Source organism: Sprattus sprattus (assembly GCF_963457725.1).
Source record: "Sprattus sprattus genome assembly, chromosome: 9".
Lineage (NCBI taxonomy): Eukaryota > Metazoa > Chordata > Actinopteri > Clupeiformes > Clupeidae > Sprattus > Sprattus sprattus.
The window spans coordinates 28368781-28490110 of record NC_137928.1 but is presented as its reverse complement, the minus strand read 5'-3'; the positions used below and the strand labels follow the sequence as shown (position 1 = coordinate 28490110).

Sequence of the window (121330 nt, the reverse complement as noted above, 5' to 3'; positions counted from 1 at the left end):
GGGTTAGACGGGGACGTGACAGAGGAACTCATTCTCCTACCCCCCGTCGCAGGTCTCACCTGTACCCTCATTTGGCTCAAGTGGAGGCTCCATATGAATAAGTCATTGAAATGCTTTGAGTAATGGTAAACCCGGCCAGGCTGGATGGAGCTGTAAATGAACTAGACATTCTAAAGTGGTGGTGAATAGAATTCAACATGAATAGAATAGAGCACAGTACAGAGCGTGCGGCCTGTGCGAGTTCTATAAAAGGGGTGTATATGAATGTGACGGCAGGCAATGCAAAGAGGCATCCTAGGGAGAGCTTAAGTGCCATATCACTCACGTCTGCTTCTGTCGTGTCAACTAGTCATCCATCACCAGCGGCAGACACTGTTGCGTATGCGTACTGATTGTACTGCTGCCATCTACTTCTGTGACAATATACTAGATAGGCCTACACACCAATTTCCAAGTTGTGTATGCTCACTATCTTTTATACTGTAAGACTCCATTGCAGGAAGATGGTTTTTGATCCCTATAGAAATGTTTTTTTTTTTAATCAGTGAACAGTTTCCAAGCAGTTGCTACACTGGGAATGTTTCATAAAAATTAAGGAGATTCAAAAAGCTTTTCCATGACCAATTCACCTGTACAGTAGTTATCAGCGAGCCAATCAGAGTAGTTTGGTGGAGATGGCTAGACGGCTCCCATTTCTTGCTTTACAGGACCGGTGGCCAATTCCCACATCTGTAATGCTCAAGGGTCCTGTGGGGGGAACGGGCTGAAGAAAGCAGCTCAGTCTCTAAGCTCCACACTGGGACAGGGGTCCCCTGGGAACTGCAGGAACAATATCGCACTGGGCAGAATCTGCTGCCGTGCGGGGGGAACCAGGACGCCAGAGATAGGTGAGACAGCAGTGGGATAACAGGCTGTCATTCACGACATTGAGTAAAACTCATTAAAACCGTGGATTTTGCTTTAAATATGAACCCAAAAGCCATACATTATGCATGCATGGATATACGCCGTGAAGAGACATAATGCAGTACCGTCACTTTGATTCTTTTTTTTAGGAGCTGGTTCAGTTGTGTTTGAGGTTTGAGGTCTGAATGAACTGAGATGTTGTGAGTGCACTGCGGATCTCTGACTCCAGCGACAGCTATGCTTCAGGGCAGTCAGTGCAGCTCCATCCCCTCTTCATTAGGCTCACACTAAAGGGTCCTCTGCTCTTTCTGAACAAACCTACAAGAGAACACCAGTGAAGGTTTTCTACTTCCTCAACAGAAATGGAACTGCACAAATCTGTTTCTCACAAAGCGAGGTCTAGGTGACAGTCACAAGCTCACATCAATTTTACCTTGATGTCTTCCACCTAAGCTTTTATCTGCAGTTAAAGAGATTCCTAGACTAAACTAAACAGACCTATAGATTGATCTTCTATCCACAGTAGAAAATTAATATTATCCATCATTAATGTTTCCAACTAAGCATGAGGTATTGCCCATATCAGTGATCATTTGATTGCCATGGTTATCTACCCGAGTGAGAATCAAAGGAACAATCACTGGATCCTGTTAATAGCAGGCGAGTCAGATTAAATTCACTGCGTTTTGTTACTGAACTGAAACGAAAAAGCAGGGATTTTTAAAGGTTCTCCACCCAAGTTTGCGGTGAAAAGAACTTCAGCTGAGTGACACACAATGTGTCAGCACAGAACAAAGAGGCCGTTTCCGTGGGAGCGTGATTGACAGGAGCAGAAGCGGGAGCAGGAACAGGCCTTGGAATTCATAAACAACCACTCAAGCAGCACTGCCGTTTTCCCTCAAAACAAAAACCCACTGAATCCCATCAGTCTGAGAGATGGAGGCCTCCTCCAAGAGAGAAAGGAAAGAGGACAGAAAGCCCTTAAAGCCAAATGGGAGCCATGGCCCTCATACAGATAAACATTCACTACACCTTCAGGAAGGACTCAATTTTAATGGCTTCAATACATCTAAGAACAAACCCACAATGAGCGAGGGAGTCAGCACTAGGCAGTTACCTTAGGAGGAGGGTCTGGTGTTGGTGTTTGGAGACAGGAGCACAAGTTGCTTTGTGTGTGAGAGGAGGTGGATGGGGGGGCAGCAGCTTGGTCTCAGGAGATTGGAGGCTTTCCACACACACACCAATCCACTCTGAGTGGAACACAGATATCAGGGCTAAGAAATCCATCACCTCACATGCTGGGCACACAGGCACAGCAGCACATTGCACCTGTTAAGTGTGAAGTCACTGAGGTTCAGTTCAGATAGACCTGCTCCTTTTATACAGCGCTCGGAAGCAACTACAAATCAAGAGCAAGAAGTCACTAAAGCGGAATTCATGCTTACAGAATTTCAGAGGCGCAAGCGCAAGAGGCCCTTGCAAGCCCCAAGCGGCTCTTTTTCACGCCTTATGGCGTCAACCGATTTTTCTAGACTTGCGCCAAAATGTACACAAGATTTACATAAGCATCGCAGTCTGCAAGGTGTGATTGGTCTGCTGGTCTGTTGACTACACCCTCCTGGAGTCTTACATTTCCGGTTTTCAGCCAGTAAAGCCCAGATGATGTTTTGAAAAGATGCATGCTCTTGAAGAGCTTTTGAGCAAAGAAGTTAGAAAGTATGAGCACTCATATAACCCATCGTAATTAACCGAAGCCACTTGTAATGAACCGAAGTTTGTTCGAATTGTTTACTTTGATGAATATGCTAATCACTAGCGCAGTCTCTATGGAATTTCCCCTATACATTAGCATTAAGCTAACGTAGTTTCTATCACAGTTAAACATGCAATGCTATGTGAAACGAATATTACGAGATGAGATTACTAAACTGTATTCTGCATGTCTGCTCAGTTTTACAGTGCTTCCCAAGTAAAGGTTTGAAAAGAACTTCAGACTTTCTATCTGCCGAGCAAATGTCAGGCTCATATACAAAAACATTAACGTGAATTAAACTTTACTCGACCTATTGTTCTGGAGGTGAATTCCTTTGCAACACGGGCAACCCTTTAGAAACCATGAATTGATATGAGTACATTTACACAACAGTGTGAAAAGCCAAAGCCACCTATGCAGAAGCATGGGGCAGCCTTAAAGAACAATCAAACCCACTCCAATGAAATTCAAACAACTTTATTTATTCAGTTTATTTTTTTTCCCAAGATGTTTTTGGCGATGTACAGAAAGAAAAAAGAAACAAAACAAAAAACATAACAAAAAAAGCGCTATCTACATAAATAAAGTATGTCACACTGGGGAGCAACATGCATATGTATCTATATGCTGATGTCAGGAGTGAGTGAGTGAGTGGGAGTGTGTGTGTGTGTGTGTGTGTGTGTGTGTTAGTTAGAATGCCTGAGGTGTGTGTGTGTGTGTGTGTGTGACAGAGTAAGTAAGAGAGAGAGACAGAGACAGAGAGGCTGAATAAGTGGGCTTATCTGGCTGTTGCAGGTCTAGACAGGGCATTCACACAGGCCTGAAGAGACAAACAGACAGACAGACAGACAGACAGACAGGCTGACTGACTGATGGACGACTCTCCTTCACTGGCTCTAGCAGCTAATACACTTCCTCCCACCTGCGCAGCACACACATCACCCACCTGCGCAGCACACACACATCACCCACCGGCCAACCCCAGGCACACAAACACGCACACAAACCCACACACACACAACCCCCTGGTTTTACAGGGTAGGCCCATGTCTGCATTGCGTTCTAACCCACACCAACCCTACTATCCCCTCTGCCTCCCTCCAATCTCCCACATCCACCCACCCACCCTATCCCACTCTCACTCTCTCTCCCCCTCCCTCAAATCCCCTTTTTACAGTCCTTCCTATCTGCCACAAAAAAAAAAAAAAAGAACTGTCAGCAGTTTCCTTAAAGAGTAAACCATTTGCTCTCCCCCCCCCGCCCAGCAGAGCCAGAGGAATAGACACACATTCTGAATGACTCCAACTCCATGTGAGAGCCAAACACGGGATACTGGCCGCAACAGAGCAAAAGGCCAATTAAGCACGGGCAAATCTCACCAATTAAAGGTTGAAGGACTCCACACTGCCAAAAATAAGACAACAAAATAAAACAGTAAAAATATAGAAATCCATCGGCGGAGTAGAAATGGAACATGACGCCAGACAAGTGCCGCTGAGAGTGTGGCTGGAACGCTGGAAGGGCAGGGCAGGCCAGGGCAGGGCAGGGCACTCTTCTACTGGGTAGCCAGCTTCCTGATGCTCATGATCAGCCGCTTGCTGTACTCCTTGTGGTCCACAGGCTTGGCGTCCATCACGGTCACCTTGATGCGTGACTCATCCTGGAAGGAAGGAGAGAGAGAGAGAGAGAAAGAGAGAGAGAGAGAGAGGTCACATTGCATCCTCCTGGTTTCTTCACTTCCTGCCTAAAGAGGATGTCTAGAGCACAAGAATGACCTGTAGCGACCACCTTAGCATTATGTATGTGCAGGTGAAGGAGTTTTTTCAGTTTTTTTTCTCCCTCCACCCCGCTGCAAGAATTACAATACGACCGGGCACAAAGGACCCCTGCAGAAGAATACAAAAATATGCATTCGCCAACTCTGAGAAAGTAGACGCGGAGAGAAACCCGAGTCACTGTCTCTCAGCTCTCGGTCATTTGGGAGGACGGAGAGAAGCCCGAGTCACTGTCTCTCAGCTCTCGTCATTTGGGAGGAGGGAGAGAAGCCCGAGTCACTGTCTCTCAGCTCTCGTCATTTGGGAGGACGGAGAGAAGCCCGAGTCACTGTCTCTCAGCTCTCGTCATTTGGGAGGAGGGAGAGAAGCCCGAGTCACTGTCTCTCAGCTCTCGTCATTTGGGAGGACGGAGAGAAGCCCGAGTCACTGTTTCTAAACTCTCGGTCATTTGGGAGGAGGGGGGGAATAACAGAGGGGGGGTGGTAGGCTGGGGGGAGGACGGCTGGTGGGGTGGCTGAGCTGGGGTGACGAGAGGAGAGCAATCCAGCTGGCTCCCTGGGGGTGTGCACAGCGTGAGTGTGTGTGTGTGTGTGTGTGTTCGTGTGTGTGTGTGTTGCTATGGCCGAGAGCATCCTTTGCTGCACACAGCATCTCAGGCCCACGCAAGCAGCCTGGCAAGCATGAATAACAGAGCAGACTGTAGAGGAGGCGAGGAAGAGGAGAGAAGAGGGGGGTGGTGTCTCAGACTCCCCACACAGCTCAAACCCCACAGCATTCACATTAGCATCCGTGTTCTTCAGCGGCTAAGCCTCACTCGGGGCAGGCAGGGGCTTCTTTCAAGCAGGACGCGAGTGGGACTCATCTTACATGTTTAAAGGGGGGATGGATAGAGAGAGAGAGGTAGAGAGAGGAGGGGATAGAAGATTAATATCTCCCTGCACAAAACTCCTCTCTCTGGTAGCTTAACCCAAAGACCTATTTCTGTGGCTGAGTGGGTTGTTTGTGTTCCCCTGCTGGGCTATGCCCATCTCTTCAGATCACAGCTCTACTCAGAATAAACACTAATAGCCCTCTCAGCAGCACAGCACAAAACCATCAGATATGTAGGTATGGGGCTGTAATTAACCAAACGGTCTAGTCAGACTTGTCGGCAAAACCATTTCGGCTAACTAGCTAGCTATCTTGGAGACGTACTTAGAGATTCTGAATGTGAGCTGCCCACAAACCCAGCTCTGTGTGGCTGGGTAGCCGAGGAGGGCCGTCCCTAGGCAGCTCATTTAAAGCCTTGCATTCGCACGGCAGATATGGTGATGTCAGCAGATCACGACCTACACCTTTGGCTTTGTTGCTCGGAAGAAACAGCCATGTCAGCATTTAAGCTTCAACTCCGATCCCATCTGACGACACAGCGGTGGGGGCCGCGTAGAACTCCCTTTAGCCAGGAGCGCAGCAGAATCGTGACAGGTTTTTGGTACTGCCTGGGTACAGCTCCAATCAAAACAATCACACACTATTGTCTTGGACTGAAGAAACTGGAATATCTATATAGCATAATGAATAATGAATGTAGAACCATCATGCTGTAACAATACAGACATAATCTAAAAACAATATACAGACCTGTATTTGCTGATCAAACTATCAACCAATAAGTCTCAGGATGGAAGGATGTCCTAATATTTGGTTTCCCAGGTGACCAAATGTAGGCATCTTGCATGACAAATGAGTCAGACTTCCAACGATCCAAACAGGATATGTGTTTGTATGACTAAGGGCAGATGGCCATCAGGGAAGTGCAGCTGCTCTGTGGCTCAATACATTTAGCTCTCTTACATTAGACATGGAAACTATGAGGTGAAGCACTTATAGATCCACTCAGCTCACCGTCTCCCAGCCACGACTGCATAGGAACAACAAGATTAGATAATGGTAGGGGCGGCTGCGTGGAAACCAATATCATCTGCCATCGTTTTACATCACAGCATATTCTGCAGTGTTCTTCCAGTGCTGAAATTGAGAGACAAAGACATATAATATTCTAGATGTCTGGTGCACGCACACAGCTTTGAAGCGAAAAGTTGTGGTCAGCGGTGAGCATGTCCAACCAGGCCTTAGCTCTGAGATCCAACTCTGAGCATCCAGCTTGTCAGCTTAGTGGAGCTTTGGCACTCACCATGCTGATGGTGCGGACTGTGTGTGTGTGGTTTTGGCAGTCTATATGAGTGTATGTGTGTGTGTGTGTGGTTTTGGCAGTCTATATAAGTGTGTGTGTGTGTGTGTGTGTGTATGTGTGTGTGTGTGTTTGCGTGTTACAGGGTGTTAAAGCGTGGAGATGGGCCCACGCTGAGCGCCTAGGCCCCCAAGCAAATCTGCCTGTGTTTGTTAAGGACTTGGCCACAGCACAGAGCACAGGACAGTTCTTAGTGGGGTGAGCAGAGCAGAGCAGAGCAGAGCCCAGCAGACTCCCACAACCCCTCTCTTCCACCCCTGAGCTCCTCAGTCACCGCTCTCTGGCCCCACCTCAGCGGCTCCAGAACGCACATTAACCCCCACCTCTTCCTCTCTCCCACACACACACACACACACACACCTGTACTCACACCTCTCCCTCCGGCAGTGTAGCAGGCCCGTTGCTCTGCTCCTTCAGATGTCGTCCGGGGGAGGGTAGTGCTCCTCACCGCCTAATGACTGACTCAGAATGTCACATCCACCCCCCAACACTCTGCTGTGGTCTCTGGTGCTTTTCACACTCTCTCCCCTCATTCCATTCCATTCCTCTCTTCTACCACCAATACCAGAAATACAGAGAGAGGGAGACGAGAGAGAGAGAGAGAGAGAGAGAGAGAGAGAGAGAGAGAGAGAGAGAGAGAGAGAGAGAGAGAGAGAGAGAGAGAGAGAGAGTAAGGGAGGAGAGAGAGGTAGACTAGAGAGGGAGATAAGGAGAGGCTGAGAAAACAGATCCCCCAACCAACTGTGACAGAGTTTGTCAAGCGATTAGTGTTGACCATATCTTGCCAGAATGCCAGGATTTCTGTGGGCAAGGCACAGAGAAGCAGAGGGCCGTTTGCTATGCAAATCCACAACACTTCTGTCTGCCCTGTTTCTTTCACCCCATTTGTCTGTACTGGACAGGGAGCGGGGGAAGGCTTGCACTCGGGAGAAAGCGGTTTTATGTCCGATGTGGCCTCCTTCTCCTTCTGTGCTGCCTGGCCGCTATACAATCATGTTCTACAAAACAAGCCAGCCACAATCGCCCATCAGCAGGTCAAGAGAACGCGAGACTGAAGAAAGAGGGGACGGCAAAAAAAGAAAAAGGGAACAAGGTACATCTTCATCTGTGACCCTGTCTATAAGGTCTGTGGCTAGGTTCATTTATTCTGGAAAAGATGCAGAGACAAGGTTGAGACATCGCTTTTTTTCCCTTTTTGGTTGTTTTTCCCTCTCTCCTCCATCCTTGAGTTTGGTTGAAGGAAGGAGGAGGAGGACTAGGAGAAGCCATCTCCTGTGATAACGCTTGCAGGGCCATCCACGTTCGCCTGGTTTCCAAAGCAGAAGGTTCAAAGTCACCCCTGCATGTGCTGACAAGGCCTTTCGCTGTCGTGGTGATGGCATTAGATCACACGCGGCGGCTCAAAACTACTCAGCTACACGCTACGCTGCAGCTCGATGGAGTTAAGGCTCCAAAATTGAGTTGAGACCGGCAATAATTTCCCAGAGGCTGATTTAAACAGCATCGTCAGATAGGGGGTGAATTAACACAAACTTGCCATTAATGTCAATTGCATCTCATAGCCCAGACGCCGCTAGTGGTGCGATGGCAGGAAGCAAATAGGACAACAGCCAGCATGGAAGGCAAAGGCACAGGAGGATGAAGGATGACGCAGCAGTGAGGAGAGGGTATTTATAGAAGTCCAGAGACAGCTTCTGTAGCGGTCTGACGCTGACCTTCTACCTGCTAACCAGGAATTAAAACTCACTCGAGGCTAGACTAGGTCAAAACTGCAGCTAAATCTGCAGGGCGTATTTGACCCAGCAAACCCCTGCGCTGGAAAACCTTTCATCTGCAGTATGAGACTTTATGAAATTCTAGAGGAAAAACATTGTGTGAACATATGTTCTTTCTTTTCCTGGGGATCCAGTTCTTCATTAATACCTAAAGGAGTCCTTCACGCACGTCATATAAAAGCCCCCATGATTTTAAACATTTTCTCAAGCCCAATGCAGAGTGAGTATACAACCTCCTTGATCCCATCTGAAGTAAGTAAGTAAGCAATCTGAAGTGACATCTTCTTAATAATTTACCTAATTATAATCTGCATTTACTAAAATCATTTGGGAAACTCTTAGGAATGTTTTTCTTACTGGCATCAAGTGACCCCTTTAACAGACGACACGCCACCCTGCCTATTTCTCAGCCCCCTCCAGCAGCTCAGACATCGCCTCCCTAAACCTGTCCTGGCCGACTGGTGGCTACACAGCGCTCTTTAATCGCTACAGTGGCAAGGAAGGAAGCAGCCCTGGCAGCTAATGTGAGCGTGCAGAGCGTTTTCAGAGGCAGCCCAGCATGCTACAAATCAGGTTTCTTTTTTTCTGGATGAGTCCTCCAAGTAAGTCTGAGGCAACCCATTGAAACAGGATTGAATAGAGGAAAATGAGGCGAGGCAATTTTGATGCCGCTGTTCCGTCCAAATCAAACATACACAACGCTTGGCAGAGGGAAATACAGTACCTTTGTTCACGCTGAAGACAGGCAGGCAGGTCTAGGCAGGCAGGTCTTTTTTTCTTCTTTTTTTTTGAATTATGGTACGAATGAATAGACATAAATGAGGTTTTACCCACAACAGGCAGGAAACACTGACTGAGAACCAGTCAACCAAGCATCGAGAAAAGCATAAAAAAGCATAAAAAAAAAAATGTTTTTGAACGGCAGAGTACCTCTCCCTTCTTACAGAATTGCCGTCAAATAATCATCTCCAATTATATCCTTCTACTTACATTGTATGTTTCCAGCTTCACTCGGTTGCGGAGGACAAAGGTGTTGAAGTTGGCTTGCTGGAAGATCTCATCAAAAGCTGCCTCATTCTGTGCCAAAAGAGTGGGGACAAAGAGGGAACAAGAGAGAAGATTAGAACCCAACTTAGAGAACAGACGAGCATAAAACTTTGTCCAAATTCTGGCATGCGTCAATCTCTCTTGAGAAGCATGTAAGGACACTAAAGGCCTGAACTGATCCTGAGCTGAACTGAGGAGTTCTTTTATTTTCCCTCCCCCAGGACCCGGCAGGAGGAAAGGGAGAGAAATCCTTGGGTGTGAGCGGCCCCTAAACACGTGGCAGAGACGAGAGGAATCTAATTTAGCCCAGCGCCCATCTCCTCTGTGTGCGGCCTGCGTGTCCCTGACCACAGCCTCTGGCCAGACTTTCATCTTAGAGGAAGGGAGAGACAGAGAGCGAGAGAGAGGAAGAAAGAGACACACTCACCGAGTCCTTGAGCTGCCCAACGTATGCAGAGTTCTGGCCCAGAATGGCTTCTGCTGTGTCTTGGAAGCACGTCACCCACTGGTTATCCCCAAAGTCAGCGATGTTGGCCTGGCAGGGGAGGAGCACGGGGGATGAGAGGAGAGATGAAAGGGACGGAGGTACAGAAGCACAGACGGAGAGAGAAAAAGAAAGGGGCAGGGGGGTTATGAAAAAAGTATTACTCATCATACAGAGGAAATACAAAGCAAGTGCAGTAGCACAAACACACGGCGGTCTGGTCTGGTTCTCCATATGCCACCATGGCTGATGTGACAGAGGCAGAGGCACTGTTTGCCCGGCGGTCTGGTTCTACTATGCCACCATGGCTGATGTGACAGAGGCAGAGGCACTGTTCTGCCTGCATGTTGGGCTCCAAGGCTCAATCAGAGCCAAGCCACTTCCTGTGGCACACAGCCACAAATGGTGGTGCATTCTGCAGCTTATGCTATAGAGCTGTGAAGAATAGCTGTGGGCTGGAGTGCAATAGGTTGGGAAACAAAAGGCAATCTGCTTATTTTGCACAGGTCTGGCAGGCAGAGGGTGCCATACTGACTAATTGAGCTATAATATTTTAATGCTATTTATATAAAAATCATTTTTGGCCATGGAGATGTGGGTAGAGAAATGCATGCGGAACTTTGCAAGCCTTCCGGCATATTTCTGGCGAGAGAACACCTACAGGGCAAAAACCCATCCACTTACAGAGAATCATCAATACTGAGCAAACACAAACACAAAAACAACACCACTATTCTGAAATAGTAATGACATATCAAATTGACATGGTCAAAAACATTTGCTCAGAAAACTGACAGCAGTAAAGACAGAAAGACATTATTTGGGGGACAAAAAGGAAGGGAATAGAAGGGTAGAAAAAAGAAAGATAGAAAGACATTATTTGGGGGACAAAAAGGAAGGGAAAAAAGAAGAGTAGAAAGAAAGAGAGCTGAAGAGAAAAAAACACTGGGCTCATGACACTTGCCATGATTGGCTGACAGAAGCTCCAGAGGAATTATGAGATGAAGACGGCGGTGGTCAGGAAAGGGCAGATACAGAAATGGAGGTTGTATGCGAGTGCCCCCAAGAGTGTGTGTGTGCGTGTGTGTGCACATGCACTGACACACTCCAAATTCCTTGCTTAAAGGGCAAGTATGCCTTCTGAGTGCCAGGATAGACAGTGGCGTGTGTGTGTGTGTGTGTGTGTGTGTGTGTGTGTGTGTGTGTGTGTGTGTGTGTGTGTGTGTGTGTGTGTGTCTTTCTGTGCAGTTGAATGTGAGGTGTGCTGCTGACATACTTCCAAATGCTGTGCTTAAAAGTAAAACCAGGACAGGTTGTGAAAGGACAGGTGCAAAGCTGGTGAACAAAAGTCAGTGTGTGTGTGTGTGTCCTAGCCTAGGAGGGGAGAAAGAGGGGGTTGGGGTGGGGTGATGGGTGAGCCAGAAAGAGTGATCCATGGGTTAGTGTGACAGACCATCAGCCTGGTCCAGGTGCACTCACCGACAGCATGAGGCGGTACTTGAACTCAGGGAACTCCTTGTCGCACTTCTCGCAGCGGTACATGCCATTCTGCTGGTCCACCACCTTCTTGTTGCAGTCGGCGCTGGGGCAGGCCTGGTACATGCAGTTCTCCTTACGCAGGTGCACCACCGTCCCAATGCAGCTGAAGTAGTCAGGCTGGAGGGGCACCAGGAGACACGGAGAGACCGGTTAACAAGCCCAAGCTCAAAGCCCCCCCCCCCCCGCCCCCACCGCACTCATGTACCCCTGAGAACGAGAGGGCTGAGTGAGTGAGTGAGTGAGTGTGTGTGTGTGTGTGTGTGTGTGTTTCTCATCTCCTGGTACACACTCACTCACAGACACAGACACACAAACATTGACCTTCATCAACTCCTCAGGAGAGTTCTGGAGCATCATTACCAGACTGGCGTACGTAAATATTTCAATCCTCCGCTGCTGATCGCTAATGGAAACACTGTGAGCGCCTCGCTTATGTTTGCTAAAGCTCTTATTCTCTGGTGAGCTGAGACTCGTAATGCATCACAGCGAGAACAAATACAACTTTTAAAGCCAGGGAAGCAGCCACCAGCTTTAAACAGAATAAGCCAATTGCTAAAAAGGACAACAACATTAATAGAGCAAACGGGATGTTCCTGTGCAAATTATGTTGCTAGTGTTAGGATTGGTTAGGTGACATGGTATGGAAAGCACCGACTAATAGGTGGGGCTTTAGTGATGTCACCTGTGACCAATTGGGTAAAAGCACACCTATCCCAGCATTCTTGGCTCACAATTAGTTTGGCGAAAAAATGTTTTTTTCACTCTCTGAGTCTGGAACTAGCATGAGGATGCAGCGTTTGGATTAGCATTTGCGGAACACCACCAGCTACAAAAAACCTTGACCACCAACACAAGATAGGTCTTACATACAGGTTTGTATGTAGGAAGTATGCAGGTTAGTCATCAGGATTGTGTGCTTTGTTCGGTTTGACTTTCAAACTAGGTGAGGTCAGAGCCAATATAAAACATACTGTAGCAAACGAAGCTCTGACGCTGCCAAACCTCCTCAGTTTCCACATGGTACCACTAGGCAAGCCTGAACATTAAGGGAAATGATAAGGCAAGGTGCCATCATTAATTGAAGCTCCTGTGCTAGACCGCCCCCACTAAAAGAAATTACCACCTCACCCGCCATCTAAATAGGACCGGTGACAAATGCAAAACAGGAACTCGAGCACAGTCACGATGCCCCACAATATGCAAAGAGCATAACCCCATAAATATAAATAGGCCTTTAGCATATCATCAGTTGCAGGGCAGAAAATAGCGGGCGCCTGGAAGGGATTACAGGGCGGCGCAGGAATATATGAATGCATGTGAGGCAGGGGACACAGCGGTACGGTGGGCCCCAATGATTCAGCGCAAGTGAGAGGGGCCTGCCGCAGGGAAACAACTTCATTTGGAAGAGAAAGGCGCTGTTGTGAGGCGACTCTACGGTTATGCGCTAAAGGAGAGACCCAGGGTCTCTGAGAGAGCAGACATGGGGGGGGGGTTGTAGCCAGGCCAGTAGACTGGTACAGAGAATGACGTCAAGGCACAGGTTGTGTTGTTGGTAGGGCTGTCAATAGATTAAAAAAAATTAACTAATTAATCTCACATTTTGAAATTCATTAATCTAGATTAATCGCGATTAAATTATTATTATTATTATTATTATTATTTTTAAACTAGTAATCACTCCAGACAGCGTGTATTTTAGACAATGTTGAAAAAACTTTTGTGACAACGCGATTGCTATCGGCAAAGCATCATGGGAAGTTTAAAAGAAAATGTCATCAGGAGAGGGATAAACGAAGAGATCTACTGTAAAGATATTTCTGCTACGTTGTCGATGCAGATTCTAATGAGGCTGTTCTCCACAACAACATGGATTAGACTTCGATGGTTGGACTATGATGGTAGTTTTATAACAATCGTTGCCGCAAGAAAGAAAAAGATTCTCTCGTTTGTTGTGCCTCCTCCGTTTTAGCATACAACGTGAAGGCTTGGCAGATGCCGGTTGCGTGTAATGTGTAGGCTATTTCATTCCGTTCTTGCAATGTGAATAATTTGATTTCATGCTCTTGTGCTTGTTTGTGTGAACAAGTGCATTTATCTGTTGCTGTCCGAGTTCAATAAAGGCAGGCTATTCATAAAAAACGTACGTAAATATGTGATTAGTTTTGAACAGTTGTGACATTGACTGCTTCAGACTCTGGTTCGGACAAAACATTAATGGCCGGTTGTTCTTTGTTGTGACTTCTGTAAAACACCAACGACACCTAAATTAATTAGCTGTTCGGCTCTGGCTTCTGAGTTTTCCAACCTCCCCCCTCCAGAGAATGCTAGAAACTCGGTCATGCCCCACACAGGTAGCTAGTTAGCCCAGCTAACATGTTAGCATAAATGCTAGCGAGACCTAGCATGTCAGGGTTGAAAATAGATAGCAAACCTCTTCCATAAAAGATTTGAAACAGGGAAAGAAGAGGTGACAGGGAGAAGAGTAACGTTAGAGCGGGAGAAGGAGGGGGGCACGAACTCAGACCACCCAGGGAACTGTGTGCGTGTGTCAAAATAAAACTCCTCTTTGACGTGTAAATTAATTCCGCACACCGGAAGTAAACAAAGTTGCGTTAACGGCATTAAAATATCTTAACGCGTTAATCGCGGCCACATTTATCTCATAGATTAACGCGTTAACGCTGACAGCCCTAGTTGTTGGTAAGCCCAATGAGGCTAAACGTCTAGGGCTCATGGATGGCCAGGCGGATGGCTATAGGAGGCACAGTCCAGCAAAGAGACGAGAAGGTGGGGGAATCCAAGCCAGATCCCTAGGACAGGATTGGTGCAGGCCTGAATCTCTAGATCTCTACCCAGTTTGAATGTGGCTAGGGCAATGGTCCCGGCAGAGGAGGTTGAAGGGGTCAGGCTCGGACCTTATACAAGTGAAGCTAGTCCTCTTCTTTTTAGAGACCCTAATGGGGAAGCAGTTCAATGTCTGTTGTTGTTAAAGGGCCTAGTTAGCTGATTACTGAGTTTTATGATACGGCTGTAACTAAACTCTGCAGAAGGTTACTGCTCAGCTCTACTGTGGGTCCTTAGGATTCAGTTCATGCGTACAGCGAGGACCTACCACAGTCTGAATCATGAAAAATTGATACGTAAGGCTTTCATGAGGTCATACGTTTCCATTATTCAAAATAAGGTACTACTACAGAATACTGAGCTGAGGGGTTGTTTTTAAGGGGGGCAGGAGGGAGGAATGTTGATGAATTGCTTAGCAATACCCATCACACGGATATGCTCCATAGGAGTGGCAGTCCTGTGGAAGGGCACGGAGCGAAATCTATGGGGTGATGAAAGTGTTAGTCAACAGCACACAGGCCAGCAAATGTGGTTAACGTCTGTAAAAACCTCGGAGGCAAAGAAGAGACAGTCATTTGAATTTCACTGTGGAACAGAACAACTAATTAGACCACTATTCATGATGACCCCGAGAAAAAGGGAGAACAGATTTTCATAATCTGGACGTCTTGATTCATAATGGTGTTTTTTGAAAACAACATCATTTGTACAGGTGTTTGGACAGAACTGGGACAGTTTGCCTCAGAGTTTGCTTTGCATGCGAGTGTCACAACGTTAAACGTGGAAGCCAGCGATTATACTGGAGACATCGGGTTTTGCCGCAACCTTTAGTTTTCTCAGCAAATGAACTAGAAAAACAATAACAAGAGAGCCGCTTTTTTTCCCCCTCTCCCTGACAATAATTGATTTTTCTGCTGTCCCTCTTTTGGTTTTACTGCTGACCGCCCTTTTCGGAATGTTACACGAATTCAACCCCAATTAACTTCTACGAGAGGGGCAATTGATAGCGTGTCACTAGGAATAAACAACAAAAGCCCTGCGGGAGTACTAAACGACAAAGGCAAAATGACAGAGAAATATCCTTTTAAATGACACTTATTTGATTTGACAAAATACAGCACTTCCAATGTTGTGGATCTCCTCGAGAAAAATACATTTATAAATCAGTGGTGGTGAATCATGCATACTTCTCTACAATTAAAAATACCAGTTATCTTGTTTGGATGGAGCAGAGGAGAAAAAAGCTGAATCTTGACATTTTTCCCCCCTTTCCTGTGGTTGTGTCTTATCGCTTTAATCCAAGACTGAGACGAGGCGATGAGTAGGGTTTGGCAGGTCCCTCGCAGGGTTTGGGGGTGGGGGGGGGGAGCGGGGGTTGGGGGCGAAGGGCAAGTTGGTGGAGTGGAAATCGGAACTTGTGACACAAATACGTTGTGACTTCGTACAATTAATTGCAGCAGACTTGCACAGTGCCTTCAGAGGACTGACCTCGTGTCCCTGTGGAGCCAGCATGAACATGAGGACAGGCTAAGTTGAGACTTACTTGCATGCATGCATGTGTGAGTGTGTGTGTGTGTGTGTGTGAGTGTGAGTGTGTGTGAGCGTGTGAGTGTGCCCGTGTGTGTGTGCGTGTCTTGCCTTCAGTGAATGCTGCCATTTCAAAGCTCTGGCCGTAACTACTGCAAACCACTGACTCCGCCATTTCCCCACCATGACTTCTCTCGAGTCAATTTGGGGTTACGCACAAATCTGCTGAGGCACCAGGAGAGGCCCAGCAGGGGGTCGGAGAAGCTCAGTGGAGTGGAATGGAGTCGAGTCGAGCCACACTGCTATTAAAACAGCCATGCAGAGCCAGGAACCGACTCATGAGCAGCTCCTTGTGATGGCAGGGCTGGTGGGTACCGGGACGGTCCGGTGGGATGATGAAACCAGAACCAGGCCAGATGACACCGGCCTGATTAGGGACGAGCAGACGGGAGCCAGGCGGGGGACTCAGACAGCGCCATGGGAAACGCACTGCCATTGCCACACCAGCCAGAGAGGGGAGCACACACACACACTTTGCCCTGCCATTGCCACACCAGCCAGAGAGGGGCACACACACACACACACACACACACACACACACACACACACACACACACACACACACACACACACCAGCCAGACAAAGGCCTGGCCATCGAGAGCCCTCATACTGGACGAGCTCTTTTGTTTTAGGCGTTCTCCAGCTGGAGACTGCAGCCTCTCGTGTTTGATATGAGGACACTTCACCCTGGTGTTCCCCTATCCACTGATCAAAAGCCTGCACTGCGCCTGGCTCTCTGTGCTGCTTTTCTGCACCACCTAATATCCCAAACCTCAGATCTTCGTTGAACGGCTTGTGGGGCTTTTTGAAATGGCTCCTCATTGTCTACTCAATTTCAGCAGACAACCTTTTTATTAAACATTATGTAACATTTACTCAAAGAGCTGGACTTAATAAAAATGGCACTGCAATACAAACAATGGTACATTCCAGTTTGGAACAGTTCAGATCTGATACTATGTGTATGTATGTGTGAGTGGGTGCGCTTTACAAGTGTGTACAAGCAATGTCACAACAATCTAAGATTCTGACATATTGATGAGCTAACAGAGATTTATTACACCGCTTATCTGATCATAATCACTTAATGGAGACTCCCTAATCTCCACCTTCGATCTTGGTGCGGTGGATGTGACTTCCACGCTCTCTCACACACACACACACACACACACACACACACACCCCAGTCTTGAAGGGCACCTGTGTTAATTACTAATGAGAGTCAAGACGAGAGCTGAATTCCGTGTATTCCTAAAACGAGGAGCATAGTCGTTTAACAGCCTCGTCGCCCCCCATCCCCCGCGTCACCAAAGCCCAGACGCCAGAGAACACACAGACACACAGATGGAGCGACAAGGTGACACTGCCTAATAACATTTTTGTCTGCCGTAACATAGCCTGCAGTAAAATATGGCCGGCCTCTGGCGTATGGGGGCTCTGGCTCTGAGGCATGCTTTCATTGAGAGTCGTGTGTCCTTGGACGTCGTGCTTTGAATAAGATTTCTCCCTCCCCTCTCAAGCAGAAGGTTTGTAGTAAAGGACTGAACACTATGGGGGCAGTAAACACATTTTGTGTGAAATATGGCTTTTGAAATCACCTTGAACCTTGCACGAGAGCAAAAGGTACTTTCTTATTAAGTCTTTCTTTATTTGTTCTATTCTAGTCATGAGATGGACACACTTTAGGACAATCAGTGATCCATGCCTGTCTACCGTTCTGGTTTTGAGAAAAGGCCTCTGAGACACTCCTGGACTCTGATCAGGAACTAAAGGCATTCTACGTGGTCTGTCTGTTTTAACCATTTAGTTACAAAACACAGACATTCTTGCCTGCAAATAACTTCTCGTGTTGTCCAGCATATTAAAAGTAGCTTTTTCTGGCAGCAGTTCTGTGTGTGTGTGTGTGTGTGTGTGTGTGTGTGTGTGTGTGTGTGAGAGAGAATGGGTCCCTCCCTACATACCTTCTCTCCGTGACCTAGGTGCTCGGTCTTGACATCTGCCAGGGTCTTCCAGTTGGTGAGGCCTCCACCACCTCCACCTCCCCGCTGCTCCGTCATGGACTGCCCGTCCATCGCATGGCCCTCCTTATCATACCTGCAGCCGGGAGGAAAAAGCTCTGTCTCATTCCTCAGTAACTCATCTGTTTGGAAGCCATCACTGATATATGGGGTGCTTATCTCACTAATCGAAGACACCATTACAGCACATTGATTAGACGCTTCACAATAGCATAGCCTTCGACAGCTGTGCATTCACAGAAGACTTTGGCAATTTCGATTCTTCACAGATACCATCTCCGCCACTGACAGATATTAACTTACACTTCCTTGCTACTGCCTTCATGGCAAACAATTTCAACATCACATACATACATGTATAAGATATATATATATACTATGTTCAAGGTCTTTCTTGGCTTGCCGAATTGACTTAAGACTTAAAAAACCTTGGGAGTCTTTGGCAAAAGAAAGACATCAAAACATACTGGCAGATTCCAGAACAGGCTATATACAGACAGCATCAAGGTTCTCTGCTTTTTTTAAAAACATTTTATCTGATGTCAAGGAGCAGTAAGAAACACCACAACAGATCTGTCACTCCCACACTTCACTGTGTAGAGCCAATCCAGAATCATTTAAAATTCTACATCTAATCTAGCGCTTTGTGTATTTGCAGGGATATTTAATAATTCAAAAATAAAAAAATGTCTATAAACTGCATGTATATTTGTATAAAACAAAATGCAACAAATTGCATTTTTAGTCTGGTTCATGTATATTTTATGGCTTCCAGTGAGCAAAATACCTGCAAATGTGGGTCGTTTTTGCATCCATAGAAGGAGGGGAAAGGTACAAAAGGCAGCGGCGTCTTTTTGCTGGGTGACAGTTGAAACTGGGGACATGCGGGCTAAAAACAGCAGACCCTGAGCACTTGTGAAATGAATCAGTGGCGCGAGCGACGGCGAAGGGAGATGGGGGTCAGGGTTGCGCTGGTGAAATCAGAAACCCATTTTCACCAAGCGACCAGGGGCCGGCTCTGGAGTGCAAGATTGAAAGAGGGGAGCAAGAGAAGAGAGTGGCAGGGAATGAAAAAAGAGAGAATAGGGGGTGAAGGAGGTGGGAGGATAAGAAAAGGGGAAAAAAGAAAGAAGAGAACACACTCAGAGATGGGGGAGAGGGAGGAGAGCTGGAGGAATCAATAGCGCGGCGTGATCTCCAGGCTGCCTAGGGCTTGGTGCGTGCTGTGTGGGGGGGGGGGGGGGGGCACTGGGGTGGGTTAGTGGCCAGGGCTTGGTGCAGCGCTATGGGGGGCACTGGGGTGGGTTAGTGGCCAGGGCTTTTTCTCTGAAGCTGGAATTAATTGAAAATTACCTCAACGTTAATGAAGAGCATAGGGCCGCTTGGTCGCTGCCAATTTTTCCTCCCTCTGAAAAATGTGTTTAATTCCCTCCCATGGCACCTATTCCCTAATCTATGCACCATCCCCTGATGTGACATGCATGCATGCAGGCTGTTTGTGTATGTGTTTTAGGTGCGTGCTTGCGTGTGTGTGTGCGTGTGTGTGTGTGTGTGTGTGTGTGTGAGATTGTGAGTGCCATAAGTGAGGAAGTATAAATAGGCCGAATAACACTGCAAATTAATCAACCTACTTCTCTGGTTAAAAGGAAGGAACTGACAGAAAAAAACTGTAATTTCCTAAGAAATGGAAGGGTTCAGGTTCAAGAGTTCATATGTAAGCTTTTCAGACTACTACTGCTCATGAAATGAAAAACATGCCGTTGCCCCCCACCCCATCCATTTTCTTCCGTCTTGAGAAGGCAGCTTTGCCTAGAATGGTTTTCCCTTTCTCCAGCAGAGGCCCAAATTGAAGCAGTGGCCTGTTGAATAGGATGAATAACCTCGAATGCAGAGCAGGGTTGCAGCTGGAGAGGATTTCATGGCGGAGGAAGAGCACCCAGGGCGCTGAGGCACAGGGAGCAGAGAGAAGCAGCCAATACAGGGAGCCCTAGACAGAGGCTCACTCCACACGTCAACAATAAGACGAACAGACTGGGAGGGAGGGGGATGAGAGAGAGAGAGAAGGTGAGAGAGAGAGTGACTGTGTGATGGGAGAGGGGAAGAGCGAGAGAGCAATGAAGGAGCTATCAAGTTGTCAAAATTAACAATACAGCACTATGACAGAACATTTGACGACCAAGGGGGATAACAAAAAAAATACAGGCAAGAAAAAAATTGAGAAAACATATACATATACGCCGGGAGAAATCCATCCATGACAAGAATCTGTCAGGAGCTGCATTAATGCGGCCAGGGCTACGAGTGTAGACACAGCACAGCAAAAACTGCTTTAACACTAAAAATTGATGAGCTGCTCTCAAAGTATAAATGTATTTAGTTGTGCCAGACTTCATGGTGTTCAGTAGAAGGCTCAGTAGTTATTACCGCTTTTATACGCTTCTGAAGTGAATGTGCCTCCTGGAACATTAATCATCAGTGCACATTTGCTCAGAGGTGCTTATTAATGGATGCACCAGCGCAATATGGGTAGGCAAGGTACCTGAGGCTGCACAACACTGCAGATAAGCAGAAACTACTGGTTTGCAGTGTGTGTATGGCAACATGGCCCAACCCATCGGTGTAAGCTTGCCATGTCTGAGGGCAGGGAGGCTTGTGATACAGGATCTCCTGCACGTGATTGGATGTGATCTCCTGGGGTGGCGCAGGGAGGCGGTGGACTTGGGAGCCAGCAGTCAGTGGTGGGTGTGGGGAGGGTGGAGGTGGCACCAGGCACTACAGTCAGAGGACAGGGTAGTGACAGGAGGAAGCAGATGTGACCGTGGTGAGAGTGACGGCTCATAGGGATCACAGAACTGTGACTAAGTGACCAGCAGCATGCCAGAGAGGGAGACAGACACAGAAAAATGGAAGATGGCAGGAGGGACAGAGAGAGAGAGAGAGAGAGAGAGAGAGGAGATGGTAGTGAAATATGGTGACACGCCAAGGCATCACATGGACCACAGGCTGATTGATAAATAAATAAATAAATAAATAAATAAAAACAAACAGGCAGGGGAAAGAGTAAACTCCTCCCGACAATGGCACTTTATGGCCGTCAGAGGGGACACACACTGCCCCCCAGTGGAGATGACACTGCCACTGCACTCCACTGTGCTGAGGGGAGAACAAGAAAGCCATCGAAGCAAGAGCCCAAACACGAGGGGCGGAGGGAAGGAGAGGAGGGGGAGAGAGGAGGAGGAGAGAAAGAGATAAGGGCGAAGTAGTTTGAAATATCCCCCCCACCCCACCAAAAAAAAAAAACTCTGCACAAACACAATTACAGTGCAAAAACAAACAGTCATAAAAACAGGGCAATAATCAAACGCATAAGGTTTTAGTCAGCAGTTTATGACAAATTACCTTCCTGGGATCATTTAAGATGGAACAGCGGAGGTACTAAATTAACGAGACATTCCGCATTGCTGTATCTATAAACGAACCATGCAAATAAAAGAACATTTTAATTAATCTTGAAAATGTAATTATTATTCATTTTCAATTATGCACCAGAGCTAGGCTGAGTCAGACTGATATTAGCACAGCTTCATAGGCCGTGTTCTTGATGCTCCCCGCAAAGGGAGCGCTCAGCTTTCAGCGCTGCCTCCATTTCAAAAACCCATCCCTGGCTTTGTAGCAGGCTGAGTTCACATTCAGAGAGATAAGTCTTGTGAGAACAAGGACATTTGGATAAAACCCACCAATAGAAAGGGCTTGCGTTTCTCATGATGAACTGGATGAGATGAGAGGGGAAGGAAATCAGACTGACACAACTGATCCACACATATTTAGTGCAGCGACCCGCAGGGAACAGAGGCGCATCTCAGTGGGATCTGACAGGAAATGGATCCACATCACACATCACACATCTCCAGTAAAATACCTTACTTGTGAATGCCCCCCGCCTTCATCTGACATTTAAAAACATCCACAGATAACATGCAACAAGATTTATGTAACAGTTAAACGTCACATAAGGCGTACCATAAGTAGCAACATCAATGCAGTATTATGTTTAGAGTCTCCAACAATAGGCCAGTGTAATGACCAGCCCAGACAGCGATGGGATGCATTAGCAGACAGGAGACCCGAGGCCTGCATGGAGTGGACTGACAGAGGAGGAGAGGAGGAAGTTGGTTTGGGGCAATTTTCTCCTGCTAAGCACCTCTAAAGTGGGGAAGGAGGAGAGGAGGAGATGAGGAAGTTGGTTTGGGGAATGTTTCTCCTGCTAAGCACCTCTAAAGCAGGGGAGGCAAGTTGCTGGGAAAGGTCAGGCTGCACACAGTCTAGCGTTTTTGAACAGCTAATTGACGGAACACTGCAGCCTCCACAACGGGTGCTCTAGTCCTGGAGGACGCGGGTCAGCTAGCCATACAGAACGAGGAAGACAAACTGAGGGGGGAAGTGAAAAAAGAGAAGGAACCTCCACCACATTTAATAGCTCGTTATCTCTGGCTTTCCATGTGAGTAGAAAGACCCCAGGAAGGCAACCAGCTCCTGCAGCAACGCACTCTTCACCTCTACTGGGGGCAAGGGAAGTGATTCCAGAGAGTTCTGGAAAAGCCTCATTAAACAGGGGTCTGTTTTTCACCCGAGATGATTATTTAGATTTAAAGCCTTCTTAAGTCACGACAGAGTAGCGAACAGGAACAAATAAAAGACGCCATTTAAGGGATGATGGTTGGGCACGAGGCGGGTTATAGACTGAGGGAGAAGGATTGGGTAACCATAGATATAAAGGAAGTCCATGAGGACAGCTTTCTACCCCGCCCCAGCCACCTGCTGGGCACAGGCACATTCTAGTGCCCTCATTATAGATATCAAACCCTCAGGGCCCATCTTCACAAAGCATCCTGAGGCTACAAGTGGCTCCTCACTTGTCGATTTAGGAGAAACCTTTAAAAATAATGGGTGTTCCAGTTTTAACTTTGGTGCTAAAAACTAGCACCCGGTCTGGGAGAACTAAGAAATAATTGAGAGGACTCCCAAACTCACCTAGATAAACTCCTAAACTCAACGAGACCAACTCCTAAACTCACCTAGACCAACCCCTAAACATATGGAAAATGGAGGTTTCTATCAATCCACGTCGCAGTGTGTGCAAATGTTGAATCATTTAAAATATACCATCTCAATCACTGGGGAATATATGTGTTTAATGTCAGATTGTGGGTAGCATATTTTGTTGTTACTTAATTTGTAGCCGATCATATTTATTTATTAATTTTGCGTTCTTGTGGTAGGCTTTGTAGTGTATACCTACTCTCCAGCACAGACGCATCACTCATCAACCAATTATCTGAGTCACTGAACGCTCATGCATGAGACTCGACATCAGCCGTAGCGACCACGTCTTTGTCCTAGATTAGGAGTTCTTGCTTAGCAAACACTGGTCTCCGCAGCTTTGTGAATAGGATTAAGGAGAGACCAGTGTGATTTAGAAGTACTCTTAATGGCAAGATAAAATACATTGTGAATATAGGCCCATATCTCCATAAAATAATTAACATAAACTTTTTTGGAAAGAAATCTAAAAACGGCAAAGCGACAGCGACAGGGGAAAATAAATGGAGTGTGTGATGATTAGGGAGAAAAAATGTAGTTTATTCCCGTCACAGTGTGGCAGAAAATAAATTGAAATGATGTGTGGGGTGTGGGGCACTATTATTTGTGGCTTTCACGGTATTTCCCTGAGGGACAGAGCCTGGTGTCATAGCGGGGTGAGCGAAGGAAGCAAAAGAACTATCGATTGCATCTCGCGCGGAGGGTAAAATAACATCAAGCAGCCAGCCCTAACCGGCTGTTGGCTTAAGGAACGTAAATGCGGAAGATGAAAGGCCAAATCCAATGACCCTCGGAAAACGGGGAAAGGGTTAAGAATGGTGGGGGGTTGGGGTAAACGAATGAGAAGGGTGGTCCTCTGCTCATGCATCTCTGATGTTGTCTGCTCCATCTCGCTGCTCCCATCCACCGCTGACGCCTTACCAGCAGACACACAATGCCCACGTGAAATCCCAAAACACGGCTTAAGCTGTTTGAGCTGCACTAACCGCCACTCCGACAACCAGCGCTCAGCGCAAAAGAAAAACACGGAGGCAGCCGTGTACTTATTTTGGGATATGGTAAACAGCATGTGCCATGATCTGGGAAATGAACAACGGAATTGGCAAGAGAAAGAACAAGGAGGGAGAAGATGAAAGAATGAGTCATAACTGCTTTACAATTCCTTTGCAGGCACAGCCAATATAAACTGTGTCTTCAAGGAATAAGAGAAGCTCTGTTTTCCCGTGATAATGGCTGACATTTTAAATCATTGCCACGTGTTCGGCAACCCAGTTCATACCCCTGGTGTGTCGTGTAACATTAAATACTCTGGGCGTATCGCATAACCAGACGTATATTTAAAACGTCCAGAGACAGAGAAAAAAAAAAAGAGAGAGAGAGAAAAAAATGCTCAACACCACCCTCATTTATTTCTTGTCGTCGAGTGCACTCATCCCGTGGGGCTTCTACCAAAAAATCTTAGCTGAGGATTAAAATGAATTTGCATTTCTATGTAAGCCTGAGCTGAAGAGCATCTCCCCAGCAACCTCACATATACTAATTTGCTAATGAAGGAAATCTTCATCATTAAAGCGTGAGCACGGGGCCTCTCCTGGGGGGCTCTGGGAGTCATTTTTAGCCCTGCAGCTCAATGAAGCCACTCTCTCAGCGGAGCCCGGCAAAACACACCGCCCCATAACACACCACTGCTCAGGGCTGTCATCAGCAGGACTGAGGAGAACACTTCAGAGACTAAATGCTAATGATTGAAGTGCTTCTCATAAGGTACACAGTAGAATAACCTCGTAAGGATTATGAATGTCATAAAATATTGATATATCATTTGATTGATTGTATGATGTTTTTTTCTTGATTTGTTTTCGAGGCACTGATTTTAAAATGAAAAAAGACCAAAGAAGCAAACCATGATTTTTTGGCTTGGCTAAAAATGGCCTTACAGTCAGTTGAATCAAGTACATGGGTTAATATAGTGACCAGAGTTGTTTGTCCCCCACGTTTAAGAGTTACATCCCTCGCCGACTGCATGTATTGTGATGATTGTTGACTTTGAAGAATATAAGCAAAAGTTACTAAGGAGCCTTAAGCACACTCACACTTATACATGCACAGCTGTGTACTAATCCTAGGCAGGCCTTTTCAGGTAGTGTTGTGTTTCTTGGATATATGAGGATATGTTTATGCAATACAAAATTCATGCAATGTGCCCTCGTTTGAAATGGTAAAATGATAAGGCTGTTCATTTGTTTTCATGATATAAAAGCCAACTTGCATTCATGCACACATGGGTTAAGGTGTGCTTCCTTATGAGTACCAGCCAGTCTGATGCTGATATATAATGTCCTGGAAAAACGTCTGATTGTCCATAAGTCGAAAGGGTACATATTCTAATGTAGTATGAATACGTGATAAAGTAGTGTGCATATGTAGAAGACAGCTAGTATGAATACGTGATAAAGTAGTGTGCATATGTAGAAGACAGCTAGTATGAATACGTGATAAAGTAGTGTGCATATGTAGAAGACAGCTAGTATGAATACGTGATAAAGTAGTGTGCATATGTAGAAGACAGCTAGTATGAATACGTGGCAAAGTAGTGTGCATATGTAGAAGACAGCTAGTATGAATACGTGATAAAGTAGTGTGCATATGTAGAAGACAGCTAGTATGAATACGTGATAAAGTAGTGTGCATATGTAGTGCAACACAGCTAGTATGAATACGTGATAAAGTAGTGTGCATATGTAGAAGACAGCTAGTATGAATACGTGGCAAAGTAGTGTGCATATGTAGAAGACAGCTAGTATGAATACGTGATAAAGTAGTGTGCATATGTAGTGCAACACAGCTAGTATGAATACGTGATAAAGTAGTGTGCATATGTAGTGCAACACAGCTAGTATGAATACGTGATAAAGTAGTGTGCATATGTAGTGCAACACAGCTAGTTAAAATGTGTGAGCTGTGTTAGTATTCATCATCATGTGTGACCTTAAATTAAACGTTTTGCTGCTAAGTAATGGTCCAATGCCTTGAGCTCCGTAGGCCAACTCAAGGGTGACAGTCATTGTAGTAGACCACATTCCTGGCTCAATAAAGAAAGGGTGGGGCTGGGTCATTTCTATTAACATTACAGCCCAGTCCATGCCTCAAGCAGCTACCATGCATAAATGACTCACCAGCCACGCAGCTTGTAGGCCTCCGGCAGGTCTGGATTCATCATGACCACACTGCTGAACAGGGTGCTGAGAGAGCGCCCGCCGAAGTCTGAGAGACGGGCACCTTTGATGGCCATGATGGGCTGCCCTGAGCCATCAAAACTCTCTGCCTGAGAAGAGGAAGAGGGGGGTATAGAGCATAAACAGTGGAGAGGGACAGGGAAGGAGGAGGAGATGAGAGAGAGGGAGGGAGAGAAATATGAGAAAAACAAGTCAGGTGAGAAAACAGCTGTAAAATTGACACATCACATCTGGGCCACACAACACCTCTTTAAATAAATAAATAAATAAATAAATAAACACAGAGAGAGCGCACCAAGAACTGGAGTCAGTGGATCAGATAGGAGTTGACGCGCAGGTACTTGCTATTTTCAAATCGCTCTTTATGCAGCGTGCATCACACTACCTCCTGCAAATCCCAGCAGATAAGCCCAGGCTGCCAAACAAACACAAAGCCGGCGCTCCTGCTGCTCGACGTGATGAAAGGGGGGGCTGGTGACGGTGCACCGTCCCTGTGTGGCCCAGCTCTGCACACACGCAGGGGCTGCTACCGCTCCAGCTACCCCCCCCCCCCCACACACAGGGGCTGCTACCGCTCCAGCTACACCCCACCTCCACCCCCCCCCACACACACAGGGGCTGCTACCGCTCCAGCTACACCCCACCCCCCCTCCACCCCCCCCCACACACACAGGGGCTGCTACCGCTCCAGCTACACCTACACCCCCCCCCCCCCCCCCCCATCCCCCCTACACACACACACACAGGGGCTGCTACCGCTCCAGCTACGCCCCCCCCCCCCCCCCCCATTCCACACACACAGGGGCGGCTTCCGGATTTCACCGGCAGGCTGGACGGCGGGAGCTCTCTCCGCCTCTCTTGTAAGTCTGTCCCGTCTCTGTCTATATCCCTGCAGCCTCCCCATGCTTTACCCTCATGAGTCAGAAGCCCAAACGACATGGACCGATGCCACCGTGTCTGGTGGGACAAGTTGAGGGGAAAAAGCACAACAGCAGGAGCCGTTTGCAGGTTTTAGGAGGACTCACCTCAGACCCCCACATGGTGAGGGAGATGACTCGGCCAGACTGGTCCATCAGGTGGATGTTCCTCTTGGACACCTCACGGCTGTTCTTGGTAGTGATGCGCGCCAGGTCCTCCACAGTCTTGACCACGCCGATGACGTCTGGAAAAGGGATGACAGTGAGGTACACTGTCAACATCACAGACCGTCCATTTCTCCAAGACAGCCCGATCCCTAGAGTGCTGTACTTTTACTTGTAAATTCTATACGGCCAGATGCGTGAGCTAATCCCCTGAGCTCTGGTGACAGCCGTGTAAACACGCAGAAGTTATGGGGAAGGCAGCAGTCGTACATGCGGAAGAGCACTTGTCAGGTCTGCGACCAACTGTCGCTTGGCTCTCCAGACTTTTGAGACGTGATGCATATGTAGGCATTAGGCAATTAAAGCCCCCGCACACACGCACACACACACACACACACACACACACACACACACACACACACACACACAAGGACACACTCCAAACCAGCCGCATCACCAAAGCACCCTGACACTCACCCTGCCAATTTCCAAAAAAAACAATCCTCTTATCCCACATTGTTGTGACTCATTTGGCTATGATTAAGCTCACTTCCTCTAATCGCCGGCAACTGGGCACTGGGGTCCCACCGAGAGACAGCTCCAACGCAGTACATGCTCCAGTCCACATTATGATAATTACCACCACGCTTATTACCTCCTAATTCTACCGGCGACAGAGTCGCCATCTTCTCCCCTGCTCCCAAAAGCCACAAGAGCAAAGGAAAGGGAGGGGGTGGGGGCGGCGGAGAGTGGAGGGGAAGACCAAAGTCAATCTGCGCCACAGGCTATTACTGTCATCAGTATTATTAATATTACTTTTATCGCGACTATTATAATTACCGTGCCCTCCTGGGCCCCGGCTGCATCTCCAGTGCCTGAGACGCTGGGCCAGCCTCGATCACTGGTAATTATGACACAGAGGCAGTTATTAATGATAGCCATCATGTCACTCCCCTCCCTCATGTGCTTACCCACGACGGCATCCTTCTCATGGGCCTCCAGGTCTCCGATGGGCACGAAGCTGCACTGAAGGGTGGGCACGTCGCTGCTGTCATCGCAGGGGATGACTGTGGAGTCGCCGTTCAGTGTCATCTCATAATCGTTCTTCAGGGTCGAGTACTGCTTGTTGGCCATCTTCAGCGAGCCCTTGGAGATGTAGTAGACCTGGGGAAAGCAAACGGAGCGTGTGGATTTCCTCTGAGGACGGCTCAAATGGGACCAAAAGTCTAAGGAACTGACTAAAATTAAAGTAGTTGTCTTTGTCTTTGGAGATGCAGCAATGCCAAAGCACAATTTTACTTACTACTATTTACCTGCAAGAATTTGCACGGGAACATCAGAAAGAATATAAACAAGCCCAAAATCAAAAAGGCAAATCTCACCTTGCCCTGCTCAACCAGCGAGTAGAATTTCTCCACCTCCTGAGTGAACGCAGTCACTCTGATCTCCCCCTAGACAAATCACAGCGGATGTTTCAATTCCAAAATCAAAGCACAAATACTCTTTTCCATAATGACATATTGAACGAAAAGCCTAAAAAAATGTTCCTTACACTTTCATCCACCAGGTCCATGGAGAACAACTTTCCTTCACCCCGCGAGTTACTCCATGTGCGGATACCACTCTTGTTAGTAACGCGAGCTCGAATAGTCCACCTGTGGAGCGTACAAATCAGTTTCAATTTCTGTATTTTACCACTATCACCACTTTTTATGTACAATAACCCCCAAGCACCAAATCCATCACCAGAGGATAATGTCAAGGCTTGTGTTTATTACTTGAAAGCTGTCAAAGGTCTAAACATGATTTCAGGTGAGGCACTTGAGACACTGGCCATTCTAACACCCATTGAAGCCAGGTGAAAATATGACTTTCTTTTACTTCGCACCAGTAGGTCTGTAAACCTACTTGGACTGATATGGATTCAGGCTGGCGATGGGGGCTACTTTGGATGAGCCTCCTGGTGTATTGGGGGCAACCAGGGGCTTCTTGCCAAATGCTGGTTTGGCGGAGCCCTTGGACATACCTGATGAGAAACAAGGAAAGAGAACATAAAAAACTACACAGAACATATCTGGCAAAGTTGTTGCCTCTAATACATGTCAGGTCTTCAAGTGTGTGCTGCAAAATCTGGAAGACACTTTATTTGGATGGTCCCCTATAGACTATCTACAGACTACCAATGATGGTTAGGGTTAGGGGTTGGGTTTGGTTAAGGTCATTACAAATCACTGCACTAGAATGTCACCAAAGTATCTGTACAGTCTCTGTACGCAGACTATCTTAGTTAAGTGTTACTGACAACTGTAAGTTCAGAGTAAATCTCTTCAATATTAGCCGGTACTAAGCACTAGTCAGAACTAGCCAATAAAGGTTTATACATTTATGAGGAGCCAATAGGTGGAATTTGGAAGCAGCAACTCCTTTATCCTTGCCGCCCTTCAACTGTTTTAATGTACATATAAAACTACTAGTAATATAAGTACAGTGATGCACGGTCAATACATGATATCTTATGTAATTCAACACAAAACCTGAAATTATACTCCACAGACTTGAGACCCCCCCCCCCCCCCCCCCCCATCTTCTAGCCAATGCAATAGCCCCCCATTCTCACTGGCTGATCTGATAGTCCTACTGTGAGCTACAGCTGCACACAAGGTTATGGACTAAAGGCCAATTTAGGGTCGTTTTAGACGCAGAGCCGTAAGCACGTAAGATACATAACCCCCCCTTGTGCGGTAAAATATCCCCCCTTACGTGCTTAAGTGCGTCGCCCAAAATTCCTGACTATGCGACTAAAACACTACGGCCCTACACAGCTTGCAAAGGCTGTGATTGGCCGGCTACCACAGCCTTTCACAGAGTCTCACGTTTCCGGGTTAATAGCATACAGTCTTTTTTAGACACAGACATTTTTTTAAATCATGAATACCCTGCAGACCGTCTCACAAGCCTTTTCTTATGGATTAGGAACAAACATAACAGAAGAGGTCCGAAGACATGAACTCCTTTACAAATCCTCTTTAAACACTTATAAGGACGCTCAAATTACCGCGAATATCCCATTCTCACCCGCGATTGTTTGGAGAGAATGTGCATTCACAAACAAATAGGTACTTTCATATCCATTTTCCGCCACTTGTGAGTCATGGTGATATATTGACGTGAATCCATCAATTGCACCAGCGAGTTTGATAGAATGAGCCCGGTCTGCTCATATACAAAAGTTAACAGTAACCTGCCGTTACCTTGTGGCCAGCACCATTGTAGTTACAAGCTTTGACAACATGATGAGATTCTCTCGCCGTTTACCACCTTATCTTTGAATAATGTAACTCATAAACACATCGTTTTAAAGCCTGTCGCAGTCATTAAAAGATGTCAATAAACAAACTTTTGCGTCATGTGCTGTCTTTTTCGCCACTGGTACTGAATTGCCAACATTTGTATTTTGTGTAACACATGTATTCATAACATCAAGCCTTTCGCCCACTACACTTTCATGCTCCGGTAAGTTTTTTTCCTTTGTCCTGCTGCAATAAATAGGCTTACTTAACTCAAAATAAATCTACAGTTCTGGCGTCAATTTGCTTTGCAACACGCAACACGGCTCACAAGCCTTGCAACACGGCTCTGCGTCTAAAACGAACCTTAAATCAAAACTTGTCTAAAACAAGTTCCTTGTGTAAATTACGTGCTTACGGCTCTGCGTCTAAAACGACCCTAAATTGGCCTCAAGGCAGCAGGCAAAAGGAGGCAACATTATTCCACATGAACAATTCTACAGGCCTGAATGCTGCCACCTGCTGGTAAGCACAGGGGCCTGCACACACTGACCCACATTATGCAAGATTAATAGTTGTGCCTCTGGCTTTTTTTACATTTCAGATGAATTAAAAACTTCAGGAGGGCCCATACAACAGACACCAAAGAACCTGTTTCTGCACAGAAAAACACAACCTACTTCCATCCAGCATATTTCAAAATGGATGAATAGTAGGCCGTGGCTTATGTCATTTACCATCACTTCCATTCTGGGGCTGCAAGGGGCGGGAGGGGTTGGGCACTGCGGACTGTGGGGCCCTTGCCTGACCTACAGGATGGGAACACGGGGAACACACACTTTATTTCAGTACTGGGAGGACGAAGAAAGGACAGAGGAGTCATATGAGCCTCTCTAACAGGCAAGGGTAAAATAGTCGTCAGTTCTACTGTAGAAAAGAACAATGACTAGCATAAAACTCAGTTGGCTTCATACCTTCAACATAGGGTGTGGGTTCACCAATTTTATCGCCAACCTCCTCTGCTGATTTCATGACTTCCATGTCTAGGACCACCACAACACGTCTGCACCAAGGGAAAGGGGTAAAGGAGTGCACAAAGGGAGACCATGCAATCAATGCAATACAAAGTACACTGTTTAAGAAATTAGGTACGGTACTGTTAAAAGAAACGTACCAAGTTTAACAGAGACATAAAATATATGAAAGTCCTAAATAAATAATCTAAGATTAAGCTTCCCATAAAAAATAAATACTGATAAAAAGACAGGAATCTGTTGTCACATATGCCAGGTGTGTTATCACTCAGAGTGAATTATGTGGACTGTGTTAGTATCCTCGATCCTGATCCAACACATATGGCCCTGTAAGAAAATGACACTGCAACACAAAGAGTGCAATCAGAGCTATTACCGTCCATCTTTAAGTACGTTTGTCACACTCCTCTTAATCATGCACACACAGTGTTGTGCCAGCTGATTCTCTTCTGCCAGAGGGTTGAGCTGGGTCGAGAGCATGAAAGCTGCAGAAGAGAAACACAAATCAGTCACGACAGAAATCTCCATCTGATACACACTGGTTTTATCTCGGGCCGCTGTGAAACACTACACACGTTCATCCCAGCAAACTAAGCCAAGTTTTTTTTGGGACAGACACCAAAGTAAAACACAGACAAAGTGCTGCTTAATAGGCGATTGAGTTTCCATTAGTTATCCACGGGCCAACCGGTCATCCCAACTTCTGGCTAAATCCGACCATATGAAGCGGATGAAATCGATTCTTCTTGGGATATTTTGTACCCTTTGATGTTTTGGCACACAATCTCCACTCATCTTCACAGCCACTACCTCCAGCTGGCCAGCCAGGGGCGCTTCCCACTGCATAAAACAAACATGCTCCACTACAACTATATTTACCCTCTTTTTTAGGGAAGGTCATATAAAAGCTACTCTCTTTAATATTTTCTGCTAGGTGGTCTGTTTTGTAAGGTGCAGCCAACACGATATAAAACAATCGGATATGAAACAAGGCCCTTAACAAGTTGTCAAAGTTACGTGTAGTGTAGAAATGCATATACAATATAAATGCAATACAGGTGCATTATGTGGCTGGACAGGCTGTTCCACCTGAAACAGGAACTAGGCTACTTACAAGACATGGTGTGTTGTCCATCGCTCATCATGAGCCGGAATCGAGCTGGTCCATTCCCTCCATCAATTTTGCGAATATTCTGCCAAGCAAAAGAACAACAGTGTTTTGTATGGGAGAGATGCAAAAGCAGAATGAGGCTAAATACATTATACAAGTGATTTACTGAAAACAGCACTGCAAATGTTACCACATGACAGTGTAGGAATGTCACTGTGTCAAAGTCAAAATAATAATGCATAACAGTAGTAAGCTGTGATGGATCACAGAGAGAATGAAGGATAGCATACACACCACCAACTGCAACAGTGGGTTGCTGACATCTTGGCCTAGAGTTAGAGCCTGCCAAGAGAAAGGGACACAGTAAAGTTCCATCCATAGCTAAATACATAACAAGTTGTGTCTTGCCTAGGTCTCTCCACCTGTTTTGTTATCGTGACTTGGTCTCCAATAACTGCAGAAAAAACCTGCTGATGTGTCTTCATTCAAGCTAACATTGGGTTACTAGCACAACTGCCCAGGCTATTTTATGGTCAATACTAGAACGCAGAGCTCGAAGACCACACTCCAGATAACCGACACTAACAGTAGTACAACCTCCTCCACGTGAGACAATATCACTAAAGCCCTAATGAGAATATGTTTGTAAAACAATGTGACATCTGAACTTTATCAGCTGCTAGTTTCTATCACATTTATACTAGTCAACTACTCAGCACATGAAGTACAGTTACCCATTTTTAGCTGTTAGCTACAAGGATAGTGCATTCCAAGTCTGATCAACATGGTTTTAACAGTACTGCATGATTAGCTAGGCAACTAGCGCCCTGCAATTCGGGTATTTGTTATTTATACTGCTATTAAAATGTATTTGTACAAACCCAGATTAGATGCCATCTAACGTTACACAATTAGCTAATACCATTGGCTAACTTTGTTAGCTAACTATCTAACGTTAGCTAGTCTTTATTGCCCAACTGTCAGGTTCAGCACTAATCGGGTTTATGTTTATATCCATTATAACTGCACAAGCATTAAACTGGATATCACTGAAACATCGTTCTTGCCCAAAAGTCTTTTGTAACTTCCCTATGCTCTGCTTAAAAGCTAACTCGTTAGCACTGTGCACAATTGTGTTCAGCAGCTTTTCAACTGTGTAAAAAACGGTCAAAAAGAACATGAATGTGACAAAGAAAAATTAAAGTACCTCTATGGCTCCACCTGACAGAACAACAGCCATATTTTCAGAACAGGTTAATGGAGTAAGGATGATCTGCAATTGTTCGCTGACACCTTGCTTCTCTGCAATGTGTCCTGTTAGAGCCAAGCATACACAACGCGCCAACTTTCTCCAAACGCGCGAATCGAGCAGCGTGAAGATGGCCCAAATACCAAAATGAAACAGGAACTAGCAGTAAGCTAGTAAGCATTTTTTCAGAATAAAAGTTTTCGTTTTTCAAGAAAGTATTAATAATAATAAAATAATCTGTTATCTAAATTGTCGAACAATGAACACATATCACGTCTAAAGCACATATAACAATATATTTATCACAAAATCTAACAGAAAAAGTGGCATATCATTAAAACAATTAAAGATTAAGTAACCTTTGAGCCCAACTGAACACACCTGCTGCCTTGAAGTTGTTGGGCTAGGGAAACTAAAAATTGTCTCACCTAATATGGGGCATATATCTCTTCAGCAGAACCTCTACTAACATATTCTGAAATAAAAAGTGGTGAATTGTCGGCTTTGCACCGTCCAGAACCAATAAACCGAACGGCCTATTGACCTCCATAGGCCCAACTATAATAGACCTGCTGGATTAAAGTTGTTGGGCTGAGAAAACAAAAAATTGTCTCACCTAATATGGGGCATAGATCTCTTCAGCAGAACTTCTACTAACATATTATGAAATAAAAAGTGGGGAATTGTCAGCTTTGCGCCGTCCAGAACCAATAAACCGAAAGGCCTATTGACCTCCATAGGCCCAACTATAATACACCTGCTGGATTAAAGTTGTTGGGCTGAGAAAACTAAAAATTGTCTCACCTAATATGGAGCATATATCTCTTCAGCAGAACCTTTACTAACATATTATGAAATAAAAAGTGGGGAATTGTACTTGGCAGACGCTTTTATCAAAGTGACATACATTTAATAATAATTTAAGGAACACAGGGTGCAATAAAAAAAGAGGGGGGGAAGGTTTTTTGATAAAGGCTAATCATGAAATAATAGGCAATCAAAGGGTCTAATTCTTTTTTAAGTTAATGGTAGGCCCCATTTAGGTTTCAGCACCATGGATAAGGGCCGATCACAGGAAAACGGCAGAGGATTTGGTCTCACCTAGGTTTATAAGATACACTTTCAAAAGTCAAAACAATTCAGCAAATAGGCTAACACTAATTACACAGTTTGCTCTGAGGTCGGACTTCATGTGGCCTTTTCGGATTTCTTGAAGCGCATCTGCAGCGCTTTGCATCTCTACGAGCCTCTGATTATGTACGCTTGGCCCATATCCAGTAGCCTATAACAGCGACGAAAAGAAGACAGTGTGGACACGTTAATTCTGTGATTTATAGCCTATGTGTATGGACGTTCCATTAACCGGAGCAGGGCCGAAAAGATGACTCGGTGTGCACACGTTTGTTCTGTTGTTTTTGTATGGACGTTCGCGAATATCAATGCCAGCAATGTATGTAGAACCTATAGTCTAGCCTACCTGTAAGAAAAATCACAGCGTAGGCAACATAAGATACAAAACAGTCATAAAACAGTCTGCAACATAAGATACAAAACAGACATAAAACAGTCCGTTAGTACGCTGAAAAGTCCGCAACATAAGATACAAAACAGTCATAGAACAGTACGTTGACGTAATCATCCAAACAGCTCAAAACTAGAGGACTACTAATTTGATACCCTTTCACCCGTTTTTCGCGGGAAATATCCCGTAACCCGGAAGTATGCTATTCTTATTTGGGGGTCTTCGGGCCATCTTCACATTGAGCAGTGTGAAGTTGGCCCAAATACCGAAATGAAACAGGAACTAGCGCTTTAGGCTAATAGTTAGCATTTTTTCAGAATAAAAGTTTTCGGTTTTCAAGAAAGTATAAATAATAATAAAATAATCTGTTGGCTAAATTGTCGAACAATGAACACATATCACGTCTAAAGCACATATTACAATATATATCACAAAATCTAACAGAAAAGGTGTCATATCATTAAAACAATTAAAGATTAAGTAACCTATGAGCCCAACTGAACACACCTGCTGGTTTAAAGTTGTTGGGCTGAGAAAATTACAAATTGTCTCCCCTAATATGGGGCATACATCTCTTCAGCAGAACTTCTACTAACACATTCTGAAATAAAAATTGGGGAATTGTCGTCTGTGCAACGTCCAGAACCAATAAACCACACGGCCTATTGACCTCCATAGGCTCACTATAATACAGCTGCTGGATTAAAGTTGTTGGGCTGAGAAAACTACAAATTGTCTCCCCTAATATGGGGCATACATCTCTTCAGCAGAACTTCTACTAACACATTCTGAAATAAAAATTGGGGAATTGTCGTCTTTGCAACGTCCAGAACCAATAAACCACACGGCCTATTGACCTCCATAGGCTCACTATAATACAGCTGCTGGATTAAAGTTGTTGGGCTGAGAAAACTACAAATTGTCTCCCTTAATATGGGGCATACATCTCTTCAGCAGAACTTCTACTAACACATTCTGAAATAAAAATTGGGGAATTGTCGTCTTTGCAACGTCCAGAACCAATAAACCGAACGGCCTATGGACCTCCCTAGGCTCACTATAATACAGCTGCTGGATTAAAGTTGTTGGGCTGAGAAAACTACAAATTGTCTCCCTTAATATGGGGCATACATCTCTTCAGCAGAACTTCTACTAACACATTCTGAAATAAAAATTGGGGAATTGTCGTCTTTGCAACGTCCAGAACCAATAAACCACACGGCCTATTGACCTCCATAGGCTCACTATAATACAGCTGCTGGATTAAAGTTGTTGGGCTGAGAAAACTACAAATTGTCTCCCCTAATATGGGGCATACATCTCTTCAGCAGAACTTCTACTAACACATTCTGAAATAAAAATTGGGGAATTGTCGTCTTTGCAACGTCCAGAACCAATAAACCACACGGCCTATTGACCTCCATAGGCTCACTATAATACAGCTGCTGGATTAAAGTTGTTGGGCTGAGAAAACTACAAATTGTCTCCCCTAATTTGGGGCAGACATCTCTTCAGCAGAACTTCTACTAACACATTCTGAAATAAAAATTGGGGAATTGTCGTCTTTGCAACGTCCAGAACCAATAAACCGAACGGCCTATGGACCTCCCTAGGCTCACTATAATACAGCTGCTGGATTAAAGTTGTTGGGCTGAGAAAACTACAAATTGTCTCCCTTAATATGGGGCATACATCTCTTCAGCAGAACTTTTACTAACACATTCTGAAATAAAAATTGGGGAATTGTCGTCTTTGCAACGTCCAGAACCAATAAACCACACGGCCTATTGACCTCCATAGGCTCACTATAATACAGCTGCTGGATTAAAGTTGTTGGGCTGAGAAAACTACAAATTGTCTCCCCTAATATGGGGCATACATCTCTTCAGCAGAACTTCTACTAACACATTCTGAAATAAAAATTGGGGAATTGTCGTCTTTGCAACGTCCAGAACCAATAAACCGAACGGCCTATGGACCTCCCTAGGCTCACTATAATACAGCTGCTGGATTAAAGTTGTTGGGCTGAGAAAACTACAAATTGTCTCCCTTAATATGGGGCATACATCTCTTCAGCAGAACTTCTACTAACACATTCTGAAATAAAAATTGGGGAATTGTCGTCTTTGCAACGTCCAGAACCAATAAACCACACGGCCTATTGACTTCCATAGGCTCACTATAATACAGCTGCTGGATTAAAGTTGTTGGGCTGAGAAAACTACAAATTGTCTCCCTTAATATGGGGCATACATCTCTTCAGCAGAACTTCTACTAACACATTCTGAAATAAAAATTTGGGAATTGTCGTCTTTGCAACGTCCAGAACCAATAAACCGAACGGCCTATGGACCTCCCTAGGCTCACTATAATACAGCTGCTGGATTAAAGTTGTTGGGCTGAGAAAACTACAAATTGTCTCCCCTAATATGGGGCATACATCTCTTCAGCAGAACTTCTTCTAACACATTCTGAAATAAAAATTGGGGAATTGTCGTCTTTGCAACGTCCAGAACCAATAAACCGAACGGCCTATGGACCTCCCTAGGCTCACTATAATACAGCTGCTGGATTAAAGTTGTTGGGCTGAGAAAACTACAAATTGTCTCCCTTAATATGGGGCATACATCTCTTCAGCAGAACTTCTACTAACACATTCTGAAATAAAAATTGGGGAATTGTCGTCTTTGCAACGTCCAGAACCAATAAACCGAACGGCCTATGGACCTCCATAGGCTCACTATAATACAGCTGCTGGATTAAAGTTGTTGGGCTGAGAAAACTACAAATTGTCTCCCTTAATATGGGGCATACATCTCTTCAGCAGAACTTCTACTAACACATTCTGAAATAAAAATTGGGGAATTGTCGTCTGTGCAACGTCCAGAACCAATAAACCGAACGGCCTATGGACCTCCATAGGCCTACTATAATCCATAATTATCCTATATCAAAAAACCTTCTCCCCCACTTTTTTTTATTGCACCCTGTGTTCCTTAAATTATTATTTTGATAAAAGAGTCTGCCAAGTGCATAAACAACATTTTATACTTTAAAATATTTTAATAAAGCTAAATATAGGAGTCCACAATATTGCACATTCACAGACTTCACAACCAAAATAAACCAAAATGCAACAATGTTTCTTTTTTTTTAAAGTTTTTTATTTTGACAATAGTAATATTTATGATACAATCGCTATAAATAATATCTCCATTCCAAACACACACACACACACACACACACACACACACACACACACACACACACACACACACACACACACACACACACACACACACACACACACACACACACACACACACACACACACACACACACACACACCTGTGCTTATTTACAAGATATAGTATTTACAGGCTATACTTTTATACAAAAAGGAAAAATGATCAATGGATGGATGAATGGACAATGTAGAAACTGTAACAGACATATCACTAATTAATGTCAAAAGCTAGATGTGGATTCCCATATCATAACAAATTACATTACGCATTTGCACTGACTTTCCACTGATATGATTAATACTTTTTAGAATCTTTTTGGCAAACAGACAAACATACAACCCACAACTGCTCCCGTCTGTCTGGTTGATGAAATAACTGCACTCTTTGACATTATTAATAATGCATCTAACATTTATGGGTCTCCCAGTCATTGCTATGTACTGACAGACTAGATAACGTTGGAGGGAACTAATATGTTCTTCAATTGTTTTATTTTCTGAATATGAGGAGTCCATAATGTCCATGTGCACATACATGCTCTCATTTACCTGCACTGCCTTAGACATGTACATTGCTACACATATCCAATGTGTACCACTTACATTAATTGGCACAACAATTGTATCTAACTTCCACCAGTTACTTTTGTGTGGTGGTGTTGGGGGCATCCAGTTATAATTACTGAAATATAAACTATTAAGACTCTGTGTTACAAACGTTGCTGGTACACCCCGAACTTTTGAACTTACAACCTCCTTTACTAATGTATCTATGTAACTATCAATAACAGTGTCGTTTAGCCAACCAGAGCAATCTGTTAAAGACCTTTTGTCTTCTTCCCCCAAATTACACAAAGATCTGTGGTCAGTTGAAGATACAAGTGTACTACAACTCACGACCTTGCACGTATCTGAGCATGTGTGCTTCTCTGTGCATACCTCCAGAGCCATCACACTTTCTTCAGAATTTCTATCTAACACTGCCAAAACTGCTGTACTAGTTCCTATCAATTTAACAAGTTCCTCCCAGGATATATGACGAGAGCCCACTCCTATGTACCACCCCCCAATGTGACAATCCTTTCTAATTAACATTAAATATGGAATCATGTCAAAACAAAGTAACACACCACAGAGTTTATAGATGTATCTTTTAAAAATTGTGGAAACTGACAGACTGTCCTCCAAAGAATTGCCTGGACACTCAATCCCTACAAGTAAACTCTCGGGTAAATGGCAGGGGAAAACCTTCTCACTAAGCCCATTGCCACATACACATTTAAGTTCTTCACTGACCGTTGCACCACGTTGCATGTCTTTAAAATCTACAGTAGTTCTTACTACTAGTACTGAGCTGTTTTTTAACCTAGCTCCTTGTCCATTTTTACACTGAGAACAATGAAACGCATGTATATTTTGCACACTAAAAGCATTTCTAAGAAGGTTTTTGGCTTTGAATGTATCTTCAACTAATTGTTCAATAGCCAAAATGCTTTCTTCAAAATGTAATGGTGCGCTACACTCTACCTCAGCCTCAGTATTCCAATCTGTCAGAGCAGTAAGTGTTTCAGTCAGAGCAGTTGACTGAGTAATTTGGCTTGCTCTTTCCAAATCTGCTTTTGATCTGTGGTACGACGCACAAGAAGAAAGTAATAACTTTACCTGAGAGAATACAGCTAAGGTGGAATTTGATTTGTCAGTTACACAATTTAATGGTGTATGCCCATGTTTCTCAAAAATGTACACCACTCCATTGTTTTCTAAAAGTTTATGACCTGCATTTCTAGTTATGCGCGTATCATTTGCCCTCGTACAACTATTACCATTAAACAACATAGCCCAATAATGGCCATGCTCAATCGAGCCCCGATGGCAGATTACTGACTTTCTCTTATATTCAACAGACCTACTATCACTAACTTTTACAATTAAGCTTTCCCCACATGAAATAGAATTTCTCAAGACTTTCTTCACCTGAGCCCTCTGGAGAGCTACAACTAAGACGTCTGGTGTTCTCTCAGGCATGACACCTGTGTTTCTGCACACACTGCAAAGCTTGAAATTCGATTCGCTACTTAATCTAATTCGCAGTAGCTCCTCAATGTTTCCTGCTTCATGTATATTGACCATAAGTGCACAGGGAATATTAAAGTCCTGACAAGAATTACATTCAGCTAAACATTTAAATTCAAATTCATTAACTAAACCCAACTCCCCTAACCATGCCATAATCGGAATCACTAAGTCCATTGGGTCATTTTCTTCACAAAACTTTAGCTGAGGGAAACAGTTGGATAGGTCCTCTAAAACTGGTAGTATTTCTGGCATTCGAACTACACTACTTTTACATGTGGTTATTGCATTAAGAAAATTAACATATGACCGAGGAATGTTTTTGTATGTGGGCCTCTCAGTATTTTGGGTCAGTCTTTCTATCGCAATTTTAAAGCATTCCAGATGCAAAAGTGACTGTGTCAGGGCATTGAACCAACAATTATTACCAGCATTTTCAAATTTAGCTACTAAGCAATCTAACGTCTTGGGGTGTTTTTTTTGGTCCCTATCATTTAAGTACATGAATTTACCCTGGGGTGGACTCTGGAATGACTTTGAAAAAGACACCGCTACTACTGACTTCACGACACCAGAAAGCATATCATCCAGACCAAATGATAGTCCATAACCATGACCACTTACACCTTTGTCTACATTCTCACTGTCCCAGACACCAGCAGAAAAAGATACAGCACTTATAGGCTTGGCTGTCCGTGGCCGCAGGTGTTGGGCTGCCTTGCGCCTCTGGACTTCCTGTACTACTGGCGATGGCTTGCTCTTCTCGGGGCCCTGAAGAAAATCAAGAGACACACAGAGAGGTGCAACATTATTACAAGATAGCACAGATTTAATGACAACCAATAGCAGCAGAACCAGGTCGGAGTCTGTAAACGTACAGTTTCTAGGGCTGCCTTGCGCCTCTTGCGCCTCTGGACTTCCTGTACTACTGGCGATGGCTTGCTCTTCTCGGGGCCCTGAAGAAAATCAAGAGACACACAGAGAGGTGCAACATTATTACAAGATAGCACAGATTTAATGACAACCAATAGCAGCAGAACCAGGTCGGAGTCTGTAAACGTACAGTTTCTAGGGCTGCCTTGCGCCTCTTGCGCCTCTGGACTTCCTGTACTACTGGCGATGGCTTGCTCTTCTCGGGGCCCTGAAGAAAATCAAGAGACACACAGAGAGGTGCAACATAAATGTAATGATTGCAGTCTTTAACACAAACATGTAGATACAACAGCATTCAGGGCAGAGTCTGTATACTCACCGGTTCTGTGGATGGCCGGCACCTTTGTAGTGCTTTGGGGAAGCAGATGACTTCTATCTCCTGAAAGCAGCATCTCACGCCCTATAAAAGTACAGTAGGTTTTAGAAAGTGGGACGACTTTATAAAGGCATTCAAATTGAACTCAATGTTATACTTACACCAGCCATCCTCCAGTGCTTGGTCTTTGCGAGGTCTTCCCTCACACCATGTTTCACCTGATACCAATGAGATAAACATAAGAGTTACACATCCAGTTTTTGAAAATGATTGTAACAGATGTAATAGCGAATTCATCATTGATGAAACAGAGACAAAAACACAAAAGGTAATTACCATTGAAAATTCTAATGGTTGGTATAGCTTCGGGGGACGCAGAGTCCCCGAAACCACCAACCTTGGCTGCCTCACAGGAACCCTGGGCCTACTAGGGGTTACCCTGGGCACCGGCTGCTGGACCGGATTGAGGTGCAGGTATGCAGCTGTCCAGAGAAGCTGCGCAAAGAGGGGCATACCCAAACTGTCGCTCAGGTGTACCCCGTCTCTGCACCACAGCTCGGACTCCTTCAGCGGAGTGTTCCGAAACACTGCGGTAACGTACGCCAAGAGCAGCAGCGATGCGGTGGAACATATGCCGCATATGCTTCTCACGCTCGGCATCCACCGTCAGCCGTGGGGGGAAATCAAGGACAAAGACCTGCACAGATAGCAATTATAAGTGGGTGTCTTGTTATTATCATAATCATTACTGTTAATAGTTCCTGGCAGATGCTAATAAATTATTACGCAATAACATAAAAATGATGACATGGTCTGGTAAGAGAGGAACACAGCATTAGTTAGTTAGCCACGATAACAAAATAATTATCCTATTTCATTATTGAGCCCACCTTTGACCAGCGCTCCATGGCACTCCTTACAAATGCAGCGAAGTCTTTGCCCGCCTGCTCCATGGTGCCGCCCGCTGTCAGGTTGTTGCTTGGTGCTAACAAACAAACGAGGTCTGGGGATGAGGGGGGCTGTGCAGCTCGCAGTTCATCCCTCAGCTCCTTAGCCGCAGCCCCGGGCGTACAGCTATACCCGAAGGTCATGCCACCATGATCGGGCATCTTCAGGATACCGTCAGTGAGGCTTCGGAGATGAGAATCTCCGAATACCATTACAGACTGGAAGGACACAAATGTTCCAACTATAAATTTACAATGCATATACTTAGACCATTGAAATGATTTCACATATTTGCCATTCAGGACATAAACGAGCCATCATTACGTGATGAAGTGTGTGATGTAGACCATTAAAATGATTTCACACATTTCCCATTCAGGAAATAAGAGCCATTAACTCATAGCTTACCTTGGTCCCAGGAGCTACTGTAGTCTTGGGCCAAAGGGTGCAATGTCTTTTGCCGGTCACCTCCGACTTAGGCCAGTCCCTCACGGAATGACGGTAACCAGTTCCTTTGGCATACATCATCTGCAAAATGAATATTGCATGTTATTCAGAAGCACATTTTTTGTTAGTGTTAACATTAGACAAAAGAGAGAATGAACTGTGTAAATACAGTTTCCTGTGCTGAACCCCCAGCAATCTCCTGGGACACACATGTTCCCCTCCTGTAGGCTAATATAACCTCAGAGAACTTATATGTATATGTATATATGTCATGACAAATATGTCATGACAAAAGCAATCAATGTAGTCTACATTTTTTTAAATGGATCCTTGCAGGCACTATGTAAAAGCTCATTAGTTTTGGTCTCACCTAGCCTATGTAGCTATGATCTTGTGGATCAATACATTATTAGTTATTAAAAACTTACAAATCAAACATTAGCGATACGAGAAAATGAATACGCAACATACAGAACCTCACTTTTGAACTAAATATTAAAACTAGATAAAGTATGCATATTAGGCTACTGCAAGTTCGTAGAATTGAAAATGTAACACTAATTTCAATCTCAGGCATAATAACAACAATAAAGCATGCAAGACATACCTTGGCTTCCTTAAGCTTGATTGCGTGTCCACAGTGAAGAGAAAAAGTTCTTGCAGTACTGCTTTCAACAAATTGTCAAAAAACTGTGGGGAGAGGCAATCTTCACCTGGGTATTTATGAGGCTATGGGACGATGATGGGCCTGGTAAGATCCCATAATGGTCCTGGGAGCCATTTTCATTGGTTCTCTTCTAGCCCCAAGGTGCCCCGTGGGGCAGTTCATTTTGATTAATCAATTTAAAAATCTCTGTGAGTTTTTGTCCTACAAACATGAAACTAACACCTACAGCAACCTCAAACCCTCTTCTTTTAAAATATGTACAGTTTGAAACTACAATATAAATAATCACTATGTAAGGAGAATATAACTAATCCTTTGCACATTTCAGTCTGTGAGTGAGGCTTCAGGAGCCTACGTCCCGCCCATTAGCAAATGACAACCATTCCTATGATAAGGGGGAGAGGGCCACAAAGTCATTCAAGGGCCATTACGTGCTGGGCATTGTCTTTGACCAAGGTGTCCCAGAATGTTCATACCTCTCTCATCAATATGCATTTTGGTCTAAGTGAAGAAAAGTGTCACTTTCTAAAAAAGAAAGTTTTCAAAATATTTACAATGTGTTTTTGTACAAAGTCTGAGCACCTCTAAATCTAGATTTCATTTTAGTGTCTTTATATTTCATTTTAATACAAAACTTTGCTTTACTACATTCCTTTTACTCTCATTGTATTATTGCTGAGTTGTTCTAGAATATAATCATACAGTGGGGAAAATAAGTATTTGAACCCCCTAGCAAAACTGACTGACAAAAATGACTTAGTACTTGGTGGAATAACACAGCACAGACGTCAGACGTTTCTTGTAGTTGGTCACCAGGTTTACACACATCTCAAGAGGGATTTTGGTCCACTCCTCTTTGCAGATCCTCTCCAAATCTTTAAGGTTCCATAGTCATCCATAGTCCCCTTGATGCGTCCTCCCCTTGGTGGAGGCGTCCTGTACCCTTGGCAGAGATACAGCCCCAAAGCATAATGTTTCCACCTCCATGCTTAATGGTGGGTATGATGTACTCTTGGGGTCATATTCAGCATTCCCCCCCTGTCAAACACGGCAAGTCGAGTTGATGCCAAAGAGTTTGATTTTGGTATCATCTGACCACATTCTGTCTCCCAATCCTCCTTAGAATCATTCAAGTGTGCAATGGTAAACTGTAGATGGCCCTGTACATGCGCTTCCTTGAGCAGGGGGACCTTGCGAGTGCTGCAGTACTTCAAAAAATTACAGCGTGGTGTGTTGCCAATGGTTTTCTTGGTGACTGGTCCTAGCTGCCTTGAGATCATTCACAAGCTCCCCCTGTGTAGTTCTGGGGTTATTCTGCACCTTTCGAATGATCACTGATACCGCACGAGGGGATATCTTGCATGACCAGTTGAGATCAGGTGTACCTTGTTAGACCTAATGAGGACTAATCTGTGTGCTTCTTGGGCACATAACTGGTCATTGTGAGCCAAAATTCTTGCTGTTTGCTAGGGGGTTCAAATACTTATTTTTTGCATCAAATTCTGATTTTTGTTTGTTGATATTCTGCTTCTCACTGTTAAAATACATCTACCAATACAATTCTAGATCACACATTGCAAGTGGCCAAACTTGTGAAATCGGTAGGGGTTCAAATACTTATTTTCCCCACTGTAAATGCCACTTTTGCCTCATGGTTTTTAGTTAGATTAAATATACAAAAATCTCAGGCATGGCAAACTACCTACCAGAGTAAAAAAAAAAGCCCTTGGGTTGGAAGTGTTAATGACCCTAAGTTAATGACCCTAAGTAAAGTTAATGAGCCTAAGAATAGCAGATTGCAGATTGATTCACACTTGTTTTAAGAGAGTTAATGTGTTAATGAGTTTGTGACATGTTGTGTGTGAAAAGGTGAGAAATAATTAGTCTGTATGAGGGTGAGGAATGTTGTTGAATTACAAGTTAAAGGCACCCAGTGCAACTTTCGAGGCTTAAAAATAAACATTCAATTTCTAGTCTTTTTTACACGTAGGCCTAGTAAGTTTCAATAACTCTATCAGTTGTCACCACACCACACACACCACTCTCATCTTTGCTCCTTGAATGTCGATATGTAATGGAATGGAGTTATTGAAACTTTTATTTTTCATTGAATGTTTACATAAAGTTGCACTGGGTGCCTTTAATGTCTGAAAGATCATCATTAATGGTAGGCCCCATCGGTTTCAGCACCATGGATAGGGTCGATCAAGGGAACACGGCACGGGAACACACCTAGGTTAATAAGATACGATTTCAAAAGTCAAAATAATTCAGCAAATAGGCTAATACTAATATACAGTTTGCTCTGAGGTCGGAAATTCATGTGGCCTTTTCGGATTTCTTGAACGCCTGGCCCATATCCAGTAGCCTATAACAGCGACGAAAATAAGACAGTGTGGAAACGTTCATTCTGTGATTTATAGCCTATGTGTATGGACATATGTGGACGTGTAAGGCCGAAAATATGACTCTGATGATATGTTCTGTTTTTTGTGTATGGACGTTCGCGAATAGAAAATATGACTCGGTGTGCACAAGTTTGTTCTGTTGTTTGTGTATGGACGTTCGCGAATATCAATGCCATCAATGCCAGCAATAAGATAAAAAAAAAACAGTCATAAAACAGTCCGCAACATAAGATACAACACAAAACAGTCCGCAACATAAGATACAACACAAACATTAAACAGTCCGTTAGTACGCTGAACAGTCCACAACATAACAGTCATACGTTGGACTACTAATTTGATGACCATTCACCCGTTTTTCGCTGGAAATATCCCGTAACCCGGAAGTACGCAATTCTTATTTGGGCGTCTTTGGGCCAACTTCACACTGCTGAGTGAGATTGTACACAACTTTCCTGACATCATCTAACGAATCCTATCTGCATCCGGTGCATCCTTCACAAACTTACAGCATAATTATTTATCGCTTTTTACATCTGTTGAATCTTTTTGCAAGACAATATATTATGTTTGCCACAAGGATTACAAAAACTGATATTGTGGAAAGCAGTTAGCCTAAAATGTCGGACTGTGTATTCCACTAATTATAGCTGAATAGGCCTTTGTAGGTCAGCAGGAGTAATATTTGAGACATTACTTGTGATGTCAGGAGAGACGTCCTTTTTTACTCAGTCTACAATCTTAATATGCAGCAGTAGGTGAAGCTCAAATCAGGTTCAGCTACACTATGGAAATGAAAAGCTTCAAAACTCGCCTACCTCCCAAGCTACATTTCATTTGCGTCCAAGTCCATGTTGTTCTTCAACCTATGGCGTAAGATAAGTCTCTGACAATGAAGTGTTAATTGCAGTGAATCTCTTAAGTCTTATTTTTCACTCCTCGGGAAGATGAGCAGCCCTTTTGGAAGTGATGATTGCGAGGAGATATTCAGTGTATTTTTCATGAGTGAGTGACACCCTCTTATTGGTACCAGTATGTTAAAGAACATTTTTACATTGAACAACAAGTTCCGTCTACCTTCATAGGTTTTGCAAACATCTATGAGCAGAAGTATTGCAAGAGTATTAATCAGCACAGGCCACTGGCACATTTGGAAATGCAGTTCTCTTTAAATCTTTCCTCTTTGAGGTTAAGGTCTCAAATGCTGTGCTAGAATGCACACATGATGGTGTTGTAAAGGCAGTACCCTGCTTCTTGACATTGTATTAGGAGTTTCAGCCTGGAACAAAAAATGATACTCATGTTGCTTTTTGCCCATTCATGTTGAATTGCTGTGGAAATTATAGGCTATTTGAGTGTACTGCCATTTTGGCACTTTAATATCAGTGATTGCACTTGCAGGGGAAAGAAGCAGACTAGCTGTGCATGTGCAAGCATGGCACACTCACCCACACACACACAGCCTGCCTATGCTTTGCATTAACTGAATGAAATTGAAAGAGTGATCAGTCATACAAAGATGTGATAATGGCAATGTAATGTTTAATACCTCCGTTTTCAATTGTTATTCACTTACAGGCTAAAACCATGAAAAAAAAAATAGTAAACTTTGTTTAAAATTGTACTCAATCTAAAAAAGTAGTGGATAATTTAAAATGAATTAATAATCTAAAAATCACAAATCTCTAAATCAAAAGGAGCGTCAGTTATACAATATAAAATGTATGTTTTGCAGACATAAAATCCATCCATTCTTTACTATGTCCATTTCTGCAGTACGGGGCTGAATTGGTCCGGATTTGTTAATAGTCACTGGATTTGTCCATCCTTGGTGATCAGGGGGGCAGTCTTCAATTCAGGGTGACCTCAGCATGCAACAGAGGTCTCCTTACTTGGGAGGGTGACCATTGGATTCAGCGAAAACATTGCCCTTTATAACAGGGAAACCCATTTTATCTGGCCGTCCTGGTGCCTGGACCATGGAGGGAGCCTCAGAATTTGGGTTGGTGACAACTCCGAGGAAGACGGGTGTTAATGTCGTGTCATCCATGAGGGCAAAGAAAAATGGCTGATTGACACTGAAGGTTGGGTTAGAGCGCGAGATGGAGATGCTGGTGGCTGCCGCAGCCTCAGCTCCATCCTCCGTGATCTCCATGCTGGTTTTGTGCTGGACGCTGGACACTAGCAGGGGACTGTCAGAGATGCCAGACAAATTTGGACCAGCAAACAGCTCTCCCAAACCTATGGGGGGAAAATGGAGGGAACAAATGCACATGATCTTACTATCTTGCTAGAAGATGTATTTTGTTTTAGTCAGCATTATTTGATCGCATTGGTCCATACAGTGTTGTTTCTTACCTATGCTGGTGAGTGATTCCTCCAGCTCTTGACCATACTCCAGCTTAAATTTGGGCAGTCGGACCTGCATGCTCCTCTCCTTTGGAAAACGAGCGTACAGGTCTGAGGTATTAAGCTTGGCTGCAATATCAGTTACGTTTACCTGTCCTGACATGGGCAACACTATTAGGAGACTCATTTGGTCTCGAAATGGGAGACGAGCGACCTGCAGATGACAAGAAGATCGACTTTAACAGACGGCAAAAATGTTTGTTGAAAGAAAAAAAGAAACGCAGCAAAAACTGCCACAAATAAAATTGCCTGACAAAAAAGAGGAAGAGTTACCTGAGCATCAAGCTCATTAAGACTGAGAAGTTGCAGGGGGTATTTGGGTTCAACCATCATTTCTACATTCACAATATGCTTGTTGTCAATGTAGAAAAGATCACTGGAGGTATGTCGGGGATCAAAACGTGTCTGCCACATTCCTGAGAGATAAATGGAGATTATTCAACACTCTTAAATCTGATTGGAGTCATCCTTCAAAAGCTCAGAAAGTGAGAAACACAAAAACACAGATTCAAAATCCCTCAATAATTAAATGGCCTTGGGCTATTCAGCATGCTAAGAATCAGTCACGCATGTTCTGTATTTTACTTACCTTTGTAATGCACAGCGTTTAGGAGCATAAGCACTAGATTAGATGGAAGGCTGGTCAAGAAGTCAGTCACCTGACCATTGGTAGCTTTCTCTACCCAGTCATTAACTTCCTTAATCCCAGCAAACACTTCTGGCTCAGAGCCATACATTTCCTGGGACATTTGGGCAAATTCCTTTTTGGGCTCAAATCCTGTAAAAAAAATATATTTTTTTAATCAGCTGAAAATGATTTATTTGTTACAATATGCTTACTGAGCATTAGACTCTTGAAAATATTTCAAACATGTTGGTTAATGCTAATCTGCCAGTGTCTTAAAACATACATACTAAAAATTTGACTTAACTTTAACACCCGAATCCCCAAATTGTGGGGTATTAACCTGAGCAATGTACTTTGGAAAAATGTATGTCTGAAGGATGTTTTTTGTTATGAAGGCTTTCAGATACAAGGCACTTATAACTATCTGATGCAGTCACTTCTGTGAACCCACCCGAACCTCTCAAATTACCCCAAGCATAGTTGCCTTGTCTGAAGTGATTAGATGGTGGAACCCCCCAAAGCACACTCTCAGTGTTTTAGGATTTAATATACCTAGAAAGGCATTACAGGTTATTCCCCAAACTTTAAAAAGCTAGCTAGTCAACAGATACGACAGCACAGTTGGCATAGATCAAATACAAGTTAGCTTGATGGTTAGCTTATGTATTACCTTGCTGAGTGTACATGCGGGTGGCAATCTGAATGTTGCTCTTCTGGAGATGGTAGAGTAGGCTGCGTAGTGCTGTATGGTAGCAAGGCAGTGCCTCTGCATGCAGATGCTCCAGTAGCAACTGCTGCGTCTCATTTACAGCTCCTGAAGAAGTAAAGAGACACACAGTCGATCAGGCGCTTCCTCAGAATTCTTGTTAAGTGCGATAACGTGCCATTCTACACCCCAGCCCTGACACTTGCAGTGATATTTCATCACTTTTTTCCATGGAAGGTGATGCCACAAGCAAGAGGTTTAAAAGATTTTGAAAGAAAGTTCCCCCATTAGGTCAGTGTCGGAAGTGACTGAACAGTGCTTTGCATTCAGTACCCCCACTATCCTTTAAGCCTCACAAATAATATGAATGATTGAAGCCGTCGCTACTCCACCATCTTACCCAAGGCCAGCTGGGAGAGCGCCAGGGAGATGCTGAGAGGCGAGATTATCACATTGGGCTGTTCAGGCCCTGTTGGCAGCTTCTCCATGAGCTCCAGACCCAGCTTCATGATGCCACTCCCTATGGCCTGCTTGAGCGCTGAACTGGAGACCTCGGCACACAGGCCATCTGCTTCCTCCTCTGATGTACTCTCTGGTGCCGCTGTGGTTGGCTCTGTACTGTCAGGCACTCCAGTGGAACATTCGAACTTGGGAGATGGAGATGGAGATGGAGATGGCGATGGCCCTGCAGGTGGCGGCGTCCCTAAATCCTGCAACAGATCATGCTGTTTAGACACACGGATTGCTGCCTCTGAAACTCCCTTGGCACCATGTGCTTCACATGCTAATGGCTGGTGCAGACCTCTATTGGCTTACTGGCCATCAGTGGAATGAGGGGCATTAACGGGATCTTCCTACCGTCTGGCACCTCTTCATCCTATGGTGAGATGAGAAGATAATACATTATGGCTGATAACGACATAAGTGCAAGTGAATATATTTCTTTCAACTTTATTTATTTTTTGCTGAAAATGTCAAGGCCTTACTGTCCATCCATGTCTGCAGTGGCAAAGCAGTAGGAGTGCAAGTAGTCTACAGTCCATGTCCTAGCAGGGGACTGTCAAAGAAACATTTGGATCACAATTAGAAAGGCAGAGAGGAACAAACAAGCAAGGCCTCTTGGACTTTGAACAGTTTTTAATGATGACTATCCGATATCCATTCTAAGCTGTTTACTTATTTAAAAATGTCTCCACATTAAATGTTTCAACCAACAATTTCATTAGTCTTTTATGTCACTTTGTAAGAGAATATCAAAACCACAATTACTTTTGAATGACTTACCTGTAATAGTGTGATTGAAATATCTCCTTGTTTTTCCTGCCCCTCTCTTTTTGGCACTTTGAGTCAGTTAGTGGAGGGTTCAGTATCTAAACTCAGTATCGCTATTGCGCTTAAAATACCGTACAGTGATTTACTCCCTCCAAATTCTGTGTGAACAACAGAATAGCATGTTAAAGCAGGTCAAATCTTAAAAACTGAAAACATAAACTACACAACAAATGATACAAAGTAATAGCAATCACCCCTTTTACTTTTCCCAATCAATACTAAGGTTTGAGGGCTAAAGGTCTTCTAGTTGTTGTTTTAAATGCCATTCGACAGATTAACAGTGTTTCAGCCTCCAAAAACTGCAAAAAGAACTTCTCTCATATCACGAGTGTTATTTACATTTGCCAGATAAGAATATAAATGGAGACTTGGCTGTGTGAATAATTTAGACAGTCCAGGCCAGGAGAGCAAACAGAATCCCCAAAGAAATCATATTAATGAAGATGTATTTCCAGAGTCTATGGAACGAAACTGCATTTGAATACTGCATTTTACAGTCTTTCTGAGATCAACATCTTCAGTGGCAAAATCCTACATTAAAACAAACTGCATATATTGGTAGTCTACCTAAGCGTCTACATAATCTGTGTTTTGTTTGTAACACCAGGAGCTGTCAACTTTGGAAACAACTGGAGTTCAGGAAATAAATGAATTACAGTTAGTGACCCTCTCATCTTGGCAAATATTCACATTAAGTGTAGAATTAGCAAAATAAGCACATTTTTCACATGGACCTGCAACAGTTTACAATGAAATCAAACCGTAGCAGACGAAAGTGCCTTCATTAACAATAGAGCTCCAAAAAACTAGCCTTCTTTGGTGAAGTGCATTTCTTTAGTGTGTCTTAAGTGATCTATACATAGAATAGAGAAACAGTTCCAGATCAAATGTTGGATCTGACAAAAGAAATGAGTTACAATCGTGTAAGCAAATGTATTTGATATCTTACCGTGATAATTTAAGGAATGGAGACACTGTTGATCCACTCCTAAATTGAGAGGGAGACCCAAATGGACAATGGGAAATGATTGTCTGATGTTTGGCAGTTGCCCTGTAAGCGGTCAAACTTCAACTATTATTGATCTGTGCCTCATAGAAGTCACTACTACTTTTAAATGTAAATATTGAGACAAATCTTTGGGACAAACATCATCAAGCCTGAGAAATGCTGTAAATATGTGAACTGTCCAGATATATCCTTTATATAAAGACAGCCAAGTAAAAACACCTACACAGGAAATGATGCGAGCTTAGTTCCAGGATGTGTCTTATGAGTTTATTTCATGAGAAACAGCATGATGAGTCACCATCTATTGCAGCTGCCCTGAGAGTGGTGACCTAATAACCCATAGCTGTGGCATTATTGGAGGTAACCACATGGCAATTATCACCCAAGCCTAAACCCTGACCGTGGAGATGAAGTCTAGGCTTTAATCACAGGGTGGTCAAACTTTGGAGATCTAAGAGACAAAAGAGATTAAAACTTTGGTTTGAATGTTCATGTGCATAACCCCTTTATTGTTTCTAAAACTATAAGATGCTTTTTTCTAAGTTTGAAATAAGACGTTAATCCGCCAGCAGCATCTGACCACTGAAACCCATAATCACGCTTTAGATATTTGGGAAATATTTAATTGCAAATGTTTCAAATCTTCATCAGGAGGAAATGGTGTACTTTCATGACAAGAATTCAAAGCTGTTTAGAAAATATTCCTTACCCAGTGAAACATGTTTTGCTCGGTGAATCCTGATAAATGAAAATTCTCATGCGTAATTGAAGAGGTAATACTTTATTAAACCTGTTAATAAATAAAATAAGAATTTGCTTGTTTTGATCTTTTGAGTGCTCAAAAACAGCTTGACATGTAAAAACAACATTTTCTTCTGATTAAATGATTATTCAACTGTCATTTCAGTTGATGTTCTTTTGATATTGGTAGATAGAAAAATCACAGGTTGAAATTTAAAAGCTTGAATGAACATGAAAACAATGACTCCTATGTACTTACATAATTCTGGGCTTTAAGGCTGACATGTGTGACCAGAGAGGTTCTGATGTCATGTTTGATGTCAACCAGTGAGAAATGTGTGAATTACAAATACTTCTGTTGGTGAACCACCACTAAATATGCTTTAAGATATACAAAGAGGTGTAGGGCAACATTAAAAATTCAAAATATAGGTCTGACATTATAAAGGCATTTTCTATTCAATTTATGTCATTAACAGACACACAAGTTGTTTGTTTTTAAGTACATGTGTTTGTTTCAGTGCAGACTTTTACATGAAGGGTTAGGCATGATTCTGCTCAGACCTTCAACATCGGTTCTAGCCTTGCAGTAACAGTTCTTTAGTGGATACAAACAGTACTTCAGTCATCTTAGGGGTAGTGAGAGTGCGGTTGGGGGGACTAGTGCTTGTGTCTCACACATCAACACAAACGCTGTCTTACTTTGCAAATATATTAGACGACTGTTAACACAACTGTTTTATAGGAGTCGGGGGATTGATATGAACTGCATATTTCCAACATGATGCTATTATTTAGAGGGCCTACAAAAGATGTAAACAAAGTTTACTACATAAGTACATTTAATTGCATCAGTAAGTGCTGATGACATTTTTGTCAACAGCTGGCAGAAATAAAAAAAAATCGGGTTTTAGTAGCAGTTAAGCAAGGGGTTAGATCATAAAGTTGTGTCAATGCAAATCAGAAACTCTGTATTGATTAGGTTATACATCATATTTAAAAAAAACATTGAAATCTGGATTCATCACACCACCTAGCCTTATCAGTGAGTGCAGTTCTAAACCCCTGTGATTCAACGCATAGCTGCTGCATGGAACAGGCTTTAGCATGTAGCATCAGAGCTATAAAGCTGGACTCCTCGTGGTGTAGTAAGAGTCAGTGCTGCTGTCCATGTGGCCTTGGCTCCAGCGCTCTAAGTCTCTCGCCCGTGACTGAATAAGACACAGTGGGCCCCCTTCCAATCAACACCACTGAAAAGGTCACTAAATTGCACAAGGACTCATAGAGATGAAATAAAAGACGAGTGTCTGGTAAATGGAAAAATAAAAATATTTATGTGTGAATACTGCATAGCTTTTGAGTGCATATGGAGCTTCTGTAACACTACCAGGAGACATGATGGGAAGTCCATGAATCTCACAGTGTCTTTCTTGTGTTTGTTTTCCATTTCTCTGATTTTGTTTTTTGGTCTTCTCAGACGTCTGACTGGAGAGTGTAAACACCACCATTTACCACCTCAGCTTGGCTCCTCTTTCCTGAGCAGTTCTTGCGACCTATTCTGATAAAGATAATTCAACCCAGTCAGTGATAGGAATTTCATATACCTTAGTAACTGCAGTCAGGATTCCTAAAGATAAACCTTAAAATACAAATCATAAAACTATTTGACTCATTACATGTTCTCACTAGTGGAGCTTTCTTTGATTGCGGGTTTTCTCTTCCAAATGCTATTTTGGTCACGGACAGTGCTTTGATACTAAGGATACTAAGTGAGGTCCTTGTTGTATGAGGCTTGAAAGGCTCAATGTGTAACGTGGCCCTCCATGGTTTAGCCAAAACAATGAAAGTTGAGATTCCCTCTGGTCTCATCCAGACACCAAGTCTCATTCCTAACCGAGGTGGAGCTACAGCTGGCTTTAGGGAGAGGGACACTCATGAACCACTGCCCAAGGCTGCTGCTGCTGCTGCTGCTGCTGCTGCTGAGGGCTTTGGCTTTCAAGCCAGTAACCGGATGGCGCCGTTCTCTGAGCCCAGCAGAAGCAGCCTCTTTGTGGGCAGTACAGCCAGGCTGGTGAGGGTCCCGCGGAAATTCTCGGAGCTGAGCTTGGTCAGGCTGGCAGGGCTGGCCGAGATGTCCATCATGGAGTAGATGCCGATCTTGTTGGCCACGTTGCCGGTGATGATTTGGGCACCATACATGTCAAAGGTGTGTATGGGGTCTGAGGGAGAGCGGTACTGGTGCAGAGGCTTGTGCTCTAGGTCCTTCCAAACAGTCAGGGTGTGGTCAGAGGAGGAGCTAATCACCAGGTTTCCCTCTGCAGCCTGGCAACACACACAAATAGAACACAACGTTAAGGCACATTTGTCCCTCTCTAAACACAATTAAACATGCATGCAGGCATATACAGTGCCCCGTAAAAGTATTCACCCCCCCTTGTCTTTTTTCATTTTTTGTTGCATTTCAACCTGTTATTTAAATAGATGTTTTTAGATGTTATGTTATGGACCTAAACAAAAAAGTGCAGATTGGTGAAGTGAAATAATAATACAAAAAAGTAAATAAACTGAAAAGTGGTGATAAGAGAGCCCAATGAGCTCCACAGAAGATATTGGAGTATCTGTCCAAAGGACCACTTTAAGCCGTACAGTCCACAGAGCTGGGCTTTGTGGAAGAGTGGCCAGAAAAAGGCCATTGCTTACAGAAAATATTAAGAAAAACAAGTTTGGACTTTGCCGAAGGGCATCTGGAAAACTCCCCAAACATGGAAGATACTCTAGTCAGATGAGACTAAAATTGAACAGTTTGGCAATCAAGGAACACTCTATGTCTGGCGCAAGTCACACCCTGAGAACACCGTCCCCAAAGTGAAGCATGGTGGATGGTGGTGGCAGCATCATGCTGTGGGGATGTTTTCCATCGGCAGAGACTGGAAAACTGGTCAGAAATGAAGGAATGATGGATGGCGCTAAATACAGGGAATTTCTTGAGGAAAACCTTTTTCAGTCTTCCAGAGCTTTGAGACTGGGTCAGAGGTTCACCATACTGCTACAGCAACACTCAAGGGGTTTAAGAGGAAACACTCAACCGTCTTGGAATGGTCTAGTCAAAGCCCATCTTGAAGGAGCTGTAGCAGTTTTACCTCAGAACATTTCAATTAGCTCTTTAATAACGTTTTTAATGAACATTTTTATAAAAGCAAAAATGAGTCTAAGTCAAGTGCAAGGCCATAAAAACCTGTGCAGAGGTCTCTTTAATGACTAATCCATGTCCATATTTGCCTGAACCTGGGCCTCCGAGACAAAATCCTTGACCTGTGGATCGTGGTTAAATAAAGTTTGTTTAGCTCCTGGTCTATGTTGACTGCTTCAGAACAAACCCACAAGGGTACAACTTTCACTCCCACCATGAGAAACCTCTCTCGTACTACAATCACGATTAGCAAGAGGGCTCAAAATATCTCCTTCTGGTGCTCAGTGTGTAACTAGCATTTTTTGGTTGTTATTTTATTCCATCAGGTTTATTTTACTCTAATCAAGTCATATGTGTAAGCGTAACCAGTTACGTAATCAGCTCTACGACATTTACTAGTAACCATTACTCATCTGTACAAGTTACACAAAACCAACAAACGTGTAGAAGAATGCAAATAACCAAGCGTGTAGAAACAGTGAATGGTAGTTTTTTTTTTTTTAGGACAGCAGTCCCAAGCTTTATGCCAAGGGTTGTTTTTAGACAAATTAGCGATTAAGAAAAAGGGTCCTCCCACAAATCTGCAAGAGCCAATGACCAGATTGTGCCCCCTCTCTTTTAGTATTGTGATATCAACATATATAGTGGATGAATGTGTCACAGCAACAACACTGTACAAATATTACAGTCATTGCTAGCACAGGTTATTACAAATCAACTTGTAAGAGACTTCTGTTATGGCACTTTATGGCATTTATATATAATGACCACTACATTATACTGGATATATGGAACCAGCTGACCATTACATTGATTAGTTTGCAATAAATTACAACCATGGAAGGACACCAAGAAAAAAGAAAGCGATTTCAAAGCTGGTGCTTGCCACTTTAAGCATAGAAATGAATATGTCACATACACATGATTACTAAAGAGGCTAGCTGTTCATTAATAAAACAGGTTCTTCAACAGCCCAATGACTCATTCCCATAATCCCGTCTAATGAGGATGGCTGAAATGCATTACATCCAGTGAACAAAATAGAGTTAATAATAAGCCTACTGTGCAAATAAACCAACATAAAAGGAGGTCCAAGACCACCCACACACACACACACACACACACACACACACACACACACACACACACACACACACACACCGCACTGATAAACACCCCCACACACTGGCTGAACAAAGAACATTCAGACACACACATTGAAATACAAACAAGCACACCCACAGCCAAAAGATAAACGGGAAAACATACGACACAAACACACGCAAATACATAAAAAAGGAACCCACAGTCGAAATATAAACGTTAAAACACACCGATACACCCCCACACACACCTTCATCTGCAGGATATCTCCCTCGTGGGCCGGCCATCCCCGCAGCACCAGGCCAGTGCGCGCGTCCAGCAGCACGATGAAGCCAGAAGAGAAGCCCGCCGCCACGGTACGTCCCCCGGGGCTCACAGCCAGGCTGCGGATCAGGCCCGCGCTCATGTTGTTGTAGGCCAGCCGGAACTCGTGCTGACGGGAAAACAGACATCAGGAATCACATTAACGGGATCCACTCCAGCCTAGCAATGCAATTACATGGTTTATAAATAATTCAGACGCTCGACCGTGTGGAGGGAATAACCTTGAGGATTCATTTCACATTTGTAAAAAGCTTGGCAAGGATGGGGGTGGGTGGGGGATAGATGGGGATTCCCATCTCTTTTGGAGACGGACTACAGGACGAGAGGGAGGGACTTATGAGAGAGAGCTGGTGATGAGGTAGCACCTGGAGGCCTGGTTTGCGAGGGTCGATGAAACGGAGAACCGAGTCAGCACTGCCAAACACCACGCTGCAGTGAGGGGCCGGCATGGCGGTCACCGCTGTAATGGGGTTCTTTCCATCCAGAGCCTCATAGGAGCGGATCTGCTTGCCTAGAAGCAGAGGAACAGAAGTGTGAAAACCAGAGGGAAAGAGAGAGAAAATATGTTTACGTTACACAGATTCATAAAGACCAACAATTAAGCCATACATTTTAAGTAGAAATCTGTATCAACAACTTTAAATCATTCAGCCATGAGGGTAATTTATTGGCGCGCTGCGTAAGCACCATTCCGGTTCACAGCATAATGAATATTTCATGAACAGCCCCACTCTGCTCTTCCCGTCCCTCACCTGTGAACTGGTCCCACAGGTGCACTGTGCCGTCGCAGCTCACCACCTCCTGCAGAGCCTCCAGCTGGCCCACGTAGAACACTGACTTCCGGTGTTCCACGTAGGTGAGCCGGGGCTCCATCTCCCTGGTGCCGTCGCCATAGTTATACAACGGCCACAGCTTCACCGTCTTGTCCTTGCTGCCCGACAGGAAGTAGTCCTCCCCCGCCAGTGGCGCCAGACACTTGGCCGTGCTGGAGTGGCCCAGGAAGCTCTGCAGTCGGATCTGGTGGAAGTGGAAGTGGTCCTGCTGGTTGAGCCCGATCTCGTGCTGCCAGTAGGCCAACCAGTTGCCCTGGAGGGCTCGCGTGCTCAGGGGCAGGTTCTGCTTGAGAGCGCTGTCCTCTGCTGTGGAGGCCAGCACCCAGGAGGACGAGACGGAGAAGGAGGGGACAGTGGAGGACAAGCTCAACGTGGAGGTGGTGACTGGAGGAATGTGAGCAGGATGTGCACGGCCCCAGTTGTCCACGCAGGCCAAGTTTGGGCTCGCTCCCGTCTCAGAGCCCCGGGAGACCTGGATCCGGTTACCCACAAGGTGGCTGCCGAAGGTGCCCGACTCTGGGAGGGTGTCCCCCCCTAGTGGGGTGGAGGTGGAGGCAGGGGCAGGGAAGGGGCTGCGCCCAACTCGTCGCCCCAAGCCTGGGGACAGTCCAACAGAGGTTGGAGGCTGGTCAGGTCTGTGGCATGCAGATGAGTTAGGGTCTGGGCTGTCTGGGCTGATCTTATCATGGTATGACTGCCCAAGACGCCAAACCAGTTCATGGTTGGGTACCAGTTTGCAAATCCCTGGATCACCTGTTGATGAAAACAAAAGTGAAATACTTAAGTTGATATCCATAAATGAGAGACAGAAACAAAAAAAAGATCACAATCACAAATGATCCATGATCCTTTTTTGAGACGAGAGCCTTACCAATAAGACAGTAGAAAGGAATATAGGATGAATAGGCCATTTCAGGATTGAACACAGCCCGTAGCTCCTCCAGGACCCGGAGCTCACAGGTGACCTCTTCACCATGCTGATTGTGAGCATCCAAAAATATACACTCCCCGACCTCCCTGCGGGGGGCAGTCTCCACCTGAAAATGAACACAGTTGATATCTTAATGCATCCTGCTTGTAATGCGTAGGCTTCGTGTCAGACCCAAGTCATACAAATCATTTACTACAATAAAGAGTAGAACATGTGTAATGTGGCGCTGAACCCCTGAAATATGTTATTAACTTAAGTCGTCAGTTAATCATCAAACCACTTCTTTCCATGACAGTGTTGAACTAGACTGCCTCACCTGTGCTTGCAGAATCTGCAGCAGGGTGAAAACCTCAAAGAATTTGCAGAGCGTGGTCGCCATGTGCTGCTGTACCATCTCTCTGCCGATGCGGAGACAGATCAATGCCATGAGACTGATGGTCTTCAGACACAAAGCCGAGCGTGTCTGCACCCCACTGGGAAAGCTAATGCACACAGGGACATTACAGCAACATTACATTAATGAGCACACTTCTAGCAGTGCTAATGCAAGGCACTTTGTGGTTAGGACATTGATGGCGTTATAAAGCTTTACCCCATCTGAGGAGAAGTCAAGAGGTCCAGCAGTGGTAAGAGGACTTCCTGGTTGACCTTCATCAGCATGTCCATCAAAGTGGTGTCTGAGAGAAACACAATGATCTTCTGGGTGAGCACCACCGCCCCCAGCAGACTCGCCTCTTTCCTGGTGTTGAGACGACAGGAGGAGGGTGGGGACACCTGGGAGGGGACATTCAAAATGTACCAAAAGAAACTCTTCTCATCAAACTTAAAACCAAAAATTAAAGCATCTTCCTTCAAGTAAATCAAACACATTTACAGAGCAAACATGGCAACATCTAAAAACTTGAAAAGTTATGAAATCCTACCAGGTAACCAATGTAAGGCAGGTACTGGTAGGTCAGCACAGGTTCTCCATACAGGTGGGCCACATAGATGAGGCAGTCTAAGACTGGGCCAGCTGTCTGGTCCCCAACCACTGGTTTCTTTTCATACACACTGCCAGCACTCTCAAGGCTGCTTTCTTCTGACACAGGTTGGACAAACTGGTGCTTCTCGGGTCCTGTGGGTATTAAGGATTAACAAAGGATGAGAACAGACCTTTCGATAATAATAAGACTCTCGAGTGGCAAGTCATGTAACACCTTACCAACGTAGCATGTGGTGAGTAACCTCAGGAGGTTTCTGGCCACATATCTGGAGGTAACTGTGGGTCCAAGCTTTGCAGAAAGCCATCTGACGGTCTTGCATACAGTATCTGTAAATCACAGTATAATGCACACATATTCAAAATACTTGACTTTCATATGATGTAAAATAACATTAAGACTATTTACGGTAAGAGATATAAAGTGAAGAATAGGGAATTTACCTTTGTGTGCTTATCACCTAAAAAAAATGCAAATTGAGAAGGCAAAATAGAAACTCACCAAGCAGGATCTTGTGTTCCTTTTCTGTGGAGTCTTCCGAAGAGTCAGGCTCCTCTTCCACCATATTTTTCTCTGCCTCCCCTTGCTCCATGCCATTCAGGAACTCTCCTTCCAGGGTCACCACAGTGCCCCCTGACTCTTCCAAACTGCCAGAGACTGTAAGCTCCAGGCTGGGCACTCTTTGCACTGTGCCTTCTTTGCCATCCACAGTGTCCTCATCATCATCTAGTTCTCCACCATCCTCCCCATCACTAGCCTGTTTCAGGTCCTGGTTACTGTCAGCAGACTTCAAGCTAGCACGGTCCCTGGTTGAGTCTCCATCTCCAATGGAAACTTCACTGGCACTGCTCTTGTCACTCAGTTTCCCTACACTGAGGGATTCCTGGTCTGTGTCTTTACTTGCAGAATTCTGACTGTTTCGTTGATTCCCGGGGAGACCAACTTCCCCTGAAGTCCCAGCAGTTCCGTTGTTGTCATAGAAACCATTCTGGAAGTCCTCACCCTCAGAAAGGAAGACCTGGTCATTTAGGCTTATACCTGAGGAGAAGTCCACCAGTCCTGGGTCACCTACCCCTCCACTGACGGCGCCACTGCCACCTCCGGCCTTTCCTGTTGCACTAACTGTGGATGTTGTGCCATTGTCACACTCGTAATCCTCCTCCTCATCCTCTCCCAAACCAGCGCCACCTCTAAGGGCTTTTCCTCCCCCCCAGGTAGAGCCAGAATTTCTGCTGCAGCCCTCAAAGCCTGTGATGACCTGCAGAACATGGGACAGGAGGTTGGACAGGAAGGCCTGCAGTCCGAGTCGCACAATCAACTGTAGCACAAAGCAGTCAGTGTAGAGGTAGAAGCGGCCACGCAGACAACAAGGATTCTCATACACGCTAATCAGTGGCTTCAGAAGGTACTTAGTAGCATTGCGTGGGCCCAGGACCTTAGCAATTGGCTCGAAGAGGTACCAAGCAGCATACACTGCGGTGGACTCTTCCATCATTAATGTGAGCACGAAGGGCAGAAGGATCTCCAAGCCCTCCGCAGTAATGTTCCCCTGCAGCAATGTCTCAAGCTGTTGCCATAAGTGGAACACAATGTCACGACCTTGAGCGCTACTGGGAGTTTCCATCTTGGAATGGTAGGAGAATATGAACTTATGCAGGGAGGGGAAATATGTTGGAAAAGGCAGCGGAGAGAGAGCAGGGCTGAGCAGCTGCCATGGGTTTGGTGGCGGAAGGCCTTCGTAAACAGGATCATATTTGAACAGTAATGGGTATGGAGAGGAGTGCAAATTGTCTGAGTTGGAGTGCCTATCAATATGCAGCAGATTCTCCAGGGCATGATGCAATGGTAATGGAACATCCCTAAAGCTGGCAGAGCACAGTTTCACGATAGCCTGGAAACGCTGTCTCAGGGGAGAGCCTGACTTTGTCCCTCGCAGCTTGGATGAACAATAAATCTCTGCAATTAGCACCCCTAAGGCCTGCATATCCCTCTGAAACAGGTCTGTGAGGGACACTAGTGCTGTCTGCATTTGTTCCTTCTGTTTGTGGAAGTCTGAAACCTGTGCATGCAGACCCTTAACAAGGAAGTTATTCAGCTTCTCCAACTCCTCTAAGGGCTGCAGAGGGCTGAATCCCTCCGGCAAAGTGATTTTAAAATCCTCTGAATTTGGGGCACTTTGACTACTCTCACCATGCTTCTTGTTAGTGCCACCTCTCATGGCACTTCGAAGGCCAGATCCTAAAGCATTTGTGATGCCTCCCGAGCTCTCGGTTGGGAGGGAGCTTGGTGACGGAGACACTGCCATTGCTGAGTGCTCTAAACTTGTCTTTCCAACAGCAGGATTCACTAATGGAACTGGAACAGAGGACGTTGTTGACGAGGGAGTGGCTGATGGTGCACCTAAAGAGTCCAGCGCTTCCATTCCCTGTTCGAGGTCATCATCGCGGTCAACCACTGTCCAGCCACTGGACTCACAGCCAGTGGTCTCTGGCACTGATCCATCCACAACATCTGCTATGGATGCAAAAGATGGGACTTGCCAAGAAGGAACAGTTGCAGGCCCAAGATAAGGAGGCTCTGGTGGAGAATACTGATATGGAGCAAGGCGGGGAGGATGAGGCTGGGCAAACAGCTGCACCACCCCAAAGCAGGAGAGATTAGTGTGGTTATCCACCAGGTGCAGGCATACATTCTTGGCTTTAACTGCTTCTTTCCCCGACAGCTTGTAGCCAAATGTGAGGTCAATCCAGTGGTGTAACTGCTGAGACACATCGTGACTCTCCAGGAGTCGTCTGTGAACCTCCACAAACTCCTCACATGAATTACACCAAGGAGGCACCTCTAGGTCTGGCATGTCGGGGTGGATGGAGCGGAATATGGTTGGGTCTGTGAAGAACTCTGGGATGCACTCGTCTGGGGTCCAGCTGTGGATTCGCTCCATGCTGGCTGGATATTCGTTGGGTTCCCACTGGGATCGCACATGGCTACACAGAACCGATTTGGGGGTTTGTCTCGCCTTGTACACATAATAGGTAATGTCTGACAACACGTCAGAGATGTGATGGGGCACGTGGAGGTGATCGGACTGCCCTGTGCCCACGGCGGCCACTGACACACCAAGATCTCCAGAAAGAATGCCTCCACTTCCTCCATTAACTGCTGCTGCTAGGGCTTCTTTGGTCATCTCATAAGTGAAATCCAGCTGTTTGTCACCTTTGTTAAGACGGAATTTAGACCTCCGCAAGTCACGGAACTTTCCATATGGCACAGTAAAGTCAACAACCCATGGCAAGACTGGGTGATAGTTTGGATCCCCTTCCCGCCTTCCAGCCAGTCTGTTCAATTCCATCAGATACCGAAAGTTGCTGACGCGACCATGGACCCAGTCTAGGACAAGAGATTGGAGCTCATCAAAACAATCCCTGCATAGGTGTCCACCGCTGCTGGCGACTGCGTTGTCTTTCACTGCGATACTTCTTGGCACGTGTTTACCTGTAATGTAGTCAGCAGCGTCTCTGTGTTCACCCAGCTCCTCATAGTGTGCCAATGAAACCCTAAGTCGACTATAGAGCTGCTCATCTACTGCTATGTCCATCATAGATAGCTCACCGCATGCTAGTCCAGCTGCCTGACAAGCACGCATAGCAATGAGCACCTGGTACAGAATGAACAACACTTTTGCGTGACTGTTGGAAAGCTTGGCTGGGCTGTATGATACAATGTCGTGAAGGGAATATTGAGTGTAAGGCAAGATCACAAACAGCACATCTCCTGACTCCAGCAAGCCTTCAGCAGGGACTACATTTGGACAGAGACTGTCAGTGTTCTGTTTGGGGGCAGCAGAGCTTGACAAGAACAGATTCTCCCTCTCCTTCTCCCTGCCAGGGGACAGAGATGGGGATACCCTGTCAGTTGAAATGAAGGGGACGCGAAAGACCTTCTGCAATGCATGTCGCACTGCTTCAACAGCCTGCACTTGTGTTTGTTCCACAAGGCCAGCATAAGGTTGTACAAAGGAGCGGTGAGCCTCACGCCACAGGTTTCTGCAGAAAGATAAAAAAAAGATACGTGAACATTTAACTAATAACGGTTTTACCAGCATTGAAGGTTTCCTGTTTTCTCTACAACTGTTAAAAACTTCAGCCAGGATGAAATTAAATAGATTTGACCACCATGCTACTTGTATGTTACATTAAAACAACAATGTTTGTCTACATGTACAATTTTCATCAGTACCTGACATTGCTGTGTGAGACACCACACATCGCCTTCATGAAGGAGTCCTGGGAAAGTCCCTCACCATAACAGCCAGGGTCAGTTGCCAAACGATAGCCCAACTTACTCTTCCTAAGCCCCTGGATGCACACCCGGGTCCAGCCTGACGGTAACTTCACCTGGGAACGTTGAAGGAGAATGGGGATTTCTGCCTCGCTACTGGCATCGAAGCGTGCACACCGGGTTACTTTCCGCTCTCTTAATCCCATCACCCAGCGACTTGGAACGAGGGCTACCAGTTCATGAGGGCGTGGTCCTGGACCCAGCTGGCGCTGATCCAATCCCAGATCCCTGTCCACAGCCGCTGCCAGCCACTCCATGTTGTCGTCTTGTGGCTCAACAGGATGGACACTTGTCCTATTCTTCAAACATCACAGCTTTCCTCTTGGAGAGTAGAGCTCATGCCATTTCACACTTCGTTTAGATTAGGGTGTGTTAGGCAGCTTGTTCACCATTCCTGAAAACACATTGCTCAAGTTTAGCCACTTCCACTTCCGTTTTTTTTTTTTAAACATCAAATTTTAAGTAAAACCAGGATTGATTGATATGGTTGATTTGTATATTAGATAATATAATTGGTATATGTGCACAGAAACAAGTCTTTCAGGCTTGCTTCTTGGTTGGCTTTTGACTTCTGACTACAATGGATTTCCTCTGCTCACATGATACCATCAACTGTACTACAGGAAATTGCTGCCATCGTACCAACTAACAAACCAAAAAACTGAAGTAGCCCCTTAAAGCGTGCATAGTATACAAATCAGTAATACTGTACAATTTCAAATCAGTTAGTAACTTATCAATGGATCTAGCTGCATAACTCAGTACGTTAACTTCTTAACGCAAGGATGCATTCGTTTCATTTGACAAGAAACAGAGTTCCAAGACAACGTTGTAGACATCTAGCTTTAGCCGGGCGACTTTTCAAAATAATTGACAGTCACGGACTCCATTGCATTTGCTTTGTTATAACACAAAATTCCTGTTATAGATGATTACATTTTCAGCAAATTTTCAAACCAGGCAATGTATCCTATCTTACTTCACAAACTAAATTAGCTTATGTTAGCTCATGATTCACGTACCTCCAGCTTCTGCTTAACAGTTGGTCATATAACAACAAGTCCCATAATTCCCCTCTCGAACAGTCAATAATTTGTCCTTTGTCATGCACAGTAATTCCAGTCTTTTTCTGGTGGCGAAGAACGCATTATTTACAAGAGACATCTGCAGCACAGCAGTAGCTACCCGAAGATGTTTTGTCCCAACACTTGACGATAGGAGCCATGTTGTTGCGTCGAAATCTCACGTGACAGAGACAGCTATGGACGTGTTCGATCGTGCTCGAGGTAAACTCGAGAAAGTACAAAGTAACCTGCAAAAAAAACACAACTCGTACCTGGTGGTGTAATACTATTTCATAAGCGACATCGGACTTTTCAAATAATGCGCAAAGCAATGAGTGACAATAACCTTTTTTTCTGATTATTACAGTGGGACTATGATAATGAGGCGAATCATCCGTGCTCCATCGCGTATTCCATCTTCATTTCAGGTGTTGACAAAAATCAAAGTTACTGTATGCTTATTTTACTGAAAACGTCTGTCTTAATCAATGCACTGTACCTAGAGTGCGATATTTAATGATGCCAAACGCTGGTAGTCTCGGACATTTTGTGAGCACAGTCACAAAGAGCTACGCGCGCCGTGGGCTTCTTGAACATGCCTCTTAATCTCCACCTCGTGACATTTTTGTGTTCTGATTTTCGCCTCTCAGTTGAAGGTTATAAGAAACGCAGAGTAGGCTATGCCTACTTTAATGTACTACTAATATGCATTTTAGAGCCTTCATTGGAAAACCGAAATAGAGTGTAGTCATAGAACTACATATATTTGTTTAATCACCATGATACAATCTCTTACATTTCCACATAGGCTACATACATTTTTGGTGGTATTTAGATAGGGACAATAGGACTTCGTGCATCAGACATTCTCATTCACATTTTTATATATATTTTTTTACTACTGTTAAGGATTATGTGGCCTGAGCAAGTCTCTTTGTTATTAGTTATTCCATATTGGCCGGTCCAAAAAATGCCATCTTCGGGTTCAAATTCATGGGCTGAGTAGACCTACTTATGTTTGATTTTTTTCCCCATTCCTCTTGTCGCATTAAACTCCCTGTTTTGTAAGTTTGTGCTAAATTATTTATATCAGATGTGATGCTCCTTCGGTTATCACAATTAGTAGACGTTGTCATAATAGCGCAAACTATGCAACTTGAATATGAGTCTGAGTAGCCTCAGATTGTGCTTAACCTGACCGTGCAGCCAAAGGCACCCAGTGCAACTTTATGTAAACATTCAATGAAAAATAAACATTCAATTTCTAGTCTTTTTACACGTAGTAAGTTTCAATAACTCCATACCATTACATATCGACATTCAAGGAGCAAAGATGAGACGTCGTTGTGTGGTGAGAACTGATAGAAAATCGTAAACAACAACAATCGCCGGTGGGGAGAGGCCATTTTTCCATTGACTGGAATCCTGCTTTATTTATTGTAGGTAACAAAAAATAAAGAAAATGGCGGCGATTGTTGTTGTTATCGATTTTCTATCAGTTCTCACCACACAATGACGTCTCATCTTTGCTCCTTGAATGTCGATATGTAATGGTATGGAGTTATTGAAACTTACTACGTGTAAAAAAGACTAGAAATGTAATGTTTATTTTTAAGCCTCGAAAGTTGCACTGGGTGCCTTTAACGGAAATAGTTTTATCACTTCCACCTTCCGTATGATAGCAGAATACTCCCCTGCTGAATGCCTTGAAGTGGCAACCACAAGAGGGCAGTATACGATCTTCGAATGAAAACATTCTCTACCTTAATTTTCACAGAAAAGCGCACTACACGCACAATGCCTATGAGAATGGAAGACAATTCTGACTCAAAATATGATCGTGGCCTTAACTGTGATTATAGCGAGTACCTAAGTGGATAATTGGTTACTCAGTAGATGGGTATAGCTGTACGCATTAGCCTAGTACATAGGCCAAAGCTGTTGGTTCAAAAGTTTTAAGAAACTATAGCCCCCTTTACTCATAGCTTGACCTATAAACCACATCAGTTTACTTTGTGAAGCCCTCGTTTCGGTGTATCCAAAGGCAACCATACACACTTGCAGATTTACGGAGATAGGATGTTCCTGGGCATTGGGCAACCCTTCTCTTATCCTCTCTCTCTCCTTCCCTCCCTCCTTCCCTCCTTGTCTCTCTTCCCCATCTCCCTCTCTCTCTCTCGCTGCTAAAAAGACGGCTCCAGCAGCATCCAACTTCTTCACGCCTGTTGCATCTAGGCTACAGGATGGCACAACCACTGAAGGTCCTTTGGAATGTGAAGAATGGAATGATTCTCTGCTTGACACCGCTTCTGCTTCTCCCTCTTCGACTTGTTATAGGAACGACGGTATGTTTAGATTGAAATATAAATAACAATGCAGTAGCCTACATTGTAGTAATGTGGTAAACGACCTTTTGATATTTTGGTAAGTCGTTGAATCTGTGAAAACATGTTCTTATGAGAAAGTTCTCTGCATTCGCTTAATCATTTTCTTCATAACTATGCTTTCATTTTAACATTTAAAAAATACAGGTAAAAGTCCGGTATTTAGCAGAGCTTTTATCCAAAGCAAACTAGGCCTACATAGGCAATTAGGCATCATGCAGTGTAAGTCTATAAACACACGAGACACGTGAGAATTGTCTGTTACTTTGAGGCTGCTAAATGCGTTATGTGTGTTAAGTTTAGTTGTTTTAACCCTTTGTTGGTGTATAGTATACATTTTATAAATCGTGGGAACCTCTCCCGAGGTTAGTCAATTCCCACTGGGAATTGTAGGCAATTAACTGTGCGCTACTGCACACAGTCATTTCAGGTCTGTGTCGCATTTCTTTGATTTGTCTGAAAAGGCCTATAGGTTATCTGTGATTTTCAGATTAGTGATGAACTAATCTAATCATCACTAAGATTTCATTCATGCACACATGTCCGTTTTTTGTGTGCTTTCAACTGCTTGTCACATTCCACTTTATTTAAGAATTCAGCATTTATTATGTTATGTATTTATTAACTTTATGCAGGGGACGCATTTGAATCTAGACCCTCGGTATAGGCACAGTGTTCAAACTAAATGACCTCCGAAAGAACAAGGTCAAGCGCAAGGTCAAATTTGCATCCCATTTTTTTTCATCTCTCTGACTTTCCTTGTCCTTGAATTGGACCTTGTCATTGCTAAGTGTAACCATATGCACTTTATCACTTAAGGGGCTCATTTCAAATCAATTAAGTGATTTCATTTAACAGTGTGTGCTCTGACAAATCTGTTTATTGTATTGTATTGTGATGAGATGACACATTCAACTGTGCCCTTCTATCATTATTAATAATAACAATAAAACAATAACAGCTGAAGTGAAAACATCTAGAAGAGGAGGAGACAGAAAGAGTGCCAAAGAATGCAGGAATGAGGAAACCATAAACAAACTAAGGAGACGATAGTGAATAAAGAGTGGACATCAATTGAGGGATGTAATGATATGGTAGAAACATGGGAGCAGTAAGCAAAGAAAGATGAGGCAATCAAAGATATATTTTGACAAGTTCATGGGTGTCCTTCTCTTGCATCCCTAAAAAAACCTTTTCTTTAACTGTTAAATATATTATGTCGTGTTCTCCCTCTGGTCTATAGGAGGCATGCTGTGCCTACGTGATTGTGCTGATGGCAGTGTACTGGTGCACAGAGGCCCTACCTCTGGCTGTCACCGCTCTCCTGCCTGCAGTCCTTTTCCCCATGTTTGGGATCATGACCTCCAAAGAGGTACGGCATCAACAAACAACATCTTCAATTGATAATACATGAAGCATGATCTTTTTTTCTGAGAGTCAGTTATTCCTTGGACTTGATTGACTTGTGAATGCCTCCTAGGTGAGTATGCAGTATCTGAAAGACACCAACCTGTTATTTGTGGGTGGCCTGATGGTGGCCGTAGCTGTGGAACACTGGAACCTGCACAAGCGAATCGCTCTCAGAGTGCTTCTCATCGTCGGGGTTCGGCCTGCACTGTGAGTGAACTGCATATCCAATGGCTAGTAAAAGGCTCCAGGTTACATTTCACGACTTGGACTCAGTGTATGCTAACTAACAGTAACCCTGAAAGGGTGCTTCATACTCTTATGAATACAGCCATTGTCCATGCAGGCTCCTGCCTTGGTGTTCCTCTGACCCAGCCTGTGTCTTTGGTTTCACCGTAGTTTGATGCTTGGCTTCATGGGAGTGACGGCCTTCCTGTCCATGTGGATCAGTAACACGGCCACCACGGCCATGATGGTGCCCATCGTGCAGGCCGTGCTCGAGCAGCTCAACAACCATGAGACGGAGATGCCAGAGATTCTCTCCGCCGAGGAGCCCGAGCACCCAGCCGAGCTGGAGTACAAACAGCCTGGGAATGAGAAGGACGCTCAGGGTGAGTAGCAGTAGCAGTAGCAGTAGCAGAAGAAGCAGACTCTACACAGACTCTACACACATTCTACACCAGACAGGCCTGCTAATTTGATCAGATTTCATTGTTAATAGTTCTCTCTAGATAAATACATTTGAAAATGTAATTGATCTATGTAATCTTGGGTCCAAATTTGAGGGTGTCACCTTGGTGTAAATATGCTGTGCTGCCTAGGTGTATATGAATGTGTTCAGGCACTTGTCCCTTGTAGATACGTATTTTTGTTTGCTTAATGCAGGGAAACTTAAATTCAATATGGCAGTCATTACAGGAATGTACTATATCCCCCATATACACATAGCCATGTTTCCCTAGCTAGGAGGAGAAGTGTTCAGATCCAGATTTATACAGAATGTGCCACTCTCTCCTCACTTTCAAGATACAACCACTAACATTAACGCTGTTTGTATTTAATATGTGTCTTTTTGTGCCGCAGTGGTAGTGAATGGGCTAGATGCTTCAGTGGAGGCTGCTAGGCGGATGGGGGCCCAGGAGAGAAGGCAGATGTGTAAAGGCATGACCCTGTGCGTCTGCTACGCCGCCAGCATAGGGGGGACAGCCACTCTCACCGGCACCGGCCCAAATCTGGTCCTCAAGGGCCAGATGAACCAGTGAGTAACAGTGGACACCCCCCACAAACACCACTGTAGTCTGGCCACACATAAGTGTAGGTCATCCAAAACTGCATGAGATTGCATGAGAGGTTATTGCGTCAGTAGTGGTTGGGATTATAGTATTTCTCTGTTGTTTTTGCCCCTTATAATTTTTGTGGCTTTAACCACTTCTGCAGGCTGTTTCCTCAGAATGGCGATGTCATCAACTTTGCCTCCTGGTTTGGCTTCGCCTTCCCGAACATGATCCTCATGCTGACCATGGCTTGGCTCTACCTTCAGTTCGTCTTCATGGGATTTAAGTGAGTGCCCTGATCATCCCGTGGGACCAAACTACCTCTGGCACACAAACCACACCCCAAAAAAGGCTTATCATTCAACACGGATGTTTTGTTTTTTCTCCTCATTGTCTTTTTGACTCTCTCACTCCACCACTGCGCAGTATCAAGAAGACGTGGGGCTGTGGCACTGAGAAGTCCGAGAAGGAGATCGCCGCCTACAACGTCATCCGTGAGGAGCATCGGCAGCTGGGGCCCATGTCCTTTGGCGAGCTGAGTGTGCTGGGCCTCTTCAACCTTCTGGTGGTGCTGTGGTTTACCCGTGCCCCTGGCTTCATGGCTGGATGGGCCACCCACGTGTTCAACTCAGAAAAAGAGTGTGTGCCTCTAGATCTAACCTACTGTACCATCCCAAATCATTTTGACAGAGGAGATCTTTGACATAAAGGGAAAAAAATCAATTACTATAGAAAAGTGTCTTTCTAATAGGATCTTAAATATAAACTGCATTGAGCTTGTTATGGGTTGACAGTCCATTTGATAGAACTTTGATTCTCAGGTACGTGACAGATGCAACTGTGGCAGTCTTCATCGCTGTCCTGCTTTTTGTTCTCCCCTCCAAACCGCCACAGCTGAAGTTCTGGCTTAATACAGGTGACACTCCAATCTCACTCAGCGCTCACTGTGTACTATGAACACTGAAAACATGCTGTCACTAACAGAAAAAAAGCAAATGTGTAATCATTTTTATAACCATCTACTGCACTTCCATCATTGTACTTAATGCAGTGGTGAGCTCTGACAAACAGACACACAGGTCACAGACTGTGTTATTTATGTTTCTCCAGACCCACAGGTCACACCTACTCCTGTCCCAGCCCTGCTCAGCTGGAAGGTGGCCCAGAAGAAACTGCCCTGGAACATTGTGCTCCTCTTAGGTGGAGGGTTTGCCCTGGCCAAGGGTAGTGAGGTGGGTCCTGACAAATTGTTCATAGATCTTTGTGTTTTTACCAGCCCATACGACATGCATGAACAATATGTATTGTTGGCTTGTTCTGTTGCATCTCTATTTGGACCTGTTTCATGTTCTGTGATTATTATACTCGTCATTTTACTCGTTTGTGAGTCATGTCAAAGAAAACAAACCATAAAGTGTTGCTGTCCTGACTCTTCCAGCAATCTGGCTTGTCTAAGTTGATGGGAGATCACTTGACCCCTCTACACAGTATTCCTCCCTGGGCCATTGTCATCATCCTCTGCCTCCTGATCGCCACATTCACTGAATGCACCAGCAATGTGGCCACTGCCACCCTCTTCATGCCCGTCCTGGCTTCCATGGTAAGGGCCTCTGAAACACCACGATACACAATATCACCCAACCATTTATCCAAGCAGGATGGGTTCCTTTTAACTCAACTGTTTGTAACATTGACTCCACTGCGACTGACAGTGTGCTACCTAACAGCTTTGTCATTATGGAAGCAGAGGCAGTCAAATCATTCCTGTCACTCCAGTGATGAATAATAGCAGCTCATTGGCGTGGTGGCCAGCCCGGTATGTGCCCTTAGCAGAGTGTTAAAACACCGTCCAGCAGACAACTGGCCTGGATTTACATGCTTGATTGACCATTCTTTTCAGCTAGTAAGGCTTAATTACTCAATGCCCCCTTCTTCTGGGCCTCTGCCACCAGTACCACAGTGTGTTTGAGGGCATGTTTGCATGTCTGTGTGCATCAGTGTGTGTGTGTGTGTGTGTGTGTGTGTGTGTGTGTGTGTGTGTGTGTGTGTGTGTGTGGGAGGGCATGTGTGCGTGTCTGGTTGCATCTGTGTTTGTGTGTGTGTGTGTGTGTGTGTGTGTGTTTGTGCATGTGTGTGTGTGTGTGTGAGGGCACGTGTTTGTGTGTATGTGTGTGTGGGTGGATGTGGGTGTGTATGAAAGTGTATGGCTGTGCAAGTCACACCATTCCATTCTGACTGATTGCATCACTGATCACCATTTGTGTATTCAGTGTGCAGCTCAGAGTGTGGAATGTGTCAAGTGAGTGTATTGAGAACGAGATTTATTTAGAGGCAGAGCCAGTAGGGGATGTATGAAGTCTCACACAAACCCTCACAATAGAGAGAAAGAGCCAGGGATGTATAGAAGTAGTAGTGTGCCAAAAATCCACTAACTGCTCGGGTAGTGTGGTTTAGTGTCCATAAGAGTCTCTCTGTGAACGAGCAGGTCAACCACCAATTTCCTAGCATTCATGATGGCCTATTTATTCTTACCTAAACGTATATATTGTGAGTGGAGGTTTTGAGAGCGGAGAAACTTTATAAACCTTACCAAACAAAACTTTGTCATAAAGGGAGTGATTAGAGATATGTGTTACAATAATCTCAAAACAGCCACATTAGAAAATTATTACATAGAATGGTTTTAAACCTGTTAAACGTATATGAAAAGACTGCTTTGGCGGACTGGTGCTTGCTAACTTGCGAATTTGAGAAGGTTTTTAGCACATTACTGATACACCATGTTGAAAAATCAGTGGTGCTCTCCTGTTGTTGCTGCTGGTGGTGGTATTGTCATTTCTCGGTTAATTTCATTTTGCCAGCATTTGTGTGGTAAACCCAAAGAATTGAACAAGATTGTCTGTATTCTTCACATGAAGCTAAAATCAGGTGGTGTCTGTATTCTTCACATGAAGCTAAAAGCCGGTGGTGTCTGGTGTAGTGGAAGTATTCTTTATACAAGTGTGCTTTCAAGAATCCTCCTCAGGTTCAATACGATGCCATGACTCATGACATTGTAATACAGTAATCAGTTTGAAACTCAAGCCCAAGCACCTTATTGAGCATGTGAAGCATTTACTAAAGAATTGACGTATAGGGCCCTAATTTAAAGAACTTGACCTATATGGCCCTAATTTGAAAGTGCACCATATTGAGCATGTGAAGCAGTACCTAAAGACAATGACATATAGGGCCCTTATTTGAAAGTGCAATGAGCACCGTGAACAGGCTTTGTGCAGCAGAAATCGCACTTTGAAAATAGGCGGGGTTACCTACAGTATATTTGCTAATTTCACTGATACAGAGCAGGGTGCAATCAAGCATAAATGGGTTGAATAATTTGTGGGGGTGGCGATCAAGTCATTCATTATCAGTCAATTTCAAATATTCACCCATACCTTTCACCTTAACGTTCACACAGAGCTTAGCAATTGTTCTACACTAACGCTAGCAACAAATTCACAGTCAAGAAGGGTGGGGTTTACACCAGAGGAGACGGAGTGCACACAACATTATGTGCATACAATCTATTACACCCCAATCCCTCCAAAGCCTCCAAAAACATACTCTTTGGGATCGCCCCTCTGTGGAGGCCAGGGGCTGCTGTAAGGATGCAGTGGCGTGGCGTTAAAGGTCAATGCTGCTATTAGTTTCACAGCAACGGGAAGGGGACCCGCATGTCTGCGCTGTGTCTCCAGGTCGGGACAGTTAGATGGCTCATGTTATTACCAGCCTCTGAGGGTAGTCTGGCAGTCCTGCTCAGTGAGATGGCGAGTGGCGCCCCTGGGCCACCCTCTCCCTATATCTATGTCTCCTGCGCCTTGGTATTCCATGACCTGTGGCAATTCATCATGAAACCACCTTTGTTTAGGCAGGACAGAGTATTTGCCTGAAAATGTAATGTGCTGTATGACCATGTTATTCACCTAAACCAATAGGCTTTAATGGCAGAGCAATGCTTATTAGGAGAAAATGTATATTTGTGCTTCAGTTAATCAGGACTTTATCAATGATGTATAATATATAAATACATGTGCAGTTTATACTATAGTGTAGTTGTATGGTTTTTTAACATATAGAGAAACTTGACGGAGGGTGACTTTAAATGAAAGCTGGTCATCTGTTCTTTTTAAAAGTTTAATGGAAATGGTGTTGCTTTGAAGGACCTAATTTATACATGGAACTCCCATGTCTTCGCGCCGACACACCCAAGCATGGCACTGACCAACACATATTTGCGCTCATGCTATGAAATTAGCAAAATAACTTTAAGTTATTAAATTAGAAATGTGTAATGGACGTCAGACAATGAAACTAGGGCCCATAAGGTCCTCAGCTCTTATTGTCAGGATACATGCCACATGAGTGTGGATCATGTCTGCCAGTTCTGTAGACGTGAGTCAGTTTTGGCTACATCATCCAGCCGCGCTGCAGTCTAATTACACCCACTTAATGGAAGTCTTGAGTGCTGAAACCAAGCGCTTTTAATGAAAGTCCTTGGTGCGGAAAACCAGTGTTTGGATCTGAGTTATGAGTCAGTGATTATGGCACAGAGGCCCAGGAAAGCGAAAGGGCGCAGGGCCCATATAAGAGGAACCTAGAGAAAGAAGGTCTCTTTTGAGAAAGGCTCTGCTGAATTCCTGTGTGTCAAGCTAACATGTTTCTTAATTACAGTCCCAGTCCATCGGCATGAACCCGCTGTATGTCATGGTGCCCTGTACTCTCAGTGCTTCCTTCGCCTTCATGCTCCCCGTGGCAACCCCTCCCAACGCCATTGTGTTCTCCTATGGCTACCTCAAGGTCTCCGACATGGTGAGTTATTTCGCTGGATGCGCAGAAGGGCTAAGCGGAAAGCCATGAAACGGATGAGTGATGCTGTGTAAGGGAGTTAAGGCGGGAGGCACCTAGCCAAGTTGTGCTGTGCATCGAAACCACTCTTTATCCTGAAGACGCTGCAAGGCTTTGTTTAATTGTGAGATAATTGCGCAATGTGAATGGAGTTTTCTGTGTTTTCTTCTCATGACTTCATAAGCTCCCGTTTTGTTCCTGTGGTCTGTACGCCTGTTCGCAACCCTGCCCTTCTGCCCACAGAGCCCTTTGTGTCATTTTATTATAATGCACTTGCTTTAAAAAAAAAAAAAAACTTGGCAAGTCACAAATGTCGTTGCTTCGTGTCTCGCAGGCCAGGACGGGCATAGTGATGAACATCATTGGAATCATCTGCATCACGCTGTCCGTCAACAGCTGGGGGCGGGCCATGTTTCATCTGGACTCCTTCCCTGCCTGGGCCAACGTGACCGCCGTGTGAAAGGCAAGGACCCATGGGAACGCACACAGGGGAGCTGCTTCTCTTCTATTAATCACCAGGGGCCTGAGAGGAATGAGGCGCCACTAAGACACTCCCTGGCTCCAGAGGCTGTTTGGTCTGCTGTAGTGCCACTCAAGCATCATTAGTAGCTTGTGTAGTCAGTCCTGTAGGATTGTGTTTAATTTATGTATTCCAGATGTGCTGTATTTCTAGGATCATTAATATATCTGGAATTGCCGATGGAAGTATTGCCAAAAGGTGAAACGTTTTTACTGGGTTTCAGCCAGGTGTTTTGTTTTATTCAGTGACATTTAGACTTGGTGTTACTATAAAAGGTGTTGTAGGGCAAAGATAAAGAGGACTGAAACCCTCTAAAGGCTTTGCTTCAAGGTTGCACTACATGGAAAGACTTACACTCCAGCATTACTCTAGCTCTCTCTCTCAAGTCAGTCACATTCTATAAATCAAATAATTTCCATCTTTTAAATCATCTTTACATGTTGACTATGTGGACTTGGTGCTAAATGTTTCAACAATTGTTGAGTATGTGCCTTTTTGACTTGGTGCTTATCATTGGACATAAGAACCAGCACAAATGAAGCCTCAACATTGTGTTTTACACTTTGTGTTTACCAGTACTGTGTTCTTAGAGTTTTCTGTGTCTTAAAGTTATTCATATGGGTTTTCTGGCATTACATTTAAATTAACTTACATAATTAATCAAACTACAGCCACATCTGGATGTTTTCATGCACTTAAAATCCATGAATGATATTGTATGATGAATGGGTATGGGAGTGATTTTCCCATTTTTTACGCAATGCAATGTGCAAAAACTGCACAAAGGTCATGCTGTGAATATCTTGTGCTGTGGATATTTATTATGTACAGTATACACAATGTCTGTCAATGTTTGAACAACAACTATCAAATATGATATGAAAAATGTACTCCACACATTATTATTTCCAATTGTACGATCCATCATGATACAGTGTCTGCACTTTAAAAAACATTTACCTAGAATGGTTCTACAAATCATTTACATTTTTTATATATAAATCATATCAAATTAGGCATACATAATGTACATGTCATGTACAGCAATCATTTCCATGACTAACCTTTTTCAGAAAGTTTCATTCTACATAAATAAATGGTCTGCTCTGAACAACCAGACCAAGCCAAAACAAATCCAGTTCTCAATTAGAAATGTGTGTGAAAGTAAAGTAAAAGTTGTCAGCTTTAATGAGTCATCTAAAGGTCAGTTCTAATAAATCATTCAACCACTGCCTTCCGTGGATTTTTTTTGTCTTATTTTAAGTGATTGACAAACTGCTTAAGTACAACTGTCCTCTCATGTAAAATTATAACTCCAACACTTGGCAGCAGGCTCTCTCGAGTCACCAGACACAATGGTTTGGAAGGTTTGGCACGCTGGTAATTCTGGTAGTGGAATACAGGATTGTGGAGCCATGACCGTGACCAGGGTTGGTTCTAGACTGAGTGACGGCAAAGGAACATTCCCAAAAAAGGCCAGCTGTGGAGATGTTCTTCTGGGAGACACTCTCCTCAACCCCCCTCCACAGCTAGTGCCTCTGTGGATGACTAGGTCACAAACACAGTGTTTTAGCTGGGGTTGCATAAAAATGTGTCTGATTCCAGTTCCAGGCCTTTTGATGAACTCACAAAAAACTGTTTAGCTCTGTATACTGCCACGTCCTACCCTGCTGTTAGATATTCACTTTGTCCCATATACACTCATGTCTTGCAAATGTCTAGCTGGTCACTTTCTACATTCATTTCAATTACATTTTATTTATATAGTGCCAAAACAATAAAATTGTCTAAAGGGGCTTTACAGAGCCCAGTGCCTGGACCCCCTTAGAGTGAGCACAATAGCTACAGGGGCAGGGGAACACTCCCTGTTAATCAGGAAGGAACCTTAAGCAGAACCACCGCACATAAGGGGGGGGGCATCTGCTTGAGGTCGGCCGGGAGGAGAAGGAAAAATTTCATTTTACACTACACACTGCAAACTCCATTTCAGTGTGAGCAGGTGAACTGGATTTGGATATGTTCAGTCATATTACCAAATGCAATGAAGTATTTCTGCATAAATATGTCCATATAGTGTTTTCATAACAGCAAATTGAGTTAATTGTGTTGAATGAGTTGCTCATTGACCTGGTGTCTAAATGTTACATAATCCCAGCTATGTGAACTTGCACACTGTCCCGCACAGAAACATTTGGCAAAAAGTTAAGTGCATTCCAAGGGAGAGACTCTTTGGTCCAGTAAAAACTGCGTGCTAAGTACTTCACAGAGATCCTGGTGTTACTATATAACTATCAGGATTGTATAATATACCATTACCCTTCAGACCTTTTGGCATGGTCAAGTAATTTCAACATTTCTAAAGCAGTTCCTGTAAACACAGGCAAAAAAAAACTATTCTTACCAGGCACAGAAATGTGGTCTTGCCCAAAATAACTTCAAGTGTTTCATGTGAAGACAAAGACCATCACGTTGTGTGCCAGCATGCATGTCTGGACTCTCTTTCGGGACACATGGCACATGAGGCCAAAGCACCTCTTTAGTTTGCTTCTCTATTCTTTACCCCAAGATGAACATGGCCTCGCCCACACAAGGCCACGGAGAATGAATGGGCAGGAGTCCTTGGCACCATTCAGAAACATGCCTTGTGTTAGGTTCTATTCCTAAGGTTACTGCAAAGGGATCATTTGATTGTTGCTGTTTTTGATAATGCCAGTACTTGGTGGGGGTGCAACCTTAACATCACAAAGCCCATCCATTATCTTTACAGCTAAATCAGTCAATCTACAATAAAGTACTGTTCCACATTTACACAGGACAGGGCATTACACCATTTTCACCTGTTCTTCCCCCAGTCCTTTCCTTGAGTGGTCATTTAACAGTGAAACTCTTAAAGGACAAAGCTCAGGCAGAGTGAGCTACACTGTTGTTATCCCACACCTAGATGACTTCATGCAGCTCATGCGGTCATGGGAGATCCAGGATTAATGAAAATCCACATTGCAACACAAGGATGAGACCAGACTTCTCAACTAGACATTTATAGACTCTAGCTGTGGGCTTGCACTGCCTCTCACGCTACCACACCAGCGCACATCACCTCCTGTTGACACAGGTGTAGCCCTGGTGCGAACTTCTCACCCCCATGGAATAAGCATCAAAAGCTGACATTTTTTCCTGCGGTCCTAAACATGCGTGCCGTGAGCCAAATGGCTGGTGGCAGGTTTAGAGTCTGGCTGCCACTATGCCTTAAGTATATTACCCGAAAAAAAGCAAACACATATACAATTGCCTGACGCCTGACCACAAAGTCTCATTTTTGTATTGGGGCAATGAAAAAGTTAGACACATAAAGAGTGTGCATTTAACAAGCAGTTGGACGTGCACTGCTGCCGTGATCACTATGATCTTGGGTCTTAGGGGGAAAAAACAGATATAATTACAGTGCCTTTCTGTCCTTTTGCTGCTCTTCAAAAAGCCACTCATTATCCGAATGAAACAAGCATGCGTATATAACAGCCTCCATTATTGGTGGCTATATATACATTTAAGTGTTCAAAAAGAAAAAGGAAGCATGAAATTCTCTTTGCTGGGGTTGCATAAAAATGTGACTGATTCCTGTTCCAGGCCGTTTGATGCACTCACGACAAAGTGCTTAACCCTGCATCTACCACACGCTACCCTGCTATTAGATATGCAGTCAGTCACATATAGACATGTTTCGCAAATGTTTAAGACCTATGAGTGCTTGAATCACCATCTGTCTATCATACATAAATTGTAGAAGCATAAATTAAAGCTAAATCGAAGAGACCCCGGTCCAATTATTTCCTCTGAATCCAGTCATAGGCAGTCAAGGAAGAGAGAAATGTTTTTTTTTTTTTCTGAAATAAGACAGAACAAGTCAGATACATTATTCAAAATGTGTACACTGAGTAGACAAATATGCACAAAATATGTGTGGCAATTCTGCATTCTTCAAAAAAATGTGTAAATGTTATTTAAAAAAAACTGTATGAAACGGAACAATTACAAAAACTAGGACAGACAATCCTCTTAATTCTTAGTGACCACATGAAAAACTGATTAATCATAAAGAACAACATGTTACTCTTTCAGATAAAGGTGAGCTGCTTCAGTGCACCCTGTGAACTAGCCACTATCCTGTGACCTAGCCACTATCCTGTGAACTACCCCCACCTAAAATTGTTGCTGTACCGAGGTTTCTTTTATGAGAGACTGTCATTAGAGACAAAGTATATTGGAGAAAAAAACTTAAATACATATTTCTTGACAAACCTGAAAAAGTAGTTGAAAACGTGACCGTAACACTAACTGCTTCTGCCCTGGTGGTCAGGCACTGTCTGTAAATGCACTAAACACATGAAGAGCCCCAGTGATGCTCTCCATGCTATCCTCTGCCCTACTTTAAAAACACCTCAAGCAGAGCGGGAAGTCTCCAACCCCACATGAAAACCCACCCACAGGGATAATGTGATAGCACAGCAGTCGTGATGAGCCCTGATGTCTGCCGCACACCATCTAATCCAATGGTGCGCGTGGTGGAAAGGGTATACAGCCAGTGCAAAGTAATGAGGGGAGATGACATGGGTTTGGAGGGTTCAGAGCTGAACTGGGAGTTAAGCCAGGACACCGGGACTGCCATGCCTGTCCCTTCAGGGAAAGGACATGAGATCTTTAATTACTAGAGGGCGTCTGGGCATTTGCCTGCAGCACAGAGGCCTTGTCACCACTCCAAGGTGCTGTTCCCTCAACCAGTGAAAATAGTGCCCCCTAGAGGACAAACACTAGAGACAATACTGACTGAAAACCAGACTGGAGACAATCAGTTATACCCCTATATTATTAACCTTGGGGATGTCACCAGTGTCATTATATGCAATATATAAATGAGTTTCATACTTGTTCTATAATTATTTTACCCCATTATAACAGAGAAATATTTACAGTCTGTTCTACTGACAGATTGTTTTCTCTCTGGCTGTCATTCAGTGAATCCTATATGACTATTAAGTCAGCAGATCCATCAGCAACATGCACAAAAAAACAGTGCATCAGTAGTAGTAATGATTTAAGTCAAATATAGCCCAAACTGAAAACGTCTACACTTCAGTTTGTTCTTGTAATTTTCCTGTGTACAGATTTTTTCTTAATGTAAAAACAAAAAATTAAATTACACTAAAGATCCATAAAGTTGTTCCATAAAGTATGCAGAATTAGTACGCAAATGATGCCCTTAACCCTAACCCATTGGGGTAGAATAAGACAGTGACAGGTAGGTCTAAAGAGTGCCTGTAAGAGTGGGTCATGTTCATCCATCTGACCATCCCCAGCATGATCCTAGTCTGCATGGAATGGCTCCTCCGAAGCCTCAGATTAACCCACTCTCCATGCTGTGCGAATTTGACTGTCTGAGTTTTCTAAAAGCCTTCCACTGGAATACTAATTCTGACATTTGTCTTGTCATGGTAGTACTGTTAAATTAAGTGGGACCCAGTCAATTGTCTATGAGCTGGCAAACGTTGCCTACATGGTAATTTGAGAGAATTTATGTGTTGTGCTGTGAAATGTAAAAGAGTTTGCCTTGCTTAACAAATGTGCTGCTCTTTTTGAGTTCCCTCTTGGGTTCAGCATAGCAGGCAGTGTGAGAGTGGGCACTGCCCTTGGCTTCAGCATGGCAGGCAGTGTGAGAGTGGGCACTGCCTTTGGGACTGGGCAGACAAGTGCTTTTTGTGCATGTTGCTGTATTGTTACAGTTTTGTGTTGTTGTTTTGTCGTGGGTTCACGCCTAAAATGATTCCAGGTTGAGACTGAGCCAATCTGTAGCAAAAATATTTTTCTTAGAATTCAGTTGTTAAACTGTAAAACCAGTGTGTCATGCCTAAAATACTGTATGCTAAGGTACAGGTACTCAGGTACTCAGTATCCATGTGTATCGCCATATAATCACTTATATCCTCACAGATGATGAGTGAGTGTGAATGCTGTCAGCTGAGTATAATTTTTAACATAATGTCCTAGTTAGGGTTGCATAATATCATAGCTTCTTCATCCAACCCTCCTCAATTAATCTTTAATCCTAAAATGCTAAATGATTTCTCTGAGTGGCATGCCTCTTTAATATTTTAGTCTGAGACCCAAATAAATTAGGTGTCAACCATTTATGGAACACATGTGTCATGCAAGTGTATACTTTAAACAAACCTCACACAGGGTAAGATACGTTCAGTAGCATTCATCAAAATGATTTAAAGTAACACCCCATTCAGAGACGCCGTTAAGAGTGCTGTCTATGTCAGAAATCACACATGGATAAACCATGTATAGCCAAGAAAAATTATAACGTTTGAGTGGTTTGGGCAAGGCTCAGGTATCTCAAGGCTCTGGATAAACTGCACTGAAGCTCATGCCAGGAAAATCCCTTAAAATGTTCTGTTTTGATCATCATTATCTCAAGATGGAATCATCTCTGGGTTTATAAGGGGGTTTAACTGGGGCAAAGTAATTAGTCCTCCTGCAGAGCACATAGATGCAGTTTATAATCTCCTTAATCTCGTCCTAATTCCCCTCGAACCTCCAAATAATGAACAGTGCCTTCACTGCCTTGATACAAAGTAATTACTTTTAAGTTATTTCAAGGTCTGCTCACTGTACAGGGAAGTAAAGAGCAGAGGTGCCTAGGTGGCAAATGACTTGTTTGAGGCAGTGGACAGTGTGGCTGTCACGACTGTGGGGAGACTATTTTCCTACAGGGAGCTGGTGCTATGCTGAGAGCTGCCTCTAGGTGCCACTCTCACCATCTTTACTGCAGGAGTCAATGCTCATGTGCTTTGGTCAGAGATGGCCAAGAGAGCCCAAAGCTGTTTGTGGCTTAAGTGATTGAACAACAAAACTAAAAAATAACCTTACTGGCTGATAGAACTGCCACTATCCAAACAACACATACATTGGCCTATGGTCCCCCTATTGGCTCTGCCTTTCAAAAACTCTCATAAATACATCAGAAATGTACTTACATCAGAGGCTGAAACCAGAGTTAACAGACAGTTTTGTGCATTTTTTTCCATCATGAAAATACCAGTAAATCCATGGCCAAAGAATTCTCTTTTCATGAACCCTCTATTCTTAGGTCCTATCTTTTATTGTAAAAACAGAAACATAAAAAAGGTAATTTTTTATTATAAAGTCATTTTTATTGAAATAAGGGTAGGTACTACAAGCAAAGGAGGGTCAATATAGACAAAATCAGTAATCCAAGTGTCATATGTTGGGCTGAGCTAAGTATTGAGCTACAATGAATACAGTATCCCTGTGTCTCACTTTAATCATTTAAACCTTATAAACACCATTATGTAATAGTGCATTCCATCATACAAATACCAATATACAAAACATTTTATAGATTTGCGTTACTGTACAAGCTGACTTTTTCAGGAAAAAAAAAAACTCTTCACCATCCCAGCTGTTGATATCTGTGGCTGCTAAAATAAAAAATTGACCTAGCAACATGATAACTATTCAGACACAGTCTGCATGTGGATTTATGACACAAAGCACATTATGTATTTAGCCAGTATCTTGCCATGGCTAAAGGTTCTTCGTTAGAACAGCTAGTGTAGTTTGTTCCAGCGGGGTGGCAGTGGTCCAGTTTCCAGCCTCTATGGTGACGTTGGTTCTTGAGCTCCAGGAGCCCTCCGGTAGAGGCAGGAGGAGGTGGACTGTGACTCCCACAGCGAGGAGGAGGAGGGCAGCCAGTGCGGTGAGGCCTCTCCTGAGCAGGAGCTGAGAGGAGGAGAGCAGAGCTGCAGGCTGCTGCCTCTCACTGCTCTGAGCCCTCAGGCCTTCCTGGCCCTGATGGACCAAAGACCCATGGCCATTCTCTGCCTGAACCCACCAAAAATCAGAAATCAGTCAAATAATATGAAAGAATTATAAACATTATCCATGTGGTTGGTGAAAAGGCAGCCCCTTCCCTTTTGACTGAAATGCCCCATGACACTGACTTTCTTTCCCCCTGCACTCATCAACCAGCCTTCATTTAATTCATAATTCACCACTATCACAACTCACAGCACTTTCAGTTACTCACACAACTCAGGGGCTGCTGAGGTACCTGCGAATTCAGCTCTATAAAAGAAGAACAGTTCAGCCCCCCAAGAAAAGTGTTCCCCATAGAAGGGGGTGGTTTACTCTCTGAAGTGGGATGTCGGGGGTCAGTGATGGATTAGTACCAGGATAATTATGCTCTGTTTATAAATGGGACATTATGCTGGAACGCTATGATTGCTCTAGCAAGGTGATATAATAATGCTTTTATGTAATTAATAAGAAACAATGTACGCTGACCATATATTTTAAAGAAGCATTCCGGATCAATTGCTATTCGCTAAAGATATGCTAGCGGGTAAAACTAACAAAACTCTTTAAATGTGCTGACTTTGACATTATGACAAACTAGTTACTCAACAACTGTCCTAACACAGTCAAACATCAAGCAAGTGCATCACAAAACAAAGCAAGACGGCAAATAAGCTACTTACTAGTTCGGCAGACAGTAGAAAGCCGGGCGGCGTCAGGCAATCTTACATTTAGCAGTTATAAGGCTATGGACCCTGGTATAGCAATGGCACGGAGGTGATTCTCCATATTAAAAGTCATTGTAGCGCCCCAATTTTTTTCAAGCTGTTATTTTAAGGTAAAACTGCTTATCCTTACCCTAATCCTGAAGAATAATTGTTGCATACTGTTACTTTAATGTATGTTAATAACGAAATGTATTCGACACAATACGGGATGGGTAGCTCTCTATTCTTCCAATTTAAAAAATGACTTGCCTTTATTTAAAGCGAGAAAGGAGAGTGTGAAGAGGGCATTGGTTTTGCTGGTTTCAGTTGGATTAACTATTTGGATAATTAGTGTGCTTGCCCGAAGGGAAGCACAGTATTGTTGTTGTCAAGTTTTCTTTATTAGTGTGCTTGCCCGAAGGGAAGCACAGTATTGTTATCGTCAAGTTTTCTTTATTTATTTATTTATTCCGTACGTTTTTCTTGCAGCTAACTACTCCTCGCCCGATTGAGCTAGAGACGCCATTCAAACACCAAAACGTCCGGCTCGATCCGGTGCAAGCTGCTATGACTTTTCGTGGCGGTACCCCTTGCCACTCCTTTTTTATTCCTCTTTTTCATCCCCTTTTTTCTCCATAGACTTGCATGGCAGAGCTCTCTGCCATTATGACGTCATAATAGGGTCATTAAACTGGCTTGCAGCTGTGCTTCTCACTGACACCTCCGCCAAATCCAAGGAACCGCATTTTCTCTGTCCCTCTCAATTCAACTTTGAAAAAGAATAAGAGGAACCGTATTTCTCTGTCCCTCTCAATTCAACTTTGAGAAAGAATAAGAGTAACTACAGTTTCTAACCTAGCTACCGTATTTCCACTTCGTTAAGGTGAGTTGAATGGCAGCATTTCCAGTGTACTGACTGAAATTTTAATGGAAACTGATAGTTAGCCGTAGCAGCTAACATATAAATTAACGTTACGTTAACGTTGGAGACGCCATTTTCCTTAATTCAAGTTGTGAAGTAAACCTTTGAAGTAATTCATATAGTGAGCTAAGGCTTGTATTCCCACTACGGTAACGTTAGCTGTGTTAAGCAGAGCTATCTTAGCTGTGTTAAGCAGCTGTAACATCTGAGTACGGGGCTAAAGGCTAACTAACACTACGTAACGGGAGTATCCACTGGCAGTTTCAGCTAGCCGTAACGGGGGATCATTTTCCTTAATTCAAGTTGTTAAGTAAGCCTGTGAAGTAATTCATGAATTTAGTTGTGTGGATATAGTGAGCTAAGGCTTGTATTCCTACTACGGTAACGTGAGCTATCCTAGCTGTGCGGGGCTATGCAAAAGTTGCTTATACTGAAAGAATGGTTAACTTGTTGTGGCCGATAGCGTGAGTTAACATTAACCCGTGTCCTGGGAGTAATGATTCATGAGAGACCTTGAATCATTAGGTTAACTGAAAAACGTTTGAGGATGTACCTGGACACAGCATAGCTGTTGTAGTGTGCTCAGTTTTCGAAAACTAGACTGAAACTAAGAAGGATAACTATGACTAAATGTGACTAAAACTAATATGCACTGAATCTAAAATAGCTGCTGAATCTAAAATAGCTGCCAAAATGAACACTGAGATGTATTAATTTTGGCAGCTATTTTAGATTCAGTCTTAAGACAAAAATGCATATTAGTTTTAGTCACATTTAGTCATAGTTATCCTTCTTAGTTTCAGAAGAGGTTTTTCATGGTTGCTAGCTCTAATCAGATGTACTATAGGCTTATAAGAGAAGACTAACTTTTTATGCCAACGAACACCAATAACTAGAACTAATTTGACAGACTATAAACCAATGTGATACACGTGCTCTCTAGCTATACAGTAAAAGTGTTGCTTACGTTTGATACTAGACCTACAGTCTAACTCTAACTGCATTAAGTCTAACATATAGGCCTATCTTACCATAAACTTTAAGTAAAGCTGGCTATGTAACCGCATTCATTCCAATATTGTTGCAGAGATGTTTCCTTTTACCAAGATAGCAATTTCAACAATTCACTTAGCTCAGTAAGTCAGTATAACGAAACTCTGAGATACCCTCATATGTCTAAACGTCAGTGGAGCCAAAATATAATGGTTGAGCTTGGTTGCTTGCTAAAATATATTGGAAGAAGGCCCCACTACACTGATTGAGTAGATGTAAATACATGTTAATTCATAGGCACTTGTTCTCTCTGTCACAGAGCAAGCACACTCTCGCAGTTCGTTCACGAAACGCATTCTAGTTTATTTATTCTCCCCGTTTTTCTTGCAGCTAACTACTCCTCGCCCGATTGAGATAGAGACGCCGTTCAAACACCGAAACGTCCGGCCCGATCCGGTGCAACCTGCTATGACTTTTTGTGGCGGTACTCCTTGCCACTCCTTTTTTATTCCTCTTTTTCCATCACCTTTTTTCTCCATAGACTTGCATGGCAGAACTCTGTGCCATTATGACATCATAATAGGGTCATTAAACTGGCTTGCACCTGTGCTTCACTGACACCTCTCACTGACACCTGTGCCAAGGCTCCTCTTCTCTCTCTGTCCCTCTCCATTCAACTGTATAACTAGGAATAGAGACACCTTCCATACCAGGGCTCTACTCACTCATGTATACTCACTCATGTTTACTCACTCGTGCATACTCACTCGTGCATACTCACTTGTGCATACTCACTCATGCATACTCACTCATGTTTACTCACTCATGCATACTCACTCATGTTTACTCACTCATGCATACTCACTCATACTCACTCATGCATACTCACTCATGTTTACTCACTCGTGCATACTCACTCAACCATACTCACTCATGCATACTCACTCATGTTAACTCACTCGTGCATACTCACTCATGCACACTCACTCATGCATACTCACTCATGCATACTCACTCATGCATACTAACTCATGCATACTCACTCATGTTTACTCACTCATGCATACTCACTCATGTTTACTCAATCATGCATACTCACTCATGTTTACTCACTCATGCATACTCACTCATGCATACTCACTCATGCTTACTCACTCATGCATACTCACTCATGCATACTCACTCATGTTTACTCACTCGTGCATACTCACTCATGCATACTAACTCATGCATACTCACTCATGCATACTCACTCATGCATACTCACTCATGCATACTCACTCATGCATACTCACTCATGTTTACTCACTCATGCATACTCACTCATGTTTACTCACTCATGCATACTTACTCATGCATACTCACTCATGCATACTCACTCATGTTTACTCACTCATGCATACTCACTCATGCATACTCACTCATGCATACTCATTTGTGCATGCTCATCCAGCAGGGAGAGCTGGAGAGCTGACACCTGCCCCAATTCCAAGGCACTTGTTCTCTCGGTCATGGCCGCAACAGAGCAAGCACACTCTCGCAGTTCGTTCACGAAACGCATTCTAGTTACATTGTTGTTATTTGCCTGGTTTCACTCATTTTGTACACTGTTAATAAATCTGCACTATTTTCACGGGACTCCATGTTGTTTGCTTTGTTCTTAACACCATTCGCCACCTAGACCAGCTTGCCCTAGATGCCACCATCTTGAATAAGAGGTGGGCTGCATGACCTGATCTTGCATGGTCACTCTACACTTCTGAGCTGAAGCTTGATTGGATACTGAAATAGATGTCACCTGACTAGATACTAAAATGACTATGTTTCAGCCGTATGATTCTGATGAATGGAGGTGTGGTGCTTCTGAAACTCCAAGGCATTTGGACATACTTACCATGCCTTTGCCTCCTGAGATCAGAAGATCCGGTTCAGTCTCTGATAGTGATGTCATCAAATCCCCACAGATCTCTTTGCCTGCTCGTGCTACGGCCTGTCAATCAAAGCACATGTTCTTGACTGATGAAGCTCACCAGATTTGAATGTGAAAGAAAATCGAGCACAATGAATGACCTTCTCACCTCTTTGGTCATTTTCTTCCAGTCCAGCTTGAAGATGACTACAATGAAGAAGACTGTCAGGAACACGGTTGAGATGAGCAGACCAAGCCAAAATCCTTTGGAAAAGAAACAGTGGCACAAACATGTTAAATGGCTGGAGAAATAAAAACAAAAATCCCTTTAATACAAATCGTATCCTCTTTGAAGTACCAAAGTTGTAGTAGCTCTCAAAACAATGTAGTGACCAAGACTAAAGGGCCACAGGATATGTGGATGCTGATCAAATGTACTTTTCATCACCTCCTGTGGATTGGTTTGCAAACCTTTCAGAATATAATCTTTTATCTTACCAATAATATCCAGCTGAGCTGCGAACACCAAGGCTATGAGTAGTGGAAGCCCAAAGCAGTAGTATCCAACTGAATACGCTATAGCTGCTATTCTCTGCTGTCCTAGTCCGAGAAGAATACCCATGCTAACACACTGAAAGAGAAGGAAAATGATGTACTTATTGTAATTGCACACACACACACATAGACACACACACACACACACACACACACACACACACACACACACACACACACACACACACACACACACACACACACACACACACACATACATACACACACACACACACACACAAACATTCATGTTCACACACTTTGAAAATAAATGTGTCCCATTTACCATGATTCCGTTAAAGAACTGAAGAACACAGTAGACATCTAAGAGTCTTGCAACCAGCGCCGCAATGTTCCTGGAAATCAACGACTCATTGTCAGCTATGATACGCCAAAATCCATTTTACTTGCCATTTGTTTATTTTATATATCAAAGACAACTCATTATTTAGATATGTCAATTCATACACCAAGTTAATTTCCTGTATGTGTAAATATACTTGGCCAATAAAAATAATTCTGACTCTGATTCTGATTCATTAATTCAGTCAACTTACTCATCAGAAGTAAAAATGTATGCAATTACATTTTTTGTGCCGCCCAGGACAAGACCTTGAAAAACTGCCGACACAGCTGTGGAGTCAAACAGAGAGAAGCAGTCAAGACCATGGGAGGCATCACGTAATCATCAAGGCCATAAACACAGGAAGGGGTCTGAATGTTCAGTTTTGTTTACCTGCAAGGATCAAAATCACTTTGCTGGTTAAGATGGCCCCCGCAGTGTCTCCGGCACCAAGTGCATTTCCCACACGAACACAGGCAGCACCTTGGGCACCTAAAGGAATCTTAACAACCACATGAATAAGGTAAGTACTGCGTTATTCTATAAATTATTTAAATATAATGGAATGCTTAGAATGCTTGGAGCTTTTTTTTGAAAAAGTATCTTTAACTTAAGTTCATCATCACTGTGATTCCTAAATTATGTATTCACGTCACTATCAAAATCACCTCTAAATGCTGAATTGCTCAAGGCTGGCATTGCATAAAGCTGTCCACCTCTATTACAAAAGTACACCCAGGGTTAATCTTCATGGTAGTCCTCCTAACTAATTTTCCTTCTGGTTATGCTTTCGCACAGCATCCATCAATGTCTGACTTGTCAGGAAAAATCCAAATGTGAGAGGTTTGTGAATGGGTAATGTACTGTTTACTTAATGAACTGGTTCTACCATGTAGTTGATGTAAGACAGCATTATGACCACATGTTGGGCTGCAAGGTCCTCCTCACTCAGCATACCTGGCGATGAATATCAAAGAGAAAGTTAGTATGCTGAGCTGCCTATATGGGCTTCAATTACAGCATAGATGTGTGAGCCTTTGTATTTTGAAAAGCAAAGACCTGCTAAGAATCCTCCAATCTCGTAGATCCACCACTCGAAGCAGCACAGGCAGGCGCTAGGGAGAGCCAGCCTCATGAAGGAACCCCACTCCTGCAGGGAGTCAATGCTCCAGCCTGGGAGACAAGACGAGACAAGACAAGGCTCACACTGACTACCATTGGAGACGCAGCAGAATCCTTCTAAGGTCACATGGCTGCATTATAATCTGGTAGTACTCAGTAGAGTGATGCATACTAAGATGTGCACCCCAGGTGAATGACGGAAAAGGCAGCCTGGTTAGTGGCTTATGGTTGTGCTTCTGTTTTTGTCCACTTGGCAATTATACACACACAGAGTATGATTGGAGTTTTCAGCTTTGAGGTATTATGGAGATTTCCCGTTGTACTTCCTATTCATGTGGAAATGTTTGTAAGGCGAAGCAGTTGGCAGTTTTTAAAGGCATACACTGTCAGACAGCTCCTCTTACCTCCCCATGTGAGCGCATACAGCCTTTTCCAGTAGATGTAGAGGAACAGGAACAGCAGGTTGTAGATTATGCAGAGGGAGTTGGCTGCTGCAGACCCTCTGGAGCAAGGAAGATATCAGGTTGGGTAATAATAATTATTATTTTACAATTTCATTTTTTCATTTCTGTTCTTTCTTTTCATTTCTTAAATGTTATTGTACTTAATTTTTATAGTATAAATACAGGTTCATTCTAAGCTAACCAAAACACAACAATTAGTAGTTATAGGTACGCTAATAAAAACATAATATAAAAAACATAAAATAAATATATTCCATTTCTACTAATAGATGCCTACACTCTGTATCTTTAAGCAACTGTTTGAGCTTCAGGATAACTTACACGATTCCAAGGTCCAACCAGGACACCAGAGTGTAGTTTGTTAACACATTGGCAATATTGGCCAACATGGCTGAGAACACCTGTGGATGGATTACCCCCTGCATAGAGGCAAAACACATGACAATAAAACACACATGCTGAACATTCATAATACAATTATGGATGGATGGATGGATTAAGAATGGAGTCTTTGGGAAGATACATGAAATACAAAAACAGGTAGCATACCTGGTTCTGTAGATAGGACATCAGTAGCTGATGCACAAACAAAGCCTGAAAGGTTGAGATAAAGACAAGTTAATGAAAAAGTAAATGGCATTGTGATGTTGGCGTGAAATGTGGTTTGATATATTGTTCTGGTTGACTTACTGGTATGGCAGGCAGATATGCAAACACATACAGTTCTGCAATTCTGCAAGAGAAAAAAGGTTATGTATCACAGGTTCTTAGCAGAGCAAAGCATCAATTAATTGAAGGACTCTGAAAACAACATCAAAAACATCTCTGTGGTCTAATATAGCGATAGAGTGACTTTAATGTGTTTTCATAATTACATTTTCACATTTATTAATAACATTTTCATAAATGCCTTCATCGAAATTTGTCTTCATATTTGATGTCACTGGAATTAATGTTGTGATGACAGTGTAATCATAAGCCTGGGGTTGTGATTGGGAAACTGCAGTCACACAGCTTCCACAGTGTGTCCAGCGTGTGTTACCTGGCCACCTCAGGCTCTTGTCCCAGCAGCAGCAGGATGGCCTGGGTGTTGATCAGCAGCGCCCAGCAGGGAAGACAAAAGAGCAGCAGGATGATGACGCTCCTCTGCAGGATCACCCCCACACGCAGCAGGTTCTTCGCCCCAAACGTCTGAGTAGAGGAACAAGCACACAGGCACACGGATCAGCAGCAGGGCACTCGCAACAGACAGACAGACACACAAACACACACACACATACACACACACACACACACACACACACACACACACACACACACACACACACACACACACACACACACACACACACACACACACACACACACACACACACACAGACACACACACAGACACACACACACACACACGTGCCCATATGCAAAGAGCCTTAGCATCATCACACCCTAATTGTATCTGTCCATGTCATGGTGGCTCACACTCACAATAGAAGTTAGAGGAGAATGTTTTAGTCTGGAAACACCCCCTTCAGCATGTCATCTGAAACAGCTTTCATTTGCCATGACAGGGGGATAATAACAGAAGGTGATCTTCTTTAAGGCTACTTCCACGTCTATTAAATCACCCTCAGGCTACAGTCATCTGGAAAATCATGTTTACTAAACATCAAGCCGAAGCCTACCTGAGCAATGAGTGTGTCGCAGGCTAGGCTCAATCCAAGTCCCGTTGCTGCACTTGAAACATTTATAACCTGGAGGACAATAAGCAGGCTGTCACTGCTGAGAACATGGACAATAGAAGTTGTGTGAAAGGCTTCTGCTGTAGGTTATACAAATCCATAGGCACTGACGGAGCATGTAATGAAAAGTACAAGGACAGGCTTACAGCGCAGGCCATGGCATAACCTGCCAGAGCACTGTTCCCCAGGCGACCACAGAACATCGTCACAACGAAGGGCAGGAGGTAGTTTAGAATGCGACATGAAAGCTGTGAGGGCGTTAAGGGGAGAAGAAAGAGTTATCACACACTGAAAGACAGAAATGGAATCATCCCAAAAAGCCCAGTTTCAATGCATGTCTTGTGTTGTTATGTTATGTTGGCTTGTTTGGAGTGGATGTGGAGACAACAGGTGACTCAGCAGGTTTCTGGGGGATACACTGCACTATCTTTTGGGAAGCAATCAGGATGGGACACACTGGGCACACACTGGGCACAAACTGGGCACACACTGGGCACTAACTGGGCACACACTTGGCACAAACTGGGCACACACTAGGCGTCCATTGCATAAAGCAGTTTGTTTGTCCAGCTGGTGACCACAGCGTCTATTTAATGCAAAGCCCAAAACATTTTAGAGAGAAAGACACTCTGGAGAAAGAGCAGAACTTGTATGTATAATATCTGTGCCTTTTGTAGTTTTTACTGTAGCAGATCAATTAAAAGGTTTAGAAAATACTTTTCAATGGCGTTTTTGTTTTCAGATATTCCATGGCTTGTAATGAAAACCAGACTAATTCTTACTTTGACTGCTTGTGTAGTCTAAGTCATATAGCCCACATCAACACAGAGAATAATACCCAGAGATATTCTACACATCACATGAGTGTTTGAGCGCCATCTCTTACCAGGGGTCCGGTCATGCGCAGGATGTGGTAGAGCTCTTCTCTGAGGGCCAGAGGGACCCAGCGCCTCAAAGGGCCACAGCAGAACAGCTTGGCACTGGGCTCCTCCGCTGAGGAGGGCCCCGCATCCTTGCCTCCAGTCACAGTCATGGTCTCCTCAGCCTCGGCCTCTCAGGAGGTGTGGGGGTGCCACTACTAGTGCCGTCCTTCAGCAACCTCAGGGGCGAGAGGGTTTCAGCTCTATTAAAGGTTCACTGATTGAAGGAGGAGTTGAGCACAGGAAGTCTTGATTTAATCTCAGGGGGATGAGCAAGTGGTACTGTATGTATGATAAGATTTCCAGTATGATAAGCTCAACAGGTCAACTGCGATCTATCTTATCAACACCACAGACAAAAGTGGATGTTCCTTGTTTTATTTACTCAAATCAATTATTTTTTAATTAAAAACAGTTCAACTCTTCAAACAAAACACTTAGTTTTATCTCAAATATTTGTGGTAGTACTTCCATTAGGAATTTACTAGAAAGAAGCAAGGAATGATACTCAAGTGCACATATTTGAACACTTTTATTAAAAAATCTCTGCAGCTGCTAACTGCCTGTATTATACGGTTCAAAGAGTAGTACTGTGAGCCGGATAAACACAAAAGCGTGAAAACTGAATGAAAAAGCTGAATTTTCAAACTTACTTCTCAAATACAGACACAATGTAATGCCTATACATCACATCCCCTCACCTCAGTGTGTTCTGTCACAGGAACACAACCCTAAATTAACCCTGGCAAATGAATGTTTACCTCGGTGCGCCACTGAAAAGATTTCACAATGTTCCTATCAGACCAGCAGCTGCAACAGTTATGCAGCAGCTCCAGGCTAACCTTTGCACTGGCTGCCTGAACCCTACCACAAACAGAGGAGATTTCTTCATGCACGTGTCTGTGACTTAACTCCTTACCATCACAGACAGATCAGCGCCAACAGAGGGAGTGACTTTGCACTTGTGTTCATTGCAAGCTGTGAAACAATCCTACACCTGACCCCTCACTCAGTGCCTCACAGGTTAATCTACTTTCCTTTCATTTAGTTAGATGTGTGCGTAGAATAACTTTATCACCTATCTTGTCTTCCACCATTAGCAGGACTGATCATTTTCAATCCATGACAGAGCCGTAATAAACAGTAGGTCTCAGTAGGACTGAATGCTCGAATAACAAACACTTTAAGTTCACTGAAACCCATGACTACTCACCTCAGAACTATGATGTATGTTGGGATTACTGAGGACACCATCACTGATTAATAGGCAACAAGTATTAAGCTGGACTTTAAGAAGTAGGTGAGGGGTGGGATTTTTTTCTTTGAAACCTGTTAGCCATACTAATAAAAAACAGGGGTTGTGTGAAATGATTATATGAACCCTAGTAGGGGCACAACAGATGCACAGACAAAAGAACAGGTTAGCAGTGTGGCATTTCTATAAAGAATAACTCATAAAATGTCTTCCCAAATATCTTTAAAAAAGGCCTTCACACTGAAGTTCATAGTACAGTACACACTTAAAGGTTACAACTGAAAAATTGTTTTTTTGTTGCAAATTCACATGAAACTAGCTGAGATTTGATGTGGCAATAGATATCAATTACTGACGTTTTCTTTTTCTTTCTGACAGAAAGCTAGATATCGGCATAAAGCAGCATGTCTCCCTGCTGGGACAATGTGATTTGATTTGAATCTGGTTGAAACTTTTAAATGCATTTAAGTCAAACCAAGCATGTCATATAAGAGTAAAACACTTTAATACAGTTAAAGCATCATTTAAACGTACTGTTGAATCAATACATTCCTGGTACATTTAAATACAACTTGTTAAAAATGGCTCCTATTTAATATGTATAAAAGTGTATTATAATTCTATTTCAGTGAAATATAGAAAGAAATACATTAGTTTATTATTGCATATTTCTAATGTACTAACAGACCAGTTAATTGTGCTTATTTTTTTACAAGACTATCTTAGGTCAACAAAACAACACCCACTTCCACTGCCCCTCTTGAGAAAATCAAATGATTAAAGTAGGTTCCATATTCACCTGTGTCATCAGGGCTCATCACATGCTCCCTCCCCAACAAAGTTCTCAACCTCAGAATAATATTTTTTATTTTGAACAAAGAAAAACAAAAAGCGTGAACATTCACGTGTCCCATTTATGTTCTTTATGCATACATACTGAGCTTCTTTCCCATTCATAGAAGCAAAGTCATAAGAAAAAGTAAGATGTGTTACGGATGAAGCATAGAAGGTCATAGAAAAGACGTGTTTAGAGGTGTCTGACAAGGACACAGACCTACTGTATATATGTACTGTTCATTTAGAGTCTTTTGAACCAGTCTTTTTGGTTTACATCGCTAGTGTAGTTTGTTCCAGTGGAGTGGCAGTGGTCCAGTTTCCAGCCTCTATGGTGACGTTGGTTCTTGAGCCCCAGGACCCCTCCGGTAGAGGCAGGAGGAGGTGGACTGTGACTCCCACAGCGAGGAGGAGGAGGGCAGCCAGTGCGGTGAGGCCTCTCCTGAGCAGGAGCTGAGAGGAGGAGAGCAGAGCTGCAGGCTGCTGCCTCTCACTGCCCTGAGCCCTCAGGCCTTCCTGCCCCTGATGGACCAAAGACCCCTGGCCATTCTCTGCCTGACTCAAGGAAATATACAAGGTGTTTGTGTTCATGTATTATTAAACTGCATTTCTTTATGAAATAGAAGAGATGTATTTACTGAACACAGTTTAACAAATATCTCATGAATATATGAACAAATATGCCAACACTTAGTTTGTGATGTGTTGTGTTGTATGGTATTCATTGTTGTATAGTTCATGGAGTTACATCAGAAATAAACACACACCTCTCTGTTGCTCTCCAGAGTTTTCTGTTCAGGATAAGGTTCAGGCACAAGGGGTTTGCAGACATAAACTCCTGCACGTGCCACTGCCTGCAATGTCAACAAATCAGCCACAGTGAACTGGTGGATTACACATGCACCCAATCAGCTGCTACAGTCTGTCCGTTTGTAGTGTTTTCCCTCGTCCGACATGCAATGCTAGGAACTCTGAGAGACATAAGGCATACCTCCTTAGTTATAATCTTCCAGTTCATTTTGGAGATGGTGGTGAGGAAGAATGTCGTCTGAACACAGACACTGACCAACAGACCAAGCCAAAAGCCTGTGGAGTTTAAAGAGAGAGAGACAGGTATGATACTGTTCTGTTAATCTGTCAACTAGTAACTAGGAACATTTCTGGGGGTGATCATTGCCAAAGAGAGGGAGGGATCAAACCTGTCACTCGCAGTCCTGCAGAGAACATCAGTGCAATACCCACAGGAAGTCCAATGCAGTAGTAGCCAAAGAGATTGGCCAAGGCAGCTATCCTCTGCCGGCCTGCACCCAGGAGAATACCCATGCTCACACACTGGGGAGAGGTAGCCAGATGGACACATGAGCTACTCACACATACTAATACCTGGGTACACAGGGCACGTACATGGACACTACTCTTCTCCTCAGTTGTTCTCAGTGGTTTTGCTAATTTTGGTGTAAAACATTAAGTTGTATCACCCAAGTCTGACAAATTAAGAACTGCGTAAGGATGGAACGGATGGACGCATATCATTCAGCAAATGTATCAAATAGAATCAAATATTCCAGCAGTACTCAGTCTGATTCTACAGAGATATGTTACTCTATTACAGGATTTCACAAGTTTTGGAGAGTTTTGAGCCTAAGGCCTTAAAGGCTTCAGTCTTTCACATGAATTATGATAATACAGAAGCAACACTCACCACAAGGCCATCGAAAAACTGAGAGAAACAGTAAACAGTGCAAATTCCAGAGACCCGCTCTGCAATTTTTCTGAAAAAAGTTAAAACCACAGCTGAGGAAGCACTGTCTTTGATTATTAATATTTTAAATGACAGTGACAGAACAATTTCAACGCAAATTATAAATGGCAACATACTCGTCAGAAGTGAAAATAAAGCCAATGACTGGCTTTGTGGAGGCCAGGATAACACCCTGAAAAACTGCTAACACAGCTGTTGATGAGACACATATAGGGAATAGTCAGTGGAACAGTATGGAGTATGGAACAGTATGGAACAGTAAAGAACATTATGGAGTATGGAACAGAATGGACCAGTATGGAACAGTATAGAACAGTATGGAACAGTATAGAACAGTATGGAGTATGGAACAGAATGCAACAGTATGGAACAGTATAGAACAGTATGGAGTATGGAACATTATGGAGTATGACACAGCAGAGTGCAACAGGCTATGATGAGTGATGAGGGCTAATCAGAAGCATGGGGCTGACCTGAGAGGGCAAGACACACCCTGCTAGTTCTGATAGCCCCTGCAGTGTCTCCTGCACCCAGTGCATTGCCCACACGAACACATGTGGCCCCTTGGATGCTCAGAGGAACCTAAACAAGAGAACAAATCCCTTAAGTACCGGGAAACCCTGGAGTCACAGAGAGATTCTAAGAACATAGTTCTCAAGTTAATGCTGTTAAATTTGTCATTAGTTTTTTCATGTTGACATTGTGAAAATCGAATCTAATGTTTGACACATTCAAAATAATGACACATTTTTAAGCTGAGAAGAGATGTCACACGTGACTAAGTGAGACTTCTGATAAGAAAGCCTAAAAGATTCTGCTATAAAGTACATTTCACACAAACCACAACAAAGTCTAGAATCCTCACAAACATATTACCATTTGCAAAAGATTGACTCTAATTTGACACATAATTCTGTCACAAATATGTTGTCCCTGCTCTAAAATGATATAGCAGTTCAATTACAGTGGCCATGCCTGAAATACAATCTGTGATCAAAGAAGAAAGAAAATGACTCTTAAATTATAGATCTCTACCATGTAATTTAGAAATGCTATCATCATGACAACGTGTTGTGATGCCAAGTCATCTTCACTCAACATACCTAGGAAAGGACAAAATCTGTCTTATTAAACGACAAAACCACAAGCAAGGCTTACACGAGAGATTCAAGCATGAACAGGCATGAGTTACTGACCTGCAAAGAGTCCTCCAAATTCATAAACCCACCACTCTAAACAAAACATGGCGGCACTGGGAATGGCCAGCTTCATGAAGGAGCCCCACTCCTGCAGGCTTTCCCTTTTCCAACCTGGGAGGAGAGAAGCATCAACCTTCAGCCTTGACAAAACAGAAATGCACTAAAGTGACAGATGTGTGTTCACTAGGCAACATCTGAGGAATCTGCAGCGTTTGCTTTAGAGTATTATGCAGTCAGAGCCCACGTTGATCTATGGTGTCGCTCCTGAATAAAACATCTCTGTGGTGACAGGTCCTTGTTTCAATCCCGACAGGAAAGCTAACAGCTTTAGCAGACGAACGTGCGGGTGTCTGTGGTTCAACGCTGATGCATATTTCCGTCTCACAGGAGTGATCTAAGCTATAAATCCAAACCGGGCCTTGTTTAGATTATGTCAGGTGGGATGCCATATGGAATGCATACAGAATCAAAAAAAAAAAGTTCTTGGGAGGGAGAGTACAGTTGGCATCGAATCTGCTTCATCCTGCTCAGGAAAGTGTCTGCTGTCGGAAGAGCAACCTTTAAAGTGTCAAGACAAATCTTGTTGAAGATCGGGGAAAAAAACAGTCGGAGGCGTCTTATAGTTTTGAAAAGGAAGGGTAGTGACAACGCTTCGTGCTGATCACCCTCCTTGGGCTGAAAATGAGATAGTAAAATGCTCATTAGTTTGCACTCCAACTAATTAAGCCATGAAATGCTACTGTGTGTTTGTTCATACTAATTTGAGTGAGGATCCTAATTTGACTAAGCCTGGGTGCCAGACCGAACTTAGCCCCGCCCAAAACATTTGAGGTTGGGAAGTTCGATCTGGCACTGCTCCGTTTGGGAGAAATTATCAGAAGGCAGGATTCTGCCGGACCAATCAAATTGTCAGGGCGGGCTTTATACGATGATGGACAGATGATCAACCGTAACGTTATCAACTACGTCACCAACGCTTGGGTTGAGTTCGTATTCAACAGACATGGCTGCCGCTGGAGAGCTAACATTTGGGGATTCAAGTCTGTTTTAGAAGACATTGACAGCGCATTCATTTTGAAAGAGGAACAGAGACACGCTATCAAGGTATTTGTCGATCGAAAATATGTTTTTGCCGTCCTTCCTACAGGATTCGGTAAAAGATTAATGTATAAACTGGCCCCGATGGTCATACTACGTTGCTCTGACTGGTTCCAGGTATATCCAATTGAGCTAAGAGGCATTTCGTTTTAAACACGCCCCATAATCACAGCCCAATGGAGCAGTATCAGACTCATATTCTGAATAGAATTATGAGTATGACATCGTCAGGCTAAATTTGACTGCCTTCAATCCCAAAATTGTGGTGAACCTGTAGAAATGTCTTTTCCTGAATTAATTTACAGTAGGCCAACGTCCTTGAGTGGTCAATGGTAGGAATTAGTATGTTGATTTGAGAGAAGGAGAAGAAATTATATTAGGGAGTGACTGACAGAAGCTAATACCGAAATTCTGAATTGACTGATGTGGTGCTGTGCCAACTTTTTAAGTTACCGTCCCAGGTTTTAACATGCAGCTTCCTCCACAATATGTAAGCCAATAAAAGAGGGCAGTTGATGATCTGGGAGACTGAGTTGGCTGCAGCAGAACCTCTGAAACATATGTACACAAACAGAGAGAAAGAGAAAGAGAGAGAGAGAGAGAGAGAGAGAGAGAGAGAGAGAGAGAGATGAAAACTCAAACATGTCCATTGTATTCAACAATTTCTATTGTGACACTGTCATTAACAAGAGTGGCTTGTTATATGCGTGAGCAGTGAACTTACACGACACCGAGGTCCAGCCAGGAGACACAGATATAGTTAATCAGCAAGGTTCCCACAGCACCCACAGCACTCATGTACATCTGGGGCAGGATCACACCCTACAGCCACAGGAAGAAGCTGCTATTACATCTGACACATTCATGGGCTCCATCAACAGACAAATAGCAATGAGGTTTAGGACTGATAGTGAGTTCGTTGAGCATGGAGTATACCTGATTCTGTAGGTAAGCCACCAGTAAGAGGTGTAAAAAGATTGCCTGTCATTTGGGGGGGAAAAAACATAAAACGTGACTGTTGCATAATTTCACAAGTATTATTTCTGAGTCATCATATAAATGTGTGTTGTACCTTACCGGAACTGCAGGTATAAATGCCATGACATATATCTGCGCTATCCTATAGAAGAACATATAGGACATGTTAGAGAAAGAAGTCATACTATAATCAAATCTAATAACCATTTGGACCTTGCAATAACTGAGGCCTAAAGGCTTTCCTGTTTCAAATATGGCTAAAATATGGCAAAACTATCTGTCTGACATCTATTATATACGACACACTTCATTTCAAATATGGCTTAAAAATGACATAACTGGCTATCTGTCTGACAGCTATTATATTCAACACACTTCATTTTAGAGGGCATCCTTCGTAACGACTTGAACAGTGAATGAACTCTGGGTGTTTTTTGCCCTAAGAAACAGATGTCCATTTCCAAACACACTTTCTGTTTTCACAGCTGGGGAAACTTAAACTGCTTGATGTTTTAGCGACTAAGACAGAGCATTACATCAGCAAACAAGCAAACAAACATGTTTCATAATCCACAGTGTGTCCAGCGTGTGTTACCTGGCCACCTCAGGCTCTTGTCCCAGCAGCAGCAGGATGGCCTGGGTGTTGATCAGCAGCGCCCAGCAGGGCAGACAGAAGAGCAGCAGGATGATGACGCTCCTCTGCAGGATCACCCCCACACGCAGCAGGTTCTTCGCCCCAAACGTCTGAGCAGAGGAACAAGCACACAGGCACTCAGCTTAGCAGGAAAGCTCTCATTAGTGTCTGTAAGCTCTGAAGAATCGCTGCATGATATTTAAAGTAGTAGTAGTAGAAGTAACAGCGATATATAATATTTTCAGCGTAGTAGTAGTAGTATTGTTGTACACATAAACGATATTACATATTACACAACATATGCAGAGGTGTCAAGAAACGAAGTACAAATACTTCGTTACTGTACTTAAGTAGAATTTTTAGGTATTTTTACTTTACTCGAGTATTTATTTTTATGGCAACTTTTTACTTCTACTCCTTATATTTTAACACAATTATCTGTACTTTCTACTCCTTACATTTTTAAATGAGGCTCGTTACCGGTTTTGTTTTTAAAAGTTTCAAATTTGCGCCATCCAATACAGTTCAATGGCGCCATCCAGATAGTGATTTCGAGCGTGATTGGATGAAGCATAGAAACCCATAACATTCATTGGTTAGGGCTATCCATCTTCTTTACGCATGACGCAAAACAAGACAACGGAGGCGAACAAACGATACAACGTGCGTCAATGGCAGTGTCAGAGAGAGATGGCAACTCTGGCGAGATGGCTGAAGGGTCTGAAGACGCTAGACAGTAGTGGCGATGGAGAACAGCAAAACCGTCCACATCCCTGGCCCTACCTCAAAGAATTGTTCGAAATCGTTGGGAGCAAAAAGGATCATGGAGAATGCGGTGCAAACTTTTCGAACCCAAGAATCACGTAGGAATTGCTAACAGCTAGTAGCATGCTAACATTAGATAGGTGGCTCAGACACCGTGCAAATCCTCAGACATATTTTTCAGTTCCAATAATGGGTTTTTTACATTATTCAGTGTAACTCGGTAACAAAGCAAAACAAATTAAGGGAACAAGTACAACAAGGCCATTACAGCTGTTTACAGTGCACTAAAAATACCCACGTATGTACCTGCCCCTTTTCATTTTTAAAGCTGAACTATATCTATATTCATTCTATATTCACTTTTAATTGAAAAGCTTTAAAACACTATACAGTATATTTACTAACCCTCATTACAGATGATTAGCATTACATAATTGGTTTGTTATTGAATTGAAAGTGTTCCATGAAATAAATATGACATTTTGAGTTTTTTATTTGACTATTTGGCAGAATATGCGAAGACTATGAACCTAGTTGCAAAGACCCTTGATGAGAGACGAATGTGCAAATGGGGTGGAGGTCTACTTGAATTCCAATAAAGTTTGAGAAAAACATGCTCTTCTAGTTTGTTGTCTTTGACAGCATTATTATATTTTTGTATGACATTTTTGACACCATGTCTTGGGCTCCATGTAGCACTCATCAGCTATTAAATTAAGCTTATTTTTTCTTACAGTGGTGTCAATTATATAAAGTCCAACTAGTTTGTCTTTAAATGTTTTTTTTTTTTTACTTTTTACTTTTATACTTAAAGTACATTTTAGAGCCTGTACTTTTTTACTTTTACTTGAGTAAAGAGGTTACGTCAGTACTTCAACTTTTACCTGAGTATTTTTAAACTCCAGTATCATTACTTTTACTTAAGTAACGAATGTGTTTACTTTTGACACCACTGAACATATGACACAAACACCCACGCCAACAAACAGGAAAACAGCTCAATATCAGTACATAGCATACATAGACACAAACACACAGGCAAACGTCTCTGAAAACAGGCTTTTATCTGGTTCAGGTATAAATAAATGGCAGACAAAAAAAAGAAAAATTAGTCAAAAGTACACAAAGAATTGTGTTGTGTCATGACTGTAAGACAGGTAAAAATGTGTTCCATACCTGAGATATTAAAGTGTTGCATGCTAGGGTTAGTCCTCCGCCTGTTGCTAAAGTGGTTACACTTGTAATCTGGGAAGCACAAAATCCAATGCATTATATTATGCACAGGACATTTAATAAAAACTGTTCATTCAATGTATAAAAGGCTATATTTAGGATATAGACTGTAAGATTAGGTATACTCGAAACTCAATTTTGGTATTTTGGTTGATAACTCATTCTTTCACAACAAAATGATTGTTGTTAAACTTCATATTTGTTTTAACCTCCATCTTCTAACTATGAGAACTGACCACTGAAGACACTGGGAAGCATCTGTGAGGGTGACTTACCACAGATGCCATGGCATAGCCCGCCAGCACAGTGTTCCCAAGGCGACCACAAAACATTGTTACAACAAACGGAGTCAGGAAATTCAGAACGCGGTAGGAAAGCTATCAGGACAAATCAGATGGGAATAGTGAGCTACAGATCTATAAACATACACTAATGTGAGACATCAGTTCATTACTGTACACATCTACTTCTAAGTTGTATTCTTTTTTTTTAAACAGTTTATTTATTGAGATTTTGTACCCTTTTACAGACAAAACATTTTATAAGTAATATGATATAACATTATGTTACCTAAGTTGTATTCAAAAGAAATACTGTAATGTAAAGATACCCAGAGATATGCTACACATCACATGAGTGCTTTAGCGCCGTATCTTACCAGGGGTCCGGTCATGCGCAGGATGTGGTAGAGCTCTTCTCTGAGGGCCAGAGGGACCCAGCGCCTCAGAGGGCCACAGCAGAACAGCTTGGCACTGGGCTCCTCCGCTGAGGAAAACATTTCTCAAGGTTTTAAGCACTCACCGATGAATGCTGTTCTCAAGCCTCAAGTCTGCCCCCTGTGACTTTTGTACTTTACCCAGTACTCACTTTGCATGGTGGAGCACACAGTGTGACAGAAACGCAGGCTGTGTAAAGTCACGCTTAAAATGCTCCGCTTTCTTTATGCTCTCTCCCCAGCCACTCAGCTCAGCTCAGGCACACTCACACACACACTGATAATCCACTTCCAACACCAAGACTGCTCATGGGTGATCAGAGAGACCGCCCTCCGTCACAAAAGAAACACACTTTGTCCTCTCTGAACTAATCATACAACCAGAGCACTGATAGGAGTTTTTACTATCACAGAGAAGGAGTTCCAGTGAGCAATCAATCAGAGGCTATATCCTTGCAACAGTTCGCACAGAGGGAGAGAGCAGCTTCCCAAGGCTGAGTTTCCAGTTTCTGACTTGTTCAGTGAAGTCAAAGTTTCTTAAGTCCATCTCGGTATGTCTACAAGAACAGCGTTTGCTAACCCTATCTGTAGCTCAGACCCAAACCTATCAACCACAAAGAGATGGGCTAACTGTCCACAGAGGGAGAGCATTGAGAAGGCATGAGCGGGAAAAAAAACTCACCTGCTGAAGTGAGGTGAAGTGGAAAATGGAGTTTAGAAGTGTGAACACTGTGTGACATAGTTAGAATGTGCTTAGAATTGTGCATAGAGAATTTGGCCTAGTTAGAATGTACATAGAGAATTGTGCATTGTTAAATGTAGCACTTCAAGTGTGTTTATGATTTATGTTTGTTTTCTTTTGTGGACACATGTTTGGGGCTAATACCGGAGAGTCCCCCTTTTAAATAAAGAAGGATATTTTCTGCACCCTTCATTCTGACTGCAACACCAACTCCAGTCGCCCACATCCCAAATCATGGGTTGGCCGCCTCTGTCCCTCACAACCTCCATAAACAAACACACACACACACACACACACACACACACACACCCACAGACAGACAGACACACACACACACACACACACACACACACACACACACACACACACACACACACACACACACACACACACTCACGCATACAATCTCAATCGGCTTTCTTGAGCAGCTCAGTGCCATTGTACAATCCCCGTTTTGTCCATTACCTCTCACAAATCCTATAAACTATGAGACTGATCCTTAAGAGGTCAGCATCACTTGAACGTTCCAGAAGAGAAGTGTGCATTACTGAAATGTGCACGCAGTGCCTCCCTTGAAAGAGTCCTAAAGGAAGAGTGCAAGACCGCATTACTTGAAAGAGTCCTAGAAGAAGTGTGCAAGAGTGCATCCTTGAAAGTGTCCTAGAAGAAGTGTGCAAGAGTGCATCAGTTGAAAGAGTTTGACAACTTATATTAGGTAAATGTGAATGTTAGTTAGTTAGTGAATGGTGATGTGTTTCACACTTTACAATAAGGATCCCTTTTGCCAGTTATAAATGTTAGTAACAGACTAATAAATGATGATGTGTTTCACACTTTCATCATAAGGCTCCCTTTTGCAAGTAATAAATGTAAGTAACAGATTAATAAATGATGATGTTTTTCACACTTTACAATAAGGCTCCCTTTTGCCAGTTATAAATGTTAGTAACTGATTAATATATGGTGATGTGTTTCACACTTTACAATAAGGCTCCCTTTGCCAGTTATAAATGTTAGTAACTCATAAGATTAATGAGTAGTAAGCAGTAACTTGATCTTGAGTGGATGGATACTTTAATTTTAGGACATCCAGTAGCATCCAGATACAACATACACAAATCACATACACATAGGGAGAACACGTTCAAAAGGAGTGGGGTAGTAACCAGTACCGTAACGGAAACACGTGAGGCCCCCCCGCAGAATAACCCTGAGAGCCCCCAGCAAACATATAGGCAAGATATCAAAACTCAAGCTCCCTATTCGTGCCGGTCGGTGGCCTTCTGACCTATGTCGTCACGTCACTACGCACGGCACGGTGCGGGGGCTGCGGGGGTAATCTCTACGGGTCTGGTAGTAACAGATATAAGAATGGTAAGGGGTTGCAATGGGCTAGTATTGCCTGTTAAGGGATAGACAGTGGGTTGCCAAAATGGGGATTTTCCCAAATAGTGAGCCCGCAGCGATTTTAATTCATAATGGCTTAATAATGACCTACAAAGTGTATAACATAATTATAAACCATTTATAAACCTTTATAGAGGGAGCCTTATTGTAAAGTGGAAACCTTATGGTATTACTATTTTGAGACCAATTGTTTTTAATATGAATAAAAATTGTTTAATTTTACCAAAATCACGGTTGTATTTATAAATATGCTGATTCCTAGTCTTAGTACTATTACTAAGAATTTGGAACATTCTGAAGCCCTAGGTACATGCATTTCAGTTAGGTCAAAATGAACATTTGTGTGGCAACTCAATTTGAACCAAAGCATGGCTAAACCGTCTAAAGCATGGCTCAACCATCTCTGGTCCAAAGCATGGCTTAACCATCTCCGGTCCAAAGCATGGCTAGACCATCTCTGGTCCAAAGATATTTAATTAGAAAATGTTATGGTCTATAACCCAGCGGTAGTCAGCAGTTCTGACCTGTACCGTGCCTGAACTAGTGTTACACTGCTGGAATAGAAAGGCACATCCAGTTTGATTCAACCCAGATGCCGCTGTTTTAGTGGTGTCTGATTCTGAGTCATGGCTGTGCTAAGTCCCCTCTGAGAGTTTAATGTTTCCAAATACACTGAGACATTCTTAGTCTGGGGACAAACATTCATTGCTTCACATACAGATGTGTACGGGGAATTTCTGTTCCCCTTTTTAATCATTAATAAAATCTTTCATTTTTGTTCAGAAAAAAATAAATAAAAAATGTTATGGTCTATATAAACCCAATGCATTACATGAGATAGTGATAAGCTAAATATATACAAAATCATCATTTATAGGGTACTTTCTATTGGGAAGTAGCTGTCCCCAACCCTGACATCTAAATTTCAATGCCTTTAAATAACACTTTTCAATTTTTTTAGATTTTTTTCAATGATTTAATTTCAAAGATCTTTATGATTGGGTTGAAACAGAACTTGGAATATTTAGATTTATTGTGGGTTTAATTTTTAAATCAATTTACTATACTCAAAAAATCATGTCCCTAGTTTTCATGTCACTACCGAAACACAAGAGTTTTAGTCCATTGGCTGAGCCTGTGTTTTAGCCACGACTCTGCATTTTTGACCATGCAGTGACACTGCATCTCTGTCCCTCATGGTTGAATGGTAAGTAGCTAAATCCCATAGTTTTTATATAAATGTGTTCCAAAGTCTGGAAATCGACGTGTAACCTTAAGAATTGTCACTACCGAAACGCATGTTTTCTTCAATTAAGTAAACCTTTTGGGGTTTCATGGAAAATCTTATGTTTGTATGTGTGTTCACCTCTTCAAAGATGTGTTTGCTAGCCGTGTGCTTGCTAGAATTCTTTATTTATGCTTAAAGTTAGCTAGAATTGTCACTACCGAAACATATGGTCGTGACCAGATGATTTCGGTAGTGACAAAATGAAATGGTAAGTAGTTCAATCCCATCATTTTTAAATAAATGTGTTTTGTGGACTAAAGGGCGGCCCAGAGCACCTTTTGGATGATTTTGGGAGAGAAATGAACATCCATCCAACAGTGCAGTCACTACCGAAACAGTGCAGTCACTACCGAAACAGATAAATTGAACTTGAAAATTTGGTAAAAAATTAATTTCTATGGATTTCATTGTGAAAACCTTCAAGAAATATTTGTAAAAATACTCTTCAGAGAAGGGAAGGAAACACAATCTGAACAGGTCAATAATAATAATACTTTTTTACTATAGTAAATGTGATGTTTCGGTAGTGACAATTTTTGGAAGAGGAAAAACATTCCAACACATTCTGAAAATACGTTCAAGTGTAAGTGTACACAAAGTCCTGCTATTTGTTCCATGAGGTTTTGTACAAGCAGTATTACAACATTGTTAGGTTATGAGTGTTCATATGTGTGTGTGTGCGTGCGTGCAGGCGTGCGTGCATGCGTGCGTGCATGCGTGCGTGCGTACGTGCGTGCGTGCGTGTGTGTGTGAATATCAATTGCCAGTGCTCACACCCTGCTCTGGAACACGCACAGATTAAAGTTGACTGGGTTGGCTATGCAATTCCCTCACTGAGCAGAGGGGGGCAGCAGAGCTTCATAGCCAAATGAGCCACATCCTCAGGTGGCAAAGGCAGTGGTCCAGTTACCAGCCTCTGTGGTGACGTTGGTTCTTGAGCCCCAGGAGCCTCTGTGACTCCCACAGCGAGGAGGAGGAGGGCAGCCAGTGCGGTGAGGCCTCTCCTGAGCAGGAGCTGAGAGGAGGAGAGCAGAGCTGCAGGCTGCTGCCTCTCACTGCCCTGAGCCCTCAGCCCTTCCTGCCCCTGATGGACCAAAGACCCATGGCCGTTCTCTGCCTGACTCAAAGTGTTCATATATTATTAAACTGTGTTTCATTATGAAATAGAAGTGGTGTATTTACTGAACACAGTTTAACAAATATCTCTTAAAAATATTCCATGTGAAAATAAGTTTGTGATGTGTTGTGATGTTGTATAGTTCATGGAGGTGTTACATCAGAGATAAACACCCACCTCCTTGTTGCTCTCCAGAGTTTTCTGTTCAGGATAAGGTTCAGGCACAAGGGGCTTGCAGACATGAACTCCTGTACGTGCGACTGCCTGCAATGTCATCAAAACAGCGACATCAACACAGTGAAATGGTGAATTACACATGCACCCAATCAGCTGCTACAGTCTGTCCGTTTGTAGTGTTTTCCCTCGTCTGACATGCAATGCTAGGAACTCTGAGAGACATAAGGCATACCTCCTTAGTTATAATCTTCCAGTTCATTTTGGAGATGATGGTGATTAAGAATGTCGTCTGAACACAGACACTGACCAACAGACCAAGCCAAAAGCCTGTGGAGTTTAAAGAGAGAGAGACAGGTATGATACTGTTCCGTTAATCTGTCAACTAGTAACTAGGAACATTTCTGGGGGTGATCATTGCCAAAGAGAGGGAGGGATCAAACCTGTCACTCGCAGTCCTGCAGAGAACATCAGTGCAATGCCCACAGGAAGTCCAATGCAGTAGTAGCCAAAGAGATTGGCCAAGTCAGCTATCCTCTGCCGGCCTGCACCCAGGAGAATACCCATGCTCACACACTGGGGAGAGGTAGCCAGATGGACACATGAGCTACTCACACATACTAATACCTGGGTACACAGGGCACGTACATGGACACTACTCTTCTCCTCAGTTGTTCTCAGTGGTTAGAAATGCTCATTTTGGTATAAAACATTTAAGTTGTATCACCCAAGTCTGACAAATTAAGAGCTGTGCAAGGATGGAAATATATCATATCATTTCTTAATCATATTCAGCAAACGTATAAAATGTAACCAAATATTCCGGCAGCACTCAGTCTGATTTTACAGAGATATGTGACTCAATTACAAGGTTTCACAAGTTTTGGAGAGTTTTGAGCCTAAGACACCCCCCTAAAAATTCAGGAGCAACACTCACCATAAGATTATTGAAAAACTGTGAGAAACAGTAAACAGTGGTGATTCCTGAGACCTGCTCTGCAATTTTTCTGCAAAGAGTTAAAACCACATCTGAGGAAGCACTGTCTTTGGTTTTTAATATGTTAAATGACAGAACAGCTTCAACACAAATGATAAATGGCAACATACCCATCAGAAGTGAAAATAAAGCCAATGACTGAATTTGTGGAGGCTAGGATATCACCCTGAAAAACTGCTAAAATGGTTGTTGATGACATTAGATTAGGGAAAAGTCAGCGGAACAGTATTGAGGAACAGAATGGAACAGTATAGAACAGTATGGAGAATGGAACATTATGCAGTATGGAACAGTCTGGAGTATGGCACGGCAGAGTGTAACAGCTTCATTGATGAGGGCTAATCAGAAGCATGGGGGCTGACCTGAAAGGGCAAGTTCTGATAGCCCCTGCAGTGTCTCCTGCACCCAGTGCATTGCCCACACGAACACATGTGGCCCCTTGGTCAGAGGAACCTAAACAAGAGAACAAATCCCTTAAGTACCGGGAAACCCTGGAGTCACAGAGAGATTCTATGAACATAGTTCTCAAGTAAATGCTGTTACATTTGTAATTTGATTTGTCATGTTGACATTGTGAAAATCTAATCTAATGTTTGACAAATAATGTTAAATTTTCAAGCTGAGAGGAGATGTAACACGTGACCAAGTGAGACTTCTGAAATGAAAACCAATTAAAAAATATAGCTGCAAGCAGCGATGGCGGTTTCCTCCTCCAAACATTGCGAACTAGGGAAACATTTATTTTTGTGACAATTTGTCACTGTATAGAAAAATTCATGCTGCAGACTTACCAATGGGATATTCAATTCAATGCAATACTGTGCTAGAAGGCTGTGAAATTTGGCACCCTCTTTAAGGACAGTCCCTTCTTTATTCACACCAAGTGTCTCTCATTAGATTCATGTTGCACACCTACCAATGGGATATTACATTTTAAATGCAATACTGTGCTAGAAGGCTGTGAAATTTGGCACACTCATTAAGGACAGTCTCTTCTTTATTCACACCAAGTTTCATGTCTCTCATTAGACCACTCTAGCGCCACCAATGGGTCAAAGTTGGACTTGTGTTAACACACGCAACTTTTGAACCGTATAACCGATTTTCAAAAATGAGGTACCATTGGATTCCCTTGATCAAGACTAATTAAACACATCAAATCAAAATACACTCAAATATTTGCTGACATATGACTTCACTTCCTGTTTGGCCGCTTTTCTGCTGAATTTGAGTGGCTGTACCGGACAAACGGTTGTGAGGATCAAAATTCTAAATCGTAACTTTTGTGAGGCTAGGTCTGAAGATCATCTCTGGCGATTTTGAAGAAGATTTGCCAAAAATTGTAGGAGGAGTAGGCTTTTAAAGGTTTTTGATAAAACCGGAAATAGCGGAAAATCTATATAACCGGAAATTGACGCCGGGTGGGTTTAATTTGTCTTGATCCAGGGAATCCAATGGTACCTCATTTTTGAAAATCGGCCATACGGTTCAAAAGTTGCGTGTGTTACAAAAGTCCAACTTTGACCTGTTGGTGGCGCTAGAGTGGTGTAATGAGAGCCATGAAACTTGGTGTGAATGAAAAAGGGACTGTCCTTAATGAGTGTGCCAAATTTCACAAAAAGTTACCATATGGTTCTAGGGGCTGCCATTGACTCCCATGGTACTAACAGAATAATACTAACAGATACAATAGGTTACCTCCTACCGGAGGAAACCTAATAATACTAACAGAAACAATAGGTTACCTCCTACCGGAGGAAACCTAATAACAAAAGGTTACCTCCTACCGGAGGAAACCTAATGATATTAGGGCAGGGACGTGCACAGGAATTTTGAAGGGCAGTTGCTCTGCCCTGGAAAACAGGGGCAACGCGTTAATTTTTGTCGTCGTCGTCGTTTGTCGTCACAGCATATTTTGCCTATATCACTTCAATTTCTCACTAAACGCCGCCACCACGCCCCCATCTCCTGGACACTTATTCCGCGATTATTTTATCTAGGCCTATATGAAGTTCTGCAGCCGTAATACTATTTTTTTTAAAAATATTTCCTTCGGAGGGGCAAACGGGCAGTTGCCCGAGAAACCTTAGCCCCCTCCTGTGCATGTCCCTGTATTAGGGAGTAACTGACAGAAGTTAATACCTGAATTCTGAATTGACTGTGGTTGATGTGGTGCTGTGCCAACTTTTTAAATGACCATTCCAGGTTTTAACATGCAGCTTCCTCCACAGTATGTAAGCCAATAAAAGAGGACAGCTGATGATCTGGGAGACTGAGTTGGCAGCAGTAGAACTTCTGAAACACATTTACACAAACAGAGAGAGAGAGAGAGAGAGAGGGAATGAAACTCAAACATGTAATTTGTATTCAAACACAGTTTCTATTGTGACACTGTCATTAACAACAGTGGCTTGTTGTATCCGTGAGCAGTGAACTTACACGACACCGAGGTCCAGCCAGGAGACACAGATATAGTTAATCAGCAAGGTTCCCACAGCACCCACAGCACTCATGTACATCTGGGGCAGGATCACACCCTACAGCCACAGGAAGAAGCTGCTTTTACATCTGACACATTCATGGGCTCCATCAACAGACAAATAGCAATGAGGTTTAGGACTGATAGTGAGTTCGTTGAGCATGGAGTATACCTGATTCTGTAGGTAAGCCACCAGTAAGAGGTGTAAAAAGATTGCCTGTCATTAAAAAAAACAAAAACAAGGAAGATAGATAAAAAGTGACCACATAATTTCACCAGTTTTATTCTGAGTCATCGTAGAAATGTGTGTTGTACCTTACCGGAACTGCAGGTATTAATGCCATGACATGCCACTATCATATAAAAGAACATACAGGTCATGTTAAAGAAAGAAGTCATACTATAATCAAATCTAATAACCATTTGGACCTTGCAATAACTGAGGCCTAAAGGCTTTCCTGTTTCAAATATGGCTAAAATATGGCAAAACTGACTATCTGTCTGACATCTATTATAGACAACACACTTCATTTTAGAGGACATCCTTCGAAACGACTTGAAAAGTGAATTAACTCTGGCTGTTTTTAGCCCTAAAAAACAGATGTCCATTTCCAAACACACTTTCTGTTTTCACAGCTGGGGAAACTTAAACTGCTTGATGTTTTAGCGACTAAGACAGAGCATTACATCAGCAAACAAGCACACAAACATGTTTCATAATCCACAGTGTGTCCAGCGTATGTTACCTGGCCACCTCAGGCTCTTGTCCCAGCAGCAGCAGGATGGCCTGGGTGTTGATCAGCAGCGCCCAGCAGGGCAGACAAAAGAGCAGCAGGATGATGACGCTCCTCTGCAGGATCACCCCCACACGCAGCAGGTTCTTCGCCCCAAACGTCTGAGCAGAGGAACAAGCACACAGGCACTCAGCTTAGCATGAAAGCTCTCATTAGTGTCTGTAAGCTCTGAAGAATCGCTGTATATTTTTTAAGTATAAGTAGTAGTAGTAACAGCTATATAATATATAATATTTTCAATGTAGTAGTAGTAGTATTACGCAAACAAACAGGAAAACAGCTCAATATCAGTACATAGCATACATAGACACAAACACACAGGCAAACGTCTCTGAAAATAGGCTTTTACCTGCTTCACCATTCATGGTGCAGTTTAGATAGCAGACAAATAAAAAAAAAATTGTCAAAGGGACACAGTGGAATTGTGCTATGTCATGACTGTAAGACAGGTAAACATGTGTTCCATATCTGAGATATTAAAGTGTTGCATGCTAGGGTTAGTCCTCCCCCTGTTGCTAAAGTGGTTACACTTGTAATCTGGGAAGTACACAATCCAATGCATTATGATATACACATGACCTTTAAGAAAACTGTTCATTCAATGTATAAAAGGCTATATTTAGGATATTTAAGAGATTAGGTATACCCGAAACTCAATTTTGGTATTTTGGTTGATAACTCATTCTTTCACAACAAAATGATTATTGTTAAACTTCATATTTGTTTTAGCCTCCATCTTCTAACTATGAGAACTGAACACTGGGAAGCATCTGTGAGGGAGACTTACCCCGGATACCATGGCGAGACATCATTTCATTACTGTAAACATCTACTTCTAAGTTGTATTCTAAAGAAAAACTGTAATGCAAAGATAACCAGAGATATGCTACACATCACATGGTTTTAGCGCCATCTCTTACCAGGGGTCTGGTCATGCACAGGATGTGGTAGAGCTCCTCCCTGAGGGCCAGAGGGACCCAGCGCCTCAGAGGGCCACAGCAGAACAGCTTGGCACTGGGCTCCTCCGCTTTTGCCCTGTACCCACTTTGCATGGTGAAGCACACAGTGTGACAGAAACGCAGGCGGGATGCTCAGCTTTCTTTGTTGCTCTCTCCCCAGCCACTGAGCGAGCTCAGCTCAGGCACACTCACACACACACTTTGATAATCCACTTCCACCACCAATACTGCTCATGGGTGATCAGAGAGACCGCCCCTTCGTCACAAAGGAAACACACTTTGTCCTCTATGAACTAATCATACAACCAGAGCACTGATAGGAGTTTTTACTATCACAGAGAAGGAGTTCCAGTGAGCAATCAACTGTGTGCACAGAGGGAGAGAGCAGCTTCCCAAGGCTGAGTTGCCAGTCTCTGACTTGTTCAGAGAAGTCAATGTTTCTTAAATCCCAAAACGGACACTGGCACACTTCTTCCTAATAAATCATAACTTGATAAGTACATTGCCATACCAATTAACTTGAATATTTCACCCTGTTCTGTAGCATGTGTCCTTTTTCTATTTGCCCCAGTTAGATAGTCCATCTCCGAATGTTTACAAGAACAGCGTGTGCTAACCCCATCTATAGCTCAGACCCAAACCTCTCAACCACAAAGAGATGGGCTAACTGTCCACAGAGGGAGAGCATTGAGAAGGCATGAGCGAAAAAAACAATTACCTGCTGAGGTTAGGTGAAGTGGAAAAAGGTGTTTAGAAGTGTGAACACGTGTCTAGTTTGTGTGCCAAGTCAATTGTTCATAGAGAACTGCGCATAGTTAGAATGTGCTTAGAATTGTGGATAGAGAATTGGGCCTACTTGAATAGAGAATTGTGCCTAGTTAAATGTAGCACTTAGAGTGTGTTTGTGATTTACTGTATGTTTGTTTTCTTTTGTGGACACATGTTTGGGGCTGATACTGTCACAGCCCGGCCTGGTTCACGCCCTCTGTAGTCTGTGATCTGGAGTATAAGTGCTGTTCCAGGTGCTCCGTGCCAGGTTTTCCCTCTGCCCTGTCTCCTGACTGACAAACGAGGCACCCAATGACTGGTGAATGCTCTGCCACACCTGACTCCACTCCTCGTTTGCACGGCTTTAAAAGCACACCAGGACTGACATTCAGTGTCAGATTGTCGCGTCGTTTTCCTGAGCCTTGTTGGAGAGACTACCACTGGACTATCAACCAAGCCTGTTCTCGACCCTTGCCTGTTTTTTGGACTCTGTTCTTTGCCTAGTGTTTTGGAGACTTTTGCCCTTCTGCCAATCTGTTGCCAACCTCTTTTGTATTACCACGTGAGTCAAGCCAAGTCCCTTTTGTACCGCTGCCTGTGTTTTTGCCTACCTGTGTACCAACCTCTCTGCCTGTTTTTTGACGACTGGATTTTGCCTGAACCTTACGTTTACCTCTGCTGTGAAGTTTGGATTTTTGAGTTCCCTTTTGACTTTTCTGTTGCCTACTGCTCCTTATTAAATAACTCCTCTAACGTTCCTTTGTCTGCTGTTGAGTTCACTTCTTTTACCTGGCCTCACCGGCCCTGACAGATACCGGAAATTCCCCCTTTTAAATAAAGAAGGATATTTTTTAGGGCTGGGCAAGTTAACGCGTTAATCTTGCGTTAATTCATAAATTAATTAACGCCGACAATTATTTTAACGCAGGTTTTATTATTTATTTTATTATTGTAAAAGTCGGTTGCCAATAGGCTTTTATTTTGACTGCTGCGCAACCGGTAAAGAAAAGAAGGGCCGGATAAACATACCTGAAGAAGGGCACAGACATTCGTACAGTTATACTTCAAAGGTTGACCACACGCAAGTTAACACAGATACACGAAAGCTAAACTTCTCGAAATAATGTGGCGATTGATTGCCTGTGCATCACCTCTAGCAAAGTTAACGTCAGTGGGCGTTAACCGGTCAGCTGTTTAATCTATAAGTTCGTTTGTGAGTGATGCTAGCAGCAGCTAAGCAGCTGGCTATCCTAGCTCACCCTACTGGATCTACCGATCACATCAGGATGACAAGAAAATCAACTATCGAAAATATGATTTTGAGCTTGTTGTGCAATGATATCCCCTGTCCTCCCGGCTCCCGATAAGTTAAGCTAACTAATTTGAACGTGCTAGCTGTCGCTAGCTAGCATGGGAAGTTGCCATTAATTAGCGAGCTACAAACGTCAGAGGGCTATGGCAGAAACAACGTCATAACCAGGCTGGTTAGTTACATTACAGGGAAACCAGCCATCAAGTACATGGAATTGAGTTGTAATATTGTCAACACAACTTTCTGGTTGCCCTGGCAGTGGCAATAAGCTTCAGTTTTGTATTTGTTTTGATAACATTGTTTAAGTTGAGAATTACACAAAGTATTTATTTTATTAAACTCACTGCATGAAATGTGGGATTTACGACAGTATTCGACCCTGTGTATTGCCGTAGAAGCCCACATTGGTGTGAAAGCCCCCCCACCCCTTCCCTTGACCAGGCCTAGGTTTTGTTATGTTAATTGAATTGACCTGGATTGAAAACAACCCCCCCCCCCCCCACCCCGTCACTGCTTCACTGATTTAAAAAACCTGAATCACAGGTTCGATCCCTACTAGTGGTAACCATGGCCCAAGTTGCTTAACGACTCTTAATGACTGTTATCAGAGTAAGCCTGACTCTGAGGTCAGCATCACTTGACCGTGCCCGAAGAGAAGTGTGCATTCCTCTAATGTGCACGCAGTGCCTCACTTGAAAGAGTCCTAAAGGAAGAGTGCAAGACTGCATTACTTGAAAGAGTCCTAGAAGAAGTGTGCAAGAGTGCATCCTTGAAAGAGTCCTAGAAGAAGTGTGCAAGAGTGCATTCTTGAAAGAGTCCTAGAACAAGTGTGCAAGAGTGCATCCTTGAAAGAGTCCTAGAAGAAGTGTGCAAGAGTGCATCACTTGAAGAGTCCTGGTAGAAGTGTGCAAGGCCCCAGCCCTAAGGTGATGACACTTTCCATGTCACTTTGCATAAAAAAAAAAAAAGTATTTTAATATAAATATGGCAAATGAAAATGAAAATAAGACTGCAGTTCCAGAGAGAGGGGTCGGACAGCCTGTGTGGTTTTAAAACTCACTCCAAGCTACTTACATTATTACTATTTTGAGACCAATTGTTTATAATATGAGATCAATCGTTTAATTTAACCACTAATTGTGAAAAGCACTGTTGTATTTATAAATATGCTGATTCCTAGTCTAAGTACTACTACTAAGAATATGGACCATTCTGAGGCTCTAGGTACATTTCAGTTAGGTCAAAATGAACATGTGTGTAGGAACTCAATTTGAACCAAAGCATGGCTAAACCATCTCTGGTCCAAAGCATGGCTAAACCATCTCTGGTCTGAAGCATGGCTAAACCATCTCTGGTCCAAAGCATGGCTAAACCATCTCTGGTCTGAAGCATGGCTAAACCATCTCTGGTCTAAAGCATGGCTAAACCATCTCTGGTCCAAAGCATGGCTCAACCATCTCTGGTCTGAAGCATGGCTAAACCATCTCTGGTCCAAAGTATGGCTAAACCGTCTCTGGTCCAAAGCATGGCCAATCATCGAGCCCTACACACCACACCAATATTTCAATTAGTCAATAGGAAACGCTTACTTAGAGGAGCTTGATTCCTGTTGCCAACTTTTCATAATATCCACATCCGCAGCAAATTAATGCCATGTAAGGTAGAATTGTGATGGGTCACAGACATTTTTTATTCTATTTCCCGTAAATCATCTTAAGGTTGCCAGATGCCAACTCAACTATTCCCCATGTGCAACAGTGTCACACATGATATGCCTGACTGGCAGATAGGCTCTTGTATGCTAAGCAGATATTACTAATTATAATAAATGTATATGCGCATTATATGGGGTTTGTTCTTCGGGTTCTCATTAACAGATATTATTGTTTCTTTAATAGATGTATGTTGTTGCTAGGATTGTTATTGTTGTTGTAATACTGTGGTAACCACGTTAACAGTTGCGCACCTACAAGAATATTCATACTCGTGTTACACCACATAATCAGCGCATTAACTCAGTGAGGATGTTGGAGATTAACGTTAAATTCAAGTGTAAGTGTACACAAAGTTCTGCTATTTGTTCCATGAGGTTTTGTACACGCAGTATTACAAAATTGTAAGGTTATGAGTGTTCATATGTGTGCGTGTGTGTGTGTGTGTGTGTGTGTGTGTGTGTGCGTGTGTGTGTGTGTGTGTGCGTGCGTGTGTGAATATCAATTGCCAGTGCTCACACCCTGCTCTGGAACACGCACAGAGTAAAGTTGACTGGGTTGGCTTTGCAATTCCCTCGCTGAGCAGAGGGGGGCAGCAGAGCTTCATAGCCAAATGAGCCACTTCCTCAGGTGTCCAAGGAAGAAGAGATTTCCTGGTTTACTCTGAAGAAGATGAAGGAAAATCAGTTGTTTAATAGAATTACTGTTTATAAGACTGTCAAGCGACTGATATTTCTGGTCCTCCTCTGTAACACTTGAACCTTGCATCATAGGACTAACATAGCAATATCATAAACATGTCATGGCAGTCATCATACAGGTCATGTGGAGTAATGACAGCTTAATAGCATGATATAAGCAATTATAGCCTCTAATAGTTTGAAAGACGTCATGACAACTAGAAAATGCATTTCCTGAAGGAAATACCAGTGCATGAAATGCAAAGGTTAAGAAAGGAAGAAGAAAAGAAAGAAGAGTGAAAGAAGGAAAGAAGAAAGGAAAGAAGAGTGGAAGAAGGAAAGACAAAAGGAAAGAAGAGTGAAGAAAGGAGAGAAGAGCAGAAGAAGGAAAGAAGAAAGGAAAGAAGAGTGAAAGAACGAAAGAAGAAAAGAAAGAAGAGTGAAGAAAGGAAAGAAGAGTGGAAGGAGGAAAGAAGAAAAGAAAGAAGAGTGAAATAATGAAAGAAGAAAGGAAAGAAGAGTGAAGGAAGGAAAGAAGAGTGGAAGAAGGAAATAAGAAAAGAAAGAAGAGTGAAAGAAGGAAAGAACAAAGGAAAGAAGAGTGAAAGAAGAAAATAAGAAAGGAAAGAAGAGTGGAAGAAGGAAAGAATAGTGAACAAGAGTGGCTCTGGATGAAGAGATAAAGAGAGAGTGAAAATATTGAAAAAAGGAGATAAAAATGGATTGAAGAAGAGAGATTGAGTGTGAGAGAAAGTTGACTGAGAGAGAAAGATGGAGAGATGGAGAGAAAAAAAATAGAGAATGGATGGTGTCTTAATGTTCCTAGTTACAGTTAAATTGAGAGGGACAGAGAGAGTAGAGGTTCCTTTGATTTGGTGCAGCTGTCAGTGAAGCACAGGTGCAAGCCAGTTTAAAGACCCTATTATGATGTCATAATGGCCCAATGTAAGTCAATGGGAGACATTTATATTCGTTTTTCTTTAATATCTTAAAAAGTATAAAGTTTAGAAAAGTGAAAAATACATAGCATAAGTGTCGTTTACAAGACCTACGCGACAAAGTTTGAATGAAGTTTCTACGTTAAGCGGTTCGGGCTGAATTAATCGCAGAAAAAGGTAACAAGAATAAGAAGAAGAAGAAGAAGAAGAAGAAGAAGAAGCCTAGGAATAACAATACAGGGCATTTCATGCACTGTAATTACTGATAATAGTAACATGACACTGTTGGGCAAATCATTGGGCATCAACTGACAAGATCTTTAATGGCAGGACCATATATAGATATAGCTTTCTGACACCGGCGTCAAGGTAAATGTTTTCCCTCTTACTCCTCTCACATCTAGCGCCCGGGTTTACCTCTTATAGCTCACTACATAAAAACTGTTACATCGTAATCATGAGCTTTTTTCCTGTAAGATTGTCTCTACTACAAATCCACTGCAGAGCTTTTACAGGCTATTTTACAGGCTGATCATTTACTATGCATTTTGCTGAATCATACTCATTTTAGTGTCAGATCAAGACCTCAAGACAATAAATGCACTGCAATCACAATAAAAGCCATCTCTTCATAAAACCTGACAGGATCAAGGTCCCTTGGTGGACTGGTATAATTTGTCATTCAACAAGGATTCTGAAGAGTGAGGACATAACTGTGACAGCGAATATAAGGTTGGTAAACATGCTGGGGATTAATTTCGGTCAGGTACTTTATATACATATGTTCAGTAACATAAGTTATAGAAGATGTCTACCAGATACATCATTTTAAAATGGAAAATAGGACAGCGTACTCATTAAATTCACATATGGATGAAATAATCTTTACCGTGTGGACTGGATGAGTCTTGAGAAATAATAACCCTCAAGTTACACATTGGACCTCATTCTCGAACGCAGCTAAGAAAACGACATGTCTTCTTAACTCCACTTACAAAGTTCCCGGGATAAATTCGTTTTTTTTTATCTGGGTTTTGTTCTTAGCTAAGAACAGGATTTAAGTACACAGAAGAGCGGTGGATATAGCCATAGTGGAATAGAATGGCCACATCAACATTCTCCAACAGTACTTTCACCTCTGCACCGGCAAAATTAGGTATACGTTTCCTGGACCGGTGATCGCTTTTTACTTTGATTTTGATCAGTCTCAAGTTGCTTTTGCGTTGCCTGTGGATTCTGTGCACACGGCTCTGTAGTT

The 121330-nt window shown here is 43.3% G+C and overlaps 5 protein-coding genes and 1 pseudogene across 6 annotated transcripts; 1 reads left to right on the top strand and 5 right to left on the bottom strand.

The window, feature by feature from the left end:
* Nucleotides 1-3831: 3831 nt before the first annotated feature.
* Nucleotides 3832-34149, bottom strand: rpa1 (replication protein A1). The gene is made up of 17 exons (XM_080844622.1): nt 34017-34149; nt 33104-33151; nt 32813-32891; nt 32075-32183; nt 31639-31727; nt 31402-31473; nt 29286-29403; nt 28930-29032; nt 28760-28828; nt 28349-28541; nt 27321-27457; nt 26236-26384; nt 17903-18035; nt 11450-11626; nt 9914-10021; nt 9430-9516; nt 3832-4319 (listed from the first exon to the last, which is right to left on the bottom strand). The coding sequence occupies exons 1-17, from the start codon at nt 34047-34049 to the stop codon at nt 4215-4217; spliced, it is 1809 nt and encodes a 602-aa protein (XP_080700748.1). The 5' UTR covers nt 34050-34149; the 3' UTR covers nt 3832-4214.
* A 14358-nt stretch (nt 34150-48507) lies between these two features.
* Nucleotides 48508-51405, bottom strand: serpinf2b (serpin peptidase inhibitor, clade F (alpha-2 antiplasmin, pigment epithelium derived factor), member 2b; the record flags this gene model as incomplete). Its single annotated transcript, XM_080844386.1, has 8 exons — nt 48508-48860; nt 48978-49182; nt 49302-49444; nt 49618-49806; nt 50327-50470; nt 50763-51072; nt 51165-51239; nt 51349-51405. 8 exons carry the CDS (start codon nt 51403-51405, stop codon nt 48508-48510), a joined length of 1476 nt encoding a protein of 491 aa, XP_080700512.1.
* Nucleotides 51406-53545: 2140 nt separating this feature from the next.
* On the bottom strand, nt 53546-66214 carry wdr81 (WD repeat domain 81). Its single transcript, XM_080845309.1, has 12 exons — nt 66170-66214; nt 65046-65541; nt 61311-64852; nt 61031-61138; nt 60750-60943; nt 60419-60600; nt 60143-60308; nt 59767-59932; nt 58815-59648; nt 58428-58573; nt 57989-58171; nt 53546-55766 (listed from the first exon to the last, which is right to left on the bottom strand). The coding sequence occupies exons 2-12, from the start codon at nt 65402-65404 to the stop codon at nt 55440-55442; spliced, it is 6207 nt and encodes a 2068-aa protein (XP_080701435.1). The 5' UTR covers nt 65405-65541; nt 66170-66214; the 3' UTR covers nt 53546-55439.
* Nucleotides 66215-68509: 2295 nt separating this feature from the next.
* slc13a5b (solute carrier family 13 member 5b) lies at nt 68510-76623 on the top strand (the record flags this gene model as incomplete). Its single annotated transcript, XM_080844196.1, has 12 exons — nt 68510-68556; nt 69839-69967; nt 70076-70212; nt 70402-70613; nt 71086-71260; nt 71440-71562; nt 71703-71915; nt 72098-72192; nt 72387-72508; nt 72715-72876; nt 75990-76127; nt 76498-76623. Exons 2-12 carry the CDS (start codon nt 69869-69871, stop codon nt 76621-76623), a joined length of 1602 nt encoding a protein of 533 aa, XP_080700322.1. The 5' UTR covers nt 68510-68556; nt 69839-69868.
* A 7665-nt stretch (nt 76624-84288) lies between these two features.
* On the bottom strand, nt 84289-104768 carry LOC308370425 (multidrug and toxin extrusion protein 1-like; the record flags this gene model as incomplete). Its single annotated transcript, XM_080845076.1, has 28 exons — nt 84289-84585; nt 89075-89170; nt 89259-89353; nt 89588-89720; nt 89931-90000; nt 90202-90277; nt 90381-90489; nt 90877-90944; nt 91047-91160; nt 91514-91611; nt 91895-91992; nt 92123-92167; nt 92264-92306; nt 92616-92764; nt 93256-93324; nt 93459-93560; nt 94199-94363; nt 96724-96876; nt 97313-97407; nt 97521-97622; nt 100834-100931; nt 101105-101202; nt 101317-101361; nt 101458-101500; nt 101954-102102; nt 103934-104002; nt 104266-104367; nt 104649-104768. The coding sequence occupies 28 exons, from the start codon at nt 104766-104768 to the stop codon at nt 84289-84291; spliced, it is 2901 nt and encodes a 966-aa protein (XP_080701202.1).
* Nucleotides 104769-109023: 4255 nt separating this feature from the next.
* LOC308370424 (multidrug and toxin extrusion protein 1-like) lies at nt 109024-114755 on the bottom strand (annotated as a pseudogene). Its single transcript has 13 exons — nt 114624-114755; nt 114172-114240; nt 113656-113804; nt 113225-113234; nt 113082-113126; nt 112877-112967; nt 110793-110883; nt 110541-110630; nt 110371-110440; nt 109877-110009; nt 109669-109763; nt 109437-109523; nt 109024-109259 (listed from the first exon to the last, which is right to left on the bottom strand). The product of its transcript is annotated as a multidrug and toxin extrusion protein 1-like (transcript).
* Between the last annotated feature and the right edge of the window lie 6575 nt (nt 114756-121330).

Excerpts from the sequence above, each read along its gene's own strand:
- rpa1 (XM_080844622.1), bottom strand. The coding sequence starts at position 34,049 with ATGGCTGTTGTTCTGTCAGGTGGAGCCATAGAG. Across the intron at positions 31,474-31,638 it reads ACCCACACCCTATGTTGAAG|GTCAGGCAAGGGCCCCACAG; the intron begins GTATGAAGCCAA and ends CCCATCCTGTAG. Across the intron at positions 10,022-11,449 it reads AGTACCGCCTCATGCTGTCG|GCCAACATCGCTGACTTTGG; the intron begins GTGAGTGCACCT and ends CTCCCCTGCCAG.
- wdr81 (XM_080845309.1), bottom strand. The coding sequence starts at position 65,404 with ATGGAGTGGCTGGCAGCGGCTGTGGACAGGGATCTGGGATTGGATCAG. Across the intron at positions 58,574-58,814 it reads CCTGTGGGACCAGTTCACAG|GCAAGCAGATCCGCTCCTAT; the intron begins GTGAGGGACGGG and ends CTCTGCTTCTAG. Across the intron at positions 58,172-58,427 it reads CTCGCAAACCAGGCCTCCAG|CACGAGTTCCGGCTGGCCTA; the intron begins GTGCTACCTCAT and ends TTTTCCCGTCAG.